The sequence below is a fragment of the Hemitrygon akajei genome, unplaced genomic scaffold (genome assembly GCF_048418815.1).
Source record: "Hemitrygon akajei unplaced genomic scaffold, sHemAka1.3 Scf000086, whole genome shotgun sequence".
Lineage (NCBI taxonomy): Eukaryota > Metazoa > Chordata > Chondrichthyes > Myliobatiformes > Dasyatidae > Hemitrygon > Hemitrygon akajei.
The window spans coordinates 183570-327748 of NW_027331972.1; positions in this window are offsets into that span (position 1 = coordinate 183570).

Sequence of the window (144179 nt, forward strand, 5' to 3'; positions counted from 1 at the left end):
AATAATAATTGAATAACAAAATGAAATCACTATCCTGCAATCCATTAGCCACTGGGTTTTCTCGCTCAGTATTTGCGGGCGGGGGGTTGGGGAAGTCCCCGATAACTATAACATCATCCTCAGAACTTCCCTTTATAACATTGCGATGGAGAAATAGGTAACACAGAATTGTCCTCAGTGCGGAGACATGGCTGGTCATGAATGTATGAAGGAAAGTTAACAGGCTGTGAGAAAAATTTGAATGATTAACCATGGGACAATATGAAGCAAGGACTGTAACCGAACCCTGAGCTAAAGAATGCTTAATTGTTAATTGCGTAGAACGGTGCCAGCAAGCTAAAGTACAGCGGGACTGATTATAAGAAGCATTCATGTTTTCCGTGATGTGGCTTATCGAAGAGAACCTGTCCATCTTTATGAGAAGGCAACATATTTGGGAGGAGCGTGGGAACGGTGGGAACAATATTCGAATCAGTTTTAGAAGGCTTGTGAAAGGAAAGTGAGAGTGGTAAGAAGCACATTAGCTTGCAGCAAAGTGAAAGGATTGAGTGAAATGTACAATGATTTAAGCACATTTAAATGTAATGTCGAAATTATTGTCAGAAAAGAAACGTAACATCCCCATTCACGGAGAATAATAAACAGGGGCTTGATTTTGAAACAGGTCTTTTATACTGGACGTAGTGACGCAGCACCGTATGCTTATAGCGATGATAGTCAGCCTATTTCCACATATCTCCTGCCAGCATAAAACCAAAAAACCCAGAACTATTTTCACAAGTCTCACCCCCCTTCCCTATTTGCGAACAGCGAGAAAGTCGCAACGGAAGGCAGCGGGTCAGAAACCTGAAAGAACAATATAACTTGTACTACATCCTTCTGCCTCAGCTTCTGAGAGATATCGATCATGAAATTGAGACATCACTGGCCGCGGATAACTATACTGAACTGTTACAGGCAACTGAACACCAAAGGGCAGTGTAATGTCAAGGTACTGGAGAAGTTTATTATCCATTGTAAAATGAATAAGCCTATTTTGAATTAAAGTCCTTTTTGAAAATAAAGATTTCTTTATCTCATCGTCCATATTTACCTTATTCCATAAATCAATCAAATGTCTTAATATAGGAGATTCATTTTTTCCCGTATCCATTTGGATTCCCATTTATATATAAAATCTTCTGGTATATTTTCTCCTATCTTATCTAATTCTATTCTAATCCATGCCGGTTTTTCTTCATCAGAAAAAGACGCAATAAATCTAAGTTGATTTGCTTTATAATAATTCTTAAAGTTTGGAAGTTGTAACCCTCCTAAATCAAATTTACATGTCAAATTTTCCAATGATATTCTTGACATCTTTCCTTTCCAAAGAAATTTCCTTACATATTTATTCAGTTCTTGAAAAAACTTATGAGGTTATTGTATTGGTAAAGTTTGAAATAAATATTGCAACCTAGGAAATATATTCATTATTAAATATATAGGTGACTGTTTTGAAGGAGGTATATTGATGTCGCTTGATCAATTAAAAATAAATATAAAATATCAAATGACACTCTTTTCTGTTATTTTCAATTAAAAGCCTATTTGAGAAAAGCTGGGACAAATAATGTTGATGCCAAAACCTAGTGAAATAGAAATATTAATTCAGAAAGGAAAAAAAAATAAAAATTTACATCTTGTATTTATAATTTGATTCAAAAGCAGACAATTAAATTAGAAATTAATAAATCAAGACAAAAATGGGAATCTGATCTGAATGTTAAAATTGATGGAAAAATTGGTCAAAATTATGTTCTGATAGTCTGAGAAATACAATAAATGTTCGACTTAGATTAATACAATATAATTTTTACATCAATTATATATAACACCACAGAAAATAAATAGATTAAATTCAATTATGTCTGACCAATGTTTTCGATGTAAACAAGAAATTGGTACTTTTTTACATTCTACTTGGTCTTGTTCTAAAATTCAACCATTTTGGATTAATTTAAGACTTTTATTGGAACAAATTATTGGAGTACAACTCCCACATAGTCCATTATTATTTTTATTAGAAGACATTGAATGGGCAATAACGAAATTTAAATTGAATAAGTATCAGAAAAAAATTATAAAAATTGCTTTGGCAGTAGCCAAAAAAGTTATCGCAGTTACTTGGAAATCTGATTTAAATTTAACTATGGATCGTTGGAATAATGAAATACTTAGTTGTATTCCACTTGGAAAAATTATGTAAAATTTAAGAAATGAATATGATATATTTTTGAAAATTTGGTCACCATATTTACAAAACATAGGATTACATATATAGGTCCTTTGAAGATAAAATTATAGTAATTGGGGAAAGTGAAAATAAATATCAAAATTATTTTGAACTCCATGGAGCATCTGGGGATCCTCCCGATATCCAGGCAATCTTTCTTCTCTTTTCTTTTTTTTTCTCTTTCTTTAGATAAGGGTAAAGGGGGGGGGGGGTTAAAGGCAGGGGGAGGGTTAATATCAGGTTTCTTACTATTTTATTATCACATTTATTATTTGTAATCCCTAAAATTCAATAAATAAATAATATTTTTAAAAAAAGGTACTGGAGAAGAAAGGAAATTGAATGAATGCGGTCCCATGCAAAAATATCAAAAAGGCCATGACGCAGGAGAGCTTTGCTGAAAATACAAGGATGGAGCACTAAGTGAAGAACTAACGTTTCTGTTAAGTTACCTTTACGTATTAGAAGCGGATACCGCTAGATGTGCTAACAATGTGCAATCATATGACCGGCAAGCATAAAGACAGAATAACTTAAGATATAGGAGCAGTGGTCGGCCATTTGGCCCATCAAGACTGCTCTGCCATTTATTAAGATCCTGGCCAAACTGATCATGAACTCATCTCCACCTACCTGTCTTATCCCCATAACCCTTAATTCCCCTACTATGCAGAGATGTATCCAACCTTGACTTAAATATATTTAGTGGGGCAGCATCTGCTGCTTCATGAGGCAGAGAAATCCACAGATTCACTGCTCTCTGAAAGCTGGTCTTCCTCATCTCCGTCCAAATTCTACATCGCCGAATCCCGAGGCTATGTCTCCAAGTTCTAGTCTCACCTACCACTGGAAAAAACTTTCCTGCCTCTGTCCTATCTATCCCTTTCAAAGTTTTATATGTTCATGTAGCATGCAACTTCAGGCCAGCGTCTTCAAAGGAACAATGAAAAAAATGAGATATTAAAGATAGACAGCAGACTCTGAAAGGCGCCATCGCCCTAAGCTCCTCCCTCCGATTAGAAGGGAAGAATCACACTAAAGGAATAATCCTTCACTTCATCACTAAGGCGTTAAAGACAATAGTTCCGGATTGGAGTTCTGTGTGGCAAAGGTCCCAATAAAGTGTCCAACTCTGTTACTTCAACGGTGGTAATGCGGATTATTAAGTCTGATACAATACGACAAATCGGTCATTTAGTCTCAATCCTATCTTTGGTCAGTGAACGGAGGTAAGAACACGCTTAGTTCGTTGGAGATTTGGTTACGTGGTGACGTCATAATTTTAATATACAACCATATAACCATATAACAATTAGGGCACGGAAACAGGCTATCTCGACCCTTCTAGTCCGTGCCGAACGCTTAATCTCACCTTGTCCCACCGACCTGCACTCAGCCCATAACCCTCCATTCCTTTCCTGTCCATATAACTATCCATTTTTTTAAATGACAATATCGAACCTGCCTCTACCACTTCTTCTGGAAGCTCGTTCCACACAGCCACCACTCTCTGAGTAAAGAATTTCCCCCTCGTGTTAGCCCTAAACTTTTGCCCCCTAACTCTCAACTCATGTCGTCATGTTTGAATCTCCACTACTTTGAATGGAAAAAGCCTATCTACGTCAACTCTATTTATCCCCCTCATAATTTTAAATACCTCTATCAAGTCCCCCCTCAACCTTCTACGCTCCACAGAATAAAGTCCTAACCTTTTCAACCTTTCTCTGTAACTTAGCTGCTGAAAGCCAGGTATCATTCTAGTAAATCTTCTCCGCACTCTCCTTAGTTTCTTGACATCTTTCCTCTATGTTGAATATTAACTTGCGTACGATACATAACTACCAGCGTCCATTTGCTGTCGACTCCAAAGGATTTCTTAAACGTTGTATGATTCTAATTATAGAGTATTTGTTAACAGTTGAGCACTTAATAGTATGTCATGCTCTGCGATAGTGTGAACGCACTGAGAATGTAAAATATTGCACAAGGACTGGATATTTGTGAGTTCAGTTGAAAGAGAAACAAAGGTAATGCGTGCGTGAATGAACGGAAGGCAACTGTGTGATTGTAAATATTGCATTGAAATGACCTTTAGATTAATTCTTTCTTTCACAATAGGATCTAACTGCCTGCAAATGTCTGCTTCATTGGTGGAAATAAATTTGCAAGAACATGTGTATATCAGAGACTGCTTCTGTTTCCGAAATTGTATGAATTTGTAGTGTATATGGGCCGCAATCACACATATCTGGTTTACTTCTGTTCTTTATCATATTTGATAAGGATTATCACTCTATGATTTAACTGTTTATTCTATATACGCGTTTCAGGCGACAGTTTTGAAGGAAGAAACATTCGAGCTTAGATTTTTCTTTTGCTTTACCTGCGTATTTAGATTGTGTTCTTACGTTTGAATGCTTTGATATTGATTTCAGGGGGAGCCAGTTTTCACTAGATCACAAGCCACCTGACTTTCTGAATGTGTGAACCATAGGGAATCCAGTCTAATACCTTCCAAGATTAATATATCCCTCATTGACTCTTCTGACTTCATCTGCCTATTTTTTACTTTTTCATGGAATTTATTCATGCTCATTAGGGACACAAAACCATGCTGACTATCGTCAAACAGAATCCGGTTCTCCGTAAATACCGTCTCTAAGGAACCTCTTCTACTACACTGACCGAAGACTCACTGGCCTGCAATTCTCAGAACTACCTCTATTACATTTCCTGAACGAAGAAATAACATTTGCCATTATCCAATCCTCTCTAATTTTCTAATTATCTTTTATTCTAATTACATGGATTATAACCCTTCTAGCACAGGGAAATGTTTACCCAGTTTCCAGCTCTCAATTCTAAGCATCTGCATGCCCCAGCGCATCTGCCTTTTTCGCTGTATCCACAATCATCAAGGTCTCACTCATTGGTGAATACCGAAGCAAAGTATCATAAAGGGTTTTCAATGCCTCCATGCACTACAGACATATGTTTCATTTTTATCAAATATCTCTCCCACTCTCTCTCCTCATCCTCCTGTTTTTCACCACCCTTAATGTGGCTCTCCCATGCTTTCTATTTTCCTTTTGATTATTTTCAGTATATTAATAAATACCTCCTGGCTACATTGTGACTTTCCATAGCCCTGTTTGCTCATTTCTTCCAAAATCTTAAGTATATTTTCTTCTTGCTCTTGATGAGGTGTTCCATATCTCTTTATCAACCAGGGTTTCCCGACCCATTTCCTTTCCAGTATTAGCACAGGATCGACTGTTCAGTCGTCCGCCTTTCCGCTACTTGTGCCAGGTCTCCTTCCTGTAGACAACTGAGGAATTCTGTCACAACTAAACTTTTTAAACAGAGGAATTGCCGATGAATATCTGTTTTGTTTTTTTTTTTGCCTGTGACAACAGCCGTGTTAAAATGGCATCTGTCGAATTTCTATCTCCCGATCTGTCACTGTCTCCAGGTGTTGCTTTCGTTTTGGCGATGAGAGTTCTGTATAGAATACTCTCAAATGGATGTTTCATCCCCTCCTACTTCGGAGTTCCACTCACAGTCTATCAACATACAATCCCACCGCAGTGTCCTCCCTTTCCGCAGCTGTGATACGATCACATGGCCCCTGCGTTTAGAAGGGTTTGCCTGTACTCTCTTTTATCTGACAATTAGCATTTTGAATCATCTCAACCCCGAAAAGTCCAAACGTCATTCCTCCCCTTGTGATCAAGGTCTCACTCACTGGTGAATACCGAAGCAAAGTATTATTAAGGACCTTCACTGCCTCCTTGCACTCCAGACACGTTATTCCTCTTGTGTCGCTGATCTCTCCCACTCTCTCGCTCTCGTCATCTGCTGTTCCTCATCTACCTTAATGCGGCTCTCAGGCGTTCTCATGTCCCCTTATAAGCCCATTGTTATATTCCTCCTGGCTGCATTGAGACTTTCCATAGCCCTGTCTGATTCTTTCTTCCCAAGCCTAAGTATATTCCTTTCTTCTTCTTGAAGAAGTGTTCCATATCTCTTGTCAAACAGGGACACTTTAAGGGACCATCCGTTCTACGCCTCTATGAAACAAGCCAATATTGAACCCCAAATCCAATGTTCCATTAGCAATCTCCAAATTTCTGTTGTTCATTTGAGGAAACTCATCACTTCCCAAGTTCCTACCTAATAGCATCAATTAAACACATTCCATTCTGTCTGCTCCTATCCCAGTGTAAGCTATTCGTAAATGTGGAATAGCTGTGCCCTATCGTTCTGAAATGCTGACCCGTTTCGCTTTCTTGTACTAGATCCAGAATGGTCTGTTCGGTAGTCCGCCTGCCCGCGGATCATGCCAGGACTCCTTCCTGGACACAAATGAGAAATTCAGTCACATCTAAACCCTTGAACTTGAGAAAGTTTCAATGAATATCAGTGGTTTATGTTACTTGTCACAACAACACTGTTAATACGGCACCTGTCCAAAATCTATCTCCCGATCTGTCACTGTCTGTGTGTGTTATTTTCGTTTTTGTGATGGGAGATGTGTACAGGATACTCTCAAAGCAGTGTTTGTTCGCTTCCTACTTCTGAGTTCTACTCACAGTCTAATAACGTACAATCCCTCCACAGCGTCCTCTCTTTCCACAGTTGTGATACTATCACACTCTCCCTCTGTTTCAAAGAGACTTCTTTTACTCTCTTTCACCCGACTATGAGCATTTTGAAGCATCTAAACCTTGAAGAGTCCGAAAATCATTCCTTCCTTTCTGATTGAATTGACTCTATTTCTTACATCCTTCACATACATGAGGAGTAAAGATCTTTACTTTAAGTCTCCGTTACAATGTGCAATCATAGTCATTTATAATGAATAGAACAATAATTGTATCATAGAAATACACTTAAATCAGCATGAGTTAATAAGTATGATGGCCCGGTGATTGAAGCTGTCCCGAAGCCTGTTGGTCCTGGCTTTTATGCTATGGTACCGTTTCCCGGATGATTGTCAAGTCTCTGCGATAGTTTGGAATTTATTCATTTCAGGATTCCCAGGCACATGATTGTTTGAACTTATGACATATTTGCCAAACTTATTCTTTTTTGAAACTGTTTTATTCGAAAACTCTACTAAATTGCAATTGGACCTGGACGTTTCTACACAGTTGTCCATTTCCCAAATTCGGCTCCCAAGTTCCTACCTAGTAGCATCAACTAAATACATTCCATACTGTCACCTCCTATCCCAGTGTAAGGCTATAGTAAATGTCCAATAGTGGAACCGCGAGGAGACCTGTAACCTGGCTTGTTTCATTTTCTGGTACGTGATCGTGGATGGACAGTTCTCTATTTCGCCTTCCCTCTTATTGTCCAGGGACACCTTCCGAGACGCAACTAAGAAATTATGTCATATCTAAACCTTTTACCTTATGGAAGTGCCAATGAATATACGGGAGATTAAGTTGCCGATAACAACAGCCGTCTTAGGATGACACTGTTCAGAATCCATCTCCCGAATTGTTCCTCGCTTCTCCGTATTTTTTTTTTGTTGATAGGATTGTGGGAGGTGGGGTCTCTACAGAATACTCCTTCTAAGATCAACTTACAGTCAATCAATAGACAATGTCTCCACAGTTTCATCCGTTTCTGCAGCTGTGTTACTATCATACTCTCACTGTGTTGCAATGGCACTCCCTTTAAACTTGGGGGAGGTTTTGAACCCGGGAAGGTTCAGAAGACATTTCCACGCCTGTGGTGGTCAATTCTCCGTGATATATTGGAGTGTGCTACAATATATTTAACAAATCAAGCCAGCACAATTAACGCTTGTCCAATTTTCTACCTTAACTGCAGGAGGTATGCAATATGGATTTTGCAACTTCTGGATTATCAGGCAAATGATTATTTGAATGTACGACTAACCTAATTATATTTAAAAATGTTTTATTCGAAAACTCTTCTGAATTGCAATTTGGACGTCGTCGTTATCTACACAGATGGCCATTTAATGTAAAGACATAATTCAGTCCATTCTTCAGCTCTTTTCTAAATTTCCTCTGTGTCAGTGTATTGGTGCACATACTCAGAACTTGGAGCATGAGCCCAAATTGTTGTAGGATGTATAAAGGGGAACTGAAATATCTGTGCTCATAAAAATAATTTACTTTTTGCCAATTCGTGGAAAAAGTTACATAGGGTATCCAAAACAATATGAAATTGGCTGATATTGCAAACAACATCGATTTTCTGCGGTTTTCCATCTCGGCATCCTTCTGATTATCACTGCTGTTCCGAAGCCCTCTGCGGTCTCAATTTGCCGCAATAATATGTCTTACTGTTAACCCATTGAACATTAGAATTAAGCCGATTGGTAACAACGGTGTTAAAATGCTATCCAGCAATTCGATTCCTTTCCACACGGGTAAAGTAGCGTATTCATATGAGAAGACGCAACGCCACGGTATGTTGTCAATAATGGTGTACGGTTCAACGGCAAAGTAAAACGGGACACTTCTCCCGCAGCTCACTATAACCACGGTCACCAGAACCACCGTTGCTGTTCTCTCAGTGCAGTATCGTTTCCCGAGCTTTCGACAACATATTGCGATGAAACGATCGAAGGTAAAACTGACCGTAAACCAAACAGAACAGTCCCTCGTCACCACAGTCAATACTTCTGTCAGAGCACATACAGGAGTGATGAGCAGGGATCTGGAATAAATGTAGATATTGTTTGTCTGTAGCAGTAATCCGAAAACTATAACAACCATCAGATCCACTGTTGCCATACCAACCAGGTAACGGGTGATGCATTTGGAGAGTCCGCATTTTCCTCGAGATAGGATCACAATCGCCGTTAAGTTAATTACATGAAATTTGGAGAAAAAGATACAACACGGAATTATCGTTAGCTCCAAATGCCTGATTGCTATGCAGGGTATAGATTTTTTATCAGTGAATAGCATAAATTCAATATATGCGGTCTCCGTCAGTGCACTCCTGCCGGAGGACAATAATGGACAGAAGTGGCTGTGGGTTGGCGATTTTTAGAGATTTAGAGGCGGGGATCTGACTTCCACGACTCACGTGCCGGTAAGCGGTCCATCTGTACATAAACAACAATATTTCCATTATTTGAGTTAAAATTGCTGAAGCGATTATTTGCAGTGAAAATATGAGATTCAATGCATACATTATAATTTAGTGGCTTATGGAAGATCAGACTTGAGTGTCGACTTTCGACTGGCCTGGCAGTTCAAAAAACTTATTATCTGGAAAAGTGACCAACATCGGTTCAGAGAAACAAGTAAGGTGAAACTATGAAACTATGGCAATTTCGGCACCAACATAATTAACGAAAGAAGAAGAAAAAAACATCACATAGAGAAAAAAAAACATATGGAAACTGAATAACAAAACAACCAGATACTTGAGTCCTCAATTCTAGAAAGATATCTCAGACGACGGTAGCATTTGTGCTCAGTAAAAGTCCAAACAGCGCAGCGGGTCTAAAGCTAGGAGACGACGGCACCATACATAAGGCGACCAGCTCCAGTACCTTACCAGGGACACCGATCGCTACAATTGTAGGATAGAAAATGCCCGCGATGTAGTAAATCGCTGGATATCCCATATTCTGTCAGATGAGATTCAGTTACACGGAACTTTCCCACTGCTCATATGGATTGGTGGCAGGTTTTACAGAGTTATATGCAATTCAGAGTAATTCCACTGAGGCAGTAAGCGTGGTTATGATATGAGTCGCATGAGGGACAACCAGCTATCCACACAGTTACGTTAAAGTGTTTTTCTCAGCTTGTAACCGTGCCATGAATTCGTATCCCCAAAGGATGTTACAAGAATGATAACATGAACGTTGCCAATGTACTTTCCAAGACATCTGACGGCATCTGCTGAAATGGATCATTTTATGATCATTGGTGTTTCTAACATTGACAATCATCCTGAACAATCATCATGGACAAACAACTTCAAACAGATTTATTTTGTCCCATTCAGCAGACCACATTCGCTTCTGACATTGAGGGTGGGGCATTAGCTTGGCAGGTGAAATGTAGCACATTTTATTGAGAAGGAAGGTAGGTTCACTTTTTCTGTTGCTTATTCGAGTCATTTCGAGTCATTTGAATGACGAAAGTCACAGTATCACCTGATAATGCATCCAAATAAAACAGCCAGATAGATAGCTAGATAGATAGATAGATAGATAGATAGATAGATAGATAGATAGATAGATAGATAGATAAATAGATAGATAGATAGATAGATAGATAGATAGATAGATAGATAGATAGATAGATAGATAGATAGATAGATAGATAGATAGTTAGATAGATAGATAGATAGATAGATAGTTGCATAAATAGTTAGATAGAATGAAAAGGATTATATTTACGACACAGATAATTTGGTTCACTTCTGGGCTGTGAGGAGCAACTGGGATTATTTCCCTTCTCCCAATGGACCCACTACTGCAGTGAACAGGACTGTCACAAGTCTACAGGCACATCACTGACAATATGGATGGCAGCAGTGCTTACTCTGACATGACACCGGCCACATGGATAATGTATCTGCTTGTCGAGATCCCTCAATTCGGCAATATTAATATCACATTTCTTTCGGTCCCACGAATTCTCACACAAAGAATGTCACTGCTTATTCAGAATCATCTTCAAGTATACTGGTAAATTCATTGCTTGTCCAACATCAAGAAGGACATATCGAAAACGAGACGTTTGACTATTATTCCATATCAATATCCCTCTTTATAAAAAAAAGTTCTACAGCACAATCCAGTTATTGATGATGCCCTGCAATCAATATTCACACAGTCGTTGCTTATCAGGATATATTGGTTAAACGTTTATGTGCCAATGACAGCTCCCTTGCAGCAAATAAATTGTTGATAACACACAAATTACAAACTGCAGAATCAATACCTCAAATGTGTAATCACTAACGGCATTTATAGTACCTGCACAGCAGGAGATGGCTACGTAATGTGGACAGTATTATTAATGTGTAATTATTAATGACATTTATAGTGCCTGCACTGTAGGAGATGGTTATGTGATGTGGGCTGAATCAGTACCTCACATGTGTTATCATTGATGATATTTATAGTACATGCACAGCAGGAGATGGCTATGTGATGTGTAATCATTAAAGATGTTTACAGTACCTGCCCAGCAGGAATTGACTATGTGATGTGGACAGAATCAATAACTCACATGTGTAATCATTAATGACATTTACGGTGCCTGCACAGCAGGAGATAGCTATGTGGAGTCGACAGAATTTTTAATGTGTAATCATTAATGGCATTTATATTACCGTGCAGAGCAGGAGATGGCTATATAATGTGGACAGAAGCTCCGTGCAACTTATCGTTCAGAGGAAAGAGTTGTACGGTCAATGTACCAACGAGTGACCGAAACATCAGTGGAAATAAAGACATTTAAACTCGGCTTTTGTTGTTATGTCCATACTCATATCAGGTGTGACCCAGAGGATAAGGAGAAATATTCACTCTTTTTTCTATCATCACATTGGGCCGTGTTTATATTTCCGGGCACCAGCACATTTTTTATTTTCGTATTTCTAAAAGAAATTCAGTGTTGTTTATTTGCAAGTCCTGTTACATGATTAGATTTAGTGGGTTCACGGATACAGAACCGCAATGACGAAAATAGATGCAGCTTGTGTTCAGTGGGTTCAGAGAATGGAAACCACCGGGGAACATGAGAATGCCGATCTTTCATCACCTTTACATAACCGGAATGATGTCCTCTGATGTCTCATGCCAGCAATAACATAGACAATATAATTGTTAAAATACCCTGTATACATGTAAACATGCGTTAGGTATTCTTAATCTTTGAAAAAAATGTTCTGTATGCTGCGAGTAAATGTGTAAGGTTTCTGTTGTATCAAGCAGATGGTGTAGAGTAAACAACAAGAAGAATTATTGTACATCACCAGTGAGATTAATTACAGTCAAGTGTAGATGTAGTTAACCCATTAAAGTTCGGCACTTGCAGAATTACGAGATACGCTCAGTTATATATTTGTGTACAATAAAATTGAGACAGTTTTTAAAGATTTTGAAATAATTTAGAAATATTGCTCGAATGAGATAAAACATTCCAAGGAACAGAATAAAGTGGTCTCTGCAGGATGAGCAGTATCCTGAAACACAACCGGATGAATATGCATAAGCTCTAGAAGGTGAGAGATGGAAACAGGTGGGAGAGATATCCTTCTTGTTCAGCTCTTTGTCTTTTCCTCCTTTCATTTTCCAGCTTCGTTCACAATTCCTCATTTGTAAGATTCAACGGAATTCGGTACATTTACAATGAAGTCTTCTCACAAACATTGTATTGACCTATCCGTTCAAATTTAAATCTGGACTCAATTGCGGAACCGTGAGAACAGAATCGGTGATTGCATGAACATATGCCGCTTGTCTTCAGTGGCTGGAATTAATGGTCTGGGAATCGAAAAGTGTCTTCATTAAATCATTTTCTGTGCAATGATGGGTAGAGATTTATATTGTACAACCGAACTTCACTGCGCTTTCCTGTCCTGAAGAATATTTTAATTGCCGCTTTTCCAGAACCATTACTGCACAGACACTGCCAATGCCTTTGCTGAATATGATGATGACAACAATGCTAATCCAGGCCCATCACTGACCAGACTAACAATACTCGTGTCTCAGCAGACTTACCAGTGAAAACAGTTTAGAGAATCGACTACTAAAGGACTTTGATTTGAAGTGACGAGGAAGAATGATTGGGAAGTGGAGGGACCACTTTCACCAAATCAGTGGGTAAGCATATGTAAAGATGTAACCAAGAACCTGTTTGAGGTATACACTTTCACAACATTCAGAATGTAGTTGGACAGTCCATGGATAGGACGGCTTTAACGGTGTAAATTCCAAAGGGGGGCAAATGAGGATAGCTTCGATGGTATGAACCGCTTCGGCCGCCGTTTCCACATCCGGTCACTAAGACTGTTTACTTTAAGAACTGGAACATTAATAGCTTCTGCGATTCTATACCTGACTTGTACTTCACTTCCGATTCTGTACCTGACTTGTACTTCACTTCCGATTCTGTACCTGACTTGTACTTCACTTCCGATTCTGTACCTGACTTGTACTTCATTTCCGATTCTGTACCTGACTTGTACTTCACTTCCGATTCTGTACCTGACTTGTACTTCATTTCCGATTCTGTACCTGACTTGTACTTCACTTCCGATTCTGTACCTGACTTGTACTTCATTTCCGATTTCGGGCACGTGCGGCAGTTGGATTTCTGTGATTTTTCATGGAGGGTAAAATATGAAAAAAACACAGCGTTTGCATGAGGTTATTTTGAGTGTCAATATATACAAGGTCAGTTCGAAGCACAGGACTGATGCATCTGCATAAAACCTGTCCTCACATCCTACTTCGTTGCATCCGAGGGAGCAGCATCAGGTGCCATACTCCGGAGCATTTTGTACAGCTGTGGGGTGGGATCATGTACGGGTTCTGCTGTAAAGGAAATATTTTAAATCAATTTATTGTTCCTTTATGATTTTATTGAAGTCCGCAAAAGTACGAATTTATCAGGATGACATGCAATCTATAACCATATAATATAACCATATAACAATCACAGCACGGAAACAGGCCATTCCGGCCCCCCTAGTCCGTGCCGAACTCTTAATCTCACCTAGTCCCACCTATCCGCACTCAGCCCATAACCCTCCATTCCTTTCCTGTCCATATACCTATCCAATTTTACCTTAAATGACACAACTGAACTGGCCTCTACTACTTCTACAGGAAGCTCATTCCACACAGCTATCACTCTCTGAGTAAAGAAATACCCCCTCGTGTTTCCCTTAAACTTTTGCCACCTAACTCTCAAATCATGTCCTCTCGTTTGAATCTCCCCTACTCTCAATGGAAACAGCCTATTCACGTCAACTCTATCTATCCCTCTCAACATTTTAAATACCTCGATCAAATCCCCCCTCAACCTTCTACGCTCCAATGAATAGAGACCTAACTTGTTCAACCTTTCTCTGTAACTTAAGTGCTGAAACCCAGGTAACATCCTAGTAAATCGTCTCTGCACTCAGCCAGATGAAAGATGGAAGTAATCAGAGAAAGATATGTGCTAAAGAATACCTATCGGGCATTCAGTGATCTGACCCATTGAATACTGGAGGGAAACCACTTGTCAACAGCTGAACCCGTCAAGGCACATTTATGCCAACACCACTATGTCTTCCTGCTATCAGTTTTCCTTACCGATTCTCAGACATAACAAGTAAACAGAAATGAGATTATTGACAAATTTCCTATTCCCTTTAAAGTTCGTAATAGGGAAAAACGAAATATTGCGTTCTATCTTTAATTACAAATTTATTTTACGTTAAATATGATCATATCTGCCATGTTACGCATTCATACATACTCTGAGACGTTCTGTGTGTAGTTCAAAAATATGTAAAAACAGGAGCATTTATCCTCACAGATTTTGCACCACTACTGTCCAAATCAAGGGTTAACACTTCATGGAATATAATTAACGTCATTTCAAGAGTGGCTGCAATATGACCTGAAAAATGTTTTCTCTATTTAAAACGCTTTCCGTTTAATCTGCCAGGAAATGCAGTGGAGGCTTGAGCCAAAATCAGAACAGAAGAGCGGATTAAGCGGGGAATGATAACTTCCATAACCGATCACAAAGTAATAAAGCAGAATAACACCAGAAGCCTCAAAGCAAGGGACAAGGGAAATTAAACGTCATTTGCGACAAGGTAAACGTTATGCAGGTCGAGTGCAATCCGTAAAATATTGGTTGAGGCCGATTGGTTTGATTAGTGAGCAAAGATGGTGGTTGAAAACTGGGGGCTGCAGATCACGTGTATGGAGCGAGTGGCAGGTGAAGCCTATCAGCCGAGTGGAGACAAAGATATGTCAGTGAGAGAAGGCCTGATGGAAATCCGACCACCACCACCCTCCATAGCCCTTCCCCGACCACCTTAGCTGAACTGGATGGGTCCAAGATGAACAATTAATCCAAGATGCTGTTACGAAGGAAGATATTGATTACTAAAAGCTCATTAATCATTTACTTACCAACAGCAAGAACTGTGACAAAACTTGCAGCAGAAAGACAGATCCTGATTTCCTTGGAGAACCTCCTTTATCGGTTTGTATTTCAACCTCTGCCAATAATCTACCAATTTCAAATGGGATTTCGAATTTCATCTGGATGGCATGTACTTTGCAGCATTTGCCGCGTTCACACGACTAAAATTTATCTCTGGTCATTTGTGGAGTTGTTCTTACTTTCCTACATAGGATGAAGTTTTGGCATCTGTTTGAGCTCCGAAAATCGTAAAAAAAAGAAAAATCGCGGAATTACAGGAAGGTGAATTCTCGTAACCTGGACATTATAAGCAGAAGACAATCCATAATTTTGCTCTTCACGCTAACGGGCAACTTCATATTACTCAGTTTGACAGCATCCGGGAAACATTTTATCCCATTTTTTACGCTGTGTATTCAGGTCGCGACATCACCTGTTGTACAGGTGTCATTGAACAAATCGGAAACATTCTCACACACATCACGTCCTGTGCAAACATCGGTATGTAAGCAGACCCCGATTTCCTTGGAGAGTATTCACGCTATCTTTGTATTTCAACCTCTGCCAATAATTTGGAATATTTCATGGGATTTCGAATTTAATCTGGATGCCATGTGTTTAACAGCATACACGCGACTAAAAGTAATCTTTGGTCACTTTGTGCATTTGTTTTAATATTTCCGTATATAGGATGAAGTTCAGGCCAGAACATCGAAAAAAAAAGGATTCCGGAATTATCGGAGTGTGAATTCTCGTGACCTGGACATTGTCATAAGAAAACAATCCATAATATTACTCTTCACTCTATCGGGCACCTTCATGTTACTGAGTCTCACAGCATCTGGGGATTATCTTATCCCCCTTTTTCGCCATGTATTCAGATCCCGACCATTATTCCCCCGCAGATATCATAGAACAAATCGGAAACCTGCTGACGCACACCATTTCCTTTGTAAACTTAAATTACCCACGATAAATTCAGAGAGGAGTCAAAGACTTTGATAATGTCCCCATGCATGAGTATTCTGACATTGACCATGACCAATGCAATTCAAACCAAGTCGTCATATCTTCGGTAGCTTTTGGCTCGATTTCATGCCCTCAGTTACCACTTGCACCATTCTATCCGGAATGCCGATTGTTATTGAGAGAAATAAAAGTGACATCAAAACAAGGTGACTAATTCTTCCTGGCTAATTGCATTATCTATACATTGTACAGAGTGATTGTGCATAGTGTAATGTAACAGGAAAAAATTCAACGAGCAGGATCGAAGGAAGATGAGTCCTAAGGCAAATATTCCATCGGGGCCACCGTGGATCATAGTCAGAAACTGAAGTCAGAGTTAAGAAGAGTTTCGGTAGACGTGTGTTTTACTTTGTTTTTTCGCGAAACAACACAATTTAACAGTCAGTAGTTCAATTGTTCAATTTAATATCAGAGAATCAATAAAATATACAGCATGAAATTCTTGTTCTTCGCAGATATCCACGGAAACAAAAGCATACGCCAAAGGATGAGAGACGGAACAAAATTTAGAACCCGAATGCATCCCCCTACTCGCCCATCACAAGCACAAGCAGCAGCAAAGCTTCGACAGTCCCCATCCTACACTTATTGCAGCAAAACACACCGGCACGCTCCAGCTATCAAACAAGCAATAGCAAACTGCCAGGGGGGAAAAAACGACATGATTTTACAGCACAACAAAAAACTAATCATTAAAAAAGGACAAGTTAACATACCGCCACTCTCTCTCTCTCCCCTCCCCCTCCCAGTCCCCCTTCCTCTCCCGCCCTCCCCCTCTCCCTCCCTTCGTAATAAAGGAGCAGAGAAGTGCCGCAAATTCAGATAGGAAACTAATGCAGCAACAAAAACAGAATCACTGATGGAGGACGTTAAAGAATGATCAATTTCTTCGACTCGAGAATCGAAAACACACCCCTTCCCAACAACTCGAGAAAGAGAGCGCAAACGGGAAATGCGAGTACAGAGGCCTCCAGCGGGTGATCCGTTATTCGCGATATTCCATTTTCTCCCGAGCTGCTTCAGGCAACGACACCTGCATAGAATCGGTTTCTTCCGGAGTGCCGCTATGCTCGGAAGCTTCAATGTGCGCTTGACTGCCATCCCGCGTCCTTGGGATATTTAAAGACAGCCGGTTCGTAAGCCCCGAGAGTGGACACCATTGTCGTAAAGAAACTAAACTTGACTGCAGCTGTATGACAGGCAATTCCCCGAACTCCACCCACCTTGAAAAGGAACAGGCAGAGGTTAGAGGTTGAAAATAAGCTGTTTCTGCAAATTAGCTTGAAGAAGCCGCTTTTTCTCGCTATCGTGGCATCACCCAATCCCGCCCCACCCCCGCGCCCTCTCAGGCATTTTCTTGTCGGGTACTGAAAGAGGGAAGAATCGGGATGTTTTATCTGAATCCTGATGACAGAGCAGCCTTTCACCAAATACAATGGGAATGAAGAATACACTCGATTATGTTACTGCAATTTGTGAAGAAAAATCATGAATAAGTTCATGTGACCTCTCAGTATATGCCATTTTATTTTAACCTTGGGGCTTATGGGGTCAGTTACCTGACGCTGAGTTGGTCGTGATTGAAAAATTCAGGCATGAAGCTGACAGTTTATTCCGGACACAACCCAGTGCTCATTACATACCTCAAGCGTTGAATAATATTTGTTTTCATACGAACAAAGGTAACAGCAGCACGAACCGGCCATCCCGCTGCTCAGAGCTCTCCACAATTTAGTAAGGCCGTAACAGCCATTTAGCACAATGGCTCAGGTTCCATAGGTCGCCGGTTAATGGACCAAATGTCCTGACTATATCTCTTTCCGCATGACACGGATGAAGTGTCAAACTCGTCACAACATCAACTCCCGACCACACGCGGTTTCAGCTCACATCCACTGGTGAAGCTTAGGAAAACGATGGCTGCATTTTGATGACACTTTCAGGAACAGCTCTGTTTCTATCTTCGAAATCTCCTTTTCTTCCATTTGAAGGTTCATTTGAAGACCCTGACCTGGGGTTACACGGTGACCTCGGTTCTTTGTGGAAATAGGAGCTGCCTCGTGGCCGTACGACCGGCCGCTTTTCGATAAACAAACGATGCGGCCTATAAGACTAGCGTGCATTCAGGGTTCCGCTTTATCGTGGCTCTGGAGGTGGGCCGATTTAAGGCCGGTGCCGCCGCCGCCTCCTGATGCGTCGTGGGAGACGCAACAATGCAAGTAGCGAGCTGGCTGCTGGCCGTGTGCCCAGAGACCCAATATCTTTGGACACAGATCTCGGCAGAAGTGACGTAAGAATCCTTTATGGGCCGCAACTGGAGTATTGTGTACAATTCTGATTACCATATTAGAGTCAGGACTCTGTGAAGAGATACAGGTAATATTTACCAGGATTCTGTCTGTCTTAATGTTTATGAGCAGAAGCTAGACTTTGAACGATCATGTGTTCTCATTAGAAGACTAGGTCTAGGGGGGGAAATTAATAATTTTACGAAATTAGTAATATTTCTATTCAGAGACAGAGAAGCAGTTTCAGCGACAGGTTACTATCGATGCAATGCTCCTCAGACAGGATGAATAGGTCAATACTCCCCAATGTCATTAGGCTTTACAATTCTACCGCCAGGACTTAAGAACTTTTTTAAAGCTATTATTAATGCTTTTTGAGATAGTGATTTAGATGCATATCATATTTTTTACCGAGTTAAGTATTGTATGTAATTAGTTTTGCTACAACAAGTGTATGGGACATTGGAAAAAAGTTGAATTTCCCCATGGGGATGAATAAAGTATCTATCTATCTATCTATCTATCTATCTATCTGTCTATCTATCTCTACTCTATCTATTATGGAGCATTGATACTGTGGTCCGGGGCTCCCAAATGTTATTGTTACTGCCAATTCCATTAAGCAAGGAGTCCGTGGACATGCAAGAAGTGAGATGACGAGATCAAAGAGGATGGGTGGGGCAAGTTTTCTCCATCCATTTTCCCAGTATTCAATGTAACCTAAGACTGTCCTCACTATCAACACCACCATAGTTTGTGTTGTCTGCAATATGTTTAGATTGGTTTAACTTTCCATAAAGTTACGTGAGATACGTGTGCATTAGCGTTCACAACATCGATAAATGAGCGTAATATCCCAGCTGCAGTAAAGCAGGAGCTCTTGCGCAACTGTGTATATGACACTCAGAAGCAATTACCCACGCACAAGGGGATACCATGAAATTTGTCTGTCATTGCTGGTTTTTATCCACGCATTCAATCATTGACAACTAATGGGCATTGGCAGAATGGAAACACCCATGCCCTTGAACATAAAATCCCATAAAAAGTAGAGAATACAGCCCAGTCCATCAGGGGCAAATATTTCAAAGCTATGCCACACACACTTCAGGGGCAAAGATCTCAAAGCTATTCCACACATCTAAATGAAGTGTTATCACAGGAGGGCAGAATCCGGTGCCATTAGGAATCCCCACCTCTCTCCTCCCTGCTGCCATCAAATGTTGGTTCAGGAGCCTCAGGTCTCACTCCACCATGTCGAGAAATTTACCAACACTCGAGCATTAGGTTCTGAATCCAAAGGGGATAACTGCACTAAGTTCCATTTATCCATTATTTAAATGTACCCCCAGCCAAATGGTTCACTTGAAGAACTCTTCATCTCATGTTCTCAATAATTTGTGCTTGTTTATTATTATTATTTCTTCTTCATGTATTTGCAGTTTGTTGCCCTCTGCACTCTGATTGAACACCTTAGCGGAGTTGTCTTCCATTGATTCTTTTCTGATTATTATTCTGTGGATTTATGGAGAGTACTTGGGAGAAAATGCATCTCAGAATTGCCTATAGTAACATAAATGTACTTTAATGATAAAATATACTTCGAAGTTTGAAAGGATTAACTTGTTTAACAATAAATTTAGAAAATGCAGAATAACGACTCTATGGATAATTATGCATTTTTGCTTAGGTTCCTCCACCTGTCACCATTCTAGGTTCACCAGCACAAAATTTCCCCACCACCACCCCAGCCGTCAATATACTGGATGCAGAGATACATCGGATGACTGCAATCCTGGATTTCCCGCATCATGTCTTCTTCCTCTTCCTGAGTTCTCTGTTCCGTTTAACTTTTCAACTTGGACAGGACGTACTTGCAAGGCGTCTGCTCTCTCAGCATCTCACGTACCTGTGGAACAGGGCAGTTCAATGATGTGGAATGTGTGAAGAATCATGTATGATTTCAACTGTCAAACAAGAGACAATCTGCAGATGCTGCAAATCCAAGCAACACACACAACATGCTGAAGGAATTCAGTGGGTCAGGTAGCATCTATGGACAAGAGTAGAGACAATGATTTGGCTTGAGACACTTCACCGGAATGCACTTATCATCAAGGATCCCCACCATCCAGACCATGCTCTGTTCTTGCTGCTGCCATTGAGCAGGAGTACAGGAGTCTGAGGTCTCACACCACCAGGACAAGACAATTATTATTCTTCAATCATCAGTCTGCTGAACCAATGTGGACAACTTCACTCACCTCAATATGAACTGATTCCGCAACCTATGGACTCACTTTCACTGATTCTGCAGCTCATGTTTTCAATGTTATATATTGATCTATCAGAGCCCCCTAAAAGTATTCAGCCCTCAACTCTTTGTTCACATAAATGAGTATTACAACCAGTGGTTTTGGTCAGTTTAACTGAGTATTTATGAATCACATGCTCCTTTGCCACTGTAGAACCTCTGAACAGGGAGAATTGGAAAGTATGAATTTCAACAATATTCTTTTCCATGGACACTGCCTGGTCTGCTGAGCTCTCCCAACATTTTGTGTGCAATACGCATTGTGTTAGGTTCATTAGCCCTTGTTCGACAGCAGAATGCTTCCCTCTACCCACCATCATCCACTGAAATCCATCACCTAACACCATGGGAATCCCTGTCCTTCACAAGAACCTCATTACCGAAACACTGGGAGACTTCATCACTTTCAAATCAGACCATTCATGTTCCATTAATCGCTAACCAGCCAATCATCTTCCAACACACTAGAACCACACTTCTTCACAACTCATGGAAACCAACCTGTGTGGACACCATGGGAAGCATTTTCACTTTCGCACCAAGGAATCTTATTTCCAAACCAATGAGATCATTCACTCTGCATGCAAGGCTATCCTTTTCCTCATAAGACATTCCCTGCCCCAAAGCAGAAATAGCTTCTTCCTACAAAATATGCATTTTACTTTCCTTTGATTGGGGATGAAAGCAATTATTCAAATCCCTTCCCCCAGGAAAAGAAGAAACAGACACATGGATTGTATACCGCAATTCCAAAAAGTAAGCTAGAGATCACTTTCAACTCCCTCAATCTGGGGCATTCAACAGCCCCTTCAAAGCAGCTAAATTGCTTTTTCATATATCAGAAAAAAACCAATCATATTACAGACTGCCTTTCGCATTGCAATGTGCTCCCGTCTCTCAAACAGAACAATGTTTTTTCTCTCCCAACCCAGACCCCTTTCCGAACCAGTTCCAACAAAGATTATTTGAGCTGAAATGTAAAGTCTCGTTCTCCTTCCCTGCGCTGCCTGTCCTGACCGGTGAATCCAGCCTATTTTTTGTGTGCATTCTTCAACCATCCTCCTACACCACTGGAAGGAAAAAACTGAAATGGGTGGAATTCCCACCTACTGCCCAGCCATAACTGCAAATTCCATTTCACAAAACAAGTGAAATTGCTACTTCCTTTACACAAGTTGGGAGACAATCTTCATTCCAAAATTGACGGAAACATTTCAACTCATACCATTGAATACCTTCTACTCCACAAACCTGGGGAAACAGATCTGCTCAAAGCGAAGGTAAAACTATCTTATCGAACACAGGACTATTCAGTGACCACCACCACCGCCGAACTCTGGCAGCTGTAGCTGAGTGGAGATCCCGGTCATTGAGAAATGTGATGGTAAACTCTCTGGTATCTGGAGTGGGGCTGACTGACGAATGGCTCATTATGAAATGTAGGGTGGTAAAATATTGATGATAAATTTAGTAATATCGATTGTGGGAGTGAAATAATTTCAAATACGACAGCGAATTAAGAGTAACATCTGTACTTCCCAGAGTAGGGGCAGGTAGCATTCCCTATGAAGCACTGGAGTTGGCTGGTTACCGGGTATTCTCTGCAATTGGCAGACTGAATGAGCAACAGGTATAAGCATAACTTGCAGAAAATACAAAGGCTCGATGGATAATCATACAATTTTAGCATCGATTTTCCACCATCATCGCAGATTCCCCATCACCAGCAACTCCATCCATTATCCAGTGAAACGTTGAATGATTGTAATTCAGTATCCAGAGTATCAACTACTTTCCTTCCTCCTGCATTCTCTGTTCTGTGTAACCTTTTCACTTGGACAAGACGTACTTGCTCTCTCAGTTTCTCACCTGTTAAATAGGGCAGGCGATGTGAGGGACAGATGAAGAAACATTGTGGGACGGCACTATGTGGGGATGATGACTCAGACCAGGACAGCAGAGTCCCCCCTCACAGCTCCCCCATCTCCTACAGAATCCATAACTGGACATCAAGAGATTGTTTCTCCTTCACACCAAGAATAACACAATATATACAAAATACAACCTGAAATTCGTACTCTTTTCAGACATGCACAACTACAAGAAATGAATGTCAAGAACCGTGAGAACCTGAAAGCCCCATCGCTTCCATGCATAAGCAGAGGCAAAAACAACAACACTCCCCTCTCCCCATCCCCACACTGGCTTCAGCAAAAATATCAACACATCACCACCCCCCACCCACCATGCGAGCAATACAAACTTTTCTACAGAAGTGCTTTGCCATCGCCTTCTTCTGGGCAGTCTTTAAAAGATCCTAGCCATTATTGATAAACTTCAGATTTCGTCCGTCTGTATTTGCATGATCAAGATTTGTGATCTGCACCAGCCGCTCATTCACCGCCTGCACCCAGGGTTTCCTATGACCCTGAACACGGTGCGTAAGAAGGTGTTATACCTTATCCAAGGGTAACCTGCAGGCCAGCAGAGGCAAAGAGCACCCTAACACCTCATTTGTTTGAGATGTATCTCTAAACTGCCTCGCAAAGATGATTGCACTAATCCCTCAAACCAGTTAAAGCCCCTTCCCAGCAACAGAAATCTCAGTTGTATCTGGAAATGAAGGGGAGATGCAGGCTGGGAAAGTGCAAGCTATGAAAAGGTGAGTCAGTCAATCTGCAGTGATGGAGAGTTTAAGTAGCTTTGATTGCGGTAGGGAAACAAAGTTAACTACTTCGACAGCGCTTCTCCCTATAAATGCTGCCTGGCCCGTTGTGTTCCACCAGCATTTTGTGTGTGTTGTTGTGTTAACTACACATGGCAATTTGGGAGTGGCAACAGCCGCTTGCATTCAATGAGAAAGAGTGGGCACAGGGCATAGGAGATGAGAGGGGAAAATTTAGGCCTACTGGGATGGGGTGGTACAACCACAGCTACATTAGTCAGAATTTTCAAACGTGAATAAACATGAAGTTAATCTCACCAGACGGAGATAATCCTCAGAGCTTCCCTGGTTGTTCTGCCCAACATATAACACTTGGACCTTGTTGATCATCTTCTCACAATCCTCCTTCGTTGGGAGCCTTTTGACTAGAAGATCAAAACAGTTTTGAGTCATATTTCCACCCGGCCTCTCCCAGAAGCAGCAACCCCCACATTTATGGGGATTGTGCAGGTAAGATCGGAAACCACATGCCAGAGGTTGAAGCACATCATGATCTGCACTTAAATGCAAAGGGGGCTCAGCAGGGGAAGAAGGTTGAGTGGGCTGGGATGGATGGCAATGGATAGAGACAGGTGTCAGTAAGGGTTCTCATCTGAGTTTAATTTGAATGCAACTAGTGGGATGAAGTGATCTTCACAGATGAGACATACGGACTGTCACAGAAAGGTGCAGTGTGAGCTGTGTGGAGTAAAGGGTGGGGGCATACAGTGAGAAGATATAGAGACCATCAGAGAGCAAAGGTGGTGGTGGACCATAGAAAGTATGGACTGAGGAAATGTAAGCAAAGGTGTGCTGTGATATTTACACAAGGGATACAATTGTTTCAGAGGGGGTCTCCAACAATGTGGCAGCAACTCTGACTGAGGACTCTCCACAAAACCACCCCCACACACTGACACAATATACCTGAGCACGGTTGTTTCCCTTGGGCAGAGGATGTTTCCGGAATCCATGTTCGAGATGATGACTCGCTGTGTCTTTCACCTTTGGAGGTCAACAGATGTAGACGAGAAAACAAAGAAAAAATAAATTATATCAGAGTGAGACAGGAGTTGGAGTAATGGAGGATTTCCAACAGCCGTGAAATTGCTTTCCCAAACAGCTGTTACTGCCTTCAGCACGAAATAGAGTGAACTTCCAGGTGGCCATATCCTTTTCAGTAATCCTCACCACCAGCTCACAAGCTTGCAGACCCTTTTGGTGCAGTGGTCATATCGAGACCAGGTTCTCCAGTCACAGCTCTCTGGAAATCCCATACTGTGTCTATGTGCAGGTCAGAAACAAGTGAGGTAATTGGACAAGAACACCGGAGAGATGCGAGTAATAACATCATGTCGAAGTAGTAACATCATGTAACATCAATGATTGATCAGTGTCAAACAGATTACAATCTCAACCTGAGATACACAATCCATTCACACATCCATTTTCACTTAACGCTACTGTCTCATCTTGCATCCCATCACTCAATGTTCACTGCCGATCGCCATTTCCCAAGGCACCAAAATCCCTCTCAATTCTCACCCACTCCACAGTTATCACCTCTCAGGATTCACTCTATATTACTCTGAATAGTCATTCCAACTATCACTCTGTTCTCCCTGCTTTATTTCCTCCTCAGTCACTCTATCATTTAGATACTCCATCCTGTGGCTGGTCACACAATTCCTCCATCCTTCCTCACCGTTCACTTCATTCTTTATTGCATACTCTGCTGACCATCCTGCCATCTCTACTTGCTCCACTCCAGAATTAGTAGGCATTCTTTCCTCTATCTCTATCAGTGTTCCCCTCCAGTCCCAGTTACTCAATCTTCACTTTCTAACACCAGCATTGCCTCAGCTCTCTGCGCCTAACAAAACCGGCCCTATTCGTCAGTTCATGATACTATCTGCAACACATTCTCATACATTTTTTCATTGTTCTTTGGATATTTTGACTTCTTTTGCACATTGGTTGTTTGTCAGAGTTTGTTATTTATGGTGTTCCACAAGTTTGAGCATAGCTCATTATTTTCCAGTAAATGTCTGCAGAAAATATAATCTCAAGGTGCACACGTATTTACTTCGATAACAACTTTACGTTGAATTTTGAACCTCTCATCACCCTATTTATTACTCCATGATACAACCTTTCCAAAAGGACCTAACATTGCTTCAAACCATTCTCCAACACTCAAGTCCTTCCATGACCTCAAATGCAGCAACACATCAAATTCTGCCCATTACTGGAACATGATGTGCCATTGTTATCACCAGCTTTCCTGTATCCTTCATTTCCCATGTCCCCTATCCAGCCTGCTCCTGAGTATCCATCATTCTTCATTGATAACCTCACCAGTCTCCTATCCTGTCATTCTCCTAGCCCTCAGCTACCCAATCACAATTCCGTCCATTTGTTAAATTTGTCCAAACCCGGTGATATCTTGACACGCCTATTATTTGCTGCTCATGCTTCTGACCACATTGTCATTCGTGAACCTACTGTTGGTTGTTATTGCTGACTGTCTGCTCAATCACCCAGCTTGGAATCAATCCTGAAGGGATTGGAACCATTCCAATGGAATACTTCAATGTCATTGTCCATTAAATCCCAGGTCATTGCCCTTGTAATCTGGCTAACAACCCATCTCACTCGGGTGCATGAGCTCAACCTTATACCAGCATGGTGACAAACCACCATGGAGATGGACACTGCCATTCTGAGTGATCTGAGATGATGCTGATATGTGGCAGAGAGGGGAAAGATGAAAAACTGATACAATTCACCCCTTCTTTACAGGATGTCCAGCAGGTGAATTAATCCATGAGACATTCTTACTCAGAGTGGGAGAGACAGAATGAATCCCATAAGCACAAGGCTTGCTACCTGTGGATGTGTCTTCCGCTCGGACAGATGAAGGTTCCTGGGTGGGTTCTCCAGTTGATGAATCGTTGGCTTCTTCACTTGTGGATTTTTTGATATCTGGAATAAAATAACAGAGGGTGGAGAGTGTGTACTCTAGGAAGAGTAATCAGTCTGGGCAGCTATTGGGGAAGCAGAGGACTTGATACAAGCAGAAATTGACATACCTCTACCTTCATCTTTCCCTCCCAAACAATTAATGATCCCTTCCTTCCGATTCGGGATGAGTTTCATAATGAAATGTGGGACTCAATATCCCCAGTAATGACACCTGAGCTTGAACTCCCCACTGTTTACATGGACAGTCGCAGACTAGGTTCTTTCTTGTCATTCCTGCAACTTCTACCATACATCATGGCATGATTCCCATCTAATATTCCTGATTCCTCTCCTCTTGATATGAGCTGAGGTGAAATTTTCAATGTCTTTTACCTGAGGATGTACCACTTGTTGGATTAAGGGATGGTTCCTGGAAGATCTCACTCGTCAATGTTCCTTTTGGACATCCATTTGTGGGAGTTTCAAGGTCTGGAATTAATGAATAAACAAGGGAGAGTGTTTAGCATTAGACTTGGAGCATTTACCAAACTTGTTTCACCAAAACTCCCTCCACAGATTGTCATTCTGCCTCATCTTCACAGTCTTGGCACATATTAAATTAGTGGAATGATCCTGTGCAAAACCCTACGCTTGATTGATTGCAAACACTGAAACATGAAATTTCATCCCCTGGTGAGGTGCTGTTCAACCCTGGACCAAATTGAGCTTCTATCTCATTTCTTAATAATTTTTGACAGTTGATCTGGAAAATGAGAAAAAAACACCAGGAAATTTAAAGGATTAATAACAATTTGAACAGGTTCTGAGGATAGAATTTGACTTCAGAGAAGAAGGCAGCCAATCCCAGGATTATATTCATCAACAAGTGGTGTCTAAGCTGGCAGCACAACAACACGTAGACATTGAATACAAGTCATGCCCCACTCCCGTCTCCTGTCATTCATCTCAATATATCTATCCCTCACAACTGAAAACTTGACTATCAAATTTGTTCCTTGACTTTTACAATTCTTCCTGAGTCATTCAAATTCCTCTCCTCAGTCCTGCAGCTCGGCATTCACATCCCTCAGTCATTTTAATCTCACCCATCTCCTATCGCACTTCATTAGTATCTATCCCTCACATCCAGCAACTTGGTACATTCAGTCAAATTCCTCTTTACAGTTCTGTACATTGTCATTTCCATGCTCTGCATTCACTTCCCTCAGTCACATCACCCGGTTCACCCCACAGACTAGTCAATGCTTCTCCACAGAAACTTGGGGGAGGCTATTTTTCTACAAACCCTACAACTGACACGTGATTATGAATGTCGACAAAGTCACAGGGTGGTTCCGTACTGTCGGTTCCCAGGAGAACCCGTATCTGTTTTAACTCAGGGACACATGGTAAGTCTAAAAGAGGAGATATTGAGCTAGTTTGAGATAGGACGAGACTACAGCATGCAACAAAACCAGCCTTCCATCGTACCAAAAATGCCCGTCACACCCCGAACTGTAAGGTTATAGAGCAGTTACCCAGCCACCAGTTCCTGTATTCCGCATCCTCCTCCCATGAGAGGTCCACTCAGCTGACCCAAGGCATCCTATCCAGATGACCCCAATCTTTCTAGCAGATGCTGGAACCCTCTTTGAAAGTTCCCTCCATTCCCACTCTGAGACACTCCTTCTCTATATGTCAGACACTCCAGAGTAATTCTCTCAGATGCAACATCCAGGGATACTCAGATCTGACTCTATATGCTACAGTCACTCAATTATCCACAGCATCTGTGCATTCATTTACCTTCATGTCTATTTCAATCCACGACCTTACGTTCAGCCCACTCTCCCAAGTAGCATGCCCAGTGTCACTGCAGCTCATGGTAAACATGAATATTTGTGCCCATCCCCATTATGCAACTCTACAGTTACTCTATCACTCCTCTCCCATTTTGCTTCCATCTCTCCAGAATTCAATCAGCACATTTTCCTTCCATGTGTCACTCCCCCTTACTCCCTCCCTCAACACATTGCATCCTTCCGCACCCCACTCTCCTCAGCCACTCCATCACCACTTTGGTCCTCTCCCACCAGTCTCTCCTCTGTCACCTTGGTCACATCGTCACCCCATCAGTTAGGTCAGTCTATCACCATTCTCCCCTCAGTCAATCCCACACACTTCTTGATTCTGGTTCAATCAATTGGATTGTAATTTTAGAGAGGAGACTTTATCAAACAATCCACACAACTGATACCTGAGTTTGTATCTGGGTCCGTGATCATAGACAAATTATTGCCTGGCTCAGGTGTTGTCACCTTGGTTTTTGCGGTTGGTACAGATGCTGGATCTGTAATAAACAGGGGTACATGGTCAGAACAGAGGAGCAGACAATTGACCACCCAGTTGGGACTTAATTAAAGAGAACAACCAACAGTAAAAACAGAACTGCAGGTGCTAGGAATCTAAAACTGAAGCAGAAAAAACAGGAATGTTCAGTTGTTCTGTCTTCATCTCAGAAAAAGAACTGAATCAACATTTCAGGTTGGCGGTCATATGTCAACAGTGTTTGAAACCAGACCTATTAACTTGCTATTATCAATGTATCCTCATTCTCCAAGCAGAGTGCGCTCCTTGAGTTATTAGAAGACATTCACTTTCCTCACTTATCACTTTCCACATCAATCCTTCCCACTATCCTACTGTGAAGATGGATGGCTTTGATCCCAACACCAACAAAGATAGATATATGAAGCAGATAGTACAGCGCTCCCCTGTGGCTATCCCCTCAGAATAATTTGTTTTGATACTGTTGAAGAAGCTGATCACTCAAGGAAAACCATTAGCAGCAGAGATTTCAGTGGTTCAGGCTGACTGGGGAATGATGATGATCATCATGATCACGTGCCATGCTTTATGATGTCGGCCATGATGATCACTATGGCCATGATTGTTCTTGGCATGTTTTTTTTTTCTACAGAGGTGGTTTGCCATTGCCTTCCTCTGAGCAGAGTCTTTACAAGATGTGTGGTCACAGCCATTATCAATACTCTTCAGAGATTGTTCGCCTGTGTCAGTGGTAACATAACTAGTACTTGTAATGTGTATCAGCTGATCAGATTACCATCCATCATCTGTTCCCATGGCTTTTCATGGAAAAAAATCAGGTAGGTGCAGAATCCTAAGACAGGTAATTTGTAGAATGCCGATGAGATGGATATTTGGAACAGCTTGTGTTTGAGCCCACGAAGGGAAAAACAATCCTGAAGTGGGTGTTGTGTGTTTAAACATATTTAATTAGGGAGATTAAGGTTAAGAACGCTTTGGAGGCAGTGACCATTATATGCCGGAATTCACTCTGCAGTTCCAGAGGCAGATGCAGAGATTGGGTGTGTCATCATTACAGTTGAGTAAAGAGAATTCCAAAGGCATGAGAGAGGAGACAGCTTTCAATAAGTTTGTGCCTCTTTCCTGACTTCCAAAAGAACCTTCCATTTAAAAACTCAGAATCCAACAGAAGCTTAAAAAAAAACACAAAACAACTAAAGTGCCATAAGGAGAGAAACATGAGATAAGCTATCCAATAACATAAAAGAGGATTTAAAAAATCAGATATATAAGGGGGTGAGAGTTGAGACTGGATATTGGACGACTGGAAAATTACACTGTAGAAGCAGTACTAGGGGAAAATAAATGGCAATCGAACTTTAAAAAATGCATTTTTGGCAGCCTTCCCTGTGGAATACACTACCAGCATTCAAGAAACTTGAGAGTGTCGGTGATCAAAAGTGAGTGCAGTTGCTGTTACTAAGGAGAAGACGCTTTGATACCTGAAAGATTTTAAGGCAGGCAATTCACCAGAACAAGTGTACTACAACCCAGTTTTCTGAAGGAGGTAGCTGCAGATAATGTGGAGAATTAGTAGTCTTTCAATCTTTCAAGAATCACTAGATCGTGGAATGGTTCCGGAGGACTGGAAATTTAGAAAAGTGACTCCCTTTGTAAGAAGGAACAGAGGCAAAAAGAAAGGAAATTATAGGCACTAGCCTGCTTTGCATGGTTGGTAAGATGTTCAAGTGCATTACAGAATGAGGTTTCGAGGTTCTTGGAGGCACCTGATAAAATATGCTGAAGTCAGCATTATTTTCTTCAAGGGAAATGTTGCCTGACCAATCTGACGAAATTCTTTGAAGAAATAATGGAGAGTCAGTGGATGTTATTTATTTGGACTTTCAAAAGGCCTCTGACAATGTGACACACATGTGGCTGCTTAACAGGATAAGTGCCACTGGTGTTACAGGAAAAATAGTACTATGGATAGAAAAATGGCAGATTACCATAAGGCACAGAGTGGGAATAAAGGGAGTCATTTTTCATTGGTTATTGGTGACTATTGGATTAAAACCTACAGCATATTGAAAGACTAGATGGATATGAAGAGAGTTTTCTTATTTTGGTGGGGTCTGGGACTAGAGGGCATATCTTCAGGATAAAGGGGTATACTTGATGAGGAGGAATTTATTTGCTCAGAGGATGTGGATCTGTGGAATTAATTGCCACAGATGGCCATGGAGGCTGACATTGGGTATATTTAAAGTGGCAATTGGTAGATTCTTGTTTAATCAGTGCAGGAAAGGTTAGTGGGAGAAGGTCGGAGAATAGGGTTCAGAGGGAAAATGAATAAATTATAACTGAATAGTAAAGCGGACTTGGTGGGCTGAATGACCTAATTTTTCTCCTATATCTTATGGTGCAGTTGCTGCCTCAGATCCTGAGTGATAAGTTCTGCTGAACTCTATAAAGAAGCTGCATGATCTCCTAGTGATCATGCATGTTTTTCCTAGTTTCCCTTCCCATCCTAAGCATCATTTTCCTGTTTGGCAAGTGGAAAAAGGGAATGATATGCTCCTCTTGGTGTCTGATTGCGGAAGAAGAGATGTTAGCTCAGTATGAGGGCTGGAGGATGGGTGATATGGTCCTTGGATAGATGGAGGGGACTTCTTAGTCCCTCATGAGAGGCCGCAGAGTTGAGTCAAGCTTAGATTTCAGCAGTCATGTGGTACAGACAGTGGATGGTCCATGTGAGTCTCAACGTGGGAGGGGACAATACATGTCAGACCACGAGGATGAGATCCTGACATGGCAGATTGAGTTGGACTGTGGGTACAGGGGAAAAGACTGAGGCAATTTACTGATCATGCAGTAGACTGAAATATTCAGCATATTGTGTTATGATCATTTGGCATGTCTCAACATTTCAAAAGAAACTCCTACCCCTCCCTACCGTGCATTAATGAAGAATGGTAACGTACCTGTACAGTAAACTTTCTTACAGCAGTCTGTCGGCTTCAGCCAGTACACAAAGAAATCACCACAGTTTCTGACCCTGATTGTCCGATTTGTTTCGCAATATTTTGACCACAATCTGAAGCAGACAGTCCTGTTGACCTCTCCCTCTTTCACGCTGGGATGGCGTCCTGGAATGGGGGGGGGAGTTTATAAATATTGTAAAATATACCTTTCTCCACAGTACAATGAGAAACATGCAACTGGACCCACTGCAATGCCATTGTCACAATCCACTGTCCGGACCGGGCTCAGGCAGTGTGAGCTGCTGTCCTCCCAACAACCACACATCGTATCAGAGGAAAGCTCCTACTTGGAGGTCCCCTGTGGATGTCTGTTCAATGAAACACTGAAGCTGACAAACTGGTGAATACCTCCAAAGTGAATCAAAGACATTTGCAAGCTCAGAAAAGATCTAAAACTGATAACAATCACTTGTTGCAGATGTTAAATTTCATGTGTTTTATTTATTTTCTAGGCACATATAAATATAAACATAACTTGGGATTTGACAAGAACCAGGAATTTTAAAGTAATTGCAACCTGAAAACTAAGGAAGGGGTTCAACTGAAAGCCTTACATGTTTTGTGGAAAAATGAATTGATTTATGAAATACTTCATGAACTGTGGGCTTAATGGAAAACACTCAACTCCCTGGGTGCTGCTCCTCCACTGAAATTGCACCAGGTCTCAGCTGGAGTGGGCTTAACCGGCAGATCCAGAGCACAACTGGAGGTAGCAGGAATATACGGGAAGCCAGTACACCACTGCCAGATTCCATGTAGATCCAGGGCTTCAGAGCGGCTGAAGTGACTGGGGAGCATTTCTCAGGGAGGTAGAGATCTGTTTCCATACAAGGGGGCATCTGACATGATCCATGTCTAACGTGACCCAATGTGATATGTAACTAAGCCCCGCTGTTGCACACTATGACCTTACCGTTTAGCCAGCCTGTACTTGTCCCGGAGCACCTTTTCATTGGAACGACAGTCTCAGGAATCCTCCACCCACCAGAATTGAAAAAAAATAATAGCATATCCGTCCTTAACTAAGCATCTACTGTGAGATTGAGCAGGAATTTGAGCCCATTCCATTGGTTTAATATTTTCTCTCATCTCAGGATACCCCATTTGACCTTATGCAGATGAAAGAAATCTTGACCAATACTGGCAAAATGCTGCAGAGACACAGCAAGTTAAGCAAAGTAAAGTTTATTATCAGAGTGCACACTTTTCACCACATGCAACAATGCTTTTCTGCGAGTATACTTAGCAAATCGATAGAACAGTAACAGCAAACAGGATCTGTCAACGTCAGTACTGTAAATTATGATTGGTGGAAGGGGAGTTAGTGTAGAGGAAACAGGTAGGATGCTGAATGACTGAGACAGATTAGGAGAATGGGCAAGAATGTGGCAAATGAAATACAATGTTGGAAAATGCATGGTCATGTACTGTGGAAGTAGAATTAAGCGTATGGTCTACTTTCTAAACAGGGAGAAAATCTAAAAACCTGAAATGCAATGGGACTTGGAAGTCCCTGTGCAGAACACCAAAAGGTTAAGTTGCAGGTCAGTCGATGGTGAGGAAGGAAAATGCCATGATAGCTTTGATTTCAAAATGTCTAGAATACAAGGATATGATGCTGAGGATTTATAAGGCACTGGTGAGGCCTCACCTGGAGTATTGTGAACGGTTCAGAGCTGCTCACCTTACAAAAGATATGCTAGCATTGGAAAGGGTCCAAAGGAGTTCCCAGGTATGACTCCAGGAATGAAATGGTTTTCATATGAGGAACGTTTGATGGCTCTGGTTCTGTACTCTTTGGATTTCTGAAGGATGAGGGGGGAATCTGATTGAAACCTTTCAACTGATGAAAGGCCTAGACAGGGTAGATGTGGTAATGATATTTCCCATGGTGGAGAGTCTAGAACAAGGGGGCACAGCCTCAAGACAGAGGGGCGCCCTTTCAAAACAGAGATGCAGAGACATTTCTGTAGTCACATGGTGGGGAATTTGTGGCAATTGTTGCCACATGCAGCTCTGGAGACCAGGTCATTGGTATTTAAGGAGAGATTGACAGATTGTTGTCTGGAATGGTATCAAAGGTTACAGATTGAAGGCCAGAAAATGGGGCTGAGGAGGAGTAAAAAAAAGATCAGCCATGATTGAATGGTGGAATAGACTCGATGGGCCAGATGGCCTAATTCCTCTCCGATGTCTTATGGTCTATGGTCCAAAGAGGATCTGTATGTCAACATCAGGACTGTAAACTACAAATAAACTGCGAAAATGCAAATAATAAATGCAGCATCTGTGGTGAAGAATGAACGCCTGACATATTCAGCTGAGACACTTCATCAGAACTGGAAGGGAAGGGAACAGAAGCAGAAGGTAGCTGACTAACCCCCTTCTCTTTTCCTCCCTGCCCTCGTGCCCATCCATCACCTCCCTCTGGTTCCTATCTCGTTCTTTTACTCCACTGTCCACTCTTATCAGATTCCTTCTTCCTCAGCCCTCTGCCACTTGTGACACTCAAACCTCAGCTTCTCATATCGTCCCTAATTACCCTCTTCTGGTCTCATCCAATACCTTCCAGTTTGTAGTACAACTCCCCCCCATCTTCTCAGATTATTCCTTCCTTTATGAACAAAGGCCTTGAAATAAAATTGTATTTGTTCCTCACCATAAACTCTACTCGACCTGCTGGATTTCTCCAGCATTTTGCATGTGTTGCCACTTTTATACTTTGTGCTTTTATCTATTCAATCAAAGTTTCATTGTCCGTGAATAGGCTGTGAGCTCCCCTCTTCCTACATTTATTCTCTGCCACATAACTGACTAATGACGCCAGATTTCCTGCTTCCACTCCCTTTTCTATGTTTCTGTGTATCCACAAACTGCCCTATTTTTATGATCAACGACTCCAATCCCTATGTATTCATTCCTTCCCATGTTATGTAACTGATGTCCCAGAAACAATGATGTTTATGCACTCTGCCACATTCCTGTAAACAAATAAGTCAATCTCCCTTCACATTCGCCTTGCTTCCCTGTAAAATTTGTTTTCATTGACTCATAATTGTCTGCTCCCATTACCTCTTAAATCGGTACCATCCTTCAGTCCGGATTTCATCATTCATGGAATTACTGCATTCTTCCAATGAACAATCCGTGCTTCTCCAGGGCTGATCCAGGATAGTGTGGTTTACACACGGATCGCCAAGCGTGGAATCTGCAGCAGGAGTATGCTCAGTGTCATTGGTATAAACAATAATGTTAATTAGTATTATTAATTAACATCAGTGTTAATGCCTCTTGTAACTCAACCCCACCTCCACCCATCTCAGCTGTACTCTCTAAACTAATGATCATCTACTCACATAAACACTGTCAGTGCAGTTTCACCTTTCAGCTCTCATTATTGAATCGGTGGCGTTAACACTGAATCATGTAGTATAGAATCATCCGTGCTGACAGTGGCCACCCCTCAGTCCTATCAGGCCTAAACTGGTCCATAGCCCTTCTTTGACCAAATAATTCTTACTCACCTGGACACAAATTCTGTCAGCAACCAAACTCTGAGACAGTGCATTCCAAGCACTTACTGCTCCGTGAGTTAAGGTCTCCTTCACAAACCCTATAAACTAAAGTTATATATTCCGTAGTTTGATCTACCTCTGATAGATGCCCATTGGACCATAAGATAGAGCTGCAGAATTAGGTCATGAGTCACATGAAGTCTTATCCACAATTTCATCATGGCTGATCCCTAGTCCCTAGTCTCCTGTTTCTCTCTCTTTGTATCTCTACTGTCCTGACAAATCAAGAATCTATCATCCTCTGTCTTATATATACATAAAGATGGCCTCCAGAGTTTTCTATGGCAATGAATTCTACAGATTCACCTCTCTCTGGCTAACAAAATTCCTCATCTCTGTTCTAAATGGTCATTCCTCTATTCTGAGTCTGTAAATTCTGGTCCTAGACTCTCCGACCATACGAAACATATTCATCCATCACCCTATCAAAGCCCATCAATAATTTATAGGTTTCAATTAGGTCACCCATAATTCTTCTGAATAATATGAAATACAGCCCCAGAGAAATCAAACACTCTTCATATCAGAAGCCATTCAATCTTGGAATCATTTTCGCAAAACCCTTTGGACCCTCTGCAATTTCAGAACATTCTTTTCAAATCTTTCTAGTATTATTATTATAATTCAAAAATAGCACAAGTACACCAAAGTAACAACACTTCAATGTTGATATATGAAGAACGTTCTTTATATATGACGTGCCCAAACCCACTCGCAGTACTCCAACTAAGTATTTACCAGTGGTCAATAATGCCTTAAAATTACATTCTTCTTTTATTTTCTTGTCCTCTTGAAATTAACGCTAATATCGGATTTGCCTTCTTCACCACCCGTCAACCTGCAAATTAACCTGCATAAGGACTCTGCATCTCATATTTTTGATTTTATTCTCCATTTAGAAAATATCCTGATCTTTTATTTATTCAATTAAAGTGCATGATCATACACTTGCCGACACTACAGTCAATCTGCCACTTCTTTGCCCATTCTCGTCATCTGTCTAAGTCCTTCTTGCATCTTTTTACTTCCTCTAAACTACCTGCCCGTCTACGTAACAACTGTAAACTTTCAACAAAGCCATCAATTCTGTATCACTAATATGGAAAAGGTTACCTGCAGTCTACCCTTCTGGTACCTTTTTTATCCACCAATCTTATATTCCTGTTTCACCTCGACTGCTCCAGGAGAACAAGCCTAGCCTCTCCACACTCTCATCGTAACTGAAACACTCCAACCAGGTGATGTGCCATTGCATCCTCCCATGATCTGCATAACAAAACTACCACCGATGTCTGACAAGGTTTTTTATAAAAGTTTTGTATTCTGTATCCTGAGTAATGAAGGTTTGCATCACATTTACACTCACAAATTGAGTGACTTATTATTTTTTTTCTTTCTATATTATCATATGTTGCATTGAACAACTGCTGCCAAGTTAATAAATTCCACAGCATATGCTGATGATACTAAACTTGATTCTGATTCTGATATGACATGCACAGAGTGCAAGAGTTCAGTATTCACATTGGAACTCTATGAGTCAATCCACCAAAGAAAAGATGCAGTGGTAAAACTGAATGTGCAGAATCCACCTACAAGGAAGCACCCTCTTGTTTGGAGATGTAATACTTAAACAGAGACTAAGCTGTTTAATATTGTGATCATGTAATTTATAAGGATGAGCCTCATGAGCAGACAATATGCTAAATCTGGCTTCAGAACCACATGCTGGGCAGTTTGCTTCAGAGGGACACAAAAGGCAGGGTGCACTGCTGGTACTGATGATTCAGGGCATCCTGGAATTCCCCATCACCCCTTACACCTCTGTGTGAATGAGAGCAGTGACATACCTGTACAGTACACTGTGTGATCACTGGGTACCGGCTTCAGCAGATACACAAAGTAGCCAATGCAATTTTTGACCTTAATATCCAGGCACAAGTTGTTGCTTTGACTTGAACCACTTGTACTCATGCCAGATTCAGGTATGATGTTTCCATTCCTGGTGAAACAAACCCTTCTCTTCACCTCCCCCTCTGTCACAGAGGGATGGGAACCTGGAATAAGGTTTACACAAGTTTAATTGTCATTCAACTGCACATGAATAGCTTCGCATACAGCCAAACAAAACAGTGTTACTCCAGGGCCAAAACACATTGCTAACAGTCATACACAGCACAAGGCACATATAACATATATAAAATAGCAGTTATACAATCACACAAAACTTATGAGTTAATGTTTGAGCTATACAGGACCCTGATCAGACCCCTCTTGTAGTACTATGCTCAGTTCTGGTCGCCTCACTATAGGAAGGATGTGGAAACCATAGAAAGGGTGTAGAGGAGATTAACAAGGATATTGCCTGGATTGGGGAGCATGCCTTACGAGAATAGGTTGAGTGAACTCGTCCTTTACTCTTTGCAGTGATGTAGGATGAGAGATGATTTGATAGAGGTGTATCAGATTATGAGAGGCATTGATCGTCTGGATAGTCAGAGACATTTTTTTCCCAAAGCTGAATTGGCAGGCATGAGAGGACATAGTTTTAGGGTGCTTAGAAATAGGTACAGAGCAGATGTCAGGGGTAAGTTGTATTTTTTTTAAAGAGAGGGTCTTTTAAGAGACCCCTCCCCTCCCCCCTCCTTTCCCCTCCCCTCCCCTTCCCTCCTCTCCTCTCCTCTCCCTCCCTCCCTCACCCCAACGGTACCACAACAATTACCTCGAACTACACTAATCTGAACTGAACTCTGCTTCACTTGAAGACTGATCATTTACCCCTAGACTTCGATAGAGCTTGGCTGATTCCTATTCCTATATTTCTGTGTATATGTGTATATTATCATTGCTAACCTGTTACATTTATATCCTTGCATTTAGTGCACTGTATTACTTAATTTGTTCACAAACTTTATTACTTTCTAGTAATTACAGACACCAACGAGTGTTCCATTTCTGCTGGTTTGACAACCCAGTTACAGGGTACGTAACATAGCTCAATGTCCAGAGCCTATGAATGTGGCAAGAGCAAACCACTGCAGTCCAGCTAATCTTCCATTTAGTGACAACTAGAGGGCAGCACCGAGGTCAGCTTGGCTGTCACATCAACTGCCTCTGGCACTGACTCCAAAGCCTCTCTCCTGGATGGCTGCAAACTTTGGCACGATGCTTGCTCCTCAGTCCTGGCCTTGTGATCATAAGGGAAATGACCAAAACAATCACAGGATTTTAGACTGCACACCACTTTCGCACACCAACTCCAACAGCTTTCTGTAGCAGGCAGTTACACGGATCCCAACAAGTTCAATTCCTCCACAAAGCAACAACACGCTGATGAAGTAGACCAATGGTATTTAAAGTATTTCTGAATGTCCAGCTTGTAATTGAAAAAAAAATTGTACAAATGATGAGTAAGCAGGAAGCATTGAGAACTGCATTTCACAAAAATCAGTCCTCCGGCGAATCAGGAACCCACTGGTTGCACCCATAGCCTCAGAGTGGTCAGCAGGCAGGCCCACAGTACCAGTGCCTGGAAACACCTGGAGGGTGGCACTCCACTGACTGACTCCATGAGGATTCAGGGCCAGTGTGTGGTTTCAGTGATTGTGGGAAGCAGCTAACAGTGACTTGGAGATCAGTGGCCATGCTTAGGACGTTGTGCAGAGACCTGGGCCATCAGTCTGACGCTCCTTAAAGCAAAATGAAATCCCTACTGCTGTGAACACTGAACCTACCTTCTAACCAGCCTGGGCTCTTTCCGCAGCAGCAACCCACTGGATCCTCTTCCTCGGGAATCCTCCATTTGCCGGAACTGAAATAACAATTGGAGAAGAGGCCCTTAAACTGAAGCAACTTATTCACTGAGAGAATTGAATGCTATTCACAGCCTGTCTGCTTTGAATCCTCAGCAATGCCTGCTAATTTTCTTTTATGTTCTCCATTCCTATCTTCCTTTTTTCTCTTTCTGTCACGAAGGCACTGTGCAGAATGCGTCAGCTCCCTTATCCCTACAGTTGCCTGCCGCCCTATTGTGATGACTGATGATCTGGTCACCCAGCATTTCCCCTTCCCACACCCTTCAGTTGCCCTTCGTGCTGAGTTTGAAGTGATTATTTCCACATTACCTGCTGAATCTGTACCATCCCTGTTCAAGACTTGTGTCAGACGTACATTTTTCACTCCTGCTGGGCGAATTCATACTCCTCCAGGACTGATCCAAGATGTTGTAATTTACACAAGGATCACCCAGTGGGGAGTCTGTAACTGAGGGACAGGGTAACGAGGATTAGTTTAAGGTTTACCTGATATTATGAAACCTCTTTTATACCCAGCCACTTCCCTCATCCCCACAGGACAAGCAACAGTCTTGTTCTCCAATCAGTGAACAAATCCACAAATCAATGGTAAAAACCTTACCTCATTTCAAAACTTGGCTCCATTGCACTTAGTCCACCAGGCCCACAAACTCACACCAGTGATAATCTGATGGGTTACAGCAAGAGCAAATCCAGCCATTCTCTATATCATTGGTGAGAATGGGTCACCACATTCTCCATGGGCCAAAATGTCAGTGTCCCTGCCACATGACTCTATAACTCTTCAATGTAAACAGTGTACAAGTGCACCAAGGCAACCCACTGACCAATCAATAAAAAAGAAAAACAACACCGAAACAGTAATATAAACAGAGCTAAACATTGCCAGTGACGTCAGCATATCCCTTGTCTCACTGAGGAACCGGGTGTTCAGTGGATGTGGATGAGATGTTTTCTAGGTTGGAGGTTGTAGTCTCAGAATACAAGGAAATCCATTTAGAACAGAGATGAGGAGCAAATCATTAGCCTAGAAAGTGGTGAATGTGCAATTTGTTGACAAAGGCGGCTGTGGTGGATAGATTATTAATTTGATAGATTTTTAATTAATCAGAAGATGAAGGGAGCAGAATGGAGCTGAGAGGGGAATGATTCAGCAACGATAAAATGATGGAGTGCTTTTGATGGACCAAATTGCCTATTTCTGATCCTATATCTTACTGTCTTATGGTGTTCACTAGTCTCAAAGAACTACTTTAGGTCCCATTCTGTGTGTTCATTCTGACCATCAGTATTCACAGCAGAAAACAAGAGCTGCATTCATGTTTTGCTGTTCAACATGGGAACCTTGCAAGACGTGGGAAGCCCTGCAGGGAACAGCCAACCTTGCCTAGTGTAACTATTAGTGTACATGGGATATCAGGACAGATTCCAAGCCTCATAACAGTAATCTATCTTTGATCTTTTCTGCCGGAGTGCTTGGTGTGTTTTAACTGTGTTAAGCACAATTCAACAAAGCTAGTGTATTTCAGCTGGATTTATATTTTCACAAGGTTTCCATACCTGAAACATACAAACATGGAAACAAACAGAAAATGCAAAGAGACACCACACTCTTAAGGACAAGGTCCTTAGCATTGTTGCTGAGCAGAGAGATATTGGGATCGCAGTTCATAACTCCTTGAAAATGGCTACTCAGGTTGATAAGAGGGTTGTGGTAGTTTATGGAAAGTTTGCTTTTATTAGTTAAGGAATTGGGTACAAATGTCGGGAAGTTGTCTTGGAAAATAATGCAACTCTGTTTAGGCCACATCTGGAGTATTGCACACAGTTCAGATCGTTCCACTATAGAAAGGATGTTGAGGCTTTGCGGAGGGGGGCAGAAGAGGTTTACCAGGATGCTGCCTAGTTTAGAGGGCATGTGCTATCATGAGAGGCTGGATAAATTTGTATTCTTTTCTCTGGGGTGTGGAGGCTGAATAGAAATTTGATTTAGATCTATCTGAATGGGGATGGAAGAGGAGTTAAACACTTGAAACCGTGGAGGTGGGGGGGGGGGGCGAGTGAAAGGAACGGCAGATTGCGCCCTAGAGTAGTGATATGAACCAGAGGGCAAGGGAAAGAGTGGATATCTGACAAGGTGGAGCAAGGAAATGAGGGGACATCCCTGGATGTCTAGATTGAGGGAATGGATGGTTGTGAGAGGGGCCATGGAGGGGAACGTTCGATCCTTGGTGGAGATCATGTGAAAGACGGGACATATGGGCCCCAGGAGAGGCAAGATAAAGGAAACAATCGGGTTTAAAATCAACAGCAGATATTATGAAAGATGTTGTTTTGCTGCAGTAGTATATTGCAATACAAAGTAATAAGAATTATTAATTACCATAAGAAAAATATATAACAAATAAATTAAATAAGTAGTCCAAAAAGAGGTACAAAGAAATAAGATACTGAAGAAGTGTTCATGGGTTAAATGTCCAGTCAGAAATCTGATGGTGGAATGGTGATGCTGTTCCTGAAATGCTGAGTGTCTCACATCAACCTCAGGCTTCAGCACCTCCTCCTTAATGGTAGCAAAGTGAAGAAGGCATGTCCTGGGTGATGGAGATCCTTAATGATGGATGCTACTTTTTGTAATTGCGTCTGTATATTGAGCCAAGTATAGATCTTCAGAGATGCTGATACTCAGGATGAAACTGCTCACTATTCCCTTTCTGATCCCTCAATAGGACTGGCATGTATTCCCTCACCTTGTCCTTCCTGAAGAGCTACAATCACTCCTTTGGTCTTACTGGCATTCGGTGCAAGGTTGTAGCTGCAACAGCACTCAACCAGCTAATCTATCTCACTCTTACACATTCCCTCGTCACCATCTGGAGTTCTGCTTTGTTGCTTCAGCTGTGCCTAGCCACACATTTGAGGGTGCAGAGAGAGTAGAGCAGTGGGCTACACACACATCCTTCAGGTGCACCACTGTTGACTGTCATTGAGCAGATTCTATTTCAGCAAGGGAGAGATGTTAAGGATGCAGTGATGCTGGGTCGATGGAGAAGGAAGAGTTGGCTGGGCCACAGAGCATCAGTAGGACACTGAAAGAAGGGAAAGAACGGATGGCAGAGCCTTTAGGGAGGCAAGGGGCTCAGTTTGGGGGAAGGGAGGAACTATTCTGGCCTGAGTGAGAGCAGTTTTCATTTTCAGTGAAAGGAGTTGTTATCCGAAAAGGAAAGGAGCAAGTTTGAATTGAGGTCACAAAGGCTCCACACAGTTTATACTTTGTCATACTGTTAAACAGGTGGTTCCCAGGCTGGAACATTTCCCCGGTGCTGCTTCAGCCACCACAACTATCCAGGCATGTGCTGTCGTGTTCAATGTAGTTTCAAGGCATGACCAATGCAGACAGGGCAGTAGGAGGAGTGGGTGTGGGAATTGGGAAGGTGGGGCTCCTGGCTTGGACTGCACCTGTGCCTGGCCACACAGTTGTGGGTGTAGAGAGAGTAGAGCGGTGCATTCTAACATCAGACAGATGCTTCGGGGAGTGAAGCAGAGAACGTAACATGTCAGACAGGGGAAGAGAATTTCTGTCAAGGTAGAGAATGCTCGGCCGAGGGAGGAAAGGTTCGGCCCAGCATCTTGCCTCACTCTGGAGGTCAGAACAATCTAAGTGATCTAATCACTGATGGTCAAGTTGAAAATTCAGACCACTTCAGCTGTTGAAAGGCTCCAATGGCCCAGAAATTCAATGGACTTCACACAGAGCCAATATGAAGAGAAACATACCTGTACAATACACACTATATAAGCCCGGTGTCGGCTTCAGCTTGTACACAAAGTAAGCTGTGCAGTTTTTGACTGTGATTTCCATTTGCTTGGTGCAAGTTTCTCTGTTTGGGTTATCTTTGAGCCAGTTGAAACAGATAGTCCTGTTCACTTCGCCTGCTCCAACATCAGGATGGGGTTCTGCAATGAGGTTGAAGAACAATGGAAAATGAACCCACTTCCATGTTGGGATGGGGACCTGGAATGAGACTTACAAACACTGTAAAATGATTGTGATCCCACCTCGGGACAGGGACATTGAATGAGTTTTATAAACACTCTGAAATGTACCAACTCCCACGGTACAGCAAGGAATGGGAATCAGCGCCTACCAAAACAGAGTGGTTCACAATCCACAGCCCGGTCCAGCCTCAGTCAAATTAACACCCTCTTCACCACAACCTATGCACCCTGAGGTCACTTCAATCTGGTAATGTCCGATGGACAGTGTCTCCCAACCTGCGGTCCTCAGAGTGTTGAATAATGGTAGGAGCCCATGGCATAAAGGAGGCTGTGAAGTCTTGATCTACAGGTTCATGTGATCATAGACTAGAATCACTAGCTCTGTCCCTGATGTGCTTTGATATCTGATGTATCCTCAGCTCAGCAGCTGAACCGCCATTATACAGTTCAATGTCATTAAGTTCCAGGGATATTCAAAAGTTTATTGGCATAGAAAATGCACACATCCTATTGTAACGGAGCTAAACACATGCTGCTTGACTTGCGAAGTCCTGCTTCCGATTGTTTGTTACTGATACAGACTGAACTCCCTCCCCTCAGAGCTGAGCAAGAAGACTTTTTTTATATCTCTTCTTGCGGAAGGCACTGATCATGTTGAATGCTCCACTCCAGAGGTTTGGGAATGCTGGACAAATGGAATTATTACAAGGGGGTGATATTTATGAAAGGTAAGAAAACGGAGTTGTGTGGGGACCTGTCACATAACTAGAATGGATAATATGTTTTATTTTAGGTTTCCAGTATCTGCATCTATTTTTTTAAATTTGAAATTGCTGTAACATTCTGACTGATTGAATCTTCCAGTCATTCACAAGCTCGTGGACATGTGCCATGTCCCTTAGTCTCCAGGGCTAGACTTCAGGAGGGCATGGAGTGGTGACATCCCGCTGAACATCGGCGGCTCCTCGGTAGAGATCATAAAGAGCACCAAATTTCTTGGTGTTCACCTGGCAGAGAATCTCACCTGGTCTCTCAACACCAGCTCAATAGCAAAGAAAGCTCAACAGCATCTCTACTTACTGCGAAGGCTGTGGAGAGTCCATCTCCCACGCCCATCCTCATCACATTCAACAGGGGTTGTATTGAGAGCATCGTGAGCAGCTGCATCACTGCCTGGATTGGAAATTGCACCATCTCGGATTCCAAGACCCTGCAGAGGATAGTGAGGTCAGCTGAGAAGATCAGCGGGGTCTCTTTTCCTGCCATTATGGATATTTACACTACACGCTGCATCCGCAAAGCAAACAGCATTATGAAGGACCCCACACATCCCTCATATAAACTCTTCTCCCTCCTGCCTCTGGGAAAAGGTACCAAAGCATTCGGGCTGTCACGACCAGATTATGTAACAGTTTCTTCCCCCAAGCTATCAGACTCCTCAATACCCAGAGCCTGGACTGACACCTGCTCTATTGTCCTGTATATTATTTACTGTAATGCCTGCACTGTTTTGTGCACTCTATGCAGTCCTAGGAAGTTCTGTAGTCTAGTATAGTTTTTATTTTCTCACTATGTTGTTGTTTTTTTTTTACATAGTTCAGTCTAGTTTTTGTACTGTGTCATGTAACACCATGGTCCTGAAAAAAACGTTGTTTCATTTTTACTATGTACTGTACCAGCAGTTATGGTCGAAATTCTAATATTCTAATACTATGAATACACTTACAACTAAAAGTTCAATGAGGACCACAAACCTGTTGTGGTTTGAAGGTTTGTGTACCTCAATGACCCAGAGAGCCTCTTTGGCTGGAGTCAGATCTTTATGTTTTAGCTCTTGGTAGGGTCACCCATGCCTGACAGGTCAAAGGGTAAAGGCCAGGATAAGGAGGTCCACTGGTCACCCAGGTTCAGGAGAACAGCTCCGAGCTGACCACCCTGCAATGAAGAATCCTACATGTGAGGCGACGGAGAGCCTCCATTGCTCCCCTAAACACCAGCGGTGTGATGAGCAAAAGAGAACTCAACCAAAGAGGAAATTTGGGAAGCGGTGTAATATTTCAACTGTAAGCGGCTAAGTAGGCTGATCTACAGCACAACTGCCAGACAACTACTGCAAACCCACCCCTCTTTTGAACTTCATGAGGATCTATGATTGGTGTGAATTCAGAGAAACTGTGAGGTACCACCTCAGTAAGCCCACGTCTGCTTCTGCACATGAGGTTGCTGCCTACCCTAATTCACCGACTAAAGACCTGACTCCAGTCAACATAGCTCTCCAGGTCAAAAGAGACTGAGCTTGTCAATCCTTCTCGACTCAATAATAACTGTGGTAAGTTCTTGTAGACCTACCTTTTAACCAGCCTGTATTCCATGCAGAGCAGCGAACGAATGGAACTGTAGCCTCGGGAATCTTCACATTGCCATGACTGAAACAATGATCAGAGAGTCAAAACCAGTCCAGGATCTGTGGTCTATTATATCCGCACAATGTCCAGCTCTGGTCACATCACAGGAAACTACGTTTGTCCTCTTGCCCCATACAACTACTTGTGTGAATATCCATTTCCTCATAGATGAATGCGGGAGTTTCCTCTTCTCTGAACCCTCACCCTGGCTCCCCAAAGAAGTGATATCTTCTGAATTCCTGTGTGACTCATTCTAAAATATCTTATCCACATTGATGTACACACTAAATAGCAGAAGGAAACAACTCAGCCCATCAGGTTCGGACTGTATCCTTGGGGACCAATCCTTTCCGTACCATTCACCACCTCTTCTACCCAAAAAATACCTACCAAACAAACCTGATTCTTTTACAGTTTTTTTTTAATTATTGTGTGCCACGTTGTATATCATGGACGATCACGGTTTGTCAATGATTGTTATTGACAATTTTCTCTGCACAAGTGGTTTGACATTGCCTTCTTCTGGACAGGGCCTTTACAAGATGCTGGCCGCAGCCATCATCAATACTCTTCAGAGATTCCCTGTTTGGCATCAGTGGCCGCAAAAGCAGGACTTGTGATATGCACCAACTACCCATATGACCATCCACAACCTGCTCCTACTGCTTCATGTGTCTGTTTGCTCAGGCTGAGGAACTTAAAGAGCAATTTACCTTCCTAGCTCACACTTAGATTATGGAAGCAGCCTGAAAGAAAATGGAGAATTCACTGAGAGCATCTGAGTAGGATGTAACTGGGAACACAGGAGCTGCTGAACCTCACGAACCTCACCTGCTAAATCTGTACCATCCTTCCGTAAGGTGTCCATCATCCATCCACCGACCACTGCACCGAGTTTCAAAGCAACTCAAGCTCCTCCAGGGCTGATCCAGTATGGTGTGATTTTCACATGGATCACACGCGGTGGAGTCTGCAACTGTGGGACAGAAGAATTACCTACTTTCATCTGATATTCACTGGTCATTCAGCCTTTGTTAACACCCACACAACTCCCCAGATCCATGAACACCAATCACATGAGATTTACCCTCCAGTCAGGAAGAGCGTAAAACAGATGGGCAATTCCTCTGCCTCTAAGGTCAGTCTCAGAAGTTTCCTAGATTATATTCAGAAGGCAGGAAAGACCATTGCCAGATTGCATGCCTGCTCGTGGAAAAATCACATCAATTTCATTCCCCTCTCATTATTACCCTTCAGCTCCATAACTTGCTCATCAAAACACGTTTGCTTCCTATTCCCAAATACCTAAGGTTTGGGGTAATTTATAATGATCAATTATCTAACCATTCCTACAAGCCTTTGTAATGTGGGAGGAATGTTGAGAACCAGGAAGAAACTACATAGTCATGCAGGAAACACGAGAAAATCTGCAGATGCTGGAAATTCAAACAACACACACAAAATGCTGGTGGAACACAGCAGGCCAGGCAGCATCTATAGGAAGAAGCACTGTCGAAGTTTTGGGTCAAAACCCTTTGTCAGGACTAACTGAAGGAGAGATACTAAAGGATTTGAAAGTAGTGGAGGGAGGGGGGAATGCGAAATGATAGGAGAAGACCGGAGGAGGTGGGATGAAGCTAAGAGCTGGAAAGGTGATTGGCGAAAATCCTTCCAGGTGAGGCGACACTTCACCTGTGAGTCGGCTGGTGTGGTATACTGTGTCCGGTTCTCCCGATGTGGCCTTTTATATATTGGCGAGACCCGACGCAGACTGGGAGTCTGGTTCGCTAACACCTACGCTCGGTCTGCCAGGGAAAGCAGGATCTCCCAATGGCCACACATTTTAATTCCACGTCTCTTTCCCATTCTGATATGTCTATCCATGGCCTTCTCTACTGTCAAGATGAATCCACACTCAGGTTGGAGGAACAACATGTTATATACCAGCTGGGTATCCTCCAACCTGATGGCATGAACATTGACTTCTCTAACTTCCGTTAATGCCCCTCCTCCCATTCTTACCCCATCCCTGACATATTTAGTTGTTGTTTTTTTTTCTCTCTCTCTCTCTGCCCATCACCCTGCCTGTTCTCCATCTCCCTCTGGTGCTCCCCCCAACTTTCTTTCTCCCGAGGCCTCCCGTCCCATGATCCTTTCCCTTCTCCAGCTCTGTATCAGTTTCGCTAATCACCTTTCCAGCTCTTAGCTTCATCCCACCCCCCTCCGGTCTTCTCCTATCATTTTGCATTTCCCCCTCCCCCCACTATTTCAAATCTCTTAGTATCTCTCCTTTCAGTTAGTCCTGATGAAGGGTCTCGGCCCGAAACGTCGACAGTGCTTCTTCCTATAGATGCTGCCTGGCCTGCTGTGTTCCACCAGCATTTTGTGTATGTTGTCATGCAGGGAACATGTCTTTTTTGGGAGAATTCGGAAGGTTCACGTAGATAAATCCCAATATGAAATAATATTCTAAAGCGAAGATGAGGCAGCTGTGGCTGATAAGGGAGGTTAAAGAGCATAAAAGCAACAGCGAGAGCATATAGTTGAGCAAAAATTAGTGGGAAGTTTAAGAATTTGGAAAGTTTGAAGGATCAAGTATTTAAAAGTGTTTTAAACCGTGCATTGGATCACTGGTACCTTCCTTCCCTAGGCATCTCCCTCAGCCAGCGGTTCAGGTGCTGTCACTGATCTGGCTCCAATCACACCTCTGCCCCACCATGACACTCGCCTCTGTTACATCACCCATCTCCACCTCTATCGACATCACACAGCTCCGCCTCTCCATCAGTCCATCCTTCAGTCACACCTTCAGCCACCTCCCTGCCCTGCCCGCTTCTCTACACAAACTCCGCTGGCTGTGCCTGAAATTGCCCAATGCCCCTTTTCCCACCATCCCCATGTTCACTAATGTGTTTGAGTAACAAAAACACAATTTTGCTTTCACATCCAACATAGCCTCATCACTTCCTCCCAGGGTAATATCATCCGGCCTCTTAAAACTCCCTCCAGACCCAGCCTCTCGGAGTGTAATCACTGCATTGCCAGCCATGGCTTCTTCTCAGACTTAAACCTGAAATTCTCTGCTAAAGATCTCTGCCTTCCCAACTGTCCTTCAATACTTTTTTCCCCATGAAATACAGGCTGTCTCTGCTCAGCTGCAGAAACAATAAATAACATCCACTTCCTCTTACTGTACACAGCACGCAGTTTGTCCCTACAACACATTACTCACCCAGAGAACCCAGGATCAGCAGCAAAATGATCTGTTCATCCGGTAACATTCTGGAAATGAAAGACTGGAATTACCTCAGTGAGAAATGGCACACTAGGGCTGAGGACAAAGTGTAAATAGGGATGGGAACTGAGGATCAAAACGGTTTCCATTTATAGTGGGATAGATACCTCCCTCCCTCACTGAAACCCCACTGGCAGAGGTGGATCTCCTTTTCTCCTTCACTAAGACTCCATGACAAAGGTGAGGTCTCTTTCAGTGAGACCCCACAGTAAGAAATTTCATCTCTTTTTTCTCCCTGACTGAGATGCCACAGATGGAGGTGAGGTCTCCCTCACTGGGAACCCACGGACAGAGTTGAGATCTCCCTCACTGAGGCACTAAACAAAGGTGAGAAATCACTTCCTGAAACCTTACAGATGGACGAGACAGAGGAGGTCCATCAGCTTTAATTTATTTACACTCTCTTCCCCCATCCCCACACACTGTCTCTGTGCAACACACACATATACAAACGGGAGCACAAGCCGAATTTCAAGTTCTAGCAAGTTTGCGGATGTCTACGCACGTGTAGATGAGGTGTCCGGGTGTGACAGGAGGGAGCTGGGACCACCTACAACCTCCTCACTCTCTGCTATGAGTGGTCTCAGGCTCAGCGACAGGTCGACTACTTTCCGCATCGGCTTCTCGAAGCAATGAAGTCTGAGCTGGGCAGTGTAACAGTCGATGTATGTTTTGGAAAAGTATGCAAAATAAAACTAACATCATCTATTCTGAGCATCTGCAATGAAGAGCTATTGTTCCCTGTCAGTCCGTTTCCCCTAACAACCATAGGATCAGTGATAGGTCAGTATTGAGCAGAGGAACAGGAATAGACACAGGTGCTGGAGAGGAAATAGTCACAGGATAACAGTTGTTAGGTTTAAAATGGGCAGAAATGTGGAGTGGAAGGTGTGTGACTGGACATATTCTCTGTAATGGACAGCACACATTAGTGGGAGTAGACGCAGAATAAACACATAGTCAGGTTTGCAATGGATCAGTACCACGGAGCGGACTGTGTTCAGGGCCTGTAACTGAGAAGGGATTTAGAGAGAATTTTATGAAAGATGGAAGGACTGTCATACAGATGTAAGAGTGTAGTCACACTGGTCAACCATAGGGTGTTTATCTCAGACTGCAAGAAGAGCCAGACGTAGTTAGGAAGGCAACTGGCAGGTTGACCTTTAATATATTGGTGGGGGAGGTGTGTTGGTCAGAGAGTCATGGAGCACTAAAGCATAGAAACAGGAACTTCAGCCCATGCCAGCCTGTTCTTCTCTCTGGTCTCATCTACCTGCACCAATACCACACGTCTCTCATCTCATCCACCGACCCAAACTTTTCCAAAATGTTACAATTGAAGTTGCCTCTACCACTTCTCTTGGCAGCTCGTTCCTCTCACACCACCCCCTGAGTGAAGTCCCCACTCAGGTTCCTCTTAAACATTTCATCTTTCCCACTAAACACAGCAGTAAATAAATTCCTAATGTATTCAAACTTCCCTTGTAATTCAGAACCTCGTAAATTTTCTCTCAGCTCTTTCAACTTAATCGATATCTTTTCCTTCTGCACACATTACTTTGAAATCTGCTGCACTAACATAATTTACAACCTTAACATAACATCACAAGTCTTGTAATCAATGCCCTGATTTATGAGGACCATTATACCTAAAGCTCTCTTTTGAACCGTATTTGCCTTTGAGGCTGCTTTCAAGGATACAAATCTGTATTTCCAGGTTCATACACCTCAGAGCTCTAACATTCAATATGTAAGTGTCATCCTGGTTTGTCCTCCCAAATTGCAAAATCTCACCCTAATCTGCAATAAATTCTACCTGCCCCTTTTCAGCCCATTTTCTCAGATGCTCCAGATCAAAGCATTGATACCCTTTCTTGTTGTCCATTAAACCCATAATCTTGACGTCAGTGGCAACGTTGCTTATCCATTTTACCACATTATCATCCGGATTGTTTTTACAGATGACAAACAATGGACCCAGCACTGACCCCTGTGGACACCACTAGCCACAGGCTTCTAGTTGGAGAGGCAACCAACGCACTCCCACTCTCTGGAAAGTCAAATCTAATGGACTACGCCATCCGGAATTCCAAGCAAATTAACCACCTGACCAACATCCGAATGTGGGAAGCTGTATAAAGCCTTGTGAGAGTCCACATAAAAACATCCATTACCTTTCCTTCATCATCCTCTTGGTCACCTACTCAAGAAACCCAGTTGGTTCAGTTAAATATGACCAGCCATGCACAAAGCCTTGTTGACAATCTCTAATCAACCCTCTTTATCCAAATATTTATATATCCAGTTCTTTGCAATACCAACTAATAATTCACCCACTATGACGTCAGGCTGACTAGCTTATAATTTTCTGGCTTATTCTTGAAGGCCTTGCTGAACAATGGAACAACAATAACTATTCTCCAATCCTCTGGCACTCTCGCTTGGCTAGGAAAATTTGAAATCTCTCTGACAGGGCCCTTGCAAATTCTACACTAGCATTCCACAAAGGCTGAGGGGACATCTTGACAGGACTTATTTGCCTGAAAACAGCAAACACTTCTTCCTCTGTAATCTGGATATGGTTCATGACTTCACTACTCTTTTGCTGCAGTTCCTCAGTGTCTGTATCTGGGTCTGGCTCCATTCATAGATGACCACGGTGATTTTTATGAAGACCAATTTTGGCCGTTGCTCTCCTTCTGCTTTTAATGTATCTTTGGAAGCCTTTGGGATTCTCTTTTACCTGGTCTGACAGAGAAACCTCATGTCCTCTTTTAGCTCTCCTAATTTGTCACAGGAAAGCAACATCTATCATCAAGAAACCCCACCTTCCAGACTATGCTCTCCACTCACTGCTGCCAGCAGGAAACAGGTACAGGAGCCTCAGGACTCACATCACCAGTTTGAGGAACAGTTATTACTCCTTGCCTCATCAGTGAAATGTCTCCACAACCTATGGAATCCCTTTCAAGGATTCTTCATCTCATGATCTTGATATATATTGTTTTGATATTTATCAATTAATTATTATTATATCCTTGCACAACGGCTGTTTGACCATCCCATTGGGAGCAGTCTCTCACTGACTCTATCACGGTTCTGTACTTGCTGAGATTGCCTGCAAGAAAATGAATCTCAGGGTTGTATGTGCAGCATATCTGTACTTTGATAAGGGAATTACAATGAACTTTGAACACTGAACTGTGTACACCTTATTTGCGTCTCCTTTTCCCTTACCAGATTCTGATTATGTCTCAATAACAGAGGTACCCTAAACCTGTCAGCTTTGCCTTTTATTCTAACAGGAGCATTCAGATTCTATACACTCAATGTTTCACTTTTGAAAGCCTCCCATCCACCAGGCGTCTCTACCATGTCAAATCCACATTCAGCGAATCCCGTCTGATGCCATCTAAATTTGTTTTTCTCCAATTTAGATTTTCTCTTTGCCATCCCAATTTCCTTTTCAGCCATCCCCTATACTTTTTATACTGTCTGTATCTATGAAATATCTTTCTTCTTTCTACCTAACCCTTGACATTCCCCATACCAACTTAGGTTTTCTGTATTTGTTACTTTTGGTTCTTACATTGATGGAAACATGATAATTCTGAATTTGTTATTTTTTCATAAAACTTCATGAGAGAATTAAACCATTTGGTCCATTGAATCTGCTCTGCCATAATCCCAATCTCCAGCATCTCCTTATAACATTTGAACCCTTACTAATCAATAATCTATTATCCTCTGCTGTATCTATACCAAAAGACTTTATATTTCCAGCCATCTATGACAATGAACTCCACATATTTACCACCACGTAGCTAAAGAAATTTATCCTCACCACCCCACCACCAACCCCATTCTCCTAAAATCCAGTGAGTACAGACACAGAGCCATCAAATGATCCTCAGTCATACTTTAACCCTTTCACTCACAGAAACATTCTTGTGCTGACTTTATGGCAGTTATTTAGTTTAGAATATTTTCGCTTAGTAATTCGTTTGTTAGCATTTTTTAGTTAAAGTTAGAATTGTTTAAGTAAATTCATTTGTCTGTAATATATCGCGGCATGCGATGACGTCACATCCGGTTTCGCCGCGTCTTGTGGGAAATACCGGTTTGGGATAAACGCAAGGGTGGGAGCCAGACATGCGCAGTTCAGCGCAAGCAGTCTTCTCTCCACGCACCAGAAACACAGTGAAAGCAGCGCTGTAAGTCATGAGATAATCGATAAGTTGAATTAAAATGTTAACGCTGATTCTGTCAAAAGTAACGACGGTCGATAAAGTTTATGTTTTCGTTAGTTAATGAGTCGGGATAGTTTGTGTTGAAGTGTATTTGAAGTAGTCAATGGAGTAGGTAGATTCTGACTGTATGCTGCACTTTAATGTAATGTAGTTATTGTAGTTTTACCTTTGCAAGTATTCACGATGTAAATGTGATATCTAGAAGGAAACAAATATTGTACCAATTTTGTATTGTTTTATCAACAGTTTTCACCATACGTTAATGTGAAGAGTGAACAGTAAATGGTTAATCTTACTGCGACCTTGTTTTCATTGACTACGGTTTACCTCGACGTTTAACTCGGGTTTCGTTACACCCGAGCGAGAACGTTTCAGTGAAAAAGCGGCATTATCAGGTGTTTCAAGTGCAGCAATGACAACTCGGTCCAGCATCAAGTCATTGCCATCCAGCGACAGGGGCAGTAGGGCATCAAGTAAGGCCACCCAAGCAAGAGCTAACGCAGAAGTCGCCATGGTGCGAGCGCGCTATGCCAAACGAGAAGTAGAAATAAAAATTGAAGCGGCGGCCACAGAAGCCGAAAACCAGTTGGAAAGAACAAGGATATCGGCAGAGTTAGAACTGCTGACGCTAGAACGAGAAAAAGAAGCTGCCAGGGTGGAAACAGATTACATAGAAGAGGCTGAAGGAATGCACGATCCGGTTGACGGAAAATCTACTTCAGAAAAGATCAGATGGGAACTCACAAGCGACTATGTCCAATCTCAAATAGAATGGAAGACTCGTTCTTCCTATCCATACTTATTTGATAACATCCTATGTCATGAGGAGCCTCAGAGAGGCCCAATTGCCTCACATCCATCCGAGGAAGACAATTTACCCTCGCAACCCCGCAATGAATCCAGGAATGAAAGGGCTCACGACAAGTACTTCTTGACACCAAACTTACCAGATTTGGGGAGAAGAGAGGCAAAGACCGAGTCCAGAGCAGCAAATTCCATAACAGATGTACGCCCTCAGTCGTATACCCGCAGACATGTTTCCTCAGCCCGCATGCCACTTGCAGTCGAACTCGTAGCACGGTATTTAGCACAACGGGATCTCATCACTTCAGGACTATACCAGTTCGACGATAAACCTGAAAATTACCGTGCATGGCACTCCACATTCACCAACGCTATCGACGGAGTCTAGCTCAGAGCAACCAAGGAGTTGGATCTTATGGCGAAATGGCTGGGAAAAGAATCATGCGGACAGGTGAGACGCATACGTTCACTGTACATCAACAAACCCGAGCTAGCATTGAAGAAAGCATGGGAGAGATTTCAGCAGGGCGATGGGGCCCCCGAAATTATTGAAGCGGCGCTATGCCAACGTTTGGGAAATTTTCCTAAGGTGTCAGCCAAGGACCACACTAAGCTAAGAGAACTCGGAGATTTACTCATGGAGATTCAAGGCTCCAAAGAAGAGGGCTACTTAGCTGGTCTAGTATACCTAGATACCCCAACCGGGATTAGACAAATCATGGACAAACTTCCATTTGGGCTGCAGGACAGGTGGTTGTCCGTTGCATCAGAGTACAAGGAAGATCGCAGAGGTCGATTTCCTCCCTTTGAGTATTTCACTAGGTTTGTGCGCAAGGAGGCGAAGAAGCGAAATGATGCTAGCCTCATAGGTCTAGGAAGCAGTACAACTTGCACCAAGCCAGATAAATCCTCTTCGAATAATTTCAACATTAATAAACCAGTCTCAGTGCTTAAGACTGAAGCCTTTACAACTAACAATGACCCTAGCAAGAATTGTCCATTGCATAACAAACCCCACCCCCGCAAAAGATGCAGAATGTTTAGGGAAAAACCCCTTGAAGAGAGGAAGGCCCTTCTCAAGGAGAAAAGAATATGTTTTAAATGCTGTTCCTCGACCTCTCACTGTGCTAGAGAGTGTACGATCGCCGTGAAGTGCCCGGAATGTAATAGCACTAATCACGATGGGGCCATGCATCCCGGCCCGTTACCGCGAACCAACAATGCTCCTTCACCCCCACAACAGGACGGCGGGGAGAGAGAAGCTCACTCCAGGACAACTGTTGTCAACTCGAGCTGTACAGAAGTTTGCGGTCAAGCTCAGGCAAGCCGTTCTTGTTCAAAGATCTGTCTCACTAAGGTGTACACTAAGGGAGCCAAAGACAAGGCCATCAAAGCCTATGTAATTCTGGATGATCAGAGCAATCGCTCGCTAGTCAGTCCAGAGTTTTTTAACTTGTTCAACATTGAGAGTGAACAGTTCCCATACTACCTTAGAACTTGCTCAGGCAACATGGAAACTTACGGAAGAAAGGCTGAAGGCTTCCAGATCGAGTCCCTGGATGGTAAAGTCGTCATCTGTCTCCCTCCACTCTTAGAGTGCAACGAAATCTTGAATAACCGCACTGAGATCCCGATGCCAAGTGCGGTGCTACACTAGCCACATCTCCACCACATCGCCAAACACATCCCAGAACTGGATCTAAAAGCAGAAATACTCCTGCTATTAGGAAGAGATGTTCTCCGGGTGCACAAGGTTAGGCAGCAGGTCAATGGACCACACGACGCCCCCATTGCGCAACGCCTGGATCTGGGCTGGGTGGTGATAGGAGAGGTGTGTCTCGGCAATGTACACAAACCAACAGTTAACACACTCAAGACCAATGTGCTAGAGAGTGGCCGCCATTCAATTTTTCAACCCTGCACAAGTTTCATGCGTATCAAGGAAGCACGACAAGGCTTTAACAAATGTAAAGTAACCGACAAGACGCTGGGCAAGTCAGTCTTCGCTCAAACTGAGCATGATAATAAACTTGCTCCATCAGCTCAAGACGCCATTTTCTTAAAAATAATGGACACCGAGGTCTTCAGAGATGAAGCAAATAATTGGGCTGCCCCACTACCTTTCAGAGAACAACGCCAGCGACTGTCAAACAACAAAGAGCAGGCAGTCAAGCGGTTCATGTCCTTGCAAAAATCCCTGAAAGGGAAACCTGAGATGCAGCAACAATACATAGCATTTATGGAGAAGATCTTCGCTAACGGACATGCTGAAGTAGCACCGCCACTGAGGGAAGGCGGGTAGTGCTGGTACCTCCCAACATTTGGGGTTTACCACCCACAAAAGCCCAATCAGATCAGCGTGGTGTTTGACTCCAGTGCTCAGTGCGCTGGTATCTCCCTTAATGACGTGTTCCTTACAGACCCCGACTTAAACAATACCCTTCTCGGGGTCCTGCTGCGCTTCCGGAAGGAGAAGGTCGCAATCTTAGCGGACATCCAGCAGATGTTCCATTGTTTCTTAGCGAAGGAGGACTATCGCGATTTCCTCCGTTTCTTATGGTACAAGGACAATGACATTAACAAGGAAGTCATCGAGTACCGGATAAAAGTCCACGTTTTCGACAATAGTCCATCACCTGCCTTGGCCATCTATGGGCTACGAAGAGCCATTAGGGAGGCAGCACAGGAGCACGACGACGACACCGTTCAGTTTGTAGAAAGACACTTCTATGTCGACGACGGCTTGATATCACTACAGAAAGAAGACGAAGCAATCGATCTGCTCCGACGTACACAAGCCTCACTCGCTGAGTCAAACCTCCGCTTGCATAAGTTCGCATCAAACTGTCAGGCAGTAATGGAGGCCTTTCCACACGATGACTGTGCTCCGGCAATCAAAGACCTAGATCTAGATGGAGAAACCATACCCACGCAAAGGAGCTTGGGTCTCCTCTGGGAGATTACGACCGACTCATTCACATTCTCCGTGCCGACCGTGATCAAGCCATTTACCCGCCGTGGAATTCTCTCCACTGTTAACAGTGTTTTCGATCCCTTGGGTCTACTGGCACCAGTTACAATCCAAGGAAGAGTCCTTCTCAGAGAACTTACCTCTGACCTCTCTGACTGGGATACTCCCTTACCAGAAGACAAGCTAAGTAAATGGGAGGTTTGGAGAGATTCACTTCGAGGCAGCGCACATAGAATTGTGTGTTTTTTCGGATGCGTTTACCAAGGCCATCGGTGCTGTGGCTTACTTGAAAGTGGTCAGGCAGGGTGGTCAAGTCGAAGTAGGATTTGTAACCGGTAAGGCGAAGCTCACTCCCCAGTCCGAGCCGACAATTCCAAGGCTTGAACTGTGTGCAGCCGTCCTGGCCGTGGAAATAGCAGAGCTTATCCAGGACGAGCTAGACATAGAGCTCGACGAGGTCAAGTTCTACACAGATAACAAAGTAGTGCTTGAGTATATTTATAACCAAAACGCTTCTACTTGTACGTTCATAATAGCGTTCAAAGTACCCGCCTGTCTTCAAAGCCCGAACAATGGCATTATGTACGTACCGAGGATAACCCTGCAGACCATGCATCAAGATCCTTACCTGCATCCCGCCTGGCTCAGACATTCTGGTTCACCGTACCCCCCTTTCTGTATCAGCCACCAACAGAAAAGACTCAAATGAGCGAGACATTTGAGCTGATCGAACCCGAAAGAGACTCGGAAATTCGCCCGAAAAATAGAAACAGGAGCCACCTACCTCGAAGAATCGACACGTACTAACGAACGCTTTCAACGGTTCTCTACTTTGCATTCTTTAGTGAGAGGACTTGCGCTCCTCATTCAAATGGCCAGATCACACAAACGTTCATCCCGAAACAGTAAATGTAGGGGATGGCACAAATGTAACTTAACTCGCGCTGTGGACGAATTGGCCCAGGAAAAGGACGTCATCTTTAAAGCAACTCAAATAGCGGCTTTCGCAGGGGAGTTTTCAGCTCTCCAAGTTAATAAACCAATACCAAAGGACAGCCCCTTGAAGAAATTCAGCCCGATCCTGAAGAACGATATCATCTGCATCGGAGGCCGGTTAATACACTCCCAACTTCCAGCTGCAGAAAAGAGTCCAATAATCCTGCCCAAAGACAGCCATGTGTCCTTACTGCTCACTCGCCATCACCATGAACAGGTAAAGCATCAGGGCGGTCACCTGACGGAAGGAGCAATAAGGGCAGCGGGACTGTGGAACTTGGGAGGTAAAACACTGATCTATTCAGTACTTCACAAATGTGTAACCTGCAGGAAACTGCGAGGGAAGCTGGAAGCTCAACGTATGGCGGACCTCCCACCAGAACGCCTTGAAGCCTGCCCTCCTTTTACATATGTGGGGCTCGATGTATTTGGTCCCGGACTATCACTACGAGACGCACCAGAGGAGGACAAGCAGAGAGCAAGCGGTGGGCCACTATGTTTAGCTGCATGAGTTCAAGAGCGGTACACATTGAGGTCATCGAATCTTTGGATGCATCCAGCTGCATTAACGCTCTCAGGCGCTTCTTTGCGCTAAGAGGCCCTGCAAAACAGTTAAGGCCTGATTGCGGCACAAATTTTGTTGGAGCATCTAAGGAGCTGGGGATGGACAAAACGGTGCAAAAATACCTCTGTCAGCAGGGATGCAACTGGGAGTTCAACACACCACACGCCTGTCACATGGGAGGTGCATGGGAGCGGATGATTGGTATCGCCAGAAGAATTCTTGATTCAATGTTTCTGCAGCAACGCACCCGATTGACCCACGAGATACTGTGCACACTAATGACAGAGGTCACAGCCATTATACATGCCGGACCACTCCTACCTGTGTCTTCCGACCCGGAAAAACCCTTCATACTCTCGCCATCAATGCTCCTTGCGCAGAAGGCAGGAGCTGCCCCTCCAGCAGGGGACTTCTCTGATAAGGATTTGTACACAAAGCAATGGAGACAGGTCCAGGCTCTGGCAAGTCGATTCTGGTCTCGTTGGAGACAGGAATATCTACCTTTGTTGCAACACAGATAAAAGTGGACAGAACCCCGCAGGAATCTTCAAGTTGGAGATTTAGTCCTGCTCAGGGACAATCAAATCGCCCGCAACTGCTGGCCAATGGCCAGAATCATTGCCGCAATCCCTAGTCGGGATGGACACGTCAGGAAAGTCGAGGTGAAAACTACTGACCAAGGTGATGTGAAAATTTACCAAAGGCCGCTTACAGAAGTCATTCTACTTCTACCTAATGACGGAATTAGAGACTAAAGTTTTGTATTTACGAAGGTCAAGCGGGGAGTGTGCTGCCTTTATGGCAGGTATTTAGTTTATAATATTTTCGCTTAGTAATTCGTTTGTTAGCATTTTTTAGTTAAAGTTAGGATTGTTTAGGTAAATTCATTTGTCTGTAATATATCGCGGCATGCGATGACGTCACATCCGGTTTCGCCGCGTCTTGTGGGAAAATACCGGTTTGGGATAAACGCAAGGGCGAGGGCCAGACATGTGCCAGTTCAGCGCAAGCAGTCTTCTCTCTGCGCACCAGAACCACAGTGAAAGCAACGCTGTAAGTCATGAGATAATCGATATGTTGAATTAAAATGTTAACGCTGATTCTGTTTAAAGTAACGACGGTCGATAAGGTTTATGTTTTCGTTAGTTAAAGAGTCGGGATAGTTTGTGTTGAAGTGTATTTAAAGCTGTCAATGGAGTAGGTAGATTCTGACTGTATGCTGCATTTTAACGTAATGTAGTTATTGTAGTTTTACCTTTGCAAGTATTCACGATGTAAATGTGATATCTAGAAGGAAACAAATATTGTACCAATTTTGTATTGTTTTATCAACAGTTTTCACCATACGTTAATGTGAGGAGTGAACAGTAAATGGTTAATCTTACTGCGACCTTGTTTTCATTGACTATGCTTTACCGCGACGTTTAACTCGGGTTTCATTACACCCGAGCGAGAACGTTACAGTTCTCATTAACCTCCTCTGGATGATTTCCAATACCAGCACATGCTGTCTTAGGTAAGCACCGCAAAGCTACTGACAACATTCTAAATACAGTCCAGTAAATACCTTATAAAATCTCAGTGTTCCTTCCTTGCTTTGATATTTTTGTCGTCTAAATAAATGCTATTATTGGATTTAACTTCCTTACCGTCAGTTCAACTTGGAATTTAACCACGAGGATTCCCAGGTCCGTGTGCACCTCTAAAGGCATTCAGCATACCACAGTTGCTGAGGAGATGTTCGGTTGTGTGTAGCAGGAGAGGGATTTCATAAGTGAGTGGGGAAGGTCGAGACTTTCCGGAATTTGGTGAGAAGCGGTGAAAGTTTGCTAGTGCTACTGCACGAGGTGGGGGGGGGGGGGGGAGTTTGGGTGGAGGTGGTGGAGCTTAAACTCAAGTTGCAGGGGGATGGGAACCCGAGCAATGGATCACATAGTGGAGAGGTTGTGGGGAAATATATTGTTACGCCTATATATGAAGTCAGGAATCAAAAGGTTGAGAATGAAAGGTTAATTTTCTGAGTTCTGTACATTTCAGTTTAAATTTTAATGCAACGAGTATTATAGGAGAAGCAGCTGAACCCAGGGCATGGACAAGCATGTGGAATAATGGCTCCATAGCCATTAGTGAGACTTTGTTGACAGAAGGGACAGGACTGGCTGCTCAGTATTCCATAGATCTGTTGTTTCAGACAGACCAAAGCAGACGGGATTGAAGGGGAAAGTGGTGGCATTACTGGTCAGGGAAAATGTCACGGCACTGTTCCAACAGGACAGGATGGAGAGATCAATGACTAAGGATAAATGGCTGGAACTAAGGGATAAGAAATGGGTGACCACATTAAAGGGATCAGATTACAAATCACTCAATAGTGAGCTGGATTTAGAGGAACAAATTTGTGGAGATCACACACTGTGACAAGAAACACAAGGTTGTGATAGTAGGTGATCTTACTTTCCACATATTGACTGAGATGCCTCTAGTGTAAAAAGACTCAATGGGATGGTTTGGCAAATGCGTTCAGAGTTTTTCCTTAATCAATACATAGAGGTCCCTCAGATCTTGTGGGATGTTACAGTAGTAATTGCATTTATATACAGTATTTAGGTTAGTAGTGCTTAAAAAGAACCAAAACAAACGAAAAAGCAAACAGTTTGAGTATGTGAGTTCATTGTTCATTCTCAATGCTGATGTTGGTGGGCGTTGGGAAGAAGCTACTCCTAAAACAATGAGTATTTGGTTTCAAGCTCCAGAACCTCCTCCATGACGGTAGCAATGAGAAGAGGGCATGTCCTGGGTGATGGAGTCCTTAATACTGGGTGCTGCCTTTCTGAGGCACCGCCTGTTGAAGATGTCCTCACTGCTGGGGAGGATAGCACCTTAGGGGAAGCAGGCTATTGGCAGTTTTCTGCAGCTTTTTCTGAACCAGTACAGCCCGCACCCCCCCCCCACCGCAATACCATTCCAGCTAGTGATGCAACCAGTTAGAATGCTCTCCGCTGTACATCTGTACAAATTTCCGAGAGTCTATGGTGACATATCAAGACATTGAAATATGGCTACTGTCATGCCTTCTTTGTAATTTGATTAATGTTTGGCCCAGGATAGATCTTCAGAGATTTTGACACCGAGGTACTTGAAACTGCTCACCCTTTCCACTGCTGATCCCTCAATGAAAGCTGGTATGAATTCCCTTGAGTTCCCCTTCCTGATGTCCACAGGCAATTCCTTGGTCTTACTGATGTTAAGTCCAAGGTTGTTATTCAGACAGCACACAGTTCGCTGATCTATCTCACTCCTGTTCACCAGCTCATCACCACTAAACTTCTGCCAACAACAGCTGTGCAATCGGCAAATTTATAGATGGTGGTTGAGGCACCCACACCCACTCTGACCCCTGACACTCGAATTTCTGCCATACTGTCTTCCACTGTGAAGAGAGACACAAAATACATTTTCAGTTCATCCATCATTTCTTTGTCCACCATTCCCTCTCCAGCATCATTTCTAGTGCTTCAATGCCCACTCCCACTTTTATTTTCCTCTTTATGTATCCAAAAAAATCTCTCTGTATCCACTTTTATATGATTGGATAGCTTGCCCTCATATTTCACTTTTCACCCCTTATTGCATTTTAAAGGTGCCTCCTGTTGGTTTGTAAAAACTTCCCAATCCTATTGCTTCACACTAATTTTGCTATCTATGCCTTGACTTTTGTTTCATTGCATTCTTTGACTTCCCTTGTCAGCTCAACCTCCCATTAGCCACATTGTATTTTGGATTGCTTTATCCTGGGCCTTCCAGATTGCTCCCCGAACATCCCACCGGTGAATATCTGCCATTACTCCGCGAGTGTTGCCTTCCAATAAACTTCAGCTTTCTCCTCTATCAAGCCTCTGTAGTGTGCTTTACTCCACTGTAATAATAATCATACATCTGATTTTTGCTTCCCCATCTCAAACTGCAGGGTGAATTTTGTTATGTTATCATAACTGACTCATTATTCAATACCTAATCCAGAACTGCCTTCGTCCTGGTGGGCACAACCACACGCTGTTATACGAAGCCATCCGTAGGCATTGTACTATTTCCTGCTTTTGGGATCCAGTACTAATCTTAGTTTCCCAATCCACCTGCAAAGAGAAATTCCCCATGGCCTGGTTCTGTGTTGTATGACTCTGTGACTCTCTCCCTTCCTCTCAGCTCTACGGTCTTACACTTTCTAACTCCTCCCAACACCCCCCCCCCCCGGTTCTCACACTGTGGCAATACCTTGTGTTTCAACTTGTGATGTTTTACCAAGTTTTACCCTTTCTAGGACATAAAACCCCTCTGTTCTCCCTCTGTTTGCATCTGTTGACAAATAGGAGAAGAGAACAGGATAGAATTAACCGGAGGGATGATCCTATTACGTCTGTAATGTCCATGGAAGCAAGAGCAAATAATTTGGAATGTTTTGCAGAGAAACAGAATATTCAGTCCCACAAAATACTTTGCATCTCTCTGACCTTCTCTTGCAATTTACCTTTCTAACCCCTGTTGTAATTTGTAGCCGGCATCCTAGCTACCGTTCAGAGACTGGCATATAATTCCTGTAGGGTCTTTTTACTTCTGCAGTTTCTTAGTTTTACCCACAAGGATTCTGCATCCTCCCAATCCTGTAAGACCACAAGACCAGAAGGCACATGAGCAGAATTAATCCATTCAACCCACCGAGTCTAATCCAACATTCCATCATGGCAGATCCTGGATCCCACTCAACCCCATACACTTATATTCTTGCCATATCCCTGGATACCCTGACCGGTCAGAGAACCATCAACTTTGCCTTAAAATGTATGCATGGACCTGGCCCCACCTGTCTGTGGCAGAGCATTCCACAGATTCACCATTCTCTGGCTAAAACAATCCTCCTTACCTATGTTCTAAAAGGTCGCCCCACAATTTTGAAGGATGTGCTCTCTAGTTCTGGATAACCCCACCATAGGAAACATACTCTCCAAAATCACCATGTCTAGTCCTTTCAACTTCCAATAGGTTTCAATGAGATCATTGGGCATTTTTCTAAATTTCAGTGAGTACAGGCTAAAAGCTGCTTAACACTCCTCATATGTCAACCCCTTCATTCCTGGAACAATCCATGTGAACTGCTCTGGATTCTCTCCAATTACAATACATCCTTTCTGAGATATGGGGCCCAGAACTGTTGACCATACTCCAAGCTCAGCCTGACTAGTATCTTATAAATGCTTACCAGTATCTCCTTGCTTTTGTGGTCTATTCCCCTTGAAGTAAATGCCAACATTGCATTTCCCTTCTTCACTACAGACACAACCTGTGAATCAGACTTCTGGGAATGCTTTTTCATTTCCAACACTGTATTCCATCTTCCACTGTTTGCCCATTCTTACTATTTGTCTAATTCCTATTGCAATCACATGGCTTCCTCAGCACTACCTATCCCTCCACCTATCTTTACATCATCCACAAACTTTGTCACAAAGATATCAATTACATTATCCAATTCATAGACAAACAATGTGTAAGTAGTGGTCACAATAAGTTGAGATCAGAATACTGACCCCTGAGGAACACCACGAGGTACTGGCAGCCATCCAGCAAAGGCCCCAATTATTCCTACTCATGGTCCCCTGTCCGCCAACCATTCCTCTGTCCACGCCAGTATCCGTCCTGTAATGCCATAGGAGTTTAATTTGCTAAACAGTCTCATCAGTATCATATTATCAAATGCCTTCTGGAAATCCATCTAAATGACTTTCACTGCCTGTCATTTATCCAACCGACTTGTTACTTCCTCAAGGAGCTCTGACAGATTTGTCTGGCAAGCTTTGTCTGTCTTCAGAGAAACCATACTGACTTTGACTTATATTATCATTGGACTCTAAGTACCCCAATCATTCACCCTTAATAATGAACTCCAACACTTTCCTCACCACTGAGATTAGGTTAGTCTGAATGGTCTATAATTTCTTTTCTTGTGCCTTACCCCATTCTTAAAGAGTGGAGTGACATTTGCAATCTTCCAGTTCTCCAGGACCATGCAAGTTTATTGTGATTCTTGAAAGATCATTACGAATGCATCCATTATCACTTAAGCAACCTCTCTGGAATCTGGAACGTAGTCCATCTGGTCCCAGTGACCTATCAATCTTAAGACGTTTGAGTTTGCCAGTCTCTTTTCTCCTTGTAATAGCAATGGCACTCACTCTGGCCCCCTAAAACTCATGAATCACTAGCACAGTGCTTGCTTTCCCCCCCCCCCCCCACGGAGAAGACTGATGCAAAGTACCCATTAAGTTCATTTGCCATTCCTCTGTCCACCATTACTACCTCACCAGCAACATTTCCCAGTGATCCATTATGAACTCCAATGCCAACTCTCTCTCAGAATTCGATGTCATGGCAAAGTACAGCTCCAACACCATATACAAGTTTGCTGATGACACCACTGTTGTGAGCTGTATCCAAGTTGGTGATGAATCAGCATATAGGAGGGAGTCAGAACACTTTACTGACTCATATCCTAACAACAACCTCTCACACCATGTCGATGAGACCAAAGAACTAATAGTATACTTCAGGAGAGGAAAACCAGAGGTCCATAAGCCAGTAATCACCGAAGGATCAGAGAGGGAGCATGTCTGTAAGTTTAAATTGCTGGGTTTCTCTCTCAGAGGACCTGTCCTGGACCCATTATAGAAAGATAATTGTGAATAAAGCATGACAGCACCTCTACTTCCTCAGTAGTCAGCGGAGATTTGGCATGTCATCAAAAACCTTGGTAATATTCTGTAGTTGTGTGGTGCTGTCTGCTGACTGGCTGTGTTACAGCCTGGTCAGGGAACAGCAATGTCTTTGAGCAGAAAATCCAACAAGAGGTAGTGGATTCAGCCCAGGACATCATGGGTAAAACCCACACAACTATTAGCACATCTACATGAATCATGGCTGTAGAGAAATAGCATCAATCATCAAAGATCCTCATCACTAAGGCCAAGCTCTTTTCACACTGCCACCATCAGCCTGCTGAGCTCCTCCAGCATTTTGTGTATGTTCCATGTCATTCATAGCTGTTAATTTCTAACTGTGCTTCATTTCAATTTATGTCCCTTTCAAAGCCTTTTTGTCTTTTTTTTTATTTATTCAGGAGAATTTTGTAACCTCTCATGCACTCTGCTTTTTACTTTATCCTCACTCATCCAAAATGTTGAAATGTTAAGCCTAATATTTAGGTCAAAGGCAAACTTCATCCAATCCCACCGACTGCAATTTTAACCTATCACCTGCCTAAATTCCAGCACTATGTTGGTTTTGCTACCAGTAGTGAAAATCCACTGAACCTGGCTTATACTAACATACCGAGTGCATATACAGCAGTTCCTCTTCCCCACACTGGGCTCCCAGATCACTTACCTGTTATGCTAATTGCAGCATTCAAACCACTGATCAAACTGGACAAACCAGTTCTGAGGGAGTGATCTCACCATTGCAGGACGGCTTTGAAAACATGAACTGGAGTATGCTCAGAAAGGCTGCTACCCAGGGCAACCACATTCACATCGAGGAATATGTGGATTCCATCACCAGCAAACACAGAGACATGTACTGAGGAATTTACCATCACAGAGCAAATACTCTGTCTGGCTGAAGCTGGGGTGAGGACGACCCTGGCCAGAGTCAACCCATCCAGATCTGCAGGGCCCGATAATATACCAGGTGGGGTTCTGAAAGACTGGGCAGCCCAGCTAACTGAGTTGCTGACAGATATATTCAACATCTCACTGGAACAGTCCATTTTACCCTCGGTTTTCAAGATGGCAACATCATCCCACTGCCTAAGAAAGTGAGAATAACGGACCTAAATGAGTGTAATGAAGTGGCATTACCATTAACTATTATGAAATGACTTGAGCAGCTGGTCAGACTGCATTGAAGCCTTTCTCCTACAATACACCCTTTAAAGACTGCTTATCACTTTAATCAATCCACTGACTTAACACCATTATACCCCAGAAACTGGTGGGGAAACTGTCCTCCCGAGGTCTGAGCACCTCCATCTGTAACTGGAACTTGGACTTCATAACGGTAAGGTCACAGTCAGTCTGTGTGGGCAGCAACATCTCTAGTTCCATTACACTGAAAACTGGTGCACCCCAGGACCGTGTGCTCAGTGCACTGCTGATGCACAACTTATGGTAATGATGAGTTAGAGTACAGAGAGGAAGTGGAGCGGAAGTGTGAGAACAGCAACTTAAGTCTGAACTTGGATAAGATCAAGGGAATGACTGTGGATATTTGCAAGGTGCAGATGAACCATCCGCCTCCGTGCGACGTGACTCCTCTGTGGAGATTTAAGTGCACCGAGTTTCTAAAAGTTCATATCCTGGATGACCTCAGCTGGTCCGTCAACATCACCTCCCTGAACGAGGCTGCACAGCAGTGCCTCCACTTTGTAAGGTGCATGAGCACCCTCCATCAGCAAAATTTTACAGGAACCCTGACAAGCTGCATCTCCATCTGGTATGGGTTCAGCAGAGCATCGGACCCAAGGTCTCTACAAATTACTGTGAGTACAGTGGAGATTAACATAGACGGTTTCCCTACCATCCATTGGGGACATCTATCAGGAGTGCTGTGTATACCGGGCCCTTAGGATCCTCTTCCAGCATCCTCTTTCACTTTCTACTGCCAGGCAAGAGACTCCGATGCATTAAGACAACTAGAGTCAGGATGGGAAACAGTTAATTCCCTTGGGCCATTAGCATTCTGAACTCACTGCAGCATCGCATTCATAATTTCACCAGTTCATTGGTTCTGTACCCAACAATATTTAATTTATGCATTTTACTTAGTGTATTTATGCATGATGCATTTGCAGATTTTATTCTTACTTTCCTAAGTTTTTGTGCCTGGTATGTGTGTTATGTGCATATCTGCGCTTTACCCCCGGTCCAGAGAAATCTCGTCTCCTTTGATGGTATACATCTATGTATTTCGATGACAATAAACATGATTTGACTATCCTTCCTCACTGTCTCAGCCATACACTAAGCCACTCACTTGTATACCAACTTCCTACCCTCAGCCCTAACACTCGAGTTTCCATTCCCCTGCCAAAGCAGTTTAAACCTCCACAAGAGCTCTAGTAAACCTGTCTGCAATGATATTGGTCCCCCCCTCGGGTTCAGGCCTGAAATGTCAACTGTTTATTCCATTCCATAGATGCTGCCTGACCTGTTGAGTTCCTCCAGCATTTTACATGCATTTCTTTGTTTTTCCAGCATCTGTAGAATCTCATGTTTATGATTTGCCAGGTCCTGTCTTATTATAACACAATGGCTATCCTTCCCCTCCAAATTTAAAATTGAAATCCATACCTTTTTTCCCAAAAAGCACCCTGAATTAAAGTCTGCTCCTCTCAAATATCATTTTAGCCATGCAATCACTGACCAATCCTCATATTTCTAAACTCAGAGCATGTAACAGAGATTATAAACTTGGAACTCCAGCTCTTTAACCATCAACCCAACTTCCAGAGCAGACTCTGCAACATCTCATTGCTCTGAAATTAAGACCAAGCTAAACAATAATCTCTGGCTGATCTCCCTCACCTTTCACAATGCCCAGATGCACCAGTGGCCATCTCAGACCAGATAGTTATTACCAGAGGGTGCAGTTTTACGGTCAGTAGTCAAAGGTTCACAGCAGATATCAGGATTCTATTTTTACCCAGGGGCTCTTCAGAGTTTGGAATGCAGTTCCTGAGAGTGTAATATCCAGATGAGCACTGGAATCAACAAGGCGTAGGAGGTGATGAATGAAGTGTGTTCAATTGGGATTAGTATAGATAGGTACTTGATGGTCAGCGTGGTCTGGAAGGGCCAAAAGGCCTGTACGTGCTACCAGTTTTATGACTAGAGTGTTTTCAAAGTTCAAAGTCATTTCATAACCAACGTGCATACAGTAAACTATATGTCATCATACACTACCCTGAGATTCATTTCCATGCAGACACTCAGTGTTATAAAGAAATACAATAGAAGCAATGAAAACTACACACAAATAAAGATTGACACACAACCAATGTGTAAAAGACAAACTGATGTAGGTAGCATCATGCCGTGTGGATGCTTTTCAAGAGCAGGGACTGCAAATCTGGTCAGTCTTGATGGGAAGATGAATGCTGCTAAACACAGAGATTCTGGATAAAAACCTGCTACCTCTGCCAGAAAGCTTAATGTTCATCTTGTATTAAGACAACCACCCAAAGCACAATGCCAGAGCAATCATGAAGTGGCTTCAAATGAAGAAAATTAATGTCCCTGTCCCAGTCAGATCCTGGACTTTAACCGATCAAACATCTCTGGCAAGACCTCTTGATGGCTGTCCACCACTGCTCCCCAATAATCTGGCACAGCTTGAGCAATCTTGCAAGGAATAATGAGCAAATCTTGTTCCATCACATTGGTCAAATTTAGTACACTAATTTAAAACATTAGTCTCTGTAATAGCTGTGAGAGATTCAAATAATTAATGAGAAAATGGGAATGAATACTATTGACTTTTGAGTTTTTAGTTTTTTTTGCTTTCTAATTCTCCCTGGATTTGGGCTCTATAGCAAAAAATAAAAGGCTCTGTGACCTTTCATCAAATGTTACCTATGTCTATGATGTGAAATCCGTCTGTTCTCAGTCTGTTTGCATTCAGTGGCGAACAGGAGAACAGAACCAGGCTGAATTAACCAGAGGGATATTCCTATTAGATCAGGATTGGCCACAGAAGCAAGAGTAAATAATTTGTAAATTTTTCAGGGAAATAGAATATTCAGCTCTAGAAACTGCATGGTATCTCTCGGACCCTTTCTCTCTCTGTACCACATCAACACCCTATTTTCCAGGAAACACTGTCACCTCTCTCTGTGGGTGAATTTGCATTTGTGGCTTTCAACATGTGATACCTGTGTGAGTGAAATGAACAGCCCTTTGTTCTCAATCTGTGTGTTTCCTGTTGCAAATGTGGTGTCAAAAAGAGACAGGATTAAAACATGCAGTAATATTATTTGAAATACAGTAACTGCAGAGACACATTATATTATTTAGAAGGAATCTGTAAAAACAGGTCACTTAGAAAAAACATTCCTCTTTAAATATACCAGACTTTGCCTCCACAACCATCTTTGGCAATGAATTCCAATGACCACTCTCTGTCCAGGGATTTCAATAACCAATAGGTTTCCATTAAATCCTCCTCATTCTGGTAAACTCCAGCAAATATCTACACAGAACCAACAAATGTTCTACATGCATTATCCCTTTCATTCACAGGATTATTCCTGTGACACTCCTCTGGATATTCTCCAATGCCAGCACACCCTTTCTTTGAAAAGGGCCCCAAAACTACTTAACACTCCAAAGGCAGTCTGACACAGACAACTGCCTCAGCATTCCATCCTTGCTTTTATATTCTAGTCCTCTGAAAATGAACGCTAACATCACGTTTGCATTCCAGACCACCAACTCAGCCTGCAGGTTAACCTTTGGGAATCCTGCAGGAGGACTCCTAAATCCCTTTGATTCTCTGACTTCCGAATTTTCTCCTCTTTTAGAAAACAGTCTACACCTTTAATCCTTCTACCAAAGTACATGATCATACACTTCCCAACACTGTATTCTATCTGCTACACTTTGCACAGTCTCCTGACCTATGTAAGTCCTTCTGTAGGCACCCTGCTTGCTCAACGCTACCTCCCTCTACTTATCTTTGTATCATCCATAAAACTATCAATCCTATCATCCAGACTATTGACATACAATATTATGTGAAAGGAAGTGATCCCAACACCGATCAGGGTGAAACAAAACTAGTCATTGACTGGAATTCAGAAAAGGGCCCCCTTTATTCCTACTCCCAGATCCCTGTCAGTCAGGCATTCTTCCATTCATGCTGGCATCCTTACTGTAATAGCATGGGCTCTTACCTTGTTAAACAGCCTCTCGTGCAGCACCTTGTCAAGGGCCTTCTGAAAATGCAAGTAAACAACAACCACGGACTCTCCTATGTGTTCCCTACCTGTCATTTCCTCAATGAATTCCAACACTTGGCAGGCAAGATAACCTTGCTGAATATGGCCTAATTTATCACATGCCTCCTAGTACCCCAAACTTTATTTTTAATACTGGAAATTCTTACCAACCATTGAAGTCAGGCTAACTAGCTTATTATTTACTTCATTTGCCCCCTCCCTTCTTAAAGAGTAGAGTGACATTTGCAATTTTCCATTCCTCTGAAACCATTCCAGATTCTAGTGATTGTTGAAAGATCACTGCCAATGCCTCTACAAATCTTTCTGCCCCACTGCAGTCTGTGGCAGAGTATTCCACAGATTCACCATTCTCTGGCTAAAACAATCCTCCTTACCTATTTTCTGAATGTTCACCCACCAATTTTGAGGCTGTGCTGTCCAGTTCTGGATAACCCCACCATAGGAAACATACTCTCCAAAATCACCATGTCCAGTCCTTTCAACTTCCAATAGATTTCAATGAGATCCTTGGGCATTTTTCTAAATTCCAGTGAGTACTGGAAGCTGCCAAACACTCCTCATATGTCAACTCCTTCATTCCTGGAACTATCCTCGTGAACTTATCTGGACTCTGTCCAATGACAATACATCCTTTCTGAGATATAGGGCCCAGAGCTGTTGACCATACTCCAAGCTCAGCCTGACGAGCATCTTATAAAGGCTCACCAGTATCTTGGCTCACCAGTATACCAATTGCTTTTGGGGCCTATTCCCCTTGAAGAATTCTGGGAATGTTGCACAAGAACTTTTAAGTCCCTCTGCACCTCTGATGTTTGAGCTTCTCCACATTTAGATAATAGTCTGTAATGTTGTCCCTTTTATCAAAATGCGTTCTCTTTTCCAACACCGTATTCTATCTGCCACTGTTTGCCCATTCTTCCTAATTGTCTAATTCCTATTGCAATCACATGGCTTCCTCAGCACTACCTATCCCTCCACCTATCTTTACATCATCCACAAACTTTGTCACAAAGATATCAATTACATTATCCAATTCATAGACAAACAATGTGTAAGTAGTGGTCACAATAAGTTGAGATCAGAATACTGACCCCTGAGGAACACCACTAGGTACTGGCAGCCATCCAGCAAAGGCCCCATTTATTCCTACTCACGGTCTCCTGTCTGCCAACCATTCCTCTCTCCATGCCAGTATCCGTCCTGTAATGGAATAGAAGTTTAATTTGCTAAACAGTCTCATCAGTATCACATTATCAAATGCACTGCCTGTCATTTATCCGATCTACTTGTTACTTCCTCAAGGAGCTCTGACAGATTTGTATGGCAAGCTTTTCCTCCAGAGAAACCATACTGACTTTGACTTATTTTATCATTAGGCTCCAAGTACCCCAAAACTTCACCCAAAATAATGGACTCCAACACTTTCCTCACCACTGAGATTAGGTTAGTCTGAATGGCCTATAATTTCTTTTCTTGTGCCTGCCTCCATTCTTAAAGAGTGGAGTGACATTTGCAATCTTCCAGTTCTCCGGGACCATGCAAGTTTCTTGTGATTCTTGAAAGATCATTACGAATGCATCCATTATCTCTTCAGCAACCTCTCTGGAATCTGTAACGTAGTCCATCAGGTCCAAGTGACTTATCAACCTTAAGACATTTGAGTTTTCCATGCTCTTTTCTCTTTGAAATAGCAATGACACTCACTCCTGTCCCCTAAAACTCATGAACCACTGGCATAGCGCTTGTGTTTTTTTCCCACAGAGAAGAATGATGCAAAGTATCCATTAAGTTCATTTGCCATTTCTTTGTCCACCATTACTACATAACCAGCAACGTTTCCCAGTGATCCATTATGAACTCTAATGCCAACTCTCTCTCAGAATTCTATGATATGGCAAACTACAGCTCCAACACCATATACAAGTTTGCTGATGGCACCACTGTTGTAAGCTGTATCCAAGTTGCTGATAAATCAGCATATAGGATCGAGTCAGAACATTTGACTGAGTCATGTCCTAACAACAACCTCTCACACCATGTCAATAAGACCAAAGAACAGATAGCAGACCAGGAGAGGAAAACCAGAGGTCCATAAGCCAGTAATCACCGGAGGATCAGAGGGGAAGCACACCAGTAAGTTTAAATTGCTGGGTGTCTCTCTCAGAGGACCTGTCCTGGATCCATTATAGCAGGGGTGTCAAACTCATTTTAGGTCACGGGCCGGATTGAGCAAAATGCAGCTTCATGCGGGCCGGATCAGTCGGACGCGTGCAAATGCAGCTTTCGTTGCCTCCGTTTTTTCAGCCTGCTCTCATGTGTCTCAGTCTCTGCTATAACTACAAAGTGTTTCACTTTACAAACTCCGTTTCTTATGAAGAAGACTGCCGAGCAAGACTGCCGAATAAACACTAAAAACCCTGAAAACCTGGTACCTGAATAAACTCAGCATTAGCCATATCATACGCCATAGGCGCTTTGATTACAGGGGTCAGCTTGAATAGTAATTAGATATTATCTCGCGGGCCAAAGATAATTCCACCGCGGGCCGGATTTGGCCCGCGGGCCTTGAGTTTGACATATATGCATTATAGAAAGATAATTGTGAATAAAGCATGACAGCACCTCTGCTTCCTCAGCAGTCTGCAGAGATTAGGCATATCATCAAAAACCTTGGTAAAGGTCTGAAGCTGAACCAATCCATTGATTTAACACCATTATACCCCAGAAACTGGCGGGGAAACTTTCCTCGCTGGGTCTGAGCACCTCCATCTGTAACTGGATCCTGGACTTCATAACGGTGAGGTCACAGTCAGTCTGTGTGGGCAGCAACATCTCTAGTTCCATAAAACTGAACACTGGTGCACCCCAGGGCTGTGTGCTCAGTGCACTGGTGATGCACAACTGTATCCAGGATTCATCTCATACAGTGTCATACAGTTTGCAGATAACACTACAGTGCTTATGGTAATAATGAGTTAGAGTACAGATAGGAAGCGGAGCTGAAGTGTGAGAACAGCAACACAAGTTTGAACTTGGATAAGACCAAGAAAATGACTGTGGATATTAGGAAGGTGCAGATGAACCATCCCCCTCTGTGCAACATGACTCCTCTGTGGAGATTTAAGGGCACTAAGTTTCTGAGACTTCATATCCTGGATGACCTCAGCTGGTCCATCAACATCACCTCCCTGAACAAGGCTACACAGCAGCGCCTCCACTTTGTAAGGATATTCAGGTGCGTGAGCACCCTGCATCAGTGAAATTTTGCAGGAGCCCTGACAAGCTGCATCTCCATCTGGTATGTGAGCAGCAGAGCATCGAATCCAAGGTCTCTACAAATGACTGTGAGAACGGTGGAGATTGTCATAAAGGTTTCCCTACCATCCATCAGGGACATTTATCAGGAGTGCTGTGTACACTGGGCCCTTAGGATCCCACCCATCCATCCAACATCCTCTTTCACTTTCTACTGCCAGGCAGGAGACTCTGATGCATTAAGACAAGTAGAGTCAGGATGGGAAACAGTTTCTTCCCTTGGGCTATTAGCCTTCTGAACTCACTGCAGCATCGCATTTGTAATGTCACCAGTTCATTGGTTCTGTACTCGACAATATTTAATTTATGCACTTTACTTTGTGTATTTATGCATGATTCATTTGCAGATTTTATTCTTACTTTCCTAAGTTTTTGTGCCTCATATGTGTGTTATGTGTACATCTGTGCTTTATCCCTGGTCCAGAGAAATCTTGTCTCCTTTGGCTGTATACATCTACGTATTTCAATGACAATAAACATGATTTGACTATCCTTCCTCACTGTCTCAGCCATACACTGTATCCACTTGTATACAAACTTCACATCCTCAGCCCTGTTACTCGAGTTTCCAATCCCCTGCCAAAGTACTTTAAACCTGTACAAGGGCTCCAGCAAACCTGTCTGCAACAATATTTGTTACCCTCCCCCCCACCCACCTACAGGTTTAGGCCTGAAATGTCAACTGTTTATTCCTTTCCATAGATGCTGCTTGACTTGTTGAGTTCCTCCAGCATTTTACATGCATTTCTTTGGTATTCCAGCATCTGCAGAATCTCATGCTTATGATTTTCCAGCTCCTGTCTTATTATAATACAATGCCTACCCCTTCCCTCCAAATTTAAAATCTAAATCCATATCTTTTTCCAAAAGCAACTTGAATTAAGGTCTGCTCCTCTGAAATATCACTTTAGCCATGCAATCACTGACCAAACCTAATAAACTCAGAGCACTTGACAGAGAGATAAATTTGGAAATCCAGCTCTTTAACCATCAGCTCAACTCCCAGAGCAGACACTGCAACATCTCATTGCTCTGAAATTAAGACCAAGCTAAACAATACTTTCTGGCTGATCTCCCTCACCTTTCACAATGTCCAGATGTCACCAGTGGCCATCTCAGACCAGATAGTTACTACCAGACGGTGCAGTTTTACGGTCAGTAGTCAAAGGTATATTTACCCAGGGGCTCTTCAGAGTTTGGAATGCAGTTCCTGAGAGTGTAATATCCAGATGAGCACTGGAATCAACAAGGTGTAGGAGGCGATGAAGGAAGTGTGTTCAATTGGGATTAGCATAGATAGGTACTTGATGGTCAGCGTGGTCTGGAAGGGCCAAAAGTCCTGTACGTGCTACCAGTTTTATGAATATAGTTTTTCCAAAGTTCAAAGTAATTTCATAGCCAATGTGCATACAGTATACTGTATGTCATCATACACTACCCTGAGATTCATTTCCATGCAGACACTCATGGTGTTATAAAGAAATACAATAGAAGCAATGAAAACTACATACAAATAAAGACCAACTTACAACCAATGTACAAAAGACAAACTGATGGAGTTGGCATCATGCCGTGGGGATGCTTTTCAAGAGCAGGGACTAAAAATCTGGTCAGTATTGCCGGGAAGATGAATGCTGCTAAACACAGAGATTCTGGGTAAAAACCTGCTGGCTCTGGCAGAAAACTTAGTTCATCTTTTATCAAGACAACAACCCAAAGCACAATGCCAGAGCAATCATGAAGTGGCTTCAAATGAAGAAAATTAATATCCTTGTCCCAGTCAGATTCTTGACTTTAACTGATCGAACATCTCTGGCAAGACCTCATGATGGCTGTCCACCACTGCTCCCCACCAATCTGGCACAGCTTGAGCAATTTTGCAAGGAGGAATGAGCAAATCTTGCTCCATCACTTTGGTCATATTTAGTACACTAATTTAAAGCATTAATCTCCATAATAGCTGTGAAAGATTCAACTAAATAATGAGCAAATGGGAATGAATACTGTTGACCTCTGAATTTTTAGTTTTTCTTGCTTTCTAATTCTCCCTGGATTTGGGCTCAATAGCGAAAAATAAAAGGCTCTGTGACCTTTCATCAAATGTTACCTATGTCTATGATCTGAAATCCGTCTGTTCTCAATCTGTTTGCATTCAGTGGTGAACAGGAGAACAGAACCAGGCAGAATTAACCAGAGGGATATTCCTATTAGATCAGGATTGGCCACAGAAGCAAGAGTAAATAATTTGTAAATTTTGCAGGGAAATAGAATATTCAGCTCTAGAAACTGCATGGTATCTCTCTGACCCTTTCTCTCTCTGTCCCACATCACCACCCTATTTTCCATGAAACTCTGTCACCTCTCTCTGTAGGTGAATTTGCATTTGTGGCTTTCAACATGTGATACCTGCGTGAGTGAAATGAACAGCCCTTTGTTCTCAATCTGTGTGTTTCCTGTTGCAAATGTGGTGTCAAAAAGAGACAGGATTAAAACATGCAGTATTATTATTTGAAATAGAGTAACTGCAGAGATACATTATATTATTTAGGAGGAATCTGTAAAAACAGGTCACTTAGAAAAAATGTTCCTCTGTAACTATACCGGACTTTGCCTCCACAACCATCTGTGGCAATAAATTCCAAAGACCACTCTCTAGCTAATCAAATTCCTTTTCTAACTGGACGGCCATCTATTCTGAGGCTATGACCTGCAGTCCTAGACTTTACCACGATGGGAAACATTCTCTCAATGTCCACTCTATCCAGGGCTTTCAGTATCTGATAGGTTACAATTAAATCCTCCTCATTCTGGTAAACTCCAGCAAATACCTACACAGAACCATCAACCGTTCTACATACAGTAACCCTTTCATTCACAGGATCATTCCCGTGAACCTTCTCTGGATATTCTCCAATGCCAGCACACCTTTTTTTCAAAAAGGGACCCAAAACTGCTCAATACTCTAAATGGAGTCTGATAATTGCCTTAAAAAGCCTCAGCATTCCACCCTTGCTTTTATATTCTAGTCCTCCCAAAATGAATTCTAACATCGCATTTGCCTTCCATACCACAGCCTGCAGGTTAACCTTTGGGAATCCTGCAGGAGGACTCCTAAATCCCTTTGAATCTCTGACTTCTGAATTTTCTCCTCTTTTAGAAAACAGTCTACACCTTTAATCCTTCTACCAAAGTACATGATCATACACTTCCCTACACTGTATTCTATCTGCTACACTTTGTGCAGCCTCCTGACCTATGTAAGTCCTTCTTTAGGCACCCTGCTTGCTCAACGCAACCTCCCTCTACTTTGTATCATCCATAAAACCATCAATCCTGTCATCCAGACTACTGACATACAGTACTGTGTGAAACAAAAATGATTTCAACACCGAGCAGGGTGAAACACAACTAGTCATTGGCTGGGATTCGGAAAAGGGCCCCTTTATTCCTACTCTTAGCTTCCTGTCAGTCAGGCATTCTTCCATTCATGCTGGTATCTTCCCTGTAATACCATGGGCGCTTATCTTGTTAAGCAGCCGCTTGTGTAGCACCTTGTCAAGGGCCTTCTGAAAATGCAAGTAAACAACAACCATGGACTCTCCTATGTGTTCTCTACCTGTCATTTCCTCCATGAATTCCAACACTTGGCAGGTAATATAACCTTGTTGAATAAGGCCTAATTTATCATGTGCCTCCTAGTTCTGTACTCCAGACTTTATTTTTTAATATTGGATATCTTACCAACTATTGAAGTCAGGCTAACAAGCTTATAATTTACTGTCATTTCCCCCCCCCCCCCTTCTTAAAGAGTGGAGTGACATTTGCAATTTTGCATTCCTCTGAAACCATTCCAGATTCTAGTGATTGTTGAAAGATCACTGCCAATGCCTCTACAAACTTTTCGGCTACCTCTTTCAGAACTCTGGGGCATAGTCCACTGGTCCATGTGACTTATCTACTTTCAGCTACCCAAGCACCTTCTCCTTAGAAATAGCAACTACACTGACTTCTGCCCCAGCACACCAATTTCTGCCCTACTGACGGTGTCTTTCACAATGAAGACTGATGCAAAATAGTTTTTCTGTCTTTTTGTCCCTCATTACTACCTCTTCCATGTCATTTTTCATTCTTGCTTCTCTTTTACCTTGTATATCTGAAAAAAAAAGCACCTTTGGAGTCCTCTTTTATATTATTGGCAAATTAACTTCCATGTTTCATCTTTTCTGTTTATTGATTTTTATTCATGTGCAGAGGTGGAGGGGCCTCGGGAAGTCATTGTGGAGCAGAGGGTCTTGGTGGACAGCATGGGAGGATTTCAATTCAGCACAGAGCGGGTGGGTGGGGGGGGAAACAACAAAAATATCTAAGTAAGATCAGAGGAAATGAAACCTTCTCCCTGTCTCAAGACCACTACCTGATGATTTGTCTCTGGCATTATTTATTTATTTTGCAAATTACAGTAATGTTTATGTCTTGCACTTTCCTGTCAGCACAAAGAAATTTTCACAACATATGTCAGTGATAATAAACCTGATTCTGTTTCCCAGCTCCATCTCTCACCTCAACCTTGTTTCCAGCTGTTGCTCAATGTCGTCCTGTGGTTTTTCACCAGATGTTGTTTTTGTGTCTGACACGGAGAGTCCATCGTTCATTCTCTGTCAGTTTCCTTTATAAACTCAACATCAGTATGTCACACCAGATACGGCTGGAACCTGGAGCAACATACAAGATGGTGAAGGCATTCAGCAGGTCAGGCAGCATCTGCAGAGGTAAATGAGGAGTTACTGTTTTGGGTTGAGACCTTTACTTAATCTATGATCAATTACCTCCTCAGAATATATCCAGCCCCAAACTTTGTTTGTGTCCAAGCTGTCACACCGTACACAGGATTGTAATGGACAGAGAGTGAGAGACAGACTGCAGGATTGATCCTTCCAGACCAGCACAGTGTCAGATATGCACTTTGTAGAGGTATGTGGGATTACATCAGACTGGCAACGTGGTGATTACATATATTGTGGGCCAAATGGATGGTTCCTGTGCTGTACTGCTTTGTGCTTGAATGACATTAGTGTTTTGTACATGGAATGCATTACACTGACACCACAAACAAGAGAAAACCTGCAGATGCTGGAAATCTGAGCAACACACACAAAATGCTGGAGCAACTCAGCAGGCCAGGCAGCATTTAGGGAAGAACGCAGAGCCAACATTTCCGGCTGAAATGCTTTGGCAGGACTGAAGATAAGTAGCTGAGCAGTAGGTTTGAAAGGTGGGGGTAGGCGGGAGGAAACACAAGGCAACAGGTGATACTTGGAAGGGGAGGGATGAAGCAAAGAGCTGGGCAGTTGATTGGTGAAAGAGACAGAAGACATGGAAGAAAGGGAAGAAAGGGGGTTGTGGGGAGGAGCACCAGAAGAAGGTGATGGGTGGGCAAGGAGATAACATGAGAGAGGGAAAAGGGGAGGAGAAATGGAGAAGGGGGGTTACTGGAAATTTGAAAAATCGATGTCATGTCATCAGATCAGAGAGTACCCAATCAGAATACAGTATGTGTTCTTCCTCCAACCAAACTGTGGCCTTATCACGGCAGTGGAGGTGGTCACGGATGGACCTATAGGACTGGGAATGGGAAGTGGAATTAAAATCGGTGGCTACTGGGAGATCCCATTTGTTCTGGCAGGCTAAGCATAGATGCTCAGCAAACAGTCTCCCATTCTATGTCGAGTCTCATCAACATACAGGAGGCCACTCCAGAACACAGACTCACAGGTGCAGTGTTGCTTCACCTGGAATAACTGTTTGGTACCTTGAATGGTAGTGAGGGAGAAGGTGCAGGGACAGGTGTAGCACTTGTTCTGCTTGCAAGGATAAGTGCAAGGAAGGAAGGCAGTGGGAAGAGATGAATGGACAAGGGAGTTATCCCTGCAGAAAGCAGGTGGAGGGAAGGATGTGTTTGGTGGTGTTATTCAGTTGGAGGTGGCAGAAGTTTCAGAGAATTATGTGCTGGGCGTGGAGGATAGTGGGCTGGTAGGTGCGGAACTGGAACCCTATCTGTGGAAGCGTGGCAGGAGAATGGGGCATGTTCAGATATGCATGAAATGGAAGAGACACAGTTGAAGGCAGAGTTGATGGTGGAGGAAGGAAGGGAAGCACCTTGCTTTGAAAAAGGAGAACACCTCCTTCATTCTAGAATGAATAGCCTCATTCTGAGAACAGAAGTGGTGGAGATAGAGGGATTGAGAGTGAGGTAGACCTGAGATTCAATCGAATTAAGCATCGGGTTGAATTGAAAAGGTCGGGTACAGCTCGTTTCGAAGAGAGTAGCTTCCAGATACAAGACCAGTTTAAGGTGATAGAATCCAGAGTTTAGAGGACAATTTACGTACTGGGCTAAAAGGAAATGTCGGGTGTAGGCCCCATGATGGGCCGAGGTGACTTAACCTGATGCTTGGATGATAACTTAAGTGCCATGCTGAATCGGAAAAGTTGGGTACAGGCTGAATAAAGGCAGCACGGTTTGTGTGATGATTTAGGTGCCAGGCCAGATTGAAAAGTTAGGGGCGTAAGGCGAGGAACAGACCTGTTCAGCTTGCTGCTCCACGACACTGACTCAGCTCTGTGCTGAACTGAGGGTCTGGGAATGGACTCTTTATGAACGACAGGTCAGAACTCTATTTGCTTGCATTTATTGTTATGATTTATGATTTGTGGCTTTTTCAACATTGGGCATTCAGATTTTTTTAATATATAGGTTCTATTGGGGTTCTTCGTTTCTGGACTGCCTGTTAGGAGACGAATCTCAAGGATGTACAACACATATATATTTTGATATGTGACGGGGTCCAGAAATGACCCTAGTTTGTGACGGGGTCCAGAATTGATCCTATAAACTGTGCTGCTATTAAGAGAGAGAGTGAGGCGTGAGAGAGAGAGAGAGAGAGTGAGTGAAGAGGAGGGAGAGACGGGGGGGGGGAGAGAGAGAGAGAGGTTGATTGATGTTATGGTTTCTCTACAAGCTTGTTTACCTTTCCACAAGGACACCTGCCTGCTTGTGAGAGGAGGGCACAGCAGGTTGATGGGCACATGTGGGGATAAATACCAGGTCCACTGATACACAGGGAGACACACGGTTTTGAACAATGGATGAGCTTTGTTGTACCCACAGGAGGGTGGGGTTTTTGGAGGATTGATTTGAGGAAATCAATCAGTGGCTCTCGCAGTGTGAAAAGGTGTGACCGGTGGGGAAATATTTGTGTGTCACCCTGGCCTGGGTGATAATTCCATCACTGAAGAATGGTCAGACGTTTTATGGTCACAGTCGGTGACTTCAACAGGATTTTGGAAGACAACGGGAAGATAGACGGTATCAGCTCACCTCTCACACTCTCTCCAATGTTACTCAACTAACTACCTCGAACTGAACTGAACTCTCACCATCATCGTAAGACTATATCCATCCACCCCTAGGTTTGAAAGAGCCCAGTTTTGTTCCCATTTCCACACTTATGTACATATATATCATTGCAAACCTGTGTAATATATCTGCATTTATAGTACTGTATTGTGTAGTACTAATAAACACTTAATTATTAGCAATACCAGACTCCAATGGGTTTTCCATTTCTGCTGGTTCTTTAACCCATCACGGGGTAGGTGACAGATATTAAATGTACTTTGTACTTTATTTTCAGGCCATTTGCTCTAAACTCGAGTGACTGTTGTGCATAAAAATCGCAGCACCTGAGCGTTTTCCAATATACTCAAACCACCCTATCTAGCTCCATCAATCATTACATTGTCACAGTCACTTCAATCACTTTTTTCCCCATTCTGATGTTTGGACTGAACAAATGAACCTAGTCTGCATGTTTTTATGTATCGAGTTGTTGCCACATGATTTGCTGATTAGATATTTGCATTAATGAATAGATGTACAGGTGTACCTAATATAGTGGCCACTGAGTGTGTGGAAAACAATACACTATGAGATCATTGTTTGGACAACATTATAAAATTGAAGAATGCAATGCACTGTAGTATATTTCCTGGATATATTTTGAGAATAAAGTTTACATGTCAGATTTTAGAAAAATCTGCCTGGATTGAATTTGAGAGGAATAGAGTACAGACGGAGTGAGGTGTTTTTTTGAATGAAACACTATAAAGTGAGTGTGAAGATGCAGCAAGCAATCAGGAAGGTAAAGAAAATTTTGTCATTATTATGAGGAGTGAGAGTTTTGAGGACTGATTTCACACAAAGCAGGGTGTGAGAAGATAACTGCAAAATTATGTCCAGCTTTGGTACCCTTACTTAAACAAAGGTAGAGACCAGCATTCGAGGTAGATGAGAAGTGATTCACTCAGCTGATTCATAGTATGAGAAAGCTGTCATTCCTTGAGGAGCTAAAAGCTTTAGACCTGTACTGCTTGGAATTTGGAGTAATGATGGGTGATCTTATTGCGATTTGAAAGGTGCTGAGGGAGATGACACTGTAGATGTTGAGAAGTTCCCAGGAGTGGGTACAACTCAAATAAGCAGAATGTGGTAATGATTTGTGTGGTCATTTAAAAGTGATGTATATCGGTATATCTTCTCACTGTGTTAAATCCAGGATCGTAAACACTGGGGTTATTGAATGAAATGGATCAATCTGTGAAGGAATGGAGATTTGAGAGCTTTGTGGAGATGGCACAGGAGAGGAGAAGGCCGGGGGCAAATCACCCAGATCGATTTCAGAAGTGGGTCAGGGTTGAGGGGCCCGGTGGCCCAGTTAAGCTCCGGATCTGTTGTGTATTCCTGTGCGGAGGTGCAGATATCTCGTGATGTAATTCCAGAGCAGAGGGACATGATGGAGAGTGTTGTAGAATTTCAATCACAATAGTAGTGACAGTGATGAGATTGCAGTGATATTTCAGTGGAGAGTAAGACCAGAGGAAATGTTCCGCCTCCCAGTCTCAGCTCCATCTCTCACCTCAGCCTGGTTTCCATCTGTTGTTCAGTGTTCCCCTGTGGCTCCTCACAAGATGTTGCCCCTGCCTCTGAGGAGAGTCCATCGCTTTCGGTCTGATACCTTCCTGTAACAGACACGTCATCAGTGAACTCTGACCATTGAAACTCTGCCCACCTCAATTCCTCAAGTCCATCCCTCACCATGAGAGAGCTCACTTATTCTGTCCCTCATCATAAGAAAATCTCTCTAAAACCTTCCCTCTATCTCAGGACTCCCTCATTTTCAGACCATGCCTCTACCTGAGGACCTCCTGTGATTACCATGAGCTTCTTCACTAATCCTGAATTAGACCCTCACCCTCAAACCCTCGCTCGGCTGATGTCACTCACTGCCTTAGAGGAGCTCCAACATCCAAGATGATGAGCTTGGAGTAGGTGTGGAGGTGAGGGAGAGCATGAGGGGAGTGAGCTTTGGCTACAATGAAAATCCAGGTGTCTCTGCAAATTCTCAGCTACCAGAGGAGTTGTGGAGGTCGGCTCCCTCAGTCTATCACATTTAAAATAATCCCTTATGCTCCCTCAATTTGCAAGCTTGGCAGGTTAGCTGTCCAATGACTAAGGGCATTCTTCCCCATCCATTCATCTCTCTCCCCCCTCACTTGCATATCATATCCCAATGATAACCCTTCCCTGAGTCCATCCTTTTCACTTTCTTCCTGCGTCCCTCTCTCCACACACAATCACCCTCCCAACATCTCTCCCCACACAATTCCTCCAGCTTCCTCCCTCCCTCGAGCTCTGCCTTTCTCTTTCTCTCCATATTCCTCCACTCCTCTTTCCTCCGTCCCTAGCAACCACTCACCCTTCGCTTTCATCTCCTCCCTCTTCGCTGTTCCGCACTCTCTACCCTCCATTTTCTCTCCTTTGTTCCTCTGTCCCTCCTCTCTCCAGTTGATGTCTCCCAGCACTATTTGGTGGCGCACTCCTCCCTCACTCTCCCTGTTCCGCTCACTCTCTTCCCATAGAGCCGCATTTCAGACCGTCACTCTACCTCAGGGATGACCCTCAGTTCGTGCCCACCCTATAGGGAGCTGCCTGACCAAGGTGTCCCCTCACCTCAGACATTCTTCTTCACCCCGGACCTCCACTAAACACCGGATGCTCCCTCACATCAGACGGTCTGACTCCTCCACCCCTCTGAGTCCCTCATTTAAGCACCGAACGCCACTTCACCTCAGACATTCTCCTCCCCCGCAGATCCTCACTAAACACCAGACACTCCCTGACTACAGACTCTCTCCCTCCGCCGAGACCCTTACTCAACCCCGGAAGCTCCCTCACCTCAGTCTCTCTGCCTCCTCCCCCCGAGACTCTCACTGAGAGTCTCATCTCAGACTTTCTCCTCCTCCGAGACCCTCAGTAAACACCAGACCTCACCTCAGAAATTCCTCGAACACCGTCAAACTGAAAAAAACGCGAAACAGAGTTTTCCAGTAGGATTCCCTGACCAATGGTGGAGAACGATTAGAGTTCGCGCCGTGGGCGGGGCCACTGGCCAATGGTGGAGTGTGATTGGAGCTCGCGCTGTGCGCAGAGCTCCATGATCAATCAGAAAGGGAGAGAGAGCTTGGAGCTGGCGCGGTCGGCGGGATTCCCTAACTGATGGTGAGGGCGGAACTCGATGATCGCGCGGTGGGCAGGGCTCCCCAATCAATGCTGGAGAGATCCCAAAGCTCACCAAAGGGGCGGGGTTACTAGAAGTTAGAGAAATTGATGTTGATGTTCAGCCTCCGTGCCTCCCCGTCACTTTCTGGGTGAGTGGGCGTCCATGTCTTCCCTGTTTCTGCTGGGTTCCATTTCAGTGACAGTAAAGTTGCCTCCCATCACACCCCTGCAGTCAGATAGTGAAGCTCCCTTTACCAGGGGTTCCCAGTTTTTCTCTGCCTTGGAACTCTCCCATTAACTGAGGGGACCCTGGACACAGGTTGGGTACTCCTACATCTACACGGTCCCATCACACACGCCCGAAAGCAGACACACGGTGACGCTCTCTCAGCAATCTCCAATCAGACACTCCAAGGGATTCGACCTAGAGCAAGGCTCCCTGCATACTATTCCATCACACACTCCTGGGGTCAGACACAGTGAAGCTGCCTCTACACGATGCCATCCCACACTCCCACAAATAGATATATATTGAAGCTCCCTCCAAACTCTGCCATCTCACATCCCCGTGGTCAGACAGAGTAAAGCTCCCTCTACATTGCGCCCTCACATACTCCTGTGGTTCAGCAACTTCCACCCCTTGTCAATCAGCTCGCTGATGTCATTAGGGTGAAGGGTACAATGTTCCGCTACCTTCCCTTGATCTTGATAGGGGGTTGGGGTCAGTGGTTGTGGATAGAAGATTGGAGTCACAGGGCAGAGGTTTCAAATAACAGCTGGAGGTCGTGACAGTTCATTCCACAGGTCAAGGGCGACCTCCTTATTGTGGAGATTATTGGTCAAGTTTAGAGGATCAAAGTTGACTGCAAATAATGTTTCAGGGGCACCACAGAGGTCAAGGTGCACCTGCTGATATCAGAATCAGATTTATTATCACTGGCATGTGACAAGAAAGTTGTTAAATTAGCAGCAGCACTTCAATGCAATACATAACATAGAATATAGAAAAATAAATTTAAAATAATCATAAATAAATAAGTACACCAATTACAGTATACATATATTGAATAGATTAAAACACGTGCAAAAAAAAAGCAGAAGTATTGCATGTTACAAAAGTGAATTGGGGTTCAATGTTCATTGAGGAATCAGATAGCAGAGGGGAAGAAGCTATTCCTGAATTGCTGAATGTGTGCCTTCAGGCTTCTGTACCTCCTAGCTGATGGTAACAGAGAGAAAAGTACATGTCCTGGGTGCTGGGAGTCTACAATAATGGACGCTGCCTTTCTGAGACACCGCTCCCTGAAGATGTCCTGGATACATTGTAGGCTCGTACCCAAGGTGGAGCTGACTAGATTTACATCACACTGCAGCTTATTTCGGTCCTCCATACCAGACAGTGATGCAGCCTGTCAGAATGCTCTCCACAGTACATCTGTAGACGTTTTTGAGTGTATTTGTTGACAAAACGAAGGTATTTGCCTTCACCACCTTGAACTCTGACCTGTGATGTGTTACGAATTCAACAACAATAAATATATAAGTGAGGCAGGGTTTTTTTTATAACAAATAAAACATTTATTAAACACCGAAAAACAAACCTCCAAAAGTATACAAACCACTAACGTAACCGGAAATCAACTGCTGTGCGGCAGCTTAAACAGTTCTTAAAGGAATAAAGCGAAAACAGTTCTTAAAGTGATGTTGCAAAAAGTTCTTCAAAGTAGTACTGCAAAAGTTCAAAATGCTTACAGTCCATTAAAGGAGAGACTTTTTAGACGATTTAAATTCTCTTTCACGTCGTGTTGTTACGGTTCCTAGTCGAACTATACTTTTCCCGGAGAATTTACGAAGATGAAAATGAAATGGCTTAAAGGCACTGACCTTTCCTTTACAAAACTGTACCCAATCCTTTCTGCTATTATTCACAGGGGTTATCTGGGGACAGCCAACGAAATCCTTCCGAATGAGGATCAAACAAGGTCGAACTTTTTTCACCGTCGAAATCGACTTTCCTCGGTCTTTCAGCTCCCGAAGTCCGATCTTCACCCTCCACTGATATTAACTGGCAGTATTATAAAGAAACTGCCGGCAATGATCTTTTAAACTTTAGGCATTAAATAAAACTCCACCTTTCAACCAAACTGCGACATAATATTGGACCACGCAGTGTCATGGAGTCAAAACGGCAAATGCAGCCACGAACTGACCCTCCTCACAGGGAGGGGTCCTCCTTTTATACACTGTAAAAAAAACCTGTCACATGACCTCCACTGGCGGGAAAATGACGTCACTCCACCATCACAAGACCACTACCTTAAGTCCAGTATAGCTTCAACACCAGTGTCACGTGACAAGTACAAAATACCCAGGGGTACGTAACAGGTGAATGAGCGTTGTCACCCAGGTGAGCAACGCCATTCCGGAAACACTCCGAAAAAGGGATGGGGAGAAGGGGGAGGGGCACATTGCAGAATGGAAGGACTCAGGGGTCAGTGGAACAGGGAGCTAGGGTGGGAATGTCTATTTGGTACGGGAAGTGCCCATTGGTTGTGAGGATATTCGTTGTGAATAATAGGACCAACACTGGGAATGAAGCCGATATTCGAGAATAGGAAATTGTCCTTTTTTCATGGGAAATTCCCATCGAAATTGGGAGAAACTTCATTGGGAATTGGAGGATCATTGGGAATGTGACAGCGGCCGTCAAGAATCAATCTTTGGTTTAGGACTGAAGGCACGGGATTATGTGACAGTGTTCATTGGGAATGGGAAGTGACATTTGGGAATGCGAGAAGTCCTTATTGAGTGGGCATGGAAAATTAGAAACGGGATCAGAGGTCATTGGGAAGCGTAATGAGGTATTTGGGAATATTGCATACACTCAATGATTGGGCTAGATAACATTGGGAATGGGAAATGATCATTAGCAATCGGGCTGTTATTGGGAAGTGTAATGGAGGCAACTATATATGGGGCAGAGCTCATCCGAAAAGGGAAGTATCTATCATGAATGGTGCAGATGCCAATGGAATTACGACGGAGGCAATGGGAATGTTGCAGAGGTCAACGGTTATGTGGCAGAGTCCACTGGAAAAGGGCCAACCCCAACCAATTCTAATTTCACCTACCGAATGACAACCCCCACCCCATAATTCCCGTCCAGTTGCTGACCATCGCAGACGATTAGATGACCGTCCTCCCCATGGCTCCAATTGTAGCCTGGATCCGTTTGTCTACGGCTGCACTGCACAGCGACTTTCCGGCCCATCCCAGAGTATTTGATCTCTTCCCATCCAACCCTAATGAGATCCAGCACTTCAATTCCAATTGGAGTCCCCATTGGATTCCTGCCCTTTCCATTCCATCACATCCCAATCAGGTTTAATATCACCGGCATAGATTGTGAAATCTGTTTCCATTGTGGTAGCACTAACAATCAAATCTGCATGATAAATATAGAAAAAATTGATGGCAGTAAGTATATACAGTGGCCTGCAAACATTCGGGCACCCCTGGTCAAAATATCAGTTACTGTGAATAGTTAAGTGAGTGGAAGTTGAACTGACCTACAAAAGTTATAAAGTTAAAGATGAAACATTCTTTTCAATATTTTAAGCAAGATTGGTGTATTATTTTTTTTTTCTTTTGTACAATTTTAGAATGAAAAAAGTAAAGGAGCACCATGCAAACGTTTGGGCACTCCAAGAGATTTGAACTCTCAGATAACTTTTACCAAGTTCTGAGACCTCAATTAGCTTGTCAGGGCTATGGCTTGTTTACAGTCATCGTTAGGAAAGGTCACGTGATGCAAACTGCAAAGCTTTATAAATACGCTGACTCCTCACAACTTGCCCCAACAATCAGCAGCCATGGGCTCCTCTAAGCTGTTGCCTAGCACTCTGAATATTAAAATAAATGATGCCCACAAAGCCGGAGGAGGCTATAAGAAGATAGAAATGCGCTTTCAGGTGCCGTTTTCTCAGTTCGTAATGTAGTTAAGAAATGGCAGTTAACAGCAACGGTGGAGGTCAAGTTGAGGTCTGGAACACCAAGTAAACTTTCCGAGAGAAGAGTTCGTAGGATTGCTAGAAAGGCAAATCAAAATCTCCGTTTGACTGCAAAAGACCTTCAGGATGATTTAGCAGACTCTGGAGTGGTGGTGCACTGTTCTACTGTGCAGAGACACATGCACAAATATTACCTTCATGGAAGAGTCTTCAGAAGAAGTCTTCAGTGCGTCCTCACCACAAAATTCAGCGTCTGAAGTTTCCGAAGGAACATCTAAACATGGCTGATGCATTTTTGGAAACACGTCCTGTGGACTGATGAAGTTAAACTAGAGCATTTTGGAGGCAACTAGCAAAGCTTTGCTTGGAGAAAAAAGGCTGCAGAATTTCATGCAAAGCAGACAGTTGGTTAAGCATGGGAGTGGTTCGATCATGTTTTGGGCTTGTGTTACAACCAGTGGAACGGGGAACATTTCGCTGGTAGAAGGAAGGATGAATGCAATTATATACTAGCAAATTCTGGAAGCAAACGTCACACCGTCTGTAAAAAAGCTGAAGATGAGAACAGGATGGCTTCTACAAAAGGATAATGATCCTAAACACACCTCAAAATACACAAAGGACTACCTCAGGAAGCTCCAGTTGAAGGTTTTGCCAAGACCATCACAGTCACTCGACCTAACCATCATCGAAAGTCTGTGGATAGACCACAAAAGAAAGTGCATGCAGGACGGCCCAAGAACCTCACAGAAATAGAAGCCTTCTGCAAGGAAGAATGGGCGGAAGTCCCCAAACAGGAATTGAAAGACTCTTAGCTGGCTCCTGAAAGCGTTTACGAGTTGTGATACTTGCCAAAGAGAGTGTTACTAAGTACTGCTCAGAGTGCCCAAACTTTTGCTTCAGGCCCTTTTCCTTTTTTATTATTTTGAAAATGTTGAAGATGGAATTTAAAAAAAGTAATCTTACCAAAAATATTAAAGAAATGTGTCGTCTTTAACTTTATGCCTTTTGGAAATCAAGTCGTCTTTTCCTCGCTTAGCTATTCACTGTATCAGAAATTCTGACCAAGGGTGCCCACACTTTTGCTTGCCACTGTATAATAGCTGTCTCCACATTAAACAACAGCAAGAACAATGTTCAAAGTTGAAAATGAAATACAAGAAGAAAATGCAAAACTGGGTCGTGGCAGCATGGTAAACTTTGACCAACGCCAGTCCGGACATTGGAAGTTTGGAGCAGAGGGGATTTCAATCAGATCCACCGCAAGAGGATAAAAAGCAGGAGAGGTTCACGTCAGGGTCATAGCGTTTTGACCAGCGACCAATAGGTGATTGGGATTAATTAATAAGAACAAGTTAAAGGAGCGCAGCGGAGCTGAGACTGTCAGAGTTGTGGGCTTAAGGCTTCAGCTCTTCGAGCTTTCATCGAGAGAAGCTTGACTCAGAGAAAGCTAAACAAAGAAAAGGTTTTTTTTATGTTTCCTTTTCTTCTGTGTATCTGCTCAGGTAGGTAGAGATGGTAGTCAAGATAGTGCAAAGCTCCTCATGTGGGAGAACAGAAAAACCTCCTGTACCGCTGACCGCGACAATTGCGAGAAATGCATTCAGCTGCAGCTTCTAACAAACCGCAGTGAGGAGTTGGAGATGGTACTGGATGAAATCCGAATAATTCAGGAAGCTATGGGGTGATAGATCAGCGCACGGGAAGATCTGCTTTTCTGGACTGGGTGATACATAATGCGCCAGAACTGATAGGAGAGCTACATATATAAGAAACCTGAGGGAAATATGATCATAGTATGATCAAACTCGCCCTGAGATCTGGGAAGAAGCTAAAGCCAGGTGTTTCAGTATTACAGTGGAGTAACGGGAATTACAGAGGCATGAGTGAGGAGGTGGTAAGAAATAACTGGAAAAGAACACTGGCATGGTTTACAGTTGAACTGCAATGACTGGAATATCTGAAAGCAATTCGGATGCATGGGATATATACAACCCAAAGAGGAATAAGAATTCCAAAGAATAGATGACACAACCATGGCTAACAAGAGATGTCAAAACCAAGATAAAAAAAACAAAAGTGTGGGCGTATTATTGATCAAAATTTCTGGGAATTTGGAAGGATGGTAAGCTTTTAAAATCTAACAAGAAACAATTAACAAAGTCTTTATGAAGGTAAAGTTAGAATACAAAAGTAATCTAGCTAATAATATTAACATGAATATCAAAAGCTTGTTCAGTTACATTAAGTGTAAAAAAGAGGCGAGTTTGTACATTGGACTAAGTAACTATCATCCTTACCCTTCATATCAAATCGCCAGCCAGTGTCATAAAATGTATTAGTTTGTACATAGATAGATAGATAGATAGATAGATAGATAGATAGATAGATAGATAGATAGATAGATAGATAGATAGATACTTTATTCATCCCCATGGGGAAATTCAACCTTTTTTTCCAATGACCCATACACTTGTTGTAGCAAAAACTAATTACATACAATACTTAACTCAGTAAGAATATGATATGCATCTAAATCACTAACTCAAAAAGCATTAATAATAGCTTTTAAAAAAGTTCTTAAGTCCTGGCAGTTGAATTGTAAAGCTAATGGCATTGGGGAGTATTGACCTCTTCATCCTGTCTGAGGAGCATTGCATCGATAGTAACCTGTCGCTGAAACTGCTTCTCTGTCTCTGGATGGTGCTATGTAGAGGATGTTCAGGGTTTTCCATAATTGACCGTAGCCTACTCAGCGCCCTTCGCTCAGCCACCGATGTTAAACTCTCCAGTACTTTGCCCACGACAGAGCCCGCCTTCCTTACCAGCTTATTAAGACGTGAGGCGTCCCTCTTCTTAATGCTTCCTCCCCAACATGCCACCACAAAGAAGAGGGCGCTCTCCACAACTGACCTATAGAACATCTTCAGCATCTCACTGCAGACATTGAATGACGCCAACCTTCTAAGGAAGTACAGTCGACTCTGTGCCTTCCTGCACAAGGCATCTGTGTTGGCAGTCCAGTCTAGCTTCTCGTCTAACTGTACTCCCAGATACTTGTAGGTCTTAACCTGCTCCACACATTCTCCATTAATGATCACTGGCTCCATATGAGGCCTAGATCTCCTAAAGTCCACCACCATCTCCTTGGTCTTGGTGATATTGAGACGCAGGTAGTTTGAGTTGCACCATATCACAAAGTCCTGTATCAGTTTCCTATACTCCTCCTCCTGTCCATTCCTGACACACCCCACTATGGCCGTGTCATCAGCGAACTTCTGCACATGGCAGGACTCCGAGTTATATTGGAAGTCTGATGTGTACAGGGTGAACAGGACCGGAGAGAGTACGGTTCCCTGCGGCGCTCCTGTGCTGCTGACCACCGTGTCAGACCTACAGTCTCCCAGCCGCACATACTGAGGTCTATCTGTCAAGTAGTCCACTATCCAATCCACCATGTGAGAGTTTACTCCCATCTCCGTTATGTATTGCTGTTAATGTCATCCACCTGTACGGTGAAAGCGTTTTACGAGCCTTCAGTAAGGCGTCGATCCGGCAGTAATACTGTGGAATAAAAATGCTGTAACTTTGTGGTTGCGGTGTAGCTGAAAAAGTGTGAGTGTACTGAAACGAGTCATCGATATTGTAGAAAATGGATTTGAAATAACCGCTTGGAGGACAAAGAGTGGATTATTACTTTGATTTCTATCTTCACACAATGACTTTCCAAATTTGGAAGGGAGATCTTCAGCCCAATTTACATTTCGCGCTAAATTACGACACATGTTTTGTTTAATCTCATTGGGGGAGGCCACTGATTGTCGCGTTGGTGTTAGAAGCGACATGGGAATGGAGAACATAAAACTGCAGATGATGGAAAACTTGAACGTGAACATACAATGCAGGTTAAGACAACTAAGACACAACTGTATGTAATATTTTAACTGAAAGACATTGTCTGATGGTTAATCAACTATAACAAATTTATCCAAACTCTGTGGCTACGTCAGAATAAAATTCAAGATTCAACATTTTCCCTGTGTAGGTCATAATTTGAGATATATGTGAGTGATAATTGAAGGGGAATGTTTATATTTGTTTAATTTTACTTAAAACATCTGATGTACAAAAGATGACAAAGGGAAGTTGAATGCATGAATGAACAGTTGTGAAGCGAATCGGACGGTTCCTTCAGATGAAAATCTGAGACAAATACCAGATTTCTGACTGTAGGCAATTCTCAGAATAAACCGGGACGCTTGAAACCGTCGCCCCTTCCTCCAAGTGTAAACCTGAGTGGCGACGCCTTTTTGTTCGAGCGACTTTGCTTCTCAAGGTATGTTGGCTTTACTGAAGCTTGGACCTCCCTCCCAATTGTTTTCACAATACTAAAAAGTATGCCTAGTTCTCGGTTAGATCTGGAATTTCGTTATTCAATGTTTTGCTTCATAATTCCCTTCTATTAAGGGTGGTGACCCCGCAACACACCCACGCCCGCTAACCCTGAGCCACCACCTTGAACAGAAGGATTTTTGTCAAGACTACCATGGAAATTATAAGCTTTCCGGCGTTCTCCCAGTGACTTCGCTTTTCCTGTGATAATTACTATGTTCATATGAACAATTCATGTAGATTCATATTGCATTTAACAACAGAGTTCTGCAGTACCTTGGGGAGAAAAACACAAATATGTCACTACCAGCACTTCGTTGCATTAGCAGACTTCCCTATTTGAACAACTTGGCTTTACTAATTTCGGTGGAAATATCAGGCACCTGACTGTTAAATATCTGACTAAATGAATGAATGCACCAGTCATAAAAAAAATCTGCAGCCAAGTTTCAAACTTTAGGTGCAAGTTTCCTTTAGCAGCGTCCATTTCGTGTGAACAGATAGTTCGCTCCATTTCTGAGCTCCTCTCTGAATTTTCTCTGAGTAATTGTGTAGATACACGTGTTGGTGCAGGTGCTGAGGAATTTCCTCATTAATCCAACTCGCTGCAGGATATATACTGGGGTATTCAAATATTTGTTCGTGTACGAATAATTCTGCATTTGCCAGTTCATGGAGTGCACGACATAGGGAAACCACAGTAATATGAAATTGGCTGATAAAGCAAACAACAGAATCATGGATTTCCGTCGGTTCTTCAATTCTGGGTCCCCCTTATTGTTCTGGAGACCTCGTCGGACTCTATTTGCCAAAATAATCTGCCTGACTGTTAAAACGTTAAACAATAGAATTAAACTAATCGGCAATAACGGTGTGAAGATACTGTCAAATAACTCGTAGTCTTTCCACGCTGGTGACGTTAAATATTCAGACGTGAAGACGCAGCGCCATGGAACGCTGTTTATTATGACCTCTGGCTCCAATGTAAAGTAAAACGGGGCACACCTCGCACAGCTCACTGCAACAACAGTCGCTAAAACCGCAGCCGCTGTTCTCTCCGTGCAGTATCGTTCACGCAACTTTTGACAACAAATTGCAATAAAACGATCGAAGGTGAATCCGACTGTGAACCAAACGGAACAGTCCGTGATGACGATACTGAGTACAAGTATCAGAGCGCAAATCGGATGAATAAAGAAGAAATCAGCGTATTTATAAATTATATTACAGTGTAGCATGATATCAGTAACGATAACCCACATCAGATCCGCTGCTGACATTCCAACCAAGTAACGTGTGATGCATTTCGAGAGTCCACACTTTCCTCGAGAAAAGATCACAATTGCTATCACGTTAACTGTAAGAAGAAGAAGAAAACAATGTCATCTCTTAGCGGAAAATTATTTATTAATTGCTCTAAATTCCGTGCTAAATTGCTGAATATTTCAAGTTCTGCTGCTGCTATGCTGGACCAGGTCAGTTTGGACTCAAACGGTGGAAACCCGGTTTTTCGGAGATCCCCCGCTGGACGACAGTAGATCCGCTTTTCACGACTTTGATAAGCAAAAGTAAATGCCTGAATCCCGAAAATCTGTGAACACCCATTAGTGCATGCAGGAAATATGTTAGGGATTATAGCTACAGTTCAACAGTTCGGCAGGTACAGAAATAAGCTGTCAAAGTATACATAGAGGCCAGCTCTCGTAACCTACCAGGAACGCCGACAGCTGCAGGTACGGGATAGTAAATGCTCACAATGTAGTAAATCGCTGGGTATCCCATTTTCCATGTGAAGTAGCGATCAGTGCTGCAGAATTTGCCAAGTAAAACTTTGCCCTGTTGAATCGTTCAATGAGCTTTTATGCAGAAAAGAAAAGGTTCCTGAGCTCATTAGTGTGAACGCGTCATCAACAACATCAGCTACAGGTGAATGAACCCACGTCTATATTTGCTCATAGTGTCATTGTGCAATAACATTCGGCCATTCAGGTATATTGCAAACATTTATGGTTATAGAACATAAAACATAGAATTGTACAGCATAGTATAATAGTATAGAAAGTTCATAGAAGGTACATTGTAGTACAATGTTGTGCCAACCAACAAACCCTGCCTCCTATTTAACCACCCAACTTAAATTCTTCCATATACCTGTGTAGTAATCCCTTAAACTTTACTAGTGTATCTGCCTCCACCACTGACTCAGGCAGTGCATTCCACTCACCAACCACTCTCGGAGTAAAAAAACCTTCCTCTAATATCCCCTTTGAACTTCCCTCCCCTTACCTTAAAGCCATGTCCTCTTGTACTGAGCAGTGGTGCCCTGGGGAAGAGGCGCTGGCTATCCACTCTATCCATTCCTCTTAATATATTGTACACCTCTATCATGTCTCCTCTCATCCTCCTCCTCTCCAAAGAGTAAAGCCCTAACTCCCTTAATCTCTGATCATAATCCATACTCTCTAAATCAGGCAGCATCCTGGTAAATCTCCTCTGTACCCTTTCTAATGCTTCCACATCCTTCCTACCGTGAGGCGACCAGAACTGGACACAGTACACCAAGTGTGGCCTAACCAGAGTTTTATAGAGCTGCATCATTACATCGCGACTCTTAAACTCTATCCCTCGACTTCTGAAAGCTAACACCCCATAAGCTTTCTTAACTATGCTATCTACCTATGAGGCAACTTTCAGGGATCTGTGGACATGTACCCCCAGGAGCTTTCTGCACCTCCACATTCCCAAGAATCCTGCCATTTACTTTGTACTCTGCCTTGGAGTTTGTCCTTTCAAAGTGTACCACCTCACAGTTCTCCGGATTGAACTCCATCTGCCACTTCTCAGCCCACTTCTGCATCTTATCAATATCTCTCTGCAATCGTCGACAATCCTCTACACTATCAACAACACCACCAGCCTTTGTGTCATCTGCAAACTTGCCAATGCACCCTTCTATCCCAACATCCAAGTCGTTAATAAAAATCACGAAAAGTAGGGGTCCCAGAACAGATCCTTGTGGGACACCACTAGTCACAACCCTCCAATCTGAATGTACTCCCTCCACCACGACCCTCTGTTTTCTGCAGGCTAGTCAACTCTGAATCCACCTGGCCAAACTTCCCTGGATCCCATGCATTCTGACTTTCTGAATAAGCCTACCGTGTTATCAAAGGCCTTACTAAAATCCATGTAGATCACATCCACTGCACTACTCTCATCTATATGCCTGGTCCCCTCGTCAAGGAACTCTATCAGGCTTGTTAGACATGATCTGCCCCTCACAAAGCCATACTGACTGTCCCTGATCAGACCATGATTCTCTGAATGCCCATAGATCCTATCTCTAAGAATCTTTCCAACAGCTTTCCCACCATAGACGTAAGGCTCACTGGTCTATAAGTACCCGGACTATCCCTACTGCCTATTTTCAACAGGGGGGCAACATTCACCTCTTTCCAGTTCTCCGGTACCATTCCCCATGGACAACGAGGACTTAAAGATCCTATCCAGAGGCTCAGCAATCTCTTCCTTCGCCTCGTGGAGCAGCCTGGGGAATATTCCGTCAGGCCTCTGTGACTTATCCGTCCTAATGTATTTTAACAACTCTAACACTTCTTCTCCCTTAATATCAACATGCTCCAGAACATCAACCTCACTCATATTGTCCTCACCGTCATCAAGTTCCCTCTCATTGGTGAATACCGAAGTATTCACTGATGACCTCGCTCACTTCCACAGCCTCCAGGCCCGTCTTCCCACCTTTACCTCTAATCGGTCCTACTTCACTCCTGTCATCATTTTGTTCTTCACATAATTGAAGACTGTCTTGGGGTTGTCATTCGCCCTACTCGCCAAGGCCTTTTCATGCCCCCTTCTTGCTCTTCTCAGCCCCTTCTTAAGCTCCTTTCTTGCTACCCTATATTCCTCAATAGACCCATCTGATCCTTGCTTCCTAAACCTCATGTATGCTGCCTTCTTCCACCTGACTAGATTTTCCACCTCACTTGTCACCCATGTCTCCTTCACCTTACCATTCTTTATCTCCCTCACCGGGACAAATTTACCCCTAATATCCTTCAAGAGATCCTTAAACATTGACCACATGTCCATAGTACATTTCCTTGCAAAAACATCATATTGCTTGCTCAACATTTCAAAAGAGTTGTTGGAAAATGTATTTCTGCGTTTCTTTTACCTGAGTTTTGTACTCAAATTCCGAGAAAATGAACATGACACATGGACACAATAGGAACAGATATAGTTGAACATGTTCATAAAAAATGAAAATGTTTCTTACAAATCCATTCCAGTCCTTGATCCTGGCCTTTCGGACCACATCTTCATAATGTTAATTCTACCGTTACAACGCTGTGTGAAAATGGAGAATCCAGTCAATATAGCGATATCTGTAATGGTGAATGCGGCAATCACTATCCTTCAGGGCGATGTCGAAAAGACTCTCTGGCAGATGATCAATAGTCTGGCATAAACCGAGAAGACAGACGCCTAGGAATATTCCTTATGTGTCGCCAGCTATATTAATACGCATATAGACCACTCAGTGTGAAGTTTTGGTGGCTCAGGAACGATCATTTCACATCCCAACCCACTATCAGAACTGACAAGAGAAACCTCAAATTTGCACTTTCCCTGGGAAAGTGTTCTCTGCTAATGTAATGGTTTCTCTATAGCAGCAGAGTTTCGGTTATGACTAGAGATAAAGGGTGCTGATTAATGTTCGCTGTCCAATGAAGGGAAGTGGTTTCTTTCTTACGTGCTCGGCAGAACGGATTTCAGGGTCTTTTGTCGGCGAGAGATGGGGAGAGTAGTCGCGAATGGAGAGTGTTGGTAGACCGCAGGACAGAGTGGTCTTGAAGTGATGATCCAGCAGTCGGCGACGCTCGGAGGAGTTCAATGGGGAATGAATGGACGAAGAATCGTGATTTCCAACGTGTACATAAGAATGTTTCATTAAAATGAGCCTTTTCTTTCCTCTTTTTTTTCTTTACTAACCCTAGAGTCAAATTGAGAATTATAAAGCTCAATCGTTTAGTTGTATAAAGGTGCACTGTCTATATATTGTTGAACGGATTTATAACTGGGCAACACATCACATAGAAACATAGAAAATCCATAGCACAATACAGGTCCTTCGGCCCACAATGCTGAACATGTACTTACTTTAGGTATTACCCAGTGTTGCCGATAACCATTCAGCCTTGGGAACTAGCCTCTATCTAACCACACAATCAATGCCTCTCCTCATCTTATACACCTCTATCCGGTCACCTCTCCTCCTCCGTCGCTCCAAGGAGAAAAGGCCGAGTTCATTCAACATACTCTCATAAGACAGGGTTCCACAATTAGTTTTCCACAAGGGCCAAATTATGTCAAGCATGTCAAGCCTAGGGCCAAACGTCCAGGGTATTTTTTTCATTGTACCAGTAAGTTGTTTTTTTGCGAGATGTTGTTGTTGCTGCTAATAACAATAATAATAATAATAATAATAATAATAATAATAATAATAATAATAATAATAATAATAATAATAATAATAGTAGTAGTAGTAGTAGTAGTAGTAGTAGTAGTAGTGATAATAGTAATAATTTAGGCTAGGGATTATCTAAACCTGTGTTGTGGGTCACACAAGAAAAAAAATGCACTCTTGAAACAAAACATCTCCAAAACCAACCATTGAAATATGACCAGTGCTATTACAACTGTCAGCTGTCACATTGATAACTCATCTGGGAATTCAAATACACACACACACGCACACTCTCTCTCTCTCTCTCTCTCTCTCTCTCTCTCTCTCTCTCTCTCTCTCTCTCTCTCTCTCTCTCTCTCTCTCTCTTCACTTCTCTTCCTCCCAAAGTAGGACTGCCTTTTCCACTGTTTCTGTTCTCTCGTTTAATCTATTTGTTCTTTTAATTAAGCTATGCAGCATTTCAAGTATGAAGTTTAGTTATAAATCAGATTATCAGTATTATTGTTGTTGTAATATTATTATACCACAATAACATTGACAAATGGACAAAAATAAATTGATTCACTCACCAATCAGTGAGAGAAGTGACAGCGACGGGATGAGGCAATCCTTCTGATGTCGGGCCTGCATTCTGTTGTGGCAATCCTAAGGCACTGGCTCAGATGTGCATTGGGGAGTCTGTTTCTGTCCTGGTTCTTGATAGAGTTCCTTGAAGAAAACGATGACTCACAAATGCACGTGGAGGGGAACAGTGTGAGTAGCAGCATTTCAATAGCTCTCGTGTCTTTGAATTAAGCTTGGGGAAACACATTGATCCGAAAGTCCCTCACCCCAACCTCCATGTGTTCTGCTTTGAGCACATCAGATGTTCCAATTTCCAAGACTTCCATCTGAAGGGTTGCCTCATCTATGGAAGGCACCAGCCTTTTGGCCTCTGCAGTCCACTGACCGTCAGCCGAAACAGAGAACGTCTGTCTCTGGAAGAGGGGGATGTCACCTGAAAGTTTAGGAGAGCTTTCAAATCGTTCCCTAAAGTTTCCTGAATCGTTTTCTGCCAGACTCGTCACGAAATCCTTCATCACTGGATCCTCCCGTATTTCGTTCTTCTCGCAGTACTCCCAGAGACATGGAAAGTGCAACGTTCTCCCATGAATGTCGCGCGCTGTACGGGGGGTGTAGGTCAAGTGTACGGTGTTGGATGAGGTTAACATAAATTAGAACAGCGCGTGCATTGTTATGACATGTGCGTTCACGTAAGTGCCAATGGGTTAGCGCGGTCCAGACATTTGGTTCTCGCGGTCCGAACCTGGCCCGCGGTCCGCCGATTGGGGTTGTCTGTCATTAGGCATCCTCCCAAATCCAGGCAACGTCCTTGTAATTCTCCTCTGCACCCTTTCCATAGTTTCCTCATTCTTTCTATGGTGAGGTGACCAGAACTGAGCACCATGCTTCAAGTGGGGTCTGCCCATATTCCTCTATAACTGTAACGTCCCCTCTCGGCGCTTGTACTGAGTCCCACGGTTGATGCAGGCCCACGCACTGAATGCCTTCTTAACTATATAGTGTGCCGAGAGGTGGTTCATTTGGTACCCACCGGTCTCAGTGGGCTGTGAGAGTGTGGGGCTCATTCTGTGGATATCAGTCCCTGGTGCAACCTAAGAGTGTGGGGTTCGGTTGGGGTCACTCTCTGGTTCATTTGGAGTGAATGCATTTCATTCTGTAAATACCTGCATCTGCTACACCGTGGCAGTGTGGGCTTCATTCTGTATCAGCCAGTCTCTGCTACAGTGCGGCAGTGCGGGCTTCATTCTGTATCTGTCAATCTCTACTCGAGCGTTAAGTTGGTTGTCTCAGTCCTATACCTGTGAACCCCTGATTCCGTGTGAGCCGATGTATCTTGACCTCAATTTCCCGCTGTTTCTCAAATCTATTAAATATTCTTACATATATTCTGCATTCCATGAGAATTTTTAGAACAAGTGTCTTCTGCAGTTGGTTTATAAGACCATGCGACCATAAAAAATAAGAGCTGACGTAGGCCATTCAGCCCATTGAGTATTCTCCGTCATTCAGTCATGGGATGATCCACTTCAACCAGTCATCCCCACTGCCCTGTTTTCACTATACACTTTGATGCCCTGACTGACCCAGAACCTATCTATATCTGCCTTAAATACACCCAATGACTTGGCACCACAGCAATTCCACAGATTTACCACCCTCTGACTAAAGTAGTTTCTCCGCATCTCAGTTCTAAAAGGACGTCCTTCAGTCCTGAAGACGTGCCCTGTTGTCCTAGCATCTGTTCAGGCCTTTTGGGGCACTGCAGTCGCCCCGCTTTCTCGCAGAGTCCTCTGACTAGGTGTAGGCCGAACTCGGAATCTGGGTCTACCTGCACCTCTTGTCCCATGGGAAACATGTGGTTCCAATGCAGAATCCTGAAAGGCCCATTCCACTCCTCTGGTCTCACCCGGAAAACTGGTAGCTTTGGCATCTGACTCTCCACCACATAGGATGTGGCCGCCCAGCGGACAGCCAACATGTGCTTTCCAGGTAGTCCCGAACTCCTTATGAGGACTGGGTCTCCCGATTGTAGTTGGGCGAGCTTCATGTTCTGATCATACCTCCTCTTATTTCCCCGATTATGCTTGGCGGCCGCCACCCCAGCCAATTCATAAGTCCTTATCAGCTCTCTCCTCAAATCAGACACATATTCCAGATAAGGCTTCGGTGGTAAGTCACCCTCGTTGGTCCCAAATAAAGGTCAATGGGCAACCTCGCCTTGCGCCCAAACGTCAGATAATAGGGCGAGTACCCAGTAGCATCATTGTGTGTACATTTGTAATAGTAAAACTAGATGCCCAATATGTTGAATCCACTTGCTCTTCTTGATGATCTCCAGGATCCCGAGCATGTCTAACAAGGTCCAATTAAACCTCTCAGGCTGGTCATCGCCCTGCCTGTGATAGGGCGTGGTCCTCGATTTCTCAACTCGTAGTTGAGGAATTCCCAGTAATTCATAGGTGAGTTTGCTCTCGAAGTCCCGTCCCTGTTCAGTATGTATCCGCCTGGGAAGGTCATGATGAACGAAATACTTCTCCATTAACATTTTTGCCACCGTAGTCGCCCTCTGATCCTCGGTAGGAAAAGCCTGAGCATATCTGGTGTAGAGGTCCGTGCTGACCAAGACATTCGCCGTGTTGTTGGCATCGGGTTCTATGGACAGGAAAACCATACACACGAAGTCCAGGGGCCTAACACTCTGCAAGTGGGACGAAGGAGCTGCACGCGTAGGCAGTGTCTTCCGCTGTATGCAGCGGCTGCAGGACTTGCAGTATTCTTCAACCTCCGACTTCATTCGGGGCCAGTAAAACCGGCCTTGGAGCAATCCATAGGTCTTTTCTACGCCCAAATGTCCAGAATCATCATGAAGTGACTTCAACGCAATCCTCCGATATTTCTCTGGACGAACCAGCTGGCAACGCCGAGGTCGGTCCGGTACAAGATCTAGTTCTTCAGTTCCGACTGAGACCATTCTTTCATTAATGAAGGCACCGAAGCGTGTTTAGTCTTCTGCGCCTGAGCCATGTCTCCCTTTCCAAACGCGTACCAAATGGTACCAATGCACGGATGATCTCGCTGAACTGCTCCCACTTCCCCAGAACCCAATTCTGGCAGCTGATTTGTCTTCAGGGCAGTCAGGATAAAGTACACTTGGGGGATTGCGTCATCAGAAGCTCACAATTGTTCAACTGCTCGACCCTACCTCTCCTTTTTCTCTGCCTTCACTGTGATGGCAAACTGAAACATGGCCTTCACCCCAGGGGCAGGAACGCTCTCCCACTCCTCGTCCAATGCCATCCCCTCATGCACCCGTCGGGGCAAAACATCTACATCAATGTTCTGACTCCCCGGCCGGGGAGGCTGAAATCATAGGCGGAAAACGCTGCCAACCACCGATGCCCTGTGGCATCCAGTTTCGCCGAGATCAGGATGTAAGTTAGGGGGTTGTTGTCCGTCTGCACCTCAAACTTGGCCCCTGTAGAGATCGTCACTCAGCTTATCCACCACCGCCCATTCCAACGCCTGGAATTCCAACAAAATTCCAATTTCTCTCCAAGGGCGACTAACTCCGGCTGACAAACGCCACAGGCCTCAACCCGATGCCCTGATCCTGATACAGGGCGCCCCCTAAATCCTCTTGACTAGCATCTGTGTGCAGTACATACGGGAATCGGGGGTCCGCAAAAGCCAGAACTGGCGCTTGGGTCAGCAACACTTCGGCGACTGAAAAGCCTCCTCACATTTTACGTCCCACCTCTGCCCATAGGGTTCCGATGGCTTTAGATATTCTCCACCCTCCTGTCATTTTCTGCCCTTTCCTTTCCTCCCCAAGGGAGGGTAACCGCACAGAAGCAGATTCAAGGGGTGACTCACTTTGGCATAGCCCTTCACGAATCTCTGATAATGCCCACAGAATCCCAAGAACGAGCGCAGAGCTCTCACAGTTTGCGGCCTTTGCCAAGTAGTCACTGCTTCAATCGTATCCGGGTTGTAGCCACTGCATTCCGTGAGATTATGTGTCCACATAGCTAACAGAGGTTTATCAGAGTCGGCACTTGTCCAGGGGGAGTTTTAACCCTTCAGCTTTCAGGCGGCCGAGCACCTTCAGTCGCCTCGCTTCATGTCCTCCCAAGGCGGTTCCAAATACTATGAGGTTATCCAAGTACACCAACACCTCAAGCGAGTTAATGTCCCCCACCGTCTTCTCCATGAACCGCTTTCCAACTTTCGAATTGGAAGAATCCTCGGGGACATATAAATGCCGTCTTCTCTTTGTTGGGCTCACTCATCGGGATCTGGTAATATCTACTCCTCAAAGCCAGGACACTAAACCACTTCGCAGCACTCAGATAGGTCAGCGCTCTACGTCCCTCGGGACTGTATCCCGGTCAGGGACGATGCGCCTGTTCAGAGTCCTATAGTCCACAGACATGCTTACCTTCCCGTTCTTCTTCTCGGCCACTACTACTAGGGACGCATAGGGGCTTCGGGACACAGTGATGATCCCAGCTTCCTTTAACTTAAACAAATGCTGCCGCACGTCTTCCACGTCTGCAGGAACCAGTCGCCGCGACTTCTCTCTAAACGGTGTGTCCTCGGTCACCCGCATAGCGTGACAAGTGCTCTTGGAGCAACCCACATCAAATTCGCCAATGGAAAAGACATCTTCCAGCTTCAACACCTTCTCTACCAGCCTCCTTTCCCAACCCGGTGGCACCGGGGAGTCCCCGAAGTTGAATAACTCAGCCGCCAACTTTCCCCACTTTTCCAATAGTTTCTCCCCGGTCTTCCTCACGGGGGCGCTACCCATTACCATCACAGGGAACAAATGGCTCAGGGGCATGCCCCGCTTGAAGGGGAGCTCCCTCTTCGTAGTGTTCCTCAAGATCACTGCCAACCTGCTCGCCTGGACAACCGAGGGCTTCTGCAAATCGGGCCTCACCAGTAGCCCAGTAGGAAATCTTGGTCCTCCGTTCTGTACACTAAGAGGGCTTCCCCCTCAGGCAGTCCGTGAAATTTGGGGGTCCCCATCACTCTCGTTATTTCCCCGGGCCTTATCACCATTGGCTTCGACTGGGTTAACCACACAGTCCCTCGTTTGAATTCGGTATCCGGCCCACTGCCGTCACGCACTTCCTCAAAAGCAGCTCGAAACACTGGGTGCACAGACCATATCCCCAAAGAGCTCTCACCCGCCTATACCTTGCAGGCCCCCATGAGCCTCCTCACAAGGGGGGTGTTGGTACCTACCAGAATTGAAACTCCGCCCGTCTCAACAAGGTCCGGACAGACCAGCATCAATGTATCAAGAACCTCAGACACTCCCACATCGACCTTCGAGAACTCCAGTTTCACTGACAAATAACCATCGTATGGATAATCACCAGCACCGAGACCACAAATCTCCAGTGAATTGAATGTTGTCAAGAGTAAGTGCTTCGGACACCAGTTGTAAAACGAACGGTACAGTAGCGTGACCTGCGACCCAGTGTCGAGTAGCGACACTCTGGAGTGTGGTTCCACTAAGCCTTCTGGAATAGGGTCTTTGACTTTCGGGATTTCCTTGGTACATTGCTGGTAACGTGTCTCCAGAGACATCAGGTCGTTCCCTCACTGGGTCCCCAACTACTCTCCTTGCCGAGGTACCAGGCAGCTAACTCTCCTTCTGGCGTGACACCTGCTGCCAGCAGCCCTCCGCATTATTCGTCCCCTTGGGGAATCGGAACCAACATCAGCTCCATCAAATGGGCGGGCGAGGGTCACACCCGCTGAAAACAGCCGACGTATCTCCGTTCCCAACTCTGTCACAAACTCCTTTCTCGCTCCCCGGGGTAGGCTATCTGTGGTCACTTCATCGCAGGGGACTACCGACGAGGACTGTGCACTGCCGACTGAATCCTCCCACGCCTCCGCCTAGTACTCCTCTTCCCGTACCTCTATGATCAGCTCAACAAAAGATGGAGAGGGGGAGGCGTCTTACGAGACTGTCGGAGACCCCACGCAAACCGTCATGGGACTGGGCACCGCTGGCTATCTGGTCGACTCTTAACTGATCCACCTCAGATGCCAGCATGTCCCCTCTGCGCCGCAAGCAATTTAGCTGCCTCTCTAGCCGAAAAATGAAAGCAGAATGCGTATCCCGCTTCTCCTGATGTACGTTTTGAAACCCCATCAGGATCTTCATTTGGCTTCCAGTCGGACCAAAAGCATTGTCCGGCGCATTCGGATAATTTACAGCTGTCACTGAGGGATAACTTAACCTGACAGTTCTGACGTCAGCGGCCCGCCCAATCAAACTTTCAACCAATCTCTGTCACTTTTCATCATCCGAGCACTGCCACACATCTAACAGCAGAGAGGTCCGTTCCGCCTACGTCTCATACTCCTCCTCCCCTTTAGGGATGGACGTTATTCCAGAGAATAGGCGGAGCCTGCCATAGCTGGGACTTTGAATCTGATTTTTCCATTTATTCGCCAGAGATGTAAGGGCGGTTACTAACTCAGAATTCTCACTCTTCACCGGGGGACGTGGACTATTTACACATACCAAAACCGACCATTCCTTTCCCTCACTCCTCAGAAATGATAGAACCCTGCCTTTGAAATCTCCGCATCCAGCTACGTCAGCCTGGTCTGCATTAAACCGGGAGCTGCGCCCGCCATTTTATCAAACCTCCGCTCACCATCGCAACTTTATCAGTACCCAACAGTGGAATTATAAATTCATCCAGAATATAAATATCTGGCCCACTGGTTCATTGCTCAGGGTAATCACACGGTATCCAACGGAATCAAACACGAACGTACCCCCACAATTGTAACACCCTGCCCGGCCAACCTGAAGGAATCTCTTTTGGGTGTATGCTGTGGAATGTGTCCCCTGTTGCAAATTAGTACCCCGAAATAACAAACAGTACACAATACGTGCTTAAACGATAAAGCTTTGTAACTCTTACTTTGGCTCTATGGTTAGTAGGGAAACAAAATATTAAAGTAAAAGGGCGCCAATCTTATTAAACAGTCTGCGTATAAAGGTTGGAGCTCACTCAGTAGGATGGGCTTTCTTCCACCATCGGTCCCCACCGAGCGTCGCCAACATTCGGGCCACCGCTCGGAGTCCACCCCGTCCGGCGGTCTACTGAATCTCTCCATTGGCGTCTTCTCTCTTCATCTCTGTCTCTCCCTCTGGCAAAAGCCCGCGAAATCAAATGATTCCAGAATCACAAGGCAGGACAACAAAATCCTGATTGGTTCATATGTTATCTCCAGCCAAAACCCAAACATTGCTGCTACAGAGAAACAGTGAATATTACAAAAAAAAAACATTACATTTACAATGCACCCTTACAGCGCGTTACATACGGCTCCGAGATGTGAAACGGAAAGGAAAGGCTGTACTTGCTTGAAACAATTGGACTGTTTAAGGTATTGAAACCAAATGAACAAAGTTGCAGATGACAACAGATGAGAGTGTATCAGGGCAGCGTGAGTGTCAGAAAGTGTTGAAACCAGAAAATTGTGTCCGACAATCTGGGAAGAATCTGGAGCGACACGGATAATCAATGGACAACATTCCGACCTCCTTCCTGAAAGTAGAGAGAAGGACGCCGGTCACATGGACCCTCAGTTTCGAATCCGTTTCCAAATGAGAGTGAGAGGGGAAGTCAGCACCTGCTTCAGCTGCTGTCTGAACTTAGTCTGGCTGACGGCGTAAAGAGCGGTGTTCGTGCAGCAGCTCAGGAGTTGCAGCATGTAGCACAGTTCGTTGGAAAATGAAGGTATCCTCAACCAATATGGGACGTACACTGCATAAAGCATTCTGTTCCAAATCGCCATCAGCCCGTACAACGCCCATAACAGGATGAAATTTCCCGAGACGACCAGCAGTAAAACGAGGGACTTTCTGCGGCTCTGCATCTCCGGGTCTCCGGAACTCTGACCACGGCTGGAAGCCCGGAGTCTGCCGCGGGCTCTACTGGCCAGTAAAACGTTCGTGATGGTGAAAGCATTGAGCAGGATAACATTGAGGAACGGGATTACAGTCGAAAAGACAGCACGAGCGACATCGATTACTGTCCAGAATAGCGACCCCAGTAATTCCCATCTCTGCATGCAAGGCCACGCTATGTTAGAGGAAGTATATATATCTTGTACCATGAAGAACCAGAAAACGTTCTTTAAACAACTCAGTGCAGTCACTGTGCTCAGAACCACAGTCGCCGTTCTCCCAGTGCAATACTTAGCGTTTAGATCCTGGAAGCAAATGGCCACAAATCGATCAAAGGTGAAGGCGACGGTGAACCAAACAGAGCAATCTGTGGCGGCCTGTAATAAGAAGACGTGGGTTCTACACTCGCGGACGTAAAACAGGAAGGAAAAGACACCCGGAAAAGCCATCGGAATTTTCATCAATATAACGTCCAGGAAAACGACCGCTAGGTCAGCCGCTGACATGGCCATCAGATAGCGGGTGACTGTTTTAGTGAGTCCGCACTTTCCCCGTGATAGTATGACAATCGTCAGCACGTTCACTGTGAAAAGCAGAGGTACGGAAATTATACATCAAATTGAGAACATCATTGTAAAATTTACGAAGAACAAAATCAAATACTTGCACGATTCAGAGGTAGACGAATGATTCGCTGATTGGCGACGGATTTTGGGTCAGTCAGGGATTAATATTGAATAAGAATGCTAATTAGTGAAACTGACGTCACCAACTGGACAGAAGACGCTTTGAAATCCTGTATCCGAGTGAGGACAAAATGAGCGAATGTCGTTTGCATCATTTCACTTCCCCCAAAAAAATATACAATCTGAGAGAAATAGCAAATATTAAGTTCAACAATGAGCCAAATTCAGTCGAACAAATCGAGGTGATATTTGCCCCGGTTCAGTGTAGTATCACCGATCTCTGTACATCATTGGTAACAAAGAGCCAAAATCAGTAAAACAGAGTATGTCCGTTTTGATCGAATACCGTGGCTGCATGCAATATGGAGCTGAGTTCGATAAAATTCATAACATTTCGGCTGGACGCGGTTCGGGGAAATGCCGTAGCCTTAAAATCCTCCACTGCTTTTGCTCCTGCGTTATCAAATCAGACATTTCACAAAAAGGCACGGATCTGATCAGTATATTATAATTGACCATACATCGGTCCCTTTGAAAAGGCAGTGTTTCGGGTGCATGGAAAAGGTGAGAACAGAAGAGTACTGCGGTCTGATGTTTTAGGTGGGAGTAATGCTGAGAAGCACACTGATACAGATGCTGTGGAAACTGTCGGACGCTCATTGAGCGCATCCGCCATTAGACCAGAGGTGGAGTATATTTGGAGATTGGTGGAAAGCATTAATACCCAATGAACACACGGGTGCAGTGAGAAGGCTGCATGGAATCGAAACTGGCGGCATAAACAAAAGCAAGAGTAGTTAGGTCAGCCCGAAGTGTAAAATAAAATAATCAGGTGGAGGTACAGTGGAGAGAGGAGAGAAATGTGACCAATAGTAAGTTAGGTACAGTTAGATTCAACGTGCAGTGAACGCATTGTGAATGGCTGGGGTGGTCAATTTCAATTTCCTCAAAGCCACCGGGTCAAGGCAAGAAGCTGTCTTGACAACATTAGTGAACCAACAAGCACGAATTTTAATAGGGCGGGATACAGATTACGTAGAAACTTCACACACTGAATAGATGGTCTTCAAGTTTTTATTAATTCTAAAGCCACTGATTTTCCGTCTCACCCATTGTCGTCTTGCATTCAGTTGCAGAACCGCCCGTAATATCCCAAACTCTCTAAACCCCCACCCCACCCACCACGGGACTGATAGAGCTGTTATTTCTCTGTCATGTTACTTCTTTCGTTAAGATAATTAACCTGTTTCTACTAATCTTCCTGATTTGTAACATGACAAATAAAAGCCTTCAGCTTTCAGGCGGCCGAGCACCTTCAGTCGCCTCGCTTCATGTCCTTCCAAGGCGGTTCCAAATACTATGAGGTTATCCAAGTACACCAACACCTCAAGCGAGTTAATGTCCCCCACCGTCTTCTCCATGAACCGCTTTCCAACTTTCGAATTGGAAGAATCCTCGGGGACATATAAATGCCGTCTTCTCTTTGTTGGGCTCACTCATCGGGATCTGGTAATATCTACTCCTCAAAGCCAGGACACTAAACCACTTCGCAGCACCCAGATAGGTCAGCGCTCTACGTCCCTCGGGACTGTATCCCGGTCAGGGACGATGCGCCTGTTCAGAGTCCTATAGTCCACAGACATGCTTACCATCCCGTTCTTCTTCTCGGCCACTACTACTAGGGACGCATAGGGGCTTCGGGACACAGTGATGATCCCAGCTTCCTTTAACTTAAACAAATGCTGCCGCACGTCTTCCACGTCTGCAGGAACCAGTCGCCGCGACTTCTCTCTAAACGGTGTGTCCTCGGTCACCCGCATAGCGTGACAAGTGCTCTTGGAGCAACCCACATCAAATTCGCCAATGGAAAAGACATCTTCCAGCTTCAACACCTTCTCTACCAGCCTCCTTTCCCAACCCGGTGGCACCGGGGAGTCCCCGAAGTTGAATAACTCAGCCGCCAACTTTCCCCACTTTTCCAATAGTTTCTCCCCGGTCTTCCTCACGGGGGCGCTACCCATTACCATCACAGGGAACAAATGGCTCAGGGGCATGCCCCGCTTGAAGGGGAGCTCCCTCTTCGTAGTGTTCCTCAAGATCACTGCCAACCTGCTCGCCTGGACAACCGAGGGCTTCTGCAAATCGGGCCTCACCAGTAGCCCAGTAGGAAATCTTGGTCCTCCGTTCTGTACACTAAGAGGGCTTCCCCCTCAGGCAGTCCGTGAAATTTGGGGGTCCCCATCACTCTCGTTATTTCCCCGGGCCTTATCACCATTGGCTTCGACTGGGTTAACCACACAGTCCCTCGTTTGAATTCGGTATCCGGCCCACTGCCGTCACGCACTTCCTCAAAAGCAGCTCGAAACACTGGGTGCACAGACCATATCCCCAAAGAGCTCTCACCCGCCTATACCTTGCAGGCCCCCATGAGCCTCCTCACAAGGGGGGTGTTGGTACCTACCAGAATTGAAACTCCGCCCGTCTCAACAAGGTCCGGACAGACCAGCATCAATGTATCAAGAACCTCAGACACTCCCACATCGACCTTCGAGAACTCCAGTTTCACTGACAAATAACCATCGTATGGATAATCACCAGCACCGAGACCACAAATCTCCAGTGAATTGAATGTTGTCAAGAGTAAGTGCTTCGGACACCAGTTGTAAAACGAACGGTACAGTAGCGTGACCTGCGACCCAGTGTCGAGTAGCGACACTCTGGAGTGTGGTTCCACTAAGCCTTCTGGAATAGGGTCTTTGACTTTCGGGATTTCCTTGGTACATTGCTGGTAACGTGTCTCCAGAGACATCAGGTCGTTCCCTCACTGGGTCCCCAACTACTCTCCTTGCCGAGGTACCAGGCAGCTAACTCTCCTTCTGGCGTGACACCTGCTGCCAGCAGCCCTCCGCATTATTCGTCCCCTTGGGGAATCGGAACCAACATCAGCTCCATCAAATGGGCGGGCGAGGGTCACACCCGCTGAAAACAGCCGACGTATCTCCGTTCCCAACTCTGTCACAAACTCCTTTCTCGCTCCCCGGGGTAGGCTATCTGTGGTCACTTCATCGCAGGGGACTACCGACGAGGACTGTGCACTGCCGACTGAATCCTCCCACGCCTCCGCCTAGTACTCCTCTTCCCGTACCTCTATGATCAGCTCAACAAAAGATGGAGAGGGGGAGGCGTCTTACGAGACTGTCGGAGACCCCACGCAAACCGTCATGGGACTGGGCACCGCTGGCTATCTGGTCGACTCTTAACTGATCCACCTCAGATGCCAGCATGTCCCCTCTGCGCCGCAAGCAATTTAGCTGCCTCTCTAGCCGAAAAATGAAAGCAGAATGCGTATCCCGCTTCTCCTGATGTACGTTTTGAAACCCCATCAGGATCTTCATTTGGCTTCCAGTCGGACCAAAAGCATTGTCCGGCGCATTCGGATAATTTACAGCTGTCACTGAGGGATAACTTAACCTGACAGTTCTGACGTCAGCGGCCCGCCCAATCAAACTTTCAACCAATCTCTGTCACTTTTCATCATCCGAGCACTGCCACACATCTAACAGCAGAGAGGTCCGTTCCGCCCACGTCTCATACTCCTCCTCCCCTTTAGGGATGGACGTTATTCCAGAGAATAGGCGGAGCCTGCCATAGCTGGGACTTTGAATCTGATTTTTCCATTTATTCGCCAGAGATGTAAGGGCGGTTACTAACTCAGAATTCTCACTCTTCACCGGGGGACGTGGACTATTTACACATACCAAAACCGACCATTCCTTTCCCTCACTCCTCAGAAATGATAGAACCCTGCCTTTGAAATCTCCGCATCCAGCTACGTCAGCCTGGTCTGCATTAAACCGGGAGCTGCGCCCGCCATTTTATCAAACCTCCGCTCACCATCGCAACTTTATCAGTACCCAACAGTGGAATTATAAATTCATCCAGAATACAAATATCTGGCCCACTGGTTCATTGCTCAGGGTAATTACACGGTATCCAACGGAATCAAACACGAACGTACCCCCACAATTGTAACACCCTGCCCGGCCAACCTGAAGGAATCTCTTTTGGGTGTATGCTGTGGAATGTGTCCCCTGTTGCAAATTAGTACCCCGAAATAACAAACAGTACACAATACGTGCTTAAACGATAAAGCTTTGTAACTCCTACTTTGGCTCTATGGTTAGTAGGGAAACAAAATATTAAAGTAAAAGGGCGCCAATCTTATTAAACAGTCTGCGTATAAAGGTTGGAGCTCACTCAGTAGGATGGTCTTTCTTCCACCATCGGTCCCCATCGAGCGTCGCCAACCTTCGGGCCACCGCTCGGAGTCCACCCCGTCCGGCGGTCTACTGAATCTCTCCATTAGCGTCTTCTCTCTTCATCTCTGTCTCTCCCTCTGGCAAAAGCCCGCGAAATCAAATGATTCCAGAATCACAAGGCAGGACAACAAAATCCTGATTGGTTCATATGTTATCTCCAGCCAAAACCCAAACATTGCTGCTACAGAGAAACAGTGAATATTACAAAAAAAAAAACATTACATTTACAATGCACCCTTACAGCGCGTTACATACGGCTCCGAGATGTGAAACGGAAAGGAAAGGCTGTACTTGCTTGAAACAATTGGACTGTTTAAGGTATTGAAACCAAATGAACAAAGTTGCAGATGACAACAGATGAGAGTATATCAGGGCAGCGTGAGTGTCAGAAAGTGTTGAAACCAGAAAATTGTGTCCGACAATCTGGGAAGAATCTGGAGCGACACGGATAATCAATGGACAACATTCCGACCTCCTTCCTGAAAGTAGAGAGAAGGACGCCGGTCACATGGACCCTCAGTTTCGAATCCGTTTCCAAATGAGAGTGAGAGGGGAAGTCAGCACCTGCTTCAGCTGCTGTCTGAACTTAGTCTGGCTGACGGCGTAAAGAGCGGTGTTCGTGCAGCAGCTCAGGAGTTGCAGCATGTAGCACAGTTCGTTGGAAAATGAAGGTATCCTCAACCAATATGGGACGTACACTGCATAAAGCATTCTGTTCCATATCGCCATCAGCCCGTACAACGCCCATAACAGGATGAAATTTCCCGAGACGACCAGCAGTAAAACGAGGGACTTTCTGCGGCTCTGCATCTCCGGGTCTCCGGAACTCTGACCACGGCTGGAAGCCCGGAGTCTGCCGCGGGCTCTACTGGCCAGTAAAACGTTCGTGATGGTGAAAGCATTGAGCAGGATAACAACGAGGAACGGAATCACAGTCGAAAAGACAGCACGAGCGACATCGATTACTGTCCAGAATAGCGACCCCAGTAATTCCCATCTCTGCATGCAAGGCCACGCTATGTTAGAGGAAGTATATATATCTTGTACCATGAAGAACCAGAAAACGTTCTTTAAACAACTCAGTGCAGTCACTGTGCTCAGAACCACAGCCGCCGTTCTCCCAGTGCAATACTTAGCGTTTAGATCCTGGAAGCAAATGGCCACAAATCGATCAAAGGTGAAGGCGACGGTGAACCAAACAGAGCAATCTGTGGCGGCCTGTAATAAGAAGACGTGGGTTCTACACACGCGGACGTAAAACAGGAAGGAAAAGACACCCGGAAAAGCCATCGGAATTTTCATCAATATAACGTCCAGGAAAACGACCGCTAGGTCAGCCGCTGACATGGCCATCAGATAGCGGGTGACTGTTTTAGTGAGTCCGCACTTTCCCCGTGATAGTATGACAATCGTCAGCACGTTCACTGTGAAAAGCAGAGGTACGGAAATTATACATCAAATTGAGAACATCATTGTAAAATTTACGAAGAACAAAATCAAATACTTGCACGATTCAGAGGTAGACGAATGATTCGCTGATTGGCGACGGATTTTGGGTCAGTCAGGGATTAATATTGAATAAGAATGCTAATTAGTGAAACTGACGTCACCAACTGGACAGAAGACGCTTTGAAATCCTGTATCCGAGTGAGGACAAAATGAGCGAATGTCGTTTGCATCATTTCACTCCCCCCAAAAAAATATACAATCTGAGAGAAATAGCAAATATTAAGTTCAACAATGAGCCAAATTCAGTCGAACAAATCGAGGTGATATTTGCCCCGGTTCAGTGTAGTATCACCGATCTCTGTACATCATTGGTAACAAAGAGCCAAAATCAGTAAAGCAGAGTATGTCCGTTTTGATCGAATACCGTGGCTGCATTCAATATGGAGCTGAGTTCAATAAAATTCATAACATTTCGGCTGGACGCGGTTCGGGGAAATGCCGTAGCCTTAAAATCCTCCACTGCTTTTGCTCCTGCGTTATCAAATCAGACATTTCACAAAAAGGCACGGATCTGATCAGTATATTATAATTGACAATACATCGGTCCCTTTGAAAAGGCAGTGTTTCGGGTGCATGGAAAAGGTGAGAACAGAAGAGTACTGCGGTCTGATGTTTTAGGTGGGAGTAATGCTGAGAAGCACACTGATACAGATGCTGTGGAAACTGTCGGACGCTCATTGAGCGCATCCGCCATTAGACCAGAGGTGGAGTATATTTGGAGATTGGTGGAAAGCATTAATACCCAATGAACACACGGGTGCAGTGAGAAGGCTGCATGGAATCGAAACTGGCGGCATAAACAAAAGCAAGAGTAGTTAGGTCAGCCCGAAGTGTAAAATAAAATAATCAGGTGGAGGTACAGTGGAGAGAGGAGAGAAATGTGACCAATAGTAAGTCAGGTACAGTTAGATTCAACGTGCAGTGAACGCATTGTGAATGGCTGGGGTGGTCAATTTCAATTTCCTCAAAGTCACCGGGTCAAGGCAAGAAGCTGTCTTGACAACATTAGTGAACCAACAAGCACGAATATTAATGGGGCGGGATACAGACTACGTAGAAACTTCACACACTGAATAGATGGTCTTCAAGTTTTTATTAATTCTAAAGCCACTGATTTTCTGTCTCACCCATTGTCGTCTTGCATTCAGGTGCAGAACCGCCCGTAATATCCCAAATTCTCTAAACCCCACCCCACCCACCTCGGGACTGATAGAGCTGTTATTTCTCTGTCATGTTACTTCTTTCGTTAAGGTCATTAATCTATGTATACTAGTTTTCCTGATTTGTTGCACAGTTACTCTTTCTACTGATAGAAAATGTTCGACTGTCTGTCAGAGGTGCAGATGCCATGTACTGTGTGTTGGTTAACCCTATCAGAGTTTGCAACCTGCGTTTTGGACTAAACAACCATAGAAGTGCAGAAGGTACAATTTTGTTTTTCTTCATGAATCACTATTTGGCCGCGCTGAATACATGGCGTGCCAGACCGGCCTTTAGCGAGAAAGTCAGACATGGCCCAAGTCTTTGTGAGGAGCAGAGTCTCAGGTGCAGCACAGATATTGATTAGAAATTCGGAAGGGGGACGGAGTGTAAATGAGACTGCTCTCCCTCTACTAAGCCAGTATTGAATAGGTAATTATGGGTTCATCATGCCCGGTAACAGAGAGAAACAAAGTCTTTATCAAAGAACTTTGATTCTACAGAGGAGGCGCTGATCTGTGGTGTTTACTTTGAATGTTGATTAATGGAGAGGACAGAGGCTTGCTCTGTGCTCACAGTCAAAACCAAACAGGCGGATGAAGACGTCAATTGCAGCTGCCGTGTGATATTTATGGAAGGTTGGTGCAGCGGGCAGGGACAGATTTTGGAATCGGCGCAAATTTAAGTTTAAATTCCCAATAGGTGAAAAAGCAACACAAGAAAAGAGATCGGCGCGTATCTTTGAAAATCCGCGGTGATTGGTGCCGTCTACACAATACACTGGAGCAACTCAACAAGGCTCGTGGACAACTTCCTAAACTACGACTGCAACCATCTAGAGGTTCAGGAGCAGCAAAGCATGGCGATTCCGCTGCCTGGACATTTCCCTCTAAAATACGCCATTGTAACGCAGAAAGGAGCATCGCAATTCCATTACAGTCTCTGAGTCAAGACCCTGGTACTGTCCCCCCAACAGCCATGTGGGATACCCAGTCCTCAAGTACATCAGCTGTTCCACAAGACAACTGACACATCCGTTCGCAAAGACAGGCAGGGATGGACAATACAATGCTGGGTCAGCTTGAGATTTTCACGGCTCTTGAGCAAGTAAAACAGATATTGAATGTAAGGATTTGACAGCATCCCTAACTGTCGGAAAAGAGAGTAAGTCATCAGTCTAACCGGGCGTTTTCAACATTTACCGAATATAAACGTGGAGTTAAGAATATATATCAAGCAATCAAAAAGGACAGAGTGTATTTGTGGGTAACATGGGGAGCAGTGGACGTGACATGCGTGTTGTGTGCGACAATAAGACTATGGTATAGCTACCGCTTGAAATAGTTTCAGCATAAGACTTTGACTTACCAGAGATGGCAACAACAGCAAGAATTGGGTAATAAATCGGAGCAAAGTTCCAGAGCGCGATTTGAATCCGCTGTGATAATGTTAGTTCATCTGAATGAGTTTTGAAATGAACAGCCCCATTGAAACGTTCTGATCCATTGGTGTAACTTTCCACTGAACTGATCCCAGATTCAGACCGAATCCTGAACTGTCCCACTCTACTCTCCAGAGCTTGTGCGTCGGAACTCCGATTCCCAGGTCTGTTGAGCAATGTCATTACCGGAGTCGATGCTCGTACTGACAATCATTGTAGGCAAACCCTATTTGTAATACAGAAGCACGCTCCAATGACTTAATCAGACCTCATGGGTGTTCGCTTAATTAAACCCAGTGGATGAACAGGTGCTGTTAACCCCTGCATTGACAGTGAAATAAAGCGGCAATGATAGAGTGGAGGGAACAACGTGTAAGGAGCGGGGATTAAACTTATTTGTCATGAGCATGCGGTAGGGAAACTATTACCGAACATTTTCTCCAGACGGCTGGCGCATTAGATGTTGTTTTTTTACGTACACTGTCTGTTGTTCACTTGTATAAGCGATCGGTGATAAACTTTCTAATGCTCAAGGACAGGATTAAAACCTCAACTTTCCAAACGCACAATAAAAAGCCACATCTTATAAAACAAGAAAGCATGGAAACAACAAGGTGCCTGTGAAATTTCGGTGTCGAAACATGATAGAGCGTATGGCGGATAGTGATGCTCCACCAAGAACATTGCATTCTCCGGTTATACTTTATCTTGTACACTCGGATCTATATTCAATTTCATCCCCCATCACACCATGCTCGCTTTCCATAAATTAGGATTCCATTTCATTACTCCTTTAATCATTGAGCGAGGGACAAGTAACATTTTTTTTTCTCAATTACTTTGCACCGTCAGAAGCTTCTGATTGTATTTCTTCTCCCTGAATCAACATTATTTGCAATGACGAGAAAATATGCAGATGCTGGAAACCCAAGCAGCACACGCAAAATTCTGTGGTAACTTAGCAGGACAGGCAGCATCTATGGAAAAGTGTGAATAGTGGATGTTTCAAGTCGAGGCCATTCATCAGTACCGGCAACAGCAAACTGAAGTCCCACACCAGCGGGCTCAAGAACAATTACTTCACTTTAACATTCGACTCCCAAACATGTAATTACTGCGGTTCAGGTGCATCCTGACCAACGTGATCACTTTGCAGTAAAATTAGCTGAGTTTATTCTAATTGTTACATACCATAAGACCATAAGACAATGAAGTCCAGTCAGGCCACATCGAGTCCGCTCCGCAATCCCACCATGGATGAGTCATCAGCTCTCTTAACCCCTGTCACCAGTTTTCTCTCCTGATACATTTGATATCCTTACTTCTCCGGAACCTATCAATTTCTGTTTTAAATATACCCGGTGACTTGGCATTTGGGCGATCATGTCTCTCGAATTAATCTGAATTTTTGAGGTGGTCAATAAGAAGTTGGAGGAATGCACGATGCCATGCATTGGATCCCTGAACGTTGGCAAGCTCCCGCGAGATGGCCTGCTCCAGGGTGTTACAATGCACAGTGTCCAGAAATTGATATTGTGATAATTGACACAATGTGCAACGGGGCTGGGGAATGCCTTTATTTAGGATTGCAGGCCGGTGACCCGTGATAAGCCGAAACGATCGATGTTGGCCCTTTGATAAATCGCTATACAGGTTCTGAATTATAGGTACCAACATCAACACCACGGAAGCATGACTTGCAAATGGTTCCAGGGCATTAAATCAAAATCTGAAATAGAGACTTTGAATTTTCTGGCGGCCTAAACGTACGACACTGCTTCCTATCGACAGAATCGATAGTTTCTGGCAATGTATTGGATGACTGGAAAATTGCAAGCCTTACTCTGCTCTTTAAGGAGGCAACTATAAAGGAAACTATAGACATGTTAGCCTGACAATAGTAGTTGGGACGTTGTTGGATTTGATTGATGAGGATGAGATTACGGAAAGCCTGGGGGCACATGACAAGATTGGCCGAAGCCTGCATCGTTTTGCGAAAGGAAAATTCTGCCTGGAAAACCAACTGTAATTCTTTGAGGAAATTTTATATAGGGTAGAAAAACGAGATGCGGTAAACGTGGTGTATTTGGATTTTCAGGAAGCCTTTGTCAAGGTGCCGCACATGAAGCTGTATAGGAAGATAAGAGCCCAAGGACTTACAGGGAAGTTATTAGCGTGGATGGAGTGATGGCTGGTCGGCAGAAAATAGAGAGTAGGAATAACGCGATTCTATGCTAGCGAGCTGTAGGTTACCAGTGGAGTTCCACAACGGTCGGTGTTGGAATAGTTACTTTTTATTATGTATGTCAATGATTTGGACTGCGGTATTAATGGATTTGTAGCTAAACTTGCCGATGATACAACGATAGGTGGAGGAGCGGATAGTGCTGATGAAACAGAGAGCCTGCAGAGACACAAATAGTTTTGAAGAATGGGCAAAAAATTGGCAAATGAAATAAATTGTTGGAAAGTGTATGTTTATGCACTTTGGTGGAAGAAATAGACGAGAAATCTATTAGATGGGGAGTGAATTCACAACGCAGAGATGCAAAGAGACTTGGGAGTCCTTGTATAAAACACCCTGAAATTTAACCTCTAGGATGAATTGGTTGTGAGAAGGCGAATCGAATGTTGGCATTCATTTCGAGATATATCGAATATATGTGCAGTGATATGATGTTGAGGATCTATAAGACACCCGTGAGACCACACGGAGTATTGTGTGCCGTTTTGGGCTCCTAAATTTAGAAACGATATACTGACATTGGAGAGGGTTCAGAGAAGATTCACGAGAATGATTCCAGTAATGAGAGGGTTACCGTTTGAGGAACGTCTGGCAGCTCTTGGGCTGCATTCTCTGGAGTTCAGATGAATGAGGGAGGATCTCATAGAAACATTCCAAATGTTAAAAGGCCTGCACAGATTAGACTTGGCAAAGTTAATTCCCATGGAAGGGGATTCTAGGACAAGAGGGCACGACTTCAGGATTGAAGGACGTCCTTTTAGAACTGAGATGCGGAGAAATTACTTTAGACAGAGGGTGTTCAATCTATGGGATGTGTTGCCACGAACGGCTGTGGAAGTCTGATCATTGGGTGTATTTAATTTCGGATATGCAGTTTTTCGATTAGCCAGGGTATCAAAGGGTATGGGCTAAAAGCAGGGGAGTGGGATAACTGGATGAAGTGTATCTGCCCATGATTGAATGGCGGAGCAGACTTGTTGGGAGGAATGGCTTACTTCTGCTCCTATATCTTATGCTCTAATGGTCTTATATCACAACAGAGGAGGCTTAGATGCGAACTGCTAGAGCTTTGGAATTTATGCATGACATTGACACGCTGAACACCGAAATATTTTTTTTTATACTTTAAATTTTAGTAACCTATCAGAAATAAAACAACAAACATAGAAATTATACATTCTTGTATAATTCGAAATAACTCGGCCATAATGACATTAGACAGGACCAGGTCGACTGAGACCCAAGGGGACAGCACTGCCACTTTAAATACACCCCAGGGTACTAGGGAATCTGTGTCCAGCTAATTAAAATCCCCAACTTGTGGCAAGACTACAGGTAACCACTGTGGTAAGAGTCAAAATTCTAAGGATACTGAATTGGACACCAGCAAAGTGGATAGGGAAAACCCGCTGCATAAGATGCTCTGTGGTTTGCCCGGATGATGGCAGATTGTTTAGTGGAAGGAATAAGCAAGCCTTGGAAAACCTATGGACCGCAACTGAAATAGTGGAAAGGAAAGTGACAGAGTCAGACTGGTAATAAAATCTTCAGAAAAGTTAGACCAAGGGCGTGAAGGACAAAGGACAGGAACGGGTGCTGCTCCGCACGACATTCCTCCAGTTTCCGACAGTCGGCAGTGTAAGTCGACGTTGATTGGATGAGCAAAAGTCAAGGTTACCAAGGCGATAACAGTTATGATCATCTAAATCAGGAGAACAAAGATGAGCAAATAAAAGGCTCACTTTTATTGGGGAGAGAATCCCTTTCCGCCACGGAATTAACCCAGTGAACTGTACACAGGGATTTCATCTGCTCCATATTCTTTTCGCGGACAATAATAGGATTCATCTCGAAAACTCGGCTCCCTATCTCTGCGTTGTCTTTAAGGTCTCCTGGTGAAATGAAATATCTTTATTGTCATTGCATAGTACAATTTGTCATGCACCAATACAGCGAAAATGAGTTTGCAACCCTCGTACTCAATGCTATAAAACAACAAATAAAATAAATAAACAATAAATAAAATCATGTAAACAGCCAGTGCAAGCAATGTCCAGCAGTACAAAAACGCAACTCAGATGCATAACAGCCATAAAACCAGTATTAAAAGTAGCAATATAACTAATTTATGGATGATGCTTGATTAACTGGCTCAGTGCAATTATAGCTCTGCGGAAAAAAATATATTTTTCATTCTGGAAGTCCGAGCATAGAAACTATTATAACGTCTGCCAGATTGAAGAAGTTCAAACTGATGATTGCATGAGTGTGTATTGTCCTTACAAATGCTTGTAGCTTTCCGTAGGCAGCGTAAGCTGTAGGTGTCCTCCAGGGCTGGCAGCTGTGCCCGGATGATCTTGTGTGCGCTAGAGACGACCCGCTGAAGTACTTTCCTATCAGCTGCTGTAGAACTGAGATACCACACAGAGATGCAGTACGTTAAGATGCTCTCTACGGTGCAGCGGTAAAAGGTCACCAGCATCTGTTCAGGTAGACCAGCTTTCTTCAGCGTCCTGAGGGAAAAGACAAGCGCTGCTGTGCTTTCGTAACTATTGTTGTGGTGTTAGTGGACCATGTAAGGTCCTCTGAGATGTGTATTCCCAGAAACCGGAAACTGGACACTTCCTCCACTGTGTCTCCGTTAACGTAGACTGGAGCGTTCTTCTCATCCCGTGACTTTCCAAAGCTGATAATAAGCTCCTTAGTCTTTGCTGTATTAAGAAAATGAGTTTGCAACACTCGTACGCAATGCTATAATAAACAAATAAAATAAATAAACAATAAATAAAATCAAGTAAACAGCCAGGGCAATCAATATCCAGCAGTACAAAAGCGCAACACAGATGCATGACAGCCATAAAACCAGTATTAAAAGTAGGAACATTACTAATTTATGGATGATGCTTGATCAATTGGTTCAGAGCAATTATAGGTCTGCAGAAAAAGATATTCTTCATTCTGGAAGTCCGAGATCCGCTCTGTACGCTAATTCGTCTCTGTTGGAGATCAACCCGATTACTATTGTGTCGTCTGCGAATTTGACACTGGTGTTGGAGTTAAATGCAGGTACAGTGAGAAGGGAGCAGTGTATGTAACTCAATCCACAACCCTGTGGTGTAACAGTGTTCAGGGTATTAGTGGAGAACAGGCGAGCGTCCCGTCTCAATGCCTGCGAACCCTCTGACAATAAATTCAGGACCCAGATGCAGAGTGATGAGCTGCTGGAGTTCGGAGATGAGCTTGCTGGGGATGACGGTATTAAAAGCTGACAGAAATCCCACAGAAATAAAAGCACCACTTGTCCACGGTTACTTGCATAGACCGTCCAAATTTTTTAAAAAAACAGAAAAAAGAGCACAATCTCTGCCTCAGTCATTATGTCCTTAACTTAATCAAAAGCCCTTCTTTCCATAACGTAGTACGTGCTTCCAGATCAGATTATTATCCATCCTGGAGATATTATCACTGATACAGAATCCATCGTCAGTCTACCATTCCGAAATCCATTTTGATAAAACGCAACATCACTTCTCCATTCCGAAATCCATTTTGATAAAACGCTATATCACTTCTCCCTTCCGAAATCCATTTTGATAAAACGCTATGTCACTTCTCCCTTCCGAAATCCATTTTGATAAAACGCTATGTCACTTCTCCCTTCCGAAATCTATTTTGATAAAACGCTATATCACTTCTCCCTTCCGAAATCCATTTTGATAAAACGCTATGTCACTTCGCCCTTCCGAAATCGATTTTGATAAAAAGCTACATCATTTCTCCCTTCCGAAATCCATTTTGATAAAATGCTATGTCACTTCTCCCTTCCGAAATCCATTTTGATAAAAACGCTACATCACATCTCCCTTCCGAAATCTATTTTGATAAAACGATATATTACTTCTCCCTTCCGAAATCCATTTTGATAAAACGCTACATCACTTCTCCCTTCCGAAATCCATTTTGATAAAACGCTATGTCACTTCGCCCTTCCGAAATCGATTTTGATAAAAAGCTACATCATTTCTCCCTTCCGAAATCCATTTTGATAAAATGCTATGTCACTTCTCCCTTCCGAAATCCATTTTGATAAAAACGCTACATCACATCTCCCTTCCGAAATCCATTTTGATAAAACGATATATTACTTCTCCCTTCCGAAATCCATTTTGATAAAACGCTACATCACTTCTCCCTTCCGAAATCCATTTTGATAAAACGCTACATCACTTCTCCCTTCCGAAATCCATTTTCATAAAACGCTATGTCACTTCTCCCTTCCGAAATCCATTTTGATAAAACGCTCTATCTCTTCTCCCTTCCGAAATCCATTTTGATAAAACGCTATATCACTTCTCCCTTCCGAAATCCATTTTGATAAAACGCTCTATCTCTTCTCCCTTCCGAAATCCATTTTGATTAAACGCTATGTCACTTCTCCCTTCCGAAATCCATTTTGATAAAACGCTATATCACTTCTCCCTTCCGAAATCCATTTTGATAAAACGCTATATCACTTCTCCCTTCCGAAATATAATACAAACGTTCGATTATCGTACGTTCTATAAACATATATAAATGGGACTTTAGCCAAACAGTCATATCACTAGAAGAATCAGACGGGGACATCCCAGCTTTAGAACAGAACTGCTATTTTCCATGAGCATGGAAGGAGGCCTAACCTGCAATTACGATTTATACAATTTAATAGCATCTCAAAAGTGTTATCTAATAATAAAAATATTATTTGTAATCCGTTCCTGGGCACGGCTGACTTGCACTATGGATAGCCTTCTTAAAGTCACACTAAGCAAAATCTACATTAGTGATATATTCATTGCTACATGTGACTTCCAACCCCTTATCCTCACTCAGTTTAACTTTTTTCGCTTAAGTTATTTTGAAAATGAATCGCAGAAAGTGACCCTTCTACTGTGTCAATCTACCCTGTTTCAGTAACAATATTGTTACCCTCACTAATCGATACTGGAATGTTATTATCCCTGCAAACACATTCCCCACCCTCTTTGTCTTAATCATTCCCCAAAAATATCTAGGTCGACTTTCTGTTCTAATATTATCACAATATAATCTTCAGTAATCCGTATTTGCAACGTTTACGACGTCCCTAGGCGCGGACTGTTCCCTTTACTACTTATAAGGTCACTCTGGAACTGATATTCTTGACTTTCCCAAACGCACTAGTGATCTCCCTAATAGCCTCTGCACACTTCTCAGTCCAGCCTGATGCAGGCCTTCCCCTATTAATCCCAATTTACCTGAATCACTTAAAATGCAGTTTGATAAATAGTGTGACATAACCTCACATAAATCTCAAACTTGAGCCCTAACAGTCGTTCATCAAGTAAAAGCTGAATCTTCTCCCAATTTGCTTTAGCAAAAATACGCCTGCAAAAACGGCTTACATTCTTCGATACAAATGCATATCCAAAATCATAACGATGGGGTAATGCTCACTCAACAACCTTCTCACTCCCGACAAATAATTTGAAATCAAAGTTAAATCTACAGCAGTTCCAGAACGATAATGAACATTACATCTCGTGGTGACAAACAGGTTTCCTGAATACATACAATATCGGGAATAAAAGAACAAATCTGAAATAAACTTCTTAAAATGTTGACCATCAGAAAACAGGCTTTTCGCATTTCACTGCCATATTTGAATTCCATTAAGTGCCTTCACAAGTAGACTGGGATACAGATACTCCACACCTCACAGCTTCGTTCATTGCTTCCAACGTAACACGAGTTATAACAAAATACTCCTTTGCGCTTCCACTTTGATGTAAATTTCCACAGTGGGTCTAGATGATTGGACAGTACAATTGACGACATCGATTATAAAGATTACAAGTTTGTAAAACATCTTCAGTTAGAGATCTCTGTTTCCGACATATATCCACTGGCTTCACAGTCTGTACTATGACTGGAAGCACATTATCAATATTCGGAATTCCTTGTCCAAGGCCCTTCTCCATGACTGACATTCATATTAACTAATTATCATGTCAATTCTAAATTGACCGACAGGCGCCTCAGCCGGTAAGAGCAGGGCGCACAGGTTGTTGGAAAGGTGCCCCATGGTCAGCCTCTCCTCTTCTGTTGGTGCCACTCCAACTGCATGTCGGAGCTCAGCGAGTTGCTGTTGTTGGTCCTAGCCGGACTCACCTTCCCTTTTCTCGCACGGTGTGTCTGTGATCTGAGGAAATGTTCTGAGGCAGGCAGTGAGCAAGGAGGCGAGGTCTATAGACTACATTTGCCAAACGGCTCCACCTACCGGCCTGCTGACCACTTTGCACTGGTTCGTCCCCTCCACACCCCCGCCCCCCCACCCACATCTTCATGCTCTGACTTATTCTCCTTTTATCAATTCTGATGAAGAGATTTGGCATGAAACATCGACGATTTCCTCTTTTCCATAGAAGCTGTCTGGCGTGCTGAGATCCTCCATCGATTCTGTCTGTTGCTTGAAGTGCTCCAGATTTTTATTTCTTGCACAAATAACCTACGTGTGTAAAGGGAATATAATTGCACTCAGTATTGTAGGGATAGTCACAATAAAGTTCAAATAAGCGTGTGAGGTTATTCTCACTGTTATACCCAGTAAATATTCTTGTAAATGAAATATACCTTTGACATCCCTCCCTACTCACTGCACCTCAGTCCTTAACATCATAAGCGCACTCAGCGTTTCTCTCTTCTGCAGAAGTAGTTTAACTCTAATTGACACTTTTTTCGTGTTCTTTTCTTTCATGTTAACTGTTTGAAAAAGTTGAAGATTGTTAAATATTCTTACTTTGTAACTTTATGCTGTTGTACAATCTGTTATTTCTTGGCCACCGATAATCGTATATTATCAGTATTTACACAAAATTCACTGAAATCCATACTCATCTAATCAGAACATCAGGACAGTCTTCATTTTCATTTTTAGAATATTTTCATTGTTGCGTAATCTGTAACAGCTATAAAGTGATACAAAACTTCAGCAGATTAATATGTATAGAATTAATAAAGCTGAAGAAAAAAACTGACTGTAAAATATAAAAATTGAAATATATATATATATATTTACACACACACAAAGAGAAAAAAAAACATTAGGAATCAGCAACCCCCCCCCCCCCGGGAGCAATAGGTTTGACCATCATCTAAATATTTTTAAAAAACTCATCAACCGCCAGTTCCTATTTAAATAAAAAAGATTGGAAGGAAACCATATAACTTAATTCAAATTAAATGATAATAATTGCAAAAGAATCCCATCTTCTCTCAAAATCAAATCGAGGATCAAAAGTTCTACTTCAAATTTATTTTCCAATCTAAGACATAACATTACTTGAAAAAACCATTCAATTAATGTAGGGGTAGAAATATCGTTCCATTTTAATAAAATAGCCCTTCTTGCCAGTAGTGTAATAAATGCAATTACATGTTGATCTGAGGATGAGATACACTGAATATGATGCAGAACAATTCCTAATAGAAATGTCAATCTAATAGGTTGTAAATGAATTTCAAAGCTTTAGGAATTGTGGAAAATAAAGATTTCTAAAACGATTTTTAATGAAAAACATGATCAGAACATATGTGACAAAGTAGCTACTTCAGTTTTGCATCTGTCGCAATAGTTGTCTACATTAGGACATATTTTAGTCTCTCCTGTGTTATGTGTTAAATAATAACGGTGAACAATTTTAAAATGAATTAAACAATGGTTGGCACATACAGAAGAAGAATCTACGTGTTTCAAAACTCGAAGCCAATCTTCATTAACAAAGGTCATATTAAGTTGTCACCCCTAATCTTGTTTAACCTTTAGTGATAGGTTCTCTTTTTGTAACCAAAATAAATTATAAATTCTGCCAATGGAACCTTTCACTAAGGGATTCAATTTCAAAATGATATCCAACAAATCAGATTCTTGTAAATATGGAAACTTATGCAAATATTGCTGCAATAAATGTCTAACCTGAAAATATTGCAAAAAAAATGTGTATGAGCGAGAGAAAATTTATTAATTAACTCCTCAAATGTCTTCAATCGACCATCACAAAATAAATGTGTAATAGAATGGATTCCTTTATTTTTCAATAGAAGAGAAATGGGGTCAGTTGTTGAAGATTTAAATGAAAAGTTTCGATATAAAACTAGACAACGTAAATTGTTTAAAAGTTAAAAGAAAAATACGAAACTGAACCCCAATCCGTAGGGATTGTTTAATAACCGGATAAAGATTTAAATTTGGAATTTTAGAGAGCTGTAACTGTAATGGAGCTCCTAAAATTGAAGCTAAATGGAATTGTTTAACAGCTTTTAATTCCAAATCAACATATAATGGTTTTTGGTTCTTATCAAGCCAATATAACCAAAACCATAATTGTCTAATTGTCAAAACCCAATAATACAGTCTGAAATTAGGAAGTGCAAGTCCACCATCATTTTAATTTTTTTTAGGTAAATGATTCTTATTAATTCTCAGTCTATTCTTGTTCCAAATAAAAGAAGAAATAATAGAGTCAAATTGATCGATTTTTCTCAGTTAAAAAGATAGATATATTTTGGAAAATATATAAAAATCTAGGTAAAATTATCATTTTAACAGCATGAATACGACCTATTTAAGAATACCAAGTGGATTCCATTAGAAAATAGTTGTTTCATTGAGTCCATTAAAGGAACTATATTCGCTTTATTGAGATCTTTATATTTTTACTAGTTATAATACCTAAATATCAAAATGTATTAACAAGTCTAAAAGGAATATCATTATATATACTAACATGGACATTTAACCGGAACAATTCACTTTTATTCAAGTTAAGTTTATATCCTTAATATTTCCCAAAATCTTTAAGTGTTTCCAAAAGATTAGGAATTGACTCCTCAAGATTTGAAATGAAAAAAAAAACGAAAGATAAATAGAAATCTTATGCATGGTTCCATTCATACAAATACCATGAATATTTTAGCTTCTCGTAATGTTATAGCTAAAGGCTCCAATACAAGATTAAATAATGAAGGATTTAATGGACATCCCTGTCTAATGCCAGGAGAAAGGGAGAAAAGAGAAGACCTGCATTTATTAGTAATGACCGTGGCAATAGGATTCTTATAAATCATTAGAATCCATCTATTGAAATTATTACCAAAACCAAATCTTTCTAATATTTTGAAAATGGCCACAGAACTCTATCAAATCCATTTTCAGTATCGAGAAAGATAACACATTGAGGTTGCTTCGATAACGATAAATATATAATGTTCATCGATCTCCGAATGTTAGAGAAAGAATAACGGCCTTTAATAAGGCCCGTTTGATCCATAGAAATTATTTTAGTCAAATATTTGCCAAGCGATCAGCCATTATTTTAGAGAGAATTTTTGCATCCACATTTAATGGCGAAATAGGTCTATATGATGAACATTCAACAGGATCTTTCTCTTTTTTAAGAATTAAGGAAATAGATGCTTCATAAAAAGAAGAAGGTAAATTACCCTTCTCAAAGGATTCATGAAATATTTCCAAAAGATACGGAGAATGTAATCTTTCAATTTTTTTTGTAAAATCACACTGAATAACCATCAAGTCCAGGAGCTTTACCAGATTGCATTGAGAAAATAGCTTTCTGAATTGCATGCTCAGTAATTGGAGCATCAAGCATCTGTTGACCTCAGGAGAATTTTTTTCGAAATTTAATCTTATGTAAAAAAAAACCTTCATTTTGGAGGAATGTGCAGGGAATTGAGATCTATAAAGATCAGAGTAAAATATCTTGAAATCTTAATGTCTTCATGATTACTTGCTATATCTCTATTATTTTTATGAATCTTTAAGATTTGTCTTTCAGCTCTTGTTGTTCTTAATTGAGAAGGTCAGAGCTTATTATTTTTATCTCAAAAAATATAAAATTGACATTACAATTTAAGCAAATATCCTTCAATAGGATATATTAGTAATAAATTATACTGTGATTGTAATTCTACTCTTTTTTTAAATGAAACAACATTTGGAAAGATTGCATTGATGTTATCTAATTCTTTAATTTGTTTAGAGATTTTATCTAATTCCATTCATGCTTGTTTCTTCAGTTTAGCTATATACGAAATAATTTGACCGTGTAGATAAGCTTCTAATGTATCCCAAATTACTAACTTGGAGACTTTTCCTATATTATTAAAGAGAAAAAGCTTTTTTCTATCTGAGCTTCGATAAACTCAACAAATTCCGAACTTTGTAATACATGTTATGGAAAACGACAAAATGGTCTGGTAGAAACAACATCTTTTAGTTCAGATATTAAGTTTAAAGGAGCATGATCAAAATAACAATCACATCATACTCACATTTCTGAACATTGAATAAAAGTCGAGGGTCAACTATAAAATAGTCGATTCTCGAATATTTATTATAATAATGTGAGGAAAAAGAGTATTTTCTATCATTAGGGTGCATATGCCTCCAGATCTCAATTAAACCGTAATCAATTAAAAAGGAATAAGTGACGCAGCACAATTACGGAGTTGATATTTGGATGATGACTTATCCATTAAAAGATTTAGACAAGTATTAAAATCACCGCCCATAAATAACATATATTGATTTAAATCAGGTAATAGAGCAAAAACTGTTTTAAAAAATGAGGGATCATCAACATTTTGGTCATAAATATTAACAAAATAATATTCCTATGACAAATTATTCCTTTAACAATCAAAAGTTTAACATTAATATCAGCTATAATATCCTCTTGATTAAAAGGAATATTGGAATCAATAAAAATAGAAACGCCTCTAGTTTTACTCTGGGATTTTGCGTGAAACTGAGGACCCTCCAATATTTAAAAAATCGCTTTTTATCACATAACCTGATATGCGTCTCTTGAGCAAAGATTATGTCAGGCTGTAAACGATTAATAACTTTAAACGTTTTCTTACGCTTAATGGGATGATTCCAACCGCGGACATTCCAACTTAAGGCATTTACCTGTTTAGATATCATCATGGAACTTTGTATATAAAAACAATAGTTAGACGCATGTCAGGATAGGGTAGTCGAAAATGGCGGAGACGAACAATGATAAAAATAATTGGCGTATGCTCCGGTATTCCATAACGGGGGGAAAAATCCCACCCAAACTACAAAGCCCAGAAACAAGTCAATATCAATCGACGCTAGCACCATGAAATGCATAGATGCAAATCCAAGCACCGCCTACCAAAGTTAAAAAAAACAAAAAATCAAAACCTCTGTCTCCCTCTACCGAACATAAAACTCATTACAGTCGACATATATCTCAACAAAATTAACTTGGAAGGAAAGTGTTTTTCTTGTGAAACAAACGACCTTCAATTTGAAAGTAACCTTCAGAACATTAGAAAAGAGATGAAAAACACATCTAAAACAATTCTTTAAATATTTGCACAAAAGAAAAACAATCGCCAACTTTAAATTGTCCGATCTATCTTTAGAACATAAGGGAATTCAAATAATTACTGAAAAGTTCCTTACAAAAGCATACGAAACAAAAAAAAATAATTAATTTAAATCTGCAGAAAAAAAATTCTAAATCGTTCAAACTTATTACAGTCTATCAACAGTTCTCCCTCTGTGTCTTCTGAAATTGAAGCCATCCAAACCAGTCTGTTTCAGAGATAAAAATGTATTTTGGGGTAACAACTTCTGTAACCATCAGATCTTCCAATCTCATCACTCTTTACACCCGAGACAATCAAGCCAATATAAATCATTCAAGCTTCAGGCTTCAGACTCGTCATCGGATGCGTCGGATAAAGAATTAATAAAACTCAGAGCTTCGACTGGATCATCAAAAATATGAAAGCCAGACATTTTGACAAAAAAACCTTATTTTCGCTGGACACTGAAGCAGTGGAAAGAGCTTTTTTTTTCATACGCTAATTTCATAACCGATGCAAATCCAGTACGCCTCTTAATTATTTCACGTGGAAAATCTTGAAAAAGGCGAATGTCTGAATCCTGATACTGAAATAGTCTTTTTTTTTTCTCGCAAGCTTAATAATACGGTCTTTGTCTCTGAAACGGAGAAAACACACAACAATATGTCTGTTTTTATCTTGATCCAAAAATTTCATTTATTTTTTTTTGCAATTTATTTTTTGTTATTGAAGTACATCAAACAATCATTTCCATAAGATGTATCTAAGTGCCGATTCTGTGAGCCATTTCGATATCTGAAGGCTGTAAACAAACCTCCGGAAATAAAGACTGAAACATTTTTGCGAAATTATCCAGTGTGTTGGCCGATTCTGATTTCTCTTTTAATCCAACAATTCCGATATTATTCCGACGTGATCGTGCTTTGAAATCGACGATCCGTTGTTGGACTTTTTTCCAAACGAGAAGAAAGGTCTGCAGCATTTCGACTAACTTCTTTAGGATCAAGGCTCAGAGAGTCAACTTTTCCTTCGAATTCCTCTGTTAATTGAGTTTTCTCAATGCCGATATTGCTGATTTGAGATTCTAGTCTCTTTTCCCAGGGGGATTCCTCCGAGAATTTGTCAGCTTTTTTGTGCTTCCCATTGCCTAGATCCGGATTTCTTTTGGCGCTTCTGAGAGCATCCATAATTATAACTGTTTCTCTACAGATCCGACTGAATAAAGTTGAAATTTCAAAGTTTAAAACGGAAAAGGGTGGTCAAGACGCGACTTTGTCTTACATGTCCATAAACGTGGGGCGGAGCAGGAATTCAATTATATTATGATCACTGCCTTTTAATGGTCCCTAATAAGATCTAGGTCGTTACACAACACCCAATGTAAGATAGCAGTTCCCGATTAGGCTCAACCATCAGCTGCTCTAAAACACCATATTGAAAGCATCCGCTCTCTTGCAATCTGACACATTCTGACACTCCAAATTCTCCTGCAGATTGAGTCACCCACTATAATTATTTCATTGAATTTATTACATAAATGCCACAAATTCAGGAGTATCTGGGGCAGAAGTGAGGATAAATGTTTTTACCAAGGAAAGAGGGTGTTTTGGAAGCTAAAAGGCCTGAAGGTAGATAAGATTCCTGGACCAGAAGGTGAAACCCGCCCCAGGGTACAGAAACACCCCTCTATGTTCTTCTCATCCGTGGACCTATGTAAACATCTTTTACACATTGTAATCGTCCCTGCCTCTTGCTCTGGCAGCTCGTTGCGCATCCTCCCTCCCTCAGAATGAAGAAGGTTCTCCTTAGTTTCCTCAATGTAATGAGTAATGATCTATCAAGAATGAATAGATTTTGCAATGGTTCTGGCCGACTAGAAAGTTGCAAATGTCACTGCACACTTTAAGAAGTGAAGGAGGCAGAAGAAATTATCTTTTATGACAGCTGGTCTGATCTCAGTGGCCAGGAAGATATTCGAGTATAATAACGGTGAGTGTTTTGGGTACTGTAATTGGGAACACATGATGACGTAGGCCAAAGCCAGCAGGAATCCTTTCGAGGAAATCTTGTCTGACAAATCTCTTGGAATTCCTTCAGGAAATAACAGTCGGGATAGATAAAGCAGAGGCAGAGGATGTTGTTTGTTTCGATTTTCAGATGACCTTTAACAAGGTATCCCATGCAAGGCTCATTGAGATAGTAAGGAGGCATGGAATCCAAGGGGACTTTGCTTTGTGCATCCAGAACTGGCTTACCCACAGAAGAAAAAGCGTGGTTATAGACAGGTCATATTCTGCATGGAGTTCGATGACCAGTGGTGTGCCTTAGGGATCAGTTCTGGGACCCCTGTTTTTCGTGATATTTATAAATGACGTGAATGAGGAACTGGAGGAATGGGTTAGTCAATTTGCTGATGGCACAAAGATTGGGGTGTGTTGTCGATAATATGGAGGGTTGTCAGAGGTTACAGCGATATATTGATAGGAAGAAAACTGGGCTGAGAGCTGGCAGATGGCGTTCAACCCAAATAAGTGTGAGGTGGTTCATTTTGTTAGGTCAAATATGATGGCAGAATGAAGGATTAATGTTAAGACTCTTGGCAGTGTGAATGATCAGAGGGGTCTTGGGATCCGAGTCCATTGGACACTGAAAGCTGCTACGCAGGTTGACTCTGTGGTTAAGGAGGCGTACGGTGCTTTGGACTTCCGTAGGAAGGAGTTTCGGAGCCGAGAGGTAATGCTGCAGCTATTATGGACCCTGATCAGACCCCACTTGGAGTAGTTTGCTAAATTCTGATCACCTCTCTGGAGGAAGGATATGAAAACCACAGAAAGTGTGCAGAGAGTATAAGCAAGGATGCTCCCTGTAGTGGGGATCATGTCTTCTGAGAATACGTTGAGTGAAGTCGGACTTTTCTCCTTGGAGTGACGGAAGATGAGAGGACACCTGATGGAGGTGTACAGGATGATGAGAGGCATTGATCGGAGGAGCTTAGAAAAATCGAGGGTTATGGGTAAGCCTAGGTAGTTCTAGGGTATGGACATGTTCGATACAGCTTTGTGGGCCGAAGAGCCAGTATTGTGTTGCAGGTTTTCTGTGTTTCTAAGGTGCTGCAACTGAGGCTGCTTAACAAGATCACAGTTCATGGAATTACGGGAAAGATACTTGTATGGATCGACGATTGTCTGACTGACAAGGGAGAAAGAGTCAGAATAATGTGCGCAATTCTGTTTTGCTGTCGGTAACTAATGGTGTTCCATAGCGGCAGGTATTGATACCGCATCTTTTCATTTTAAATCTGAATGATATGGATGAAGGAATTGATACCTTGGTGATGAGCTTGCAGTTGATACAAAGATAGGTATGGGCAAGGTACTTTCGAGCAAAGCGGAAGTCTGCAGACGGACTTCGATAGGTTTGAACAACAGGCAACGAAGTAGCAGATGAATTGCAATGTATTCAAGTGTACGGTGATATACAAATGGTAGAAGGAATAAGGGTGTAGAAAAAAAGTAAATGGGAGAAAATTAAAAAAAAAACAGAGGTGCGTAGGTATTTGGGAGTCCTTAAGTAGAAGTCCCTATAGGTTTGCTTGCACATTGAGTTGATTAAGGATGACAACTGTAATGCTAGCAGATAAGAGCAAGGATGTGATACTGTCGCGTTATAACGCGCTGATCAGATCACTCTTGGTGTATTGTGAGCAGTTTCCGACCTCTTATCGGAGAAAAAGATGTGCTTGTGCTGGAGCGGTTCCGGAGAAGGCTCATGAGAGTGATTCCAGGAATGAAAGGGTTAACGTATGTGAGGCGTTAGATGGCTTTGACCCTGTACTCGCTGGTCTGGAATAAAGAGAGGGATCTCATTGAAACCGATTAAATATTGAAAGGCCTCGACAGAGTGGCTGTGAAGAAGATTCACCCTACACTCTGTGAGTCTGGGACCAGGGCTCAATGCACAGGTCATCCACTGAGCGCAGAGATGAGGAGCAATTTCTGCAGTCAGGGAGTGTGAAATCTTTGGAATACATTTGCACGGACGGAGTAGAGGCCAAGTCATTGAGTGTATTTTAAATGGATGTTCAAAGATTATGTGGAGAAGGCAGGAGAATGGGGTAGAGAGAAATAATCAATTGGATACAAGGGAATGGCAGAGCAGACTCGAATGTGTGAGCAGAGATGTGTGTCTCATATCTCATGGTCTATGGTCTGAAGAAGAGGCTAGTGAGGTAGCATTAGGGTTAGATTATTGTTAGGGCATCCACGCCTGGATTATTGTATTCAGTTTTGGTCGTTCTGCTTTCGGAGTGAGGCCGTCAAGCTGGAATGAGTGCAGAGATTTACGAGATTACTGCCGTTACTGGAAGGACTGAGTCCTGGAGAAATGGGGAATGCATGCTATCCTTTTCCCCACTTTTGTGAAAACAACAACCAGACGGCACTGGTTTATGGTCAGAGAGGATTGAGTTAATAGGGATCCCAGGGGAAAATTATTAATCCACTCCCCCTTCCGGTACATTGTTTAACTAACATGGTGAGTTCACTCTCAGATTGGAGGAGCAGCACCTCATATTACATCCGGGTAGTTTACAACCCGATGGCATGAACATCGATATCTTTAACCTTATCTCCACCTTTCCTTTTCTTCAACCCACACGCCCGTTTCCTCCATTCTGTCTCCCACTTCTGTCTTCTCCACTGCTGATCGTCTCCCTCTGGTTCCTCTTTTACTTCATTTTTTTTCCCATTGTCCGCTCTCCTATCCTATCAGATTCCTTCTTTTCAGAGCAAACACAAAAATTCTGCAGATAGTGTGGAAATTCAAACAACAACATACACAAAATGCTACTGGAATACAGCAGGCCTGACGATGGGTCTCGGCCGAAACGTCGACAGCGCTTCTCCCTATTGATGCGGCATGGCCTGCTGTGTTCCACCAGCATTTTGTGTGTGTTGTTCCGTCTTTTCAGTCCTTGTCTTTACCCACCGACCACCTCACAGCGTCTCACTTCATCTCCCACCTCCCCCACCCACTCACCTTCACTCTTATCTGGCTTCACCGATCATCTACCAACTTGGACTCTTTCCACTCCCCGCACCATCTTATTCCGGCTTCTCCCCACTTCCAGTCATGATGAAGGATCTCGGCAGGAAATCTCTGTTTTGCTTTATCCCCTCTATAGAAGCTACCTGACCTTCTGACTTCCTCCAACATTTTGTGTTTGTTACTCTGCATCTCCAACATCTGCAGAATCTCATCGGGACAGAGTGCAGAATGCAGAGGCGACATCGGGTGTCACTGATGTCGAGGAGGCCACACCTGGAAAACTGGAAACAGCAGATGACCCCAACAGGCGCGATGTTGAAAAGTTGCCTCATATGGAAGGACTGTTCGCGACCCTGACTAGTGAGGAGAGTGGTTTGGGGCAGGTCTGGCACTTCATTCAGTTGCTGTTGGCTTCCAGCCCCCTACACCCCTCCTTATCGCTGTAAACCTCTCCCTTTTGTGGACAACACTTATCCTGTGCCCGAGCACCGATTGCAACCTGGGTGTCCCGCTTTGGTGTACCGGCCCACATTACCTCCGACAGAGGCGCCTAGTTCACCTCCAGCCTGTGGTCAGCTATGGCCAGCCGTTTGGGCACATAGCTGCACCACACAACTGCCTACCACTCACAGTCGAACGGACTGGTGAAGCGTTTCCACCGACACCTGAAGTCGGCTCTCATGCCCCGCCTCAAATGGCCGAACTGGGTGAACGAGCTTCCCTGGGTCCTGCTCGGAATCCGCACAGCGCCCAGAGAGGATCTGCACACCTCGTTGGCCGACTTGGTGTATGGCGCACCCCTGGTCGTCCCAGGAGAGTTCATACCAGCCCCAAGAGGGCAAGAGGAAGAACCCGCAGCAGTCCTGGACAGGCTACGTGAGAGGCTCGGTAACCTGGCCCCCATACCCACTTCACAGCATGGGCAGAACCCGACCTGCGTACCCAAAGACATGCAGAACTGTAAGTTTGTTTTTGTACGACGGGGCGGACACCGGACGCCGCTACAACGGCCCTATGAGGGGCCGGTTACGGTGATCAGAAACAACGGGTCTACGTTCGTGCTGGACATTGGGGGGAGAGAGGCGGTTTTCACAGTGGACCGACTCAAACCGGCTCAAGTGCACTTGGCGCAGCCGGTCGAGATTCAGGCACCACAGCGCAGGGGCAGACCTCCCAGACTGAAGACATTGGGGGGGTGTATCGCCAGTTCTGAGGGGGTGGGGGATTATGTGGCGACCCACTTACCAGCGCACTCGAACCGGCTCACAAAGTGGCGCGCCGGCATTGAGGCCGGACCCAAAATGGGCGCTAGGCCTTCTTCACCAGCAAGGGGAAAAGCCCGCGCGCGGGACGGGACTGTGAATATGCGTCCCCTACAGCATTCCCGCACGGGCAGGGCGAGAACATGCAGGCTTTAAAGCAAGGCCGAGAAGTTTGAATAAATTTATTTTGCAACTGCAACTCACCGACTGCGTGTCGCTAATCCAGCGCTGTGTGTAGCACACCGCTACAATTTGTCATTTTGAAGCTCTAAAAGATGGAAATAAAAGAAATAAAAAGTAATCTTGCTTAAAATATTAAAGAATCGTGTCATCTTTAATTTTTTGTCTTTTGGATATCAGGTCATCTTTTACTCGCTTAGCTGTTCACAGTGACACACATTTTGATTAGGGGTGCCCCAAGTTTTGCATGCCACGGCATTTTGGTTATTTTTGTGCTACAATTTATTCCTGCCACATTTTCTTCCTTTCACATTTCCCCCGACAAGTCATTCTCTGAAATCACATGTACTGTGAAGCATTTGTGAATGATTCTCTGAGTCGTGCGTCTCCATCCATTTCACCGTTTCAAACTACATATATTTTAATATTTTCAACATGCGAAATTCCGCACATGATGTAATCCAAAGCAACACACTAAACGCTGGTGCAACTCAGTAGGTCAGGCGGCATCTGTGGACATGAATAAACAGTTGACGATTATTCCATCATCTACGCAAGACCTTTCTTCGCGTCTGGCAAGTAAGCGGGGAGACGCCAGACTATATGGCGTGGGGAGGGAAAAGAAGAAGCGAAATGCGTATAAAAGATAAATCACTGGAGCGGAAGCACTCTGGTAAGAGAGGACAGTGGAGCACAGGGGAAACGGAGCAGGACGGGGACGACGTGTGAAGTGATAGGCGGGTGAGAATAAACATGAGGCCAGAGCGGTGAATAGAAGTAGAGAGGAGGAGGAGGGATGTTTTTAACCGACATTCATGACATCAGATTGTTGCTCCTACGTCTTGAGTTTATCCTCACCGATGGCATAAGAATAATCCATGGACCTGCTGGAGCGATGGTGCTCGACGAAATGACGCCGTCTCCTAGTTTATTTTCCTCCTCACGATGTCGTTAGAGAAGGCCAGAAACATAGAAAAGTAGTTGGAATATCAGTGGATTAAACATTCATGTGTGGTGAAATAACGTTAGCCGAGCGCAAGTATTCCACAGTCCGAGTACCTGAACCCTGTGGCTATGTTTGTTCTCCAATGCACTGGAGACATCATTGTGAACACTGAAAGTGCAGTAGCCGAGGTCGGTAGGTATGCAACTAAACTGCTGTGTCAGTCTCTTCTATCAGATTTAACCGGAGAAATTCAACACATTTCGCTATGGTACTCTAGTCAGACCAATATTATATACCATTCCATCATGATTTTTGCAGTCAGCGAAGGTAGGTATTCGGAATGTATTGAACACTACGTTATCAATCTGCCTGACTGCCTCCAATGATGTTTGAACTTCAATTTCCTTGTTTTTGTCTACATCAGCCCTCTAGAGAGCCTGATCACTCATTATGAATATCCCGGCCCTACTCAATCATGGAAGGTAATCGACACATACCACAAAACTGACCCTCGTCTTCCCTTCAATGGTCGTCTGGCAAACTGATCAATTTCTTTCTAGAACTGACGACGGAATCACTTGCTACTACATAGTCCTGTCAAAACCACGGATTCGGCAGTGCAGTTAGGACAATTGCGATTGCGAATTTGCACGTGTCAGCTAAATATTACTTATTCGTCATTGTATTTAACATCATACTTGCCATCGTAGTACCTGTCCAGACTTGGACAGAGCATAGCAACGTTTCGCTGCCGTTTTGCATTGGCCTTCCCTGAGATATTGGACTTACAAATCAACTCCTTTTGAGAGCTTCAGTTAACGGCCCTCTTTGGCCCAGCGTTTATTGTTTATTTTCCCTTTAAACGCCAATTCACATTTTTAAAAATATTTTTCGATGGTGGTTAAACGTACTGCTTCCGTAGGTTGCATACTGATTCCTAATGTTTTTTTTTGTAGTTTTTTTCTCTCAGTTAGATGAGGTTCTTTTTTCCATTCTTTTTATATATATTTCATTTTTATTAATTATGATTAGTTTTTTTTCTTCAGCTCTATTAATTGTATACATATTGATTTGTTGATATTTTGTATTACTCTATAGTTGTGGAAGATTATGTATGAATAAAACGATTCTAAAAATGAGAATATTTTCCCTTTAACGCTGTTCATATTAAAATCTGTGGAATATCGACCTGCTTCAGTGTCTCTCACTCCGCACTTGGGCGATATCCGAACGTGGTAACAAGTCTCTCTAGACACAGTGAACGGTTTTACTTACGTGCAATCCAGTTCAGACAATTTAATGCACAACTACATCAAGATTGATAATTTACTGATCGAAACCGGCTTCAAAGATTACCGGGAGAAGGCCAGGGAATGGGGTTGCGGAGGGGTAAAAAGGATCAGTCATGATGGAATGGCGGAGCAGGATTGATGGGCCAAGTAGCCTAATTCTGCCCCTACATTTTGTGGTCTTATCGTTACTCGTCTTGCCAGAGAGCTTCCATTGCTGAAAAGGCGGTCATGGGCCGACATATCGGACCGGGAATAGAGACAGGAATTGAGGAAGTTAGTCACTGGGAAATTGTGCTTTATTTTGTGGCTGGAGCTCAGGTGATCGACGAACCCTCAATTCTTCTGAAGAAGAGACGCGACCAGAAATATCGACTGCTTATTCATGCCCAGTTGCTGACCTGTTGAGGCCTTCCAGCATTTTGTGTAGGCTGCAATTAATTTAATTAACGGGTTCAATGCGTTCAGTGCCTTTGTAAGTCTGGATGCTATATTAGTTTAAAACTCTTCACTATATTAACTTACAAACATCATATTATTTTTAAAATATTTCTATTGCAGGATCTATAACTGACATAATTTCCAGCGTGAAAATAAACTTCCCAATAGCAGGAGATCATTGATCTATGATGGAAAATTCCGTGGAGCTTAGGAATGGACAAGATCAAAGATAGTAATCATGAAACCGAGAGGTGAGACTGAGAGTGTTGCGCAACAACATTCACTGAATTCTCGCATCGTCATTTCTTCGCCTTTGAGATTTTGCAATTTCGTGTCAAGCTATCCATACATGATTACAACTGGAATTTTACTTGAATTACATCATGTTTATTGTTATCCCAGCTGTCGGAAGACACGTCAGTCTTGTGTAGTATTTAATATTCAGCGTGCTGGATCGGGTATAAATGAATGACCGTGGTGATTCATCAGCTCAGTGTTTCTTCAGAGAGATCGTGGGCAGCTGGAAGACAGACTGAATCTCACACAGAATACGTGAAACATTTTCCCGTGTGAGAGAGATATATTACATGTTCATTGCCGTTATTGGTGTTCCTGGTAAGAACACAGGTGAACCAACATTTGCAGTTCTGTGTGAGTGGTCTTTGGACTCGTTCAGTTACCGACAGCGTTGTGATGCCGGTGTATCAGTCAGTGCTGTGCAGACTGCTGAGAAAACTCTCCGCTCGGTCAGAAGTGCCCTTGCAGTTTAATCAGTTGCCTAGGCTGAAACTAAGCTCGCAATTAAAACGGATGTAGAGTGAAGATGGGGGAGATGGATTCATTTTGTGAAATCATGGCAGGCAGTTTTGACTTTTCAATGCAAAGCCGTTCTCAGAGTAAACTCGGATACTGCAGCGGGCTCGGAGCCGTTTCGGGGCTCTTGGTGTTATTCCATTTCAACAGTGTAACATATTTTAAATTCACGAAATTGCTGCAGGTTTACAGGCGATGCTGGAAGCGGATCGCCGGTGAGATTCAGACGAGAGCGGCAGACAGCACTTGTGAGTTAGTATCCGAACCATCGGGAGTTTTGAAAATTGATATAATGGGCTGTGTGCAGTTTCGTGAACCAGGGTTTGCTTCCATTCCCTGCTTGAAGACGGGGTTGAGAAAACACAGAGACGCACGATGGGGATCAGACCAGATAAGTTTCATGCGATACTCCGCTCTGGAACAATGAGCATCAATGTATTTAGAATAATGATGCAGTGGCTTACAGTAATCCCAGGTGGGAAAAAAAACCCAACAACAACAAATGTTTTGAAGGACCTATATTATTCTCCCTTGGAAATCGGATGCTTTGAGCACTAAAGTCCAGAATACCCGGAACATTCGGCGGGTCAGGCAAAATCTTAAAAAGCGAAATTTAAAAATTTCTGATCGGTTACCTTAACAAAGTGTGAAGGAACAGCGGCCAAGCGCAGTTGCAGAATTTAAAACAAGGGAGCCAAGCGAAGCTCCTGGACGAAATAGGCAAACGGAAGTTGAGGAGGCGTCGAAGACAGAAGAACGGGAGAAATAAATTAAATCATGGGCTGATCGTACTCTTCCAGGCCTCCCAATCCCTTGCCTTAGATTGATTTCAACGAGGTCACCCCTAATTCTGCTGAGGTCCGGTGAATAGATACCCAGTGCCAACAGACTCTCTTCATGTGACAATCAACAAGAATTTGTTTCATGTCAATTTACCTTTGAACATCGGTTTTATTGTACCCGGAATAGATACCGTTATATCTCGATCTATTTAACGTTGATTTCCCATGGCCAGTGTGGAATCCGTGTCTCCCTCTGAATTCAACACCACAGCAAACAAACACAAGAACGCATTCGAAATACGCAGGTATGGCAAAACGGTAATCTAAGCTCCAGCGTTTCTTCCTTCAAACCTGTCGCTGGTAACTGTCCTAGATAGAATGAACAGTTAAACCCCAGCGCGAAAATAATTACCAAATAATCTAAGGAACAAAGTGAAACAAGATGTGGGTGATTGCGGACCCCGTACATTGAGACTTTATACAATTTCTGAAAAGGAAACGGTCTCTGACAGAGTGTTCCTGCATATTTATTTCAACCAATGAAGCAGCCATTTGCAGGCAGTGAGATCCTCTTGTTAAAGAAAAGATTAATTCAAACATCTTTTCACTACAATATTAACAATCACACGATTGCCTTCAGTTCTTTCATGCACGCATTAGCTCTGTTTCTCTTTCAACAGAACTCAAAAATACCCAGATCTTGTTCAATATTTTACATTCTCAGTGTGTTCCCACGTTAAATTATCGCAGAGCCCTTAAGTGTTCAACAGTTAACAAATAGTCTATAATTAGAATCATACAGCATTTAAGAAATCCTTTCGAGTCTAAAGCAAATGGGCGCTGGAAGTTATGTATCATCCACAAATTATTATGCAACATTTCTAAAATATGACGTTACGACGTTAACAAATCTGCAACTCCTTAAACGTTTTCTCACCTCCAATCGCTGACCAAAGATAGGATTGAGATTAAGTGAACAATTTGTTGAATGTTATGAGTTTTAATGATCTCCACCACCACCGTTAAAGTAACAGATTCGTTTACAGTACTGGTACCTTGGCCACATGCGCCCACCAACCGGAACTATGGTCTTTACTGCCTTAATGATGGAGTGAAGGTATATTCCTTTAGTGTTTTAACTCCTTTATAATCGGAGGGAGGAACTTAGATGATGCCGCCTAATGGAGACTCGTTTGCTGGCATCTTCTGATTCAGCTATATTTCTATCTTTAATATCTATTCTTCTTTCATTTCTGAGAACTTTTTAAGGCCGTGGCCTGGAGTTACACGACGTAGAAACATATAAAACTATGAAAGGGATGGATAAGATAGAGGCAGGAAAGTTGTCTCCACTGATAGATGAAACCAGAACTAGGAGACATGACCTCAAGATACACTATATACATTTTGGACAGAGATAAGGAGGAAATGTTTTTCCAGAGCGTGGTGAATCAGCAGACTTTTCTGCCCAAATGAACAACTCAGGCTACCTCATGAAATATAGTTAAGACATGTTCGGATAGAGTTTGGCAATGTAGGGGAATTAAGGGTTAAGGGGAAAAGACAGCTAGTTGGAGATGAGTCCATGGACAGATTGGCCATGAACTGATTAAATGGCGAAGCAGGCTCCATGGGTCAAACGCCCGACCTCTGTTCCTATTTCTTAAGTTCTTCTGTTTTTATGCTTGCCGCTCGTATGACTGCATTCGGTTAGCACGTCTAGCGGCATCCTCTGCTAACACTGAAAAGTAACTTAACGGATTCTTTAATTCTTCACTTAGTCCTCTATCCTTGTATTTCCGGAAAAGTTGAATGTTACGAAATTAATTCTGAGACTTTATAAAACTGTTATGTTGCGGTCTTTTGATATCTTCACATAGGAACACAGTCCAATCAATTTCATTTCCTCTGCCATACGGTGACATGACACTACTCTCTGGTAATCAGTTGCTTGTAACAGCTCACTATGATTATCCGCGGGCAGTAATGTCCCAATATCATAATCAATATTTATCAGATACTGAGGTACAAAGGAAGTAGAGCATATTATATTCTTTATTCGGATTACAGAATCTGGTCACTCTTTGACACTCTCTCCGTTCCTCCATTAACCTGGTCACTCTTTAACCCTCTCTCCGTTCCTCTATTAGTCTGGTCACTCTTTACCCCTCTCTCCGTTCCTCTATTAGTCTGGTCACTCTTTAACACTCTCTCCGCTAATCTCCAGAAGACAACATACTAACACTATCAGAATAGTCCTGAAATTCTCAACAATTGAGAAGTGAGTATGCCTGGCTCTGGTCGTACCTTGGGGTTTACCATCTTGAGCTGAGAGAAAATATTAGAAAATAAAACTAATAATAAGAGATTTCTGTAACGTTAGATATGTCCGGCAGAACGTTTGCAAGGATACTGCTTTAACTTTCCATTTCGAAGTTATTTCTCAGGAACACGTTTTAATAAAGCTTTAAGATATAGACCAATTATCAATGTGATCGTTGGGGCGCATGTCAGAGAAACAGAGAGAGAGAGAAGGAATAGACAGAGAAAGAGAGAGCGTAGGCATAGAGACGGGCGAACAGTCACAGAACACACGATTTTCTAAAACATACAGTAATTGTGAACACCACGCAGTCGTACGATGTAATGTTATTACTCAGTCTCGCATTTCCTCTTGCTAGAACCATGCAGGCGGATGTGGATTGAAGGACAGAAACAAGTGAAATCGGGATTCATGAGACAATGAAGTATTCCTTTGTGTTTTCTAGCAGGAGAGCTCCATGCTGTGAGCAACGTGAGCAATGAACTGTTTTGTCACTGTGGATGATTCCGACATTCCAAGTGGTTTTGATTTTCTACAACAGCACTGACTTGTATTTCACATCTTGCGCGTCCGTATCCCCCTTTCTCCATCTTTACTGTTGCTGTCTCCACAATCACCAAATGTTTGGCTTGTAAAATGGCCAAACTCTATTAGAAATCTATTTTCTCAAACGACCACATTCCCATCCTCTTTGCAAAAAGGATTTCGCGGACGAGAACCATTCCATAGGTTTTGTTTGTACAGACCTTACCCGAAATGCTTCCTGATGTTTGCCTGAAATTTCTTTGTTTTTGCCAGTCTCCACCAATGGCCCGGTGCCTTTGAAGCAGGATTAACTTTGAAGTAGCAGCTCTCTTCATCTACATAGCTTAGTAATTTTGAAGATCTCTATAATGTCTCCTTGAATTACATTTCTGCCCAGGCCAAAAAATTTAGCTCCTTCATTCGTTCTTCTGAGCTCATACCCTACAGACGTAGAATAATTCTAGTCTCCCTTCTCGGAACTGTCTCCAGTGCCTTCATATCCCATACAGAATATGGAGATCAAGATTGCACACAGTACTCATGG